The 142,268-nt window shown below is 41.0% G+C and overlaps 10 protein-coding genes across 15 annotated transcripts in view; 3 read left to right on the forward strand and 7 right to left on the reverse strand.

The window, feature by feature from the left end:
* The window catches only part of bnip1a (BCL2 interacting protein 1a), a 4,203-nt gene extending 3,900 nt beyond the window's left edge, over positions 1-303 (reverse strand). Inside the window, exon 1 of the mRNA XM_028009668.1 lies at positions 152-303. Within this exon, the coding sequence (XP_027865469.1) occupies positions 152-232 (81 nt within the window). The 5' untranslated portion in view covers positions 233-303. The remainder of the gene's footprint in view (positions 1-151) is intronic.
* A 284-nt stretch (positions 304-587) lies between these two features.
* atp6v0e1 (ATPase H+ transporting V0 subunit e1) lies at positions 588-2,953 on the reverse strand. Its single transcript, XM_028009669.1, has 4 exons — positions 2,722-2,953; positions 2,221-2,268; positions 963-1,086; positions 588-859 (listed from the first exon to the last, which is right to left on the reverse strand). Exons 1-3 carry the CDS (start codon positions 2,823-2,825, stop codon positions 993-995), a joined length of 246 nt encoding a protein of 81 aa, XP_027865470.1. The 5' UTR covers positions 2,826-2,953; the 3' UTR covers positions 588-859; positions 963-992.
* A 4,123-nt stretch (positions 2,954-7,076) lies between these two features.
* LOC114139655 (myosin-2 heavy chain-like) lies at positions 7,077-8,590 on the reverse strand. Its single transcript, XM_028009695.1, has one exon. It carries the CDS (start codon positions 8,343-8,345, stop codon positions 7,077-7,079), a length of 1,269 nt encoding a protein of 422 aa, XP_027865496.1. The 5' UTR covers positions 8,346-8,590.
* A 12,329-nt stretch (positions 8,591-20,919) lies between these two features.
* On the reverse strand, positions 20,920-24,328 carry rpl26 (ribosomal protein L26). Its single transcript, XM_028008658.1, has 4 exons — positions 24,230-24,328; positions 23,461-23,632; positions 23,231-23,371; positions 20,920-21,085 (listed from the first exon to the last, which is right to left on the reverse strand). Exons 2-4 carry the CDS (start codon positions 23,626-23,628, stop codon positions 20,957-20,959), a joined length of 438 nt encoding a protein of 145 aa, XP_027864459.1. The 5' UTR covers positions 23,629-23,632; positions 24,230-24,328; the 3' UTR covers positions 20,920-20,956.
* Positions 24,329-24,680: 352 nt separating this feature from the next.
* Positions 24,681-80,385, forward strand: LOC114139040 (serine/threonine-protein phosphatase 2A 55 kDa regulatory subunit B beta isoform). Of its 3 annotated transcripts, XR_003594371.1 has the most exons (11): positions 24,681-25,129; positions 64,834-64,931; positions 66,475-66,640; positions 67,464-67,576; positions 70,159-70,336; positions 71,436-71,600; positions 74,841-75,010; positions 75,535-75,626; positions 75,725-75,848; positions 77,765-78,640; positions 80,145-80,385. XR_003594371.1 is itself a non-coding variant. In XM_028008656.1 (10 exons), exons 1-10 carry the CDS (start codon positions 25,051-25,053, stop codon positions 77,918-77,920), a joined length of 1,341 nt encoding a protein of 446 aa, XP_027864457.1. In that variant the 5' UTR covers positions 24,681-25,050; the 3' UTR covers positions 77,921-79,628. The 3 variants fall into 3 exon arrangements, 2 of the variants coding, with proteins under 2 accessions (XP_027864457.1, XP_027864458.1); XM_028008656.1 differs by lacking the exon at positions 80,145-80,385 and having other exon boundaries at positions 77,765-79,628; XM_028008657.1 differs by lacking the exons at positions 24,681-25,129; positions 80,145-80,385 and adding an exon at positions 55,192-56,059 and having other exon boundaries at positions 77,765-79,628.
* On the forward strand, positions 78,592-82,609 carry gpr151 (G protein-coupled receptor 151). The gene is made up of 3 exons (XM_028008655.1): positions 78,592-78,640; positions 80,145-80,205; positions 80,782-82,609. The coding sequence occupies exon 3, from the start codon at positions 80,803-80,805 to the stop codon at positions 82,174-82,176; it is 1,374 nt and encodes a 457-aa protein (XP_027864456.1). The 5' UTR covers positions 78,592-78,640; positions 80,145-80,205; positions 80,782-80,802; the 3' UTR covers positions 82,177-82,609.
* A 3,626-nt stretch (positions 82,610-86,235) lies between these two features.
* Positions 86,236-109,724, reverse strand: adam19b (ADAM metallopeptidase domain 19b). 3 transcript variants are annotated; one of them, XM_028008823.1, is made up of 23 exons: positions 108,191-109,724; positions 107,896-108,005; positions 107,688-107,758; positions 98,958-99,036; positions 98,662-98,738; positions 96,181-96,382; positions 95,519-95,584; positions 95,094-95,165; positions 94,829-94,995; positions 93,868-93,952; positions 93,587-93,726; positions 93,291-93,468; positions 93,119-93,208; positions 92,747-92,942; positions 90,747-90,855; positions 90,445-90,667; positions 90,160-90,237; positions 88,763-88,871; positions 88,517-88,640; positions 88,310-88,400; positions 87,858-88,208; positions 87,666-87,766; positions 86,236-87,323 (listed from the first exon to the last, which is right to left on the reverse strand). In XM_028008823.1, the coding sequence occupies exons 1-23, from the start codon at positions 108,294-108,296 to the stop codon at positions 87,317-87,319; spliced, it is 2,832 nt and encodes a 943-aa protein (XP_027864624.1). In that variant the 5' UTR covers positions 108,297-109,724; the 3' UTR covers positions 86,236-87,316. The 3 variants fall into 3 exon arrangements, with proteins under 3 accessions (XP_027864624.1, XP_027864623.1, XP_027864625.1); XM_028008822.1 differs by having other exon boundaries at positions 107,896-108,008; XM_028008824.1 differs by lacking the exon at positions 86,236-87,323 and having other exon boundaries at positions 87,662-87,766; positions 107,896-108,008.
* A 1,069-nt stretch (positions 109,725-110,793) lies between these two features.
* Positions 110,794-115,621, reverse strand: thg1l (tRNA-histidine guanylyltransferase 1-like). 2 transcript variants are annotated; one of them, XM_028008827.1, is made up of 7 exons: positions 115,460-115,621; positions 114,951-115,142; positions 114,687-114,863; positions 114,423-114,592; positions 114,249-114,337; positions 112,635-112,742; positions 110,794-111,119 (listed from the first exon to the last, which is right to left on the reverse strand). In XM_028008827.1, exons 2-7 carry the CDS (start codon positions 115,133-115,135, stop codon positions 110,961-110,963), a joined length of 888 nt encoding a protein of 295 aa, XP_027864628.1. In that variant the 5' UTR covers positions 115,136-115,142; positions 115,460-115,621; the 3' UTR covers positions 110,794-110,960. The 2 variants fall into 2 exon arrangements, with proteins under 2 accessions (XP_027864628.1, XP_027864629.1); XM_028008828.1 differs by having other exon boundaries at positions 115,368-115,472.
* A 438-nt stretch (positions 115,622-116,059) lies between these two features.
* Positions 116,060-119,206, forward strand: lsm11 (LSM11, U7 small nuclear RNA associated). Its single transcript, XM_028008825.1, has 4 exons — positions 116,060-116,630; positions 117,568-117,707; positions 117,801-117,884; positions 118,760-119,206. Exons 1-4 carry the CDS (start codon positions 116,207-116,209, stop codon positions 119,012-119,014), a joined length of 903 nt encoding a protein of 300 aa, XP_027864626.1. The 5' UTR covers positions 116,060-116,206; the 3' UTR covers positions 119,015-119,206.
* A 2,467-nt stretch (positions 119,207-121,673) lies between these two features.
* On the reverse strand, positions 121,674-135,441 carry clint1a (clathrin interactor 1a). Its single transcript, XM_028009057.1, has 12 exons — positions 135,267-135,441; positions 130,739-130,843; positions 129,696-129,792; positions 129,443-129,551; positions 129,077-129,241; positions 128,760-128,946; positions 127,579-127,795; positions 127,378-127,468; positions 126,095-126,160; positions 125,379-125,686; positions 123,950-124,142; positions 121,674-123,834 (listed from the first exon to the last, which is right to left on the reverse strand). Exons 1-12 carry the CDS (start codon positions 135,305-135,307, stop codon positions 123,539-123,541), a joined length of 1,875 nt encoding a protein of 624 aa, XP_027864858.1. The 5' UTR covers positions 135,308-135,441; the 3' UTR covers positions 121,674-123,538.
* Between the last annotated feature and the right edge of the window lie 6,827 nt (positions 135,442-142,268).

Genomic DNA, 142,268 nt, shown 5'->3' on the forward strand with positions numbered 1-142,268 from the left:
TCGAAATATGCAGCCACAAACTGCTGTTAGAAGAGACGCGAGGCGTTACGTTTCTGGTTTAGTATGTAGGCTAGCTGTTGTCCATGACAACCGAGAAGACCACCGTCCCCTAACATATCGCTGGAGGGTCTTACCAGAGGAAAATTCGCACCTGGATGAGAGCCTTGATTTCCAAGTCATATTTGAGTATTTCTTGCTCACACACCCGGACGTGGACATCCGAAGTCGCCATGTTGCCAACGTAGCCGGCTACAAATACGGCAAGCGGGAAGCTGCCCGTTTCACACAGCTAGTGTGTACATAAAACAGAATTGTTTTCTATACATCTAAAAGTACCTCGATCATGTTTCAAACGGTTTTTTTTAGCCATTATAATTATTTTTGCTTACGCTTATTAGAATGCCGTTGCATATAAATTCAAATCATAGAAAAAAAAACATAAATGTCATTCTCAGAGATTTCAACTGTCAAGCTAAACTTCTTCATGGAAGTAAAAAAAACAACAAAGTAGGAACTTAGGAATTCGTCAATTGGGACTTAAAATTTGTTGCATTCTTTAGCAGCAAGAAAACAGAAACAAGTCAAGCTTGTGTCAACCTCAAAACAATTTAATTAAACGTCACTCACACTCATATTACACACAATGTACACAACATATAAACACAACAGCAAGTGAAGGCTGTTTTTAATTTATGGTTCAGAAAAATCAAGTAATATCTCTTAATTTTTTGAAGATCATTTTAAGCAAGGCACCCACGCCGACATCACTCCCAAAACTAAAGGCACAGAGTTCTCGGTTTTCGGTGAGCTGAGGAATGGTCTCCGGAAAAGGATAGCATCAGTGTCCAGGCCGTCAATGCTGTAGAAAAACAATAGGAAACAGTTTCAGAAAGAAAAGAAGAAAAAAAAAACTGTTGAGCAAACATGATTTCCAAAAGGTGAGCTGATGGGGAGACATTTACCTGCAAAGTAAGGAGTTCTTGAAAGGCAAGTTAATCCCAGGCCAAATTTAGGTACCAGATGATGTCAGTGGATAGGGATGGCCCAAAGAGTGGGTTCAGTTGAGCCAGAATGGCTATCAACCAGCTGATGGAGAGCACATACAAAAAGATAACTTTTCAGCTTCCATCTGTATTGAAAGACATATTCTCAAACAGCCAATATATCATAAAAGGTCATTCAAGATTTACTCTACACAGAGCTGTTCTAGGATGAGAAGATAGGAAAACAGCTTTGCTTCTACTGCCCTCTTCTGGTCATTTGTGTGCAACATGCGAGATGAATAATTAATCTTTTAAATATCCCATACATAGTTTGTTGCACTCATGATAAATAAGTAAATGGAATATAAACCAGATAGGCTACAGAAGTTAGGTGCCCTGTGTAAATCTATTCACATTTTGTCCTGATGCAACATGCTTCAATGTTTATCGGGATTTTATGACAGACAAGGCAAAGTAGTGCATTGTTGTTAAATGAAACAAACAAAAACAAAATGCACTTAGATTTCACAAATGAAAATCTGAAGAGTGGGTCAAATATTTGTATTCTCTTGTTAACTCTCATAGTTGTAAATAAAATTTAGTTCAACCAACCGTCTGAAGTTACCTTAAATAGTCAATAGATTCTTAGCGAGCATGATTTATTCCCAGTTTAACTTGTGAAGACCAAGGAAGGCACTCCTTGAACATTTAAGTGTCCTTTCAATCAGTCATCTGAAAAATGTTTTCATTTAATCTGAGAAGCGGCCAACAGAGCCATAATAACTGCAACAGGTGCAGATATCCACTGCAGAAAGACTCGAGACTTGGGCAAAAGTTCCCTGAACACACAGTCAGAGCTACAATTTGTAAAACCTTTTTAAGTCATGCGTCATTTCCCTTCTTAATTACACAATGCTTTACATTGTCCCATCACATCAAAGCCTAATAAAACATATTCTAGTGCGTGGCTGCTTTTGTGCGACAAAATGTGAGAAATCTCTAAATGTTTTTATGAGGTGCGATAACTTTATTGATATTTTCAACTGCTTTAACTGTATTGTCAGATCTTTGATCTCGAGGAGCTTTACTGTCTAAGTAAAAGCTGAAGAATAATGCATGGTTGTAAGAATAGCAACACATCCAGACAAATGCATCCTCCTTCTGTTTCACAGTGTTAGGTTTAGATGTAATGAATAACATATAGGAGGAAGCAGAAATCCTGGATGGAAATACTCACAAGAGGTAACAGCAGACTGCAGTCAGCACCAACATTGTGACAATAACTCTGCAAGAAAAAAAAGAGAAAACGTTTTTTTTTTTTAAAATCTCTTGAGCCGAGGAGGAAAAAAAAGGACGCAGCAATGCACTTTTAAGAACAGCTTCCATCTTTTTTAAATATATTAAATGTGGAGTATTTATGTCTAAAAGGGGTTATACCGAAAGTGTGCTTAAGTATGACACAATAACTTCATCATAAACAGTTAGTGAAATAAAGCTGGCTACATAAACAGACTGTGAAATTAGCTTCACGTAGCTAGCCTGAAGTTTTACAAGAACTTCGCAAACTTATGTAGCGCTTAAAAGTCAGGCCAAGAAATGAGTTTAAAATAAACCTACTTTACAAAAAAAAAAACATTCTTACGGAAAAATGTCAAGAACAAACTTTCAGAAAAAGGTAGCTTTCTTTATGTTGGCTCGATTTAACCAGATGAAAGCTAACATGAGCTAACAAACTCACCCTCTGTTCGGTCCCTTGGGGATAAACCAGGGCACAACTCCTCCAACGATTCCCCAAAACAAAGTCATCACAGACATTACGATGGCAAACCGCTGATCCGCCATTATTTAAAAGCCAGGAGTGTCTGAAAGTTGAAAACGTTCAACTTAATTCAACTTCGCCTATTGCGTCCAAACGATATGTCCTGTGACGGGGGAACAGGCAGCACGTATCACATGACTCTGAGACAGAGGGAGGAAGTGAAGAGGCTGGAGGAGGAGCCGTCTATGTGCTGGAAAATATACCCATTTAATATTGTGCATATTTATTTTTTTAGCAGGGACTAGTCCTTTAAAAAACTAGAAGTGTCTGCTGCTTATTTTTGACGGGATAGGGGAAAAAACAACTTTTTAAGTAAGAATTAAACTCGAGGAATTTGTGATTAATCTTAAAATTGTGTGTTGCAGTGCACAAAATGTAGGACGGAAGTAAAACATAATGTAATTGCAGGTTATTGTGGTTTTCCTAGCGTAATTTGCATTGACCAACGGTAAATGAATAATCTGAAACATTACATTCATTTCTGTTTTGGACAATATTCAGTTTTTGGGAATTCTAATAAGCATTCCGATGGTCAAGATACATCGATCAGCAGAGTCTTATGCAGACAATGACATGCTGATGATCCTGCATAAGGACCACGACACAGAGCTCAGCCCTGTGGAGAATTTACCCTCGCATGCTTCATGCAGATGCTACGAATTGTAAGCCACGCCTCTTTGGTTTCCTGATCCCAGTTGTGGGATCTGAAAGCGCCCATGGCCCTTAATCGTGTCGGATCAACTCGGTGTGATGTGAATAGCCAGGATGTTCATTCATTACTTGACTACAATCTGAAAGGGACTTTTTCAGTAAAGGTCTCCTGGAAATAGGAGAATGACTGCTAAAATGCTAAAAATAAAAGAAATGGAGTCACTTAAAGTGAGAAATTGGGTAAAGTTATGGTTTGTTCACGCCGAAAGCGTTTTGTTTACATTCACAGTTTATGTGGAGGCATCTAGGGCCGTTTGGAGCGTTTAAATCAGGGGTCTCCAACTCCAGTCCTCGAGGGCCGCAGACCTACAGTTTTTAGATGTGCCACAGGTACAAAACACTGGAATGAAATGGCTTAATTACCTCCTTCTTGTGTAGATCAGTTCTCCAGAGCCTTGTTAATGACCTAATTATTATATTCAGGTGTGGTGCAGCACAGGCACATTTAAAAGTTGCAGGACTGCGTCCCTCGAGGACTGGAGTTTGAGACCTCTGGTTTAAAGCGTCAAGAGAGTCCAACGGAAAACAACCGCTAGAGCTGACGTCCCCACGACGAGCCTCCACATAGGCGTTGAACGTAAACCAGACGCGTGAAACGCTACATGTAGAGCAAAATGTCAAGCGTCTGCATTCAAAGTGCACGCGCATCGAACTTGAAGCGTCGGACGCGTTTGGTGTGAAAGCACCATTAGACTAAAGCCTTGGTTGAGGGTCATTACTGACCACGAAAAGAATCTCCTGGAAGTCATCGCAAAGATATTAATATTTTTTGGCTTAGCTGTGGTCACATTCAAATCCAATAACATACAATTCACTTCAGCTCATTTGTAGTAATATACAGTTCAGTTGATCATTTTAATATTAAAACGTTGTCAGTGTAAGGAAGCCAAGCCAATGACATCTCTTCATTACAGTAATCCCTCCATCTGAGTATGTTTTAACTTTGGAAATCAAACTTCAAGTATGTGCAACAAGCTAACTATGCTTTCCAAAATGAGTTCCTAATGTTTTAACATAGGAGAAATCAACAGTGATAAAATAAACTCGAGGAGATAACGTCCCATAAAACAGCTGGGTTAAAGTAAACCCCTTCAGGTTGTTGTTCCACCCACTGCTGGATATTATATCAACCAGAGTAGCTCAGTGTCATTTAACACAACGGGGTTGGGTTACAAGTTTGACACCGCATGCTGTGTTAGGTTTTGAGCTAACATGTCATTTTAACGCAAGCTAAGGGTGGATTCAACAGAAATCCAACAGATCCAACAAGCATTTCTAAATAAGTCATGTATGGGTTAAAAAGAATGATTCATCTTCTGTATAAGCTTTCACTACAGGGTGAAAAACATCTAGAGGCCATTTAAAGTGGAGAATTCACTAGTTCCTGTAGTTTTACTAGTTATTGTGATCAAGTGGAGAAAATGCAAAGTTCATGTCAGCTGATACAACTGTTTTCTGACTTTATTAAATTCAGGTAAAGTTAGGAATGTAGCAATAAAGGGGGGAGAACCATCCATAAAAAGATAATCATTATTTTATAATTGTATATACTGTATCTATATTTATAACACATATTTCCACATGTGGAAATGTGTGCATCACATGTGATTCACATGTGATACACATGTGATTTTACCACAAAACGTTCCAAAATCACACATATACATGTGATTCACATGTGGTTCACATCGTTCATACATCATTCACATGAACAAAGTTGTGTGAACCACATGTGTGGTCACATGTGATTTTCATGTGATTTTTTTGTAAGGGCGGACACATAATCCCACCGTCTACATCCCCGGCCCGTCTTTCTTCGCCTCAGGCCCTGGCTGGGCCCGCCAAAGTCTCGCTGCACCGATCTACGTCACCCTCCCAGCTCATCGTTCATCATCTCTCCATTTCACCACCGCCGTTCATCGCATCGCCTTTCCACCGTTTCATCGCTCTGGTTCAGCCACGTCAACAGCTTCTCTCACTTCCGCATAGCCGCTGTGAACCCGCTCATCAGCACCTCCCATCGAATTTTTCCTGCTACGCCCGCCTCGGGCTTTCGGGGTAAGATGTAGCATTCATGATGTGCAAGGCTAGGAAACACAGGAACTTTTATTAGTCTATCCTCTTCCCGAACTTGCAGGCACTATTCATATGCGTTTCAAATGCTTCAGGGCTTTTAACTGAATGAATGCATGAATAAATTAATAAATAGTAGCCTCCCTCCCAGCAGTGAGCCAAGGTGGATCACCAACCTCTTTTCTACAGCATCTCGCACTCATTTACTGTAACCAAGCCCCCAATATATTCCTTCTTGAACTTTATTATGCCCTGCACTGGACTTCCTGCCCCTTGCACCTGTTAAACACCATCTCATTGCATCACCGCATCACCCCAGCTGGCCTTAATCTACCAGCATCCTGCCATTCCACGCCTAGCGCCATCCCCAGCTGGCCTTTATCTGCCAGCTTCACATCACTTTCCCCCTTTTCACAGCAATGTCGCCTTTTACAGACTCAAGTCCCAGCCCGTAAGCCCGAGTTAGCGTAGCTTCTCCCACCTGCTCCTACTTTTCTCGTCGGGAATTCCCCGGCCTCAGCGCTCCCTTTTTGGGGGATGACTTTCCTAACCTACATCGGGAATGCTCATCCGAGCTCATTGCAATTCACAGCCCGATGTCCTCAGCCGAGGCCCGAGCGCCAAAGAACTTTAATTCATGTAGAGTACAGACCAAAAGTTTGGACACAACTGTGTGTCCAAACTTTTGGTCTGTACTGTATGTCAATAAACCCTTTTAATCGCTGTCTTTCTCCGTCTGAGTCTCTCCACCCCTCTTGAAAAGTCAATAAAATGCTCCCCCCTTTCAAAAATCCATCCACAAAACCTGATTTGTCCCCACATGTCCTGCAGGACCCTCTGCCCCCCAAATAATGAGAGTTGACCACCTCTCTTGAAAAGTCAATAAAATGCTCCTCCTGTCAAAAATCCACCCATATGGCCCAATGTGTCCCTATATGTACTGCAGGAATCCCCCAAACACAGAGGGTTGACCACTCCTCTTGAAAAGTCAATAAAATCCTCCTCCTGTCAAAAATCCATCCACAAAACCTGATTTGTCCCCACATGTCGTGCAGGACCCTCTGCCCCCCAAATAATGAGGGTTGACCACCTCTCTTGAAAAGTCAATAAAATGCTCCTCCTGTCAAAAATCCACCCATATGGCCCAATGTGTCCCTATATGTACTGCAGGACCCCCCCCACCCCAAACACAGAGGGTTGACCACCCCTCTTGAAAAATGAATAAAATGCTCCTCCTGTCAAAAATCCACCCACAAAACCTGATTTGTCCCCACATGTCGTGCAGGACCCCCCCCCCCCCCCCCCAAATAATGAGAGTTGACCACCCCTCTTAAAAAATGAATAAAATGCTCCCACTGTCAAAAATCCACCCATATGGCAAAATTTGTCTCCACATGTTCTCCACGACCTTCCCCCACATACTGAGGTCCTGCCTACGTCTTTCTCAGATGCTATCATTCCATCAGTCAAACATTAACAACCACATCCTTTTACTTTTTCGCTTTTCCATATGGAGTGATTAGAAGAGGTGGAAGAAAAACAATATTTTGGGGTTTCTTCATAGACTTTGGGTTTGTGTCCTGAGATTTCAGTTTGATATTTCTTGACTTAATTGGCGGAAGATCATCTTTCTTTGAAAATGAGATCTCTTTAAGATTATTTGTCAATTCTTTGATGTTGGCATCTTGCAGTTTTATTGTTGCTACATACGTTTTTATCTCTGCTTCTTGGGCTTTTATCTGTTTTCTGAGAGCTCTAATGTCGGTCTGACTCACCTGGATTTTATGCAATGTATCGTCCGGCAGATAGTCTAACTTAGACTTGAGATTTTTCACCACATCCTGCAGATTGTTCTCCTGAACCTTGAGATTCTCAATTTCTATGTCTTTCTCTTCCAGTGTTTTGGACATTCTGCGGTTCTCAGCGCGATACATTTTGAGTTTTTCCGTTTTCCTGTCGGTGTCTGGGAGAAGTATAATATCTCCTTTCTCTTCATCTAACCCTAACCTTTGCACCTTTGAATAAGTTGCTCTAACCATTTTAAATTTCTGAGCATTCTCCTGGTGTCGCAGAACTTCCTTATTTAGCTCTATAATCTTACATTCCTGTTCACGAATTAAATCAGCCTGTATTCCAATTTTTTTCTCATTAGAGTAAAGTCCTTCTGTGGCTCTTTTGGTTTTTGTCAGAGCTTCTTCTCTCTCCATATTCAGTTTCATATAATCCTCCTGTGTACGCAGGAGGTCTTTTTCAAATTTGATCTTACTTTCCTTGGAGCTCTGAATCGTTTCAGCCAGCTTTATCTTGACCTGCTCCACTTGATTCTTAAGTAACTCATTCTCTTGCTGGGACTTTTCTAGCAGTGTCTGGGTTTCAACAGCCTCTCTCTCAAGACTCGCTGTAGAAATTTCCAGTGTGTGGTTTTTTTTCTCCAGGATTGCTTTGTCTGTATGAGCCTGTTCAGATTTCTCCTGGAGGATTTGGTACTGCAAATCTAGTTTTGACAACTTCATCTCAAAATCATACAAAGACTTGTGTAGTGACGTGACTTCCTTTCGTAGGCTCAAATTTTCTTCATCTTTGTGCTTTATTCGCTTCATTGTTGTTTCTTCAATCTGGCGATTTCTTTTCACTTCCACTTCTGTCTCTTGTGCAGCTTTGCGTTGTCTCTTAATCTCCTCTTTATGAGCTTCGATTACCTTTTGTTTTGCATCCAATGCGGTCTTAAGATTGCCAATTGTGTTCTGTTTAGCTCTCATGACATCTGACTGTTTTTTAAGCTCAACTTTAAGGGTCTCTGATTCATTTTTAAATGTGCTTGCTTTTAGGATAGACGCGTCTAACTGTAATTTCAATTTTTGGTTGTCATCCGTAAGCTCCTTCACCTGTTTTTCTGCGTCCAGCGCTCGTTCTTTGAACCCCTTCAGTGTTTGCACTAGCTCAGCCAGTTCGCGCCTCCGTCCGATTTCAGTAAAGAGTGAATATGACTTATCTGCAAGAGTTTGTTCCGTGTTTTTTAACTGACCTTCTAGTTCTTGAATTCTAGTTTCACTTTCCTCAAGTTTAGTCAAAATCCCCTCATATTTGTTAGTAAGTTTAAACTGTTTAACCTCTAGCTGTTTTATTTCTTTCTTCTGCAAACTTGTGATCTGTAGTTGCTTCCGTAAATCTTTTTCAGTTTGTTGTAGTCTCTCCTTGCACAGATAAGTTTCTGTTCGGTTGTCCTCTTGCCGTTTTGTTGTGTCTCTAGCTTTTTCACCCGCACTTTTCATAAGTTTCTTATGGGATCGGGGACTATTATCAGTTAATTGATCCGAGCTGGCCTTGGTCTGCGAATCTTGTGTTGAACGCTTCATTTTCTTCTTGGTTTTGGATAGCAATCGTTTTGCTTCTCTAAATCACAGAAAGTAATCTCACCTTGGAACTCTTGGAACTCAATGACTTTGACATAGTCAGGGTCATTGACTATATCAAAGTCATTGTCTATGTCATTACTATGTCATGAGTGATGTCATGATCTTTGTCCCCATGACATCCCTGCTCCTGCAGCAGTACAGTGAACCCTCATTTTTCAAGGGGGTTACATTCTAAAAAGAACCCAGATAGGCAAAATCCGCAAAGTAATGACCTTTTTTTTTTTTATAATTATTATACAATAAAATACTCCATAATACATTGAAACCAAAGAACAAAACCTTTTTACAGGCCCAAACATTTGTTTAACAAATAATAGTACTCTATAAACTTTTTTTTTTTTTTTACAAATAACTACTGTACAGCAAAATAATTTTAATCATCAATACGAACTGAAGGCGGATTTCCGTGCCCGAATTGCGGAGATCAGCACCGCCCCACCGCAACCCGAGTCATTGGATCAGAACGGGAGAAAATAAAAAATGATTCTGAAAATAAAAATACAAAGTACAGTAGGACAAATAGCAGTGTTGTATAGTAACGAAGTAAAAATACTTCACTACTTTACTTAAGTATATTTTGGAGTACTTCATACTTTCCTGGAATATGAAAATTTTTGATGACTTTCACTTTTACTTCACTATATTTCCGAACTTAATTGCGTACTTTTACTCCGATACATTTTCAATGTGTGGTTTAGTTACTCGTTACAAAAAAGCGAGAGAGAGAAACAAAGTGTTTTGACCCCACCTACTGATTAGCAAGTAGCAAGTAGGCTACCGAACAAAGTCCGTAGCCTACATGCCTGGGCTTGTTCATCACCACCAATAGGATACACCTGTTTCGCTTCTCCCATTAAACACAAAGCAAGTCTCGCAATCAGCAGCAGCCACATGGAGGAGGAGACGGAGACCACAACGACTGCAACTACGTCAGACACGGCTCCAGTTGAACCACCAGCTGGTGATGAGAGCCCATGGCCTTATTTAAACACAATATACTCTTTCGTGGGTGTTAAAGATTCGTCGTACCGCATGCAGTTTATGTTATTCCTGCCCGAAGATGTGGAAATTCTATCTTACAAAAACTCCCCGTCCAACTTGAAGAAACACATCGAGGTAACTTCTTATGAAATGGTTATAATCCTCCTGTTTCAGTAACTATAGCTTGGTCACTAGACACTACTGTATTGTGAAACGTTGACCATAAATGAACTTTGTTTGGCATTGTTTCAGTTCCACACGTGGTGTATTTAGCTTAGGCTTAATGTTGACTGTAGCAGGCTACCTAGACTCCTCTGTTCAAGGGGGGACAGAAGTCATGGCGATAGTAATTTAGACTCAATTTAACGAATATAGGAAAGGCATGCAAGTTCAAAACCAGGTTTACAGATGCCAATAAGCTGCATTTCCCTCCCAATTTTTTTTTCTTTTGCATAATGACCAGTTGTGTGCACCACCTACTGACTGTAGCATTGACTGATTCACTGATTTGTGAAGTAGAGTAATCGTAACAGCTCTTTTTCTTCATGTTGGCTGCATTTTCTGTACTATTTATTTGTCTCATTTTCAGCACTGACCTTACTTGAAGGGAAAACTTGAGGCTTACAAAAACTTTGTATTTTCTGTCCTGGAGGGTATACTAAGAAGCTGGTTCAGTTGTAAAGCAGGTTAAGTTAACCTTGTGCTATAGGTAAAGCACCTAATGTTCTTAACTAAATGATGCCTGCAGGTATATCTATTAGCAGGTTTAATTTTGCCTGCACTTGGTTGTGTACATTATTTTAAGTGTATTTGACAAGTTTACCAAAATATAAAAAATGTCATTCAAACTGCATTTGCCTTGTTTTACTTTTTACTTGTACTTTTCATTACATTACTTGAGTACATCCATTTTTACAGTAATTTCCATACTTAAGTACAAGAAGTTTCAGATACTTTAAGACTTTAACTCAAGTAACATTTCAGTCAGTGACTTCGACTTTTACCAAAGTCATATGTTGGAGAGGTACTTGTACTTTTACTTGACTCTGAGATTTCAGTACTTTATACAACACTGACAAATAGTGACTCAAGTGTATTTCACTGCTCTTCTGACTGAGCTGCTGCATCCTGACTCCGCCCTGTAGCGTAAACAATGACGGTCCTTCCGGCACCTCCTGGGAGGCTCAGTCTCTGATCACAGCAGCTTATCACTGATGGGAGCTTTTTTTTCTTTTTTAGCTTTTTTTAATATATATATATAAAAACAACCTTTATTGCAGATGTGGCGGCACTAGATTGAAATCAGGAATATTGTGTAATTTAAATTTCTGGACCCAAATAAGTTGCTCCACAGCGCCACCCTGGGAATTTCACCCAGGGAATATTACCTTCTTCTTAAGGCACACAGGTTCGGTCATGCATCGATGTAGACACCTGAGACATTTTCAAATGTGCAAAAAGCTGTTTATTAAATTCTTTTAAAATACTCTTGTTTTTAAAAGCAGTTCATCCTAACAAAAAAAAAACGGAAGAAAACAGAAGAAACTACAGTAGCTGAGGTTACCGGCAGAAGGGGCCACTATAGGGACGGCATCCACCAAACAAAAACCCTTTAAAGCACCAGACGCAGTGAGACAACCCAAACTCAGGAATCACGGCACACAGAAGAGGAAGACACCGTCACCGGACCTCAGCAACTGCCAGCGGAAAAAGACAAGTAATAAATGCAACAACCATAAACTTAATACAACAAAAGAAAAACAGAATCAGCCCAAATAAATAAACAGTTATATAAAGAACCAAAAAGGGCTGGAAACAAAATAAAGAAAACATAGAAAATGCAAGTTAAAATATCATCAGCACCAGGTGTGGCCCTCTGGCCACGCCGCAGCAGGAGGCGAACTGGGCGCGCCTATGCCGCACTCCAAACACCATCTTAATCAGGGCGTGTAGCCGCCACCACAGTCCGACTTTGATTAGTAACGTGCAGAAATCCGGGAGACAACAGAGCAGCAATGGTCCAAATATGGGGAGACCTATAAAAGTTAATTAGTCACCGTTTCAAATAGAACTGCAACAAACTGGAGCTTACAATGAGAGTCAATTCCTTACCTGCCAATCCACACAAACGCGCGCACACACACTCGCTGATCGAGGAAGAGGAGGAGGCGATAGGCCCGGTGTTAAAGGTCATAGCATGGAGAGGACTTTGTTAAAAGGCCCCCAAATAACTAGTTTCCCACGTCTCCTTTGTCTCCATCATGCAAAGCTAAAACTCCTCACACAAGACATGAATTTATTATATCTTGCTTTAATATTTATATATTTACCTCATTATTTGCTAAAAATATGTTTTGTGGGGGTTTTTTGATTGCTTGTTTAGACTAGTATTTTACAGCCACTTACTTAGATATATTGTATTTTAAGTGGCGCACAGACGTATTTAAACAAAATTATTTTTGACCTGCAGGTTTTAGAAGCAGACTATTAGAATTGTGAAATTGATTGATTTGTGTAACACAGAAACATTCATTCATCCATCTTCTGCTTATCCGGCGTCGGGTCGTGGGGGTAGCAGCCTAAGAAGGGAGGCATGATGTTCGTTATGGACAATCCATGACGAGCACAGAAGTCCATGAACAGAACACCACTCAAGTTCAGATGGGGGGTTCGTTCCTCCCAACCAGCCCCTCCAGGTCTCACTGTCATTACCCACCTGAGGGTTGAAGTCCCCCAGCAGAACAAGGGAGTCCCCAGAAGGGGCACTCTCCAGTACCCCCTTCAAGGACTCCAAAAAGGGTGGGTAATCTGAACTGTTGTTCGGCGCGTATAGCACAAACAGTCAGAACCCATTTCCCCACTTATAGCCGAAGGGAGGCTGCCCTCTCGTTCAACAGGGTAAACCCCAACGTACAGGCACCAAGATGTGGGGCAACAAGCATGCCTGCCCACTCCTGCCCGGCGCCTCTCACTGTGGGCAACTCCAGAGTGGAAATACATCCAGCCCCTCTCAAGGAGACTGGTACCAGAGCCATATGTCAAGGTGAGACCGACTATTTCTAGTCGCAGTCCCTCAGCCTCACATACTAGCTCCGGCTCCTTCCCCATCAGAGAGGTGACATTCCATGTCCCAAGAGCTAGCTTCTGCAACTGAGGATCAGATTGCCAGTGTACCCGCCCTCGGCCACCACCCACCCCACACTGCACTCGACCCCTTTGGCCCCTCCCGCAGGTGGTGAGCCCATTGGGAAGGGGGACCCACGTCACGGTTTCCAAAGGTCTTATTCATCATAAGGGGTCTTCGGGCTACGCTTTGTCTGGTTCCTCCCCTAGGATCTATCTGCCTTGGGTGACCCTGCCAGGGGCACGAGGCCCCCAAACTTGAGATAGGGTGAGGAAACAATCGAGATCCCGTTAGCTGAAGGATGCTGGGCTTCATCTCGGAGCAGCCACAACGTCAAAGGGGAAAATTCACTCAGGAAATCTTTAAGGGGGTTATTTATTAAAAACAACAACAACAAAAAAACAGCAGAGGCATGACTGGAGCAGGGGAAGTAAACCAGAAATAATCTCTAAAACAAGGACTGTGCAAAAGGTTTAAGAAATCTAAAAACACCATTTCTGATTTGATTAAAATTCTGTTTACAGAATACCTTAAAAAAAATAACTTTTGATGTTTGCAGGGCAAATACAGTGTTTCTTCCATTTTCCACTGAGACATGACTGAGACACTAAAACCACTCCACCACAATAGCTGGCAGCCCACGGAAAGAACACAATTGTGTTTATTTCATTTCAAGACCAAAATTGCAATAGGTAGAGCCAAAAGTGTCTAGAAAGGCACGGAGAAGTGTCGAAATACCAAATAGTTTATTTTTTTGTTGTTTTTTTTTTTTGTCAAAAGTATTTTACAAATAAGATTCCCCAGTAATCCATCAAAAAGAATCTGTGGCATTGATGACACGAAGACTCCCTCTGGTTGAGCTGTCAGTCAAGGGGAAGAAAATCGACTGAAGCAAAAAACAGCATGTGACAGACTGGAAGCCTTTAGCAATAAATAGCCTCTATTTGTAACTTTTCCAGCTTTGCTGCTACTTTCTTACTCTGTGGTTTTTATATCCTTCTTCAAAATCCTTTTTTGTATTTCCAATTTTTTTGTTGTTCTTTCACAGATATACAGTAAAATATAGTATTTTTTTTCAGCACGAGATGCCTTAACTCAGGAGTCTCAAACTCCAGGCCACGAGGGCTGCAGTCCTGCAGTTTTTAGATGTGCCACAGGTACAAAACACTGGAATGAAATGGCTTAATTACCTCCTCCTTGTGTAGATCAGTTCTCCAGAGCCTTAATGACCTAATTATTCTGTTCAGGTGTGGTGCAGCAGAGGCACATGGAAAGACTGTGCTATAAAAGATGCCGAGGATGCAGGCACTCTTGAGGATTGCATAGGATATTGTTTTTTCTTTTCTTTTATTTTTTCTTCATCTGCCATATTTTCACATTTATGACGTGTCTCAGTTTTCATATTTACATTTCATTCTAGCAACTCTCAACCCCAATGCTCATACCCCCTAGCCGACAGGACTTTTTTGAGACTCCCATTGACGCACTACGATGTCTTCTTGTTTGTTCTACGTTACAGTTTCTGTTTTTTTTTCCTCTGGTTGAGCTTCCTTCCGTCCTGATTTGAATAACGACAGGCATAAGCAAGAAAATTCAAGCATTTCCTTCGCCTGGAACCTTTTTACATGACAGATATGTGAAGTGTTGAGCTGTGACGAAAATGGAGGCACAAAGACCAGAGGATTACAGCAGCGTTGGGAAAAGAGAACGAAGAGAAATCTCCAACCATTGCATGCATTTTTCACTTTGTGCCTTCCACAGATAGCTATTGTCCTGATTGCCTGAAGCCTTTAATGTTCATATCCAACATGACTTGCTGCTGGGGCTAATTCTCTTTCACACCGTCACTGGTTGAATGACATAACAACCCCCACTTTCAGCGTTATCCCATTCCAGTTTCTGCTCAGGGTCTGCAGTATAAAATTATACAGACCTAATAAAAGACAAAAAAAAAAAAAAGGCCCAATTTAAAATATTTCATGCATTCCTGATGGTGTTATTCCATTATTATGGAATAATGACCCGCTAATATAATAAATCTTTAAAGAAATTTCTGAGACGTTTTGAGAAACGCTTCGGATTTTTCATGAACACAGCAGGTGTCCGGCTAATGCAGCTCTCTCTACAGAAGACAGAGGAGGTAATTTGTGTTAGTCACCGATGGCCAGAAGTGGGAATGACCTGCCAGAACTGCAAGAAAGAAAATCGTACAAATCGGCCTTAAAGTTTGAGTTCACATAGAATCAGTTTCACTCACAATATTTATTTGGCTTCCTGGCTGTTTTTTTTTTCTCCTGTGCTTCCCTCTGCATCAGGAGTGTCAAACTCCTGATGCAGAGGGAAGCAGTCCTGCAACTTTTAGATGTGCCTCAGCTGCACCACACCTGAACAGAATAATTAGGTCATTAAGGCTCTGGAAAACTGATCTACACAAGGAGGAGGTCATTAAGTCATTTCATTCCAGTGTTTTCTACCTGTGGCACATCTAAAAACTGCAGGACTGGGGCCCTTGAGGCCTGGAGTTTGAGACCCCTGCTCTACATTATGTTTTGTGCATATTGTGACAATCCCCTCCTATCCAGTAGGTGTCTCTAGTACATTATTTGTTTTCTTTGTTCTTTTCAGGAAACAGGTAGATGGTCTGTTAATTGAACGCACCGGGTGGCTGATAAATACTGACGTCCTGTCAGTACTGGGCCTGCTTGGTTGGCCTCCGGATCAGACCGGGACAAGCAGCATTGGTCCACGCCTCTCTCGGAATGGCTGAGCAGTTCTCCCAGCGCATATTTTGGATAAAATAAATCATTGTGTCTATGGATCCGCTGGTCTGTCTCCCATTTTTGTCATCGCCTATGAGTGGGGCGTGACAATATGTATATAAATCCTTCATGTTAGTTAGCTAAACCTATTATTGTTCAACTTTTTGTCAAGAGGACGTTTTAAAATGTTCGTGTTTATTTCAAAAGTACAGAGGAAACCGATTTTCACTACAGAATGACGTGAGACTGACATTACTATAAGAACAATTTGTTTCAGTTTGCAGTATTCGTCAGGACAATCAAAAGACAGTTGTAGTTTGTGACAGAGAAACATCATCATCACACTCACATTACCAAAAAGTTTCATTTTAGTTCACTAAGTGAAACACATTGTGTGGATTATTTACACACATACTGATGTTTTCAAGCCTTTGTTTCTTTTAAACATGACAATTGAATGCCGATAAAAAACACAACGTGACCAGTCAAACATCGCCTTCATCAAATCACATTCGAATTGATTGAACACTTTGTTTACATTTAATAAATTAGGATGAGGCTAATTTTTCAGATTAAAAGTCTCTTTTGAAAATAACAATCGGGAAGATGGGAGTTATGATTCAAGAAACCATTGCTCACGTTAAAATTCCTGTTTATTTTACTCCCTATCAGTCCCTCACGATAGCAAACCTCGGAGTCTCCAGCTTCCAGCCCTGTGTGGGCGCTCCTGGTGATGGATAGTTACCAGAGTTGCTAAGCCTCTGCATCCCTCTGCTTGTTCCTGTTACTGGCACCAGACCTAGGGGAATCTGAGCCAGTATCAAGCGGTGCAAAGGCACATGAATCCTTTGCAACCAATTTCTGTGGATCACAGAGGAAGCGAGTTGAAACAATGTTACTCTGGCAGAGCTCGTTTATTCTGAGCCGCACATTTTCAATTAAACAAACACAACCACAGTACAATTCAAATGCAGTCAACAACATCCGGAGTTTCCACAAAGAAATAAAATAAAGTAAAATAAAATAAAATAAAATCCTCAAATAAAATAACATAATAGCAAAAGAAATTAAGAAAATCTAATCCTAAATTAACATAACCCAACTGAACAAAACATTCCATCTACAACACACAGTAAACACCAACGTTTGTCAGTTACAACTGTTTTTTTAACGTTTGTCAGTTACAACTGTTACAGCGGCCACAAAAGAGATCAAGCCCACCACAAACAAATACACTGTTATAAGAAACAAAAATATTATAATGCTACCCAAACAATACTGACCGATCAAGTGATATAAATAAATTTAAAAATCCCCAAGGCTCCAACAACAAAAAGCAAGCTACACGCCGACACAAATCAACGGCAATACAAAACTTTGCAATTATAAATGTAAGTTATACAATAGACTCCGAAATTAATCTTTATATATGTACAGATCATTTTACATGGCTTATGAGAGTGGCCTTCTATCTTACCTCACAGAGGAAGCGAGTTGAAACAATGTTACTCTGGCAGAGCTCGTTTATTCTGAGCCGCGCATGCCCAGAGCCAGGAAACTCGTTCTCCTCGCTAGACCCACAGCGGCGCGAGAGCGCCCCCACTGGCAAGAAGACACACGCACACAACAAACACGTCTACACACACAGAAAAAAAACAAAGACAAAAGACAAGACCAACTCCGATAGAAAAATAGGGGGTGTATTTTCTATTTATTTATTGATTTTTTTTAACCTTTTTTTCTCAACCCACTACATTCCCGTCTTCCTACTTTTCAGCTATTTGACCTCCATGTTGTTCAGGACGGCAGCTTTCATGTCATGATCTGTCGCTCGTAGTACGGAGCTGCACCTGCCTGTCTACGCGCCACACAGACGGACATTTACAGATCACAGAGTGTTGGGGAACAAAAAAAATACCTCCAGCAAGACATCATCAGTCCCACTCTGTGTGCTGATTTAAATACAAAATGCTCTGACCGAGTCTAATGCATGCCCGCGTGTAGCTCCGTTAAAACAGAGCAAAATTTGTCACTTACAGACACACAATGTATCTCCACTAAGTCATATTATCTGTCTCAAACTCAATTAAAGGTCATATTGCATAATTTTTGCTACCTTTCCTTGGGAATTGCATTAGCACTGTAGTCTGACATCAATAAATCACACAGTGGCCAATCAAAATGAAAGAACTAATCATTTTAATTCATAAAATGAAGATTTAAATGGTAATTTATTCAGTGACGAGGACAAAGTATATCTGGGAGCAATAGCTTGAGACCCGACAGACTGGAACCCTGCCCATGAATTAAAAAGTTATCCATTTAAAACTTAGTACCTACAGAGAACACAAAAAAATTAAACAGGTAAAAAAAACTTTTAAAATTTTTACCTGATAAACTTTATTCTCACACAATAATAAATTTGAACCAAAATAAAAATGTTTTAGGTGATTATTGTCTAAATCCACAATACTAAAACTCAAAATATTCTCTGACATTGTAAACTCAGGAATTTATGAGGGGGAAAAAAGAGTCTCGCTCTTTTTATCGTTTCAAAATCACATTTGGTATTGCATCCTGTGAATACGTTAAACTGGATCCAGAAATTGAGAGAGTGAGACAAAATCCTGGAGTTTCAACACCAGAAAATATCCATGTTTTTTTTATATGAATGTGTCAAAATATTCTTTAAATTTCAGAGTTTTTGGCAGAAATTTACTTCTGTTTGACAGCTTCTTTTTTTTTTTTCTTTCATATGCCATGGCCCGAATACTACTTAGAAATGTGTGTTTGGGCAAAAAACATTTTTACAGTGTTGCAGTTGTAGACGGTGCAGTTGCCGCCCACATGTCAAATTCCCAAGGCTGTTTTTATGACAGAAATGTATATATTTCTAAACAGAGGTGTGACCAAGTCACTGTGTTGCAAGTCTCAAGTAAGTCTCAAGTCTTTGTCCTCAAGTCAGAGTCAAGTCTCAAGTAAAGACAGGCAAAAGTCGAGTCAAGTCTCAAGTCAGGAACCTTTAATTTCAAGTCATTTCGAGTCGTTTTTATTTTATTTTATTTTTATAATTTGCAATTATACATAAAATTCCAATAATAGACCATTTGTTCGTTTTAAAATATGTATTTATCTCAAATGATAGAACATGTGTAGCTGAACACAAAGTATAAAAACATTTTTAAATTGGACCACTTTATTGCCCAGTTCTGTTAAACTTGATATTCAATAAAAAAAGACGAAAATGCTGACATTTCCACAGCACAATACAAAGAACCATAACAGCAGTTTTTTCCTCTTTTCTCTCACCTGTCAAAACAATATATTGTCAATATAATTTCCCAACGTAGATGTCTTCAAATACACCAACCATCCTTAGATGATACTAGACCCGGCTCATCATCATGATGGGACAGAGAGACTCTGTTCCCTGTGTTCAGGTCCAGAATCTGCTTTCTGTTCCGGAGCCCCGCTCACTATCCACCGGCTTCCTGAGCTAACACGGTGCACATTATTTGTGGAGGCATTTGAAGGACCGGATTTATGGTAAATAATCACCAATTTAACCCGGAGTACACATGCTAACACGAAGTTAGCTAAAGTCAGCTATCTTACAGCAAAAGAAAAGCGCCACCTACCGATCTTTGTGAAGCTTCAAATGCCGGACAAAGTTGGACGTCGTGGCATCTCCATCCGATATTCTCTTCTTGCATGTTTTACAAGTTGCAGTTCGTTTTTTAGCCGAAAGTTCATAACCTACGTAGCCAAAAGAAATTACTCGCGGAAGCATATTCGAGCGGTTATTTCGTATTTCGTTCCCTGAGCTCTGCAGCTTTGCCGCGTTTTTTTAAACGTTCAAATCCTGTTAATTTGATTGGTTGTGCTGCAGCTACGTACACATACATACATAAGGAGAGAGGAAAACCATAGTGACGGTCTGCGCATATTGATACGGAGTGAGTGAAATTAATTAATGACGCCACTTTATAAATAATGTGTTTTAAATTTTAAGACTGAGTAAAAAATATCAAGTCTTTTCAAGTAAACAGCTTCAAGTCGAGTCAAGTCCCAAGTCAATGGCATGAAAGTCAAAGTCAAGTCCGAGTCTTTGAGCATTTTTTCAAGTCAAGTCTCAAGTCGTGATTTTAACGACTCGAGTCTGACTCGAGTCCAAGTCATGTGACTCGAGTCCCCACCTCTGGCATTTTCTGACACCTACTTGTCACTTTGTGAAATTACACATTTACACAAAAACTGGATTTTCCTACATTTTAAACGGATAGCGGTGCATGACCTTCAGTATTTTACGTTACTTGACTTTATGCTTCAGTATTTCACTAGCATTTAAGTCTTGGTTGTTTATTTGCCATTTCGTACCTTAATCTTTACAGCTGTGCATCAATGTTATCAGATTTGGGCAATAGACTTAAAAATATTGCTATTTTGATTTATTATTTGCAATGTTCCTATATTTAAAATACCTTTTGGACATAAATTGATTAAAGCATAGTCTAACAAAAACATTTTTACACTAAAATGAAAATGTATTAATTATGAAAAAAGTACCACACTGGATTGGTTCAGTTTCTTACAACTGTGCTGGTTAGCAGTACACATGCTTTAAATTGTGAATTTATCACTGGAAAAATTGAAAAATAGTTCAGACAGCAAAGGAAGCAACTTTAATTTCATTCAGCCTTAAGGATGTGAAAACAAAGTTATGTCTCAAAATGACTTTTGGCTCGCTCCGTAATTACCCACCTCCTAACCTGAAAGACTTAATTTTACAAAACTAATAGACTAATTTTTAGAGGACATTGGAGCAGCCCTAAAATATTTTAACTCAGAAAATATGCAAATGTGACATGATAGGTCAAAATTCAAGTTGAAATGTTCTTTCTCACAGACTTTTGTCAGCCAGAATTTAAAATGAATGTTTCACAACATATTTTAAACAGTCACAAATCTGGACGGTTACATTTTGTGATGTCTTAATTTTGGAATATTTATATGCATGTATATATGTACACATAAAACTCCAAACAAAATGAGATCCAATTATACAGTTTATTAATAGCAAAAGATCATTTTCACTCCTGCATCTTCTCGATGGTCTCCTCCTTGTATTTGCCCTTGTCCTTCCCAACAGCGCGAGACTTGGCCTTGCGCTCAAGGATCTTCTTGCGATCCTTATCGAGCTTTAGCCTAGTGATGACCACCTGGGAAAATAAAAAACATGGCTTGGTAAGAATCATGTCTCACTGCAATTATTAAGAGCCCTCAGAACAACAAAATATCCCTTGGCTGTGTATCGTCAGCAAATATGTAATTTTGAAAGTAGTATCAAAAACAATGCAAAACTTCATTTAATAACCAGAAAGAGACAGAAATGTACAGAAAGATTTAGAAATATACATAAAGAGTAAAGTGCTCAGAAACAAAGTAACTGCAGACATTTTTAAAGTAATGTTTCAGTGACATCAACCTACCTCTTAGTTTTTAGTATTCACCATAGTTCTACACCATTTTAATTTGTTTAAGCACAAAAAAGTCTCGCTGTAGACAGGCACAGGCACCCTTCAGTAGCACAAGGGTGTACAGAAAATGGATGGATGGACAAATATGTGTTTAGTCATTAACTATGTACTTTTAACTGGACGCAACTAAATGGAAAATAAATAGATATTCTTTGAAAACAGAACTTTAGATGCAGGATTACATGGAGCACTACAAAACGGTTAAGGTGCAACCTGTGATTTGTTATGCTTTCAAATACATTTTTCAGCTTTATAAATAAACATATAAAATAACAATTATAATCTATACCTATAGTGTGAGCACTTCTCCACAACACCAGGAAAGGGTCAAAGATGTGTAAACAAGTTTGTGACCCACTGATGGCAAGGTATCCCTGTTGTTCAAGGACACTTGTAGTGCAAGTTAGTCTTGAGATTTTGAAATTGTGGTTCAGCATGCAGTCCAATAACTGTGTTTAATTTGGATGCACTCATATTTACAAAGAATTTGAAAAACAGATTAATTAAAACAATAATTTTAAAAGGACAGTTAAGATGATCTGGAAATTTGGCATTTCCACTCCTGATTTAAACATTTAAAGAAAACTTGCTAATGTTTGACAGAGGAAGGTTTCATGCAAAATATTTATGAGTAGTCAGTAGCACATTTCACTCATCTTTGTGTCTTAATGACAAAGGAAACAGCTCTGATCTCCACTGTTAATCCACGTATAATAAATACTGCTCTGGGTCAGTTCAGTGTCAATACAAACATGCACAAAGCTGTGCACCTACACACAGCAGGACAAGCTGTCATGCTAACACAGCTGGATTTTGCTAGGTGTAATGAGAATCAGTCACTGACTTATGGTTTTAAGACTGTGTAATAACAATAACAATCCAAATAAATAAATAAATATAAATAACAAATAATATTTATTAAGTGGATTGTATCATACAAAAAGATAAAAGTTATATATGCACTAGATAAATTAAATAATAAAAATATTAAAGGTTTTAAACGGAAGCATTAAAAATTACACTCTATAATTCACTCAAATGTCAAGTTCACCTGATTTTTTCCTTTATTTTTTTCCCCACACAGACATGTAATACTAAGAGTCAAACACTAAAAGCCTCAGATTTACATGATACACTTAAAAGCGTATGGTTGTTGTCAACATGTGCAACACACGGAACCTAAATTCCTGACTTAATCCATGGCAGCAACTTCCACATAACAGTTTTATAACACAGAAGCTTTTAACCATCCCTACAGTATCCCAGGCTAATTGAATTTGAATGCCTGAAGAAAAACTAATGTCAACAATGTAAACGGAGCAAACGCTTTTTACAGTCCAATTAACGAGCATTAACAGCAGAGTTTCTACACATTTTGTCATTTCGACTTTCCCCTGCAAGTTTGTTGTACACTTGAAAACTAAAATACTAAAGGCGAAAATGTTCAACTGAAATTATCATGTGGCACAGATGTGACTGAACAAGTTTTCCAAACCTGGAAAGTGATCGAAACAAATCCCACTCTTTAAAATTGTGTAGGAACCCTGTAATAGTTACAATAAACTCTACATCAGTTTGACAGATTCATCCAAGCAGGTTTTCACCATCAGACAATTTTGTTATTTGAGTCCAACACAACAAAGTTCACTCTTTCCACTTGCAAACATTTCTGACACGCTGAAATAATTAAACCAATGAAATACTAGACAATAGTTCTCAGTGTGACAAGCCCACACATTCAAACAACCTGTAGAGACACCATCACATGACCCTACACAGCTCACTTTTAACACTTCAAGCCGAGGACCTTCGGGTAATGTGCCTCACCTTGCTGGGATGGATGCCGACATGGACTGTGGTTCCGTTGGCCTTCTCTCTCTGCACACGCTCGATGTAGATGACATACTTCTTCCTGTAGACCTGCACCACCTTGCCGATCTGCTGCCCTTTATAGTGTCCACGGACAACCTGGGAGCAAAAGCACCACTGGCTCAGCAACACTGTGATCAAACCTCATCATCTCGACCAGAACTCTTCATCTATCGGAACCACATTACCTGCACTTCGTCGTCTTTGCGGATAGGCATGGACCTCACGTTGTATTTCTGGCGGAGCTCCTTGGACAGCGGGGAAGACATGATCTTCCTCCTGATGTGTGAGGGGGCATTGAAGTGCCTCTTGCGGTTCTTGCGACGGGAGGATGTTACAAATTGGTTAAGCTTCATGATGCTGTGGAGTGAAACAAACAGGCTATATTGTGAAACTGTAAAGCTCACATTTCCATAAGAAAACGGCACTTATAGCTCCTAGCCTCCCAAACATCTTCAGTATAAAGCCTGCAAATAATTATGGCGGCCAACATGAAGTTTATTACACATAGACGTAGAGCAACTGTTTGCATACAAGTCCTGTTAGCATAGTCCTCGCAGCGTAAAGCTACATGCTAAGGCAGCTAACGGCGCTCCGAAGGTTTAACTACAAGCCAAAAAGGAAACTCGGTTATTTCATAAAGACGGAAACTTCTTAGAATTAGTTGACGCAACTCATGGAACTATAAAACTCACATAATTACAGTCGCTTTCACCCGAAATGAAGTCGTTCAACTACAGCGGATAGAGGCATGCGGATAGAGCCGTTGCTAGCAGGGAACCCACATACAGTTTGTCCATATATCATAATCTACCACTAAAATTGCATCAATAATATCGGTGATTTATTAGTATTCATGTTTACATTGTGTTACTGTGTGTTCATTGCGACACAGCGACATTACATGGAGGATGGATGTTGATAACTTTGGTGAATTTCGCTGACAGGAATCCTTACCCTGCCTTTGCTCCTCTATGGCCGGCGGAAAAGAGACCTGCAATGTACTTCCGCCTACATTAGTTCAAAGTAAAGTCTCGCGAGATGTGCAGGCTCGTATAAAAAATAACGCACATAAACAAAATTAAAGACCACCTACTTCTAGTATTGACATCTGCGCTGCTTCCGTGAATATTTATAGTTATTACATTTGGGCTTGAAAGGTCATTTCAAAACTTTTCAAGTTGCTTAATTTTTACTTACATTTTTGTATTATTGCGAATTAAAGTAACTTTTAGACTCTCCACGAGATAAAGCATATTCTCTGATATGCTTTTATTCATGCCACGTTACAAGTTTGTTTAATATAAATACAATCGTCACAAGGTGGCGCCAAACCTAATTAATCTATAATCTGCTCAGCGGACAAGTTTTGTTTATGATTCATCCAGTTCATGCCGCTGTTCGTCACAGTGTGTCATATCTCACTGTTCGATCTCTGTAATCAGCTGCAGTTGGCTCTCCCCACTCTGAGCAGCTGACAAACAAACAGCAGAGGCTGCTTTCACCCACAGACCACACTGGTGCTGACTTCCTCAGCTGTCAGGACAGAAGCGAACCCCTAGTGTCCTGCTTAAACAACTCGGCGTTGCTCCCCACCGGTCGGAGCGCAGCTCTACCGGAGAGATGCTGTCATAGCCCCCCTGCACCGCCGCGGACATAACAGCCTCTTTCCCCTCACGCACCTCCCCGGTTCGTCTCTGGCTGGGCCGTCGCGGCAGCAGTGCGGATGTGGAGCCCGCAACGCAGCGCTCTTCACCCGACGGCAAGCACCGGAGAAGATGAAATGTTTTTCCCGTTACCTCCCGTACCTCTTCCGCCCTCCGAGCACCATCCTGTCCTCCACTTGCCACACCGAAGGTAGGGTGGGACCCCTGAAAGGGGGGCTTCCACGGTTCCGTGAGTTGCTTAATAATAACATAATTGGGTGTCCCCGAGACATGCGTGTGGAGAAGTTGTACTGGCAATGCCTTTTGCAGATGTGTCATAGTGCATTAAGTTGTGTTGTGTTTCTTTTATATAACGCCAATGGGGGGGATGTAAACATTTCTGATGCAAATGACAAAAATTTCATGGAGGGTTTTTTTCTTGATTGTGAACCTACGTGGCTACATTTCGCTGTTAACACATATTCATAGTATGTCAAGAATACAGAAACTCAGTTTGTGGAGTTGCATGACAACTACCCCCTTGGCCTCTTAACCCCTTTATCCCTCAGCCCTAGAGGCATTGGTCTGTGTGAGATTCTTAAGGTGTTATAAGCTTGGCATTTAGGCAAAAATATTAAAACAAAAATGTATAACATAAAATAATTACGTTAGTTAAAAACAGAATAATTCAGAAATATTATGATGTTACAATTAGAAATGTGCAACCTGTAGCAGTGGTACCTAAACTTTTCAGTTTGTGACTCACAAATGAACAGTGGAAAGTGGAGACTTGCGGCTGCCACAGTTTGTTGAGTAACTATAGTATCTTGTTTAAACAAGAGTATGACAGTACGAACAGCGTCAAACAGCTAGTATATTGTTTTTATCTGTAATACTAATCTTGTAAGTACAATTTTCTTGGAGTCCAAATGTTCATAGCAAGGGTCAGAAACTCCAGTCCCTGGGTGCCTCTGTTCTGCAACTTTTGGATGCATCAGTGCTTCAACATGCCTGAATCAAATAAATGGTTAATGAACAGGATTTTGGAAAACTTGCTGACACACCAAAAAGGTAATTCAACCTTTTTATTCAGGTAAAAATGGTGAAAAGCTTTCCTTTTGCCAGCTGACCTGCAGGGAAAGGGAAGATCAGTGAAGAATTACTTTTTGACCCATACACCCAGAAACAGTCCTGATCATTTCAGTACAGTTTCTGACATCTCATTCATAGGATTTATTTATCACCAGAGGTCTTTATGGACAGTCATCAGATAGGAAATGTACAGAGAGAGAAGGCAGGAAGACACACAGCAAAGGTCTCTGGGTCAGGAATGAACACAGAGTGGCTGCGTTGAGGACAGTAGCCTTTTCATAGAGCGTGCTCGCTCTACCTCTACACCACGCAGTGCCCCTCATTTTATTTTTCTAAACCTTGTTTTAAGCAGTACCTGCTTTGTTTTGAGATAGCTCCTTCCCTTATTCATGCAGTTCAGAATGTGTATTGCCCTGAAACATGCCGGGGTGTTTTCCCGGAGTTACACAGACTTGTAATGTTGAAAGTCCCCACCCTGAGAGCAGAAGCTTAAATGACTTTACATTCTTGCTGGTCAATTCACCCTGCTGATTGTGCTGCCAGATGTGGCCCATGAGGGGTCTGAGTCTTTGTATAACCAGCTATTTACTAGGTCATAACATGGAGACTAAAGCATTGCATTATTTAGCTTTGGATGGTTGCCCTTCTTCCTTCCTGTGTATGCTCTGCCCTTCTGCTTCAGCCCATTGGCACAGGAAGTAAGATACTGAATACCAGTACGTTGTGGTCATACTCGAAGCCCCCCGGTATCTTGACCTATTTATGAACTGTGCGTTATATTTTCCTACAAAGAATCAAGTGCTTAGTGTATGGTTCTCAAACCGTGGTAGAAGCACCACTGGAGGTGCATGGGTTGCTCTTAGTGGTACTCAGAATACATTTTGGTATTGCAAAGTAAATACAAGCAGGTTAACTATTTGTATGATTTGATGCAACATACAAAGAAATCCAAGTTATGTTTATATCACTATTTTATTTTCTCTTCTCCAAAATGATTTCCCTTTTCTATAGTTACTATTATCAAATAGATAGTGCTTAAATTCTACATATATGTAAAATTGATTACATAACATTGGGTACCAATGTTTTTTTTGTTTTGTTTTTTTTAAAACTAAAATGTTTATGCCGGGTTCTTAAAGAATCAGTCTCTCTTGAGACACCTTTACAGGAACCTTGATTAATGTCTCTCCAGAAGTTTTGAAAATTCAGACTGAAAGAGAAAGAAAAAGCAGCAAAAGTTTAAAGGAAAAACTCTGAAAGATTTTTAAAAACCCTGAAGAATCATCGCTAGGGATAAGTTCAAATGACTACAAGGGTGTCTGCCGCCTTAGAAGGATGATATAAAGAAAGCAGAGCACAGTATACAATTTCAGAATAAAAAAACAATTTCAACTAATCACATCATGAAAATCAGTAAGGTACAAAGACTCAGCTTCAACGTATGTGGTGCAGTTTGACTGTTTTTAAATAGAACCCAACAAAAATAGAGTCAGACAGGTGTTTTTTTGGACAGGGTTTTTTTGCCTGTTGAGACAATAATAATAATAATAATTAGACCAAAAGGTTTGCGTTTCCTGTATATCACCCTTGTCTGCAGAACAGCAAAGCTTGATTGGTTTTAACACATGTGGAGCCCAAGTTATCAGCTGCAACTCATTGTGCTCCGCAAACCATTTCTGAACAATCTTTGCTGAAAAGAAGCATGCCGATCAGGACATACAGTTTCCATGAATGGATGTTCAAGGTCAGTATGGTCAATGTAGCATTCATATAATGTCTATATGAATGTTATGCTACCATGTACCAACAACTAATTTCATTGGTTGCTACCATTCTACCATCTATATTATAGATCGTAGGATGATAATATTGCAAGAATATTGCCCGAAGCATTACTTTTCTAAACATGGTGCTGTGTGTCTTTCAGGTAAGTGAGGCACATACACTTGCTAATCCAGGTGATGTAAAAGAAAATATGATTTATGAGACCAGGCCACCATGTTTCATATTTCCGTAGCCAAATTCTGGTGCTTACGTACCCATTGTTGGAGAGTTTTGGGTGGTGGACAGGAGTCACAGTTATTCTGTCTATTTTTTTTATGAAAGTCAGTATGAACTTCTTCAGCTATTTGATCTATAGTTGCTTTTTCTGGTAAATGGGGCCACATTGGACTGCCTTCACCCATTTCCCCTGCTTCAAACATCAACTTTAAAGACAAGATGTTCACCAACCACCTGTTTAATAAACAGCTGCTATCACGACGAGATTGGCCATTATGTAATGCCTGAATTTGCAAAAGAAAGCAGCATAAGGATAGTTCTTCTTTTTTCAAAGTGGAATTTTATCTTTTAGAATGGTGTGGAGTAATATCAGAAACGTTATCATGTCAAAGCTAGATGTTACGAAGTGAAGCTGACAAGAAACCCTTCTTTCTTGCCTCAGCCTCTGCTGTCCCCTTAACTCACTGTCTGACTCTCAATCCCTCTGTGTGTCATCAGGGATGGGTATAATAGGAGAAAGGGATAGATCACGGACCATGGATCTTAGAGCTCAGCCACAGTAACATGATCCGGCGCTGCTCTCTTTGTGCACAGCCGTTACGAAACAGTCGGAGTCAGAAAGCAAAAAGCGGGAGAGGTTTGCTGGGTCCTGTGTGCTGGAGGCTGGCAGGGTGTGATGCTGACACAGCAGATGACCCTGGAAATGTGATGAGTAAAGGAGGCACACACCGTCTCCTCTGTGCACTATTTGTTTTTTTTCCGCGCTAAGTCATGCAATTACTTGCGTGACCCGAGGTTACTTCAAACTGACTTTTAAAAGTCTTCTGAGGCCGGTCAGTACATTATGATAATCCTTTTTTTTTCTTGTCTGCTGTTTCCAGCTGAGCAGAGTTTACCCCAGGGAAGATGAGTGTGCATTCACCATGTTGGTGGAAAATGCATTGCATAAGCGGTGTACTAGACGCTAGACATGTGTGTGTGTATTTTCCTTTTGTTTTTCTGGGTCATTATGAGGAATATTGTGCCAGGATCACTTTGATTCACCTGGGTCCAGTCTCTGAGGGGCGCAGTATCAACTTTGTGTCAGCCTTTCCTTTGACCCAGTAAGTGTAAATAAGGTTCTAAAAAGGTTTCATCTATGTTTTGTCCTTGGTGTACTCTATTTTTTTCCTTTCTCCTGTTCCACATCAATTCTGTCAGTTCTGCTGTGATGGATTAAGTCTTAAACTTTTCTGACAGCGGTTTGTGTTTGAGTCATGAAAAAACGTGGTTCCCTTAGTGACACCTCGCCATTTTTCAGGTTGCTCCCACTCCTGCGTCAGCTTCCTCGTCTTCCTACTTCCGTTTGTTGCTCTTGGTGACAGAAACCCTGCGGCCCATTATTTGTTTTAGAGAAATTTGTTCAGATTTTATCATTGCAGCTAATGACAGGGACTCGAACAAGTGTCTTGGTGCGTTGTTTCTTTAATGCACTGGGTGATTAATTTATAAAAGGAGCAGTTTGTGGCGCCGGCGCCTGGAGGCGGGGAACTTCTGTCATGGCTCTGACAAAGAGGGGCCGTGGGTGCGCGACTTACGCAGGGTTTGCATGCTGGTGTGCATGTGTTCTGTTATCATAAGTGTCGCTGTGTTGTTGTTTGCCTGACAGACAGACAACTCAGAGCTCTGAAGGCATGAACACACCGCCGGGGACAAACACTCGTGACGTACTTGACACATTTGTGCACATGTCTGCTCTGTCTCATCTTTAACAAGCAGAACATGCTTGTTAAAGCAAAACTCCAGCAAAATTTAACCAGATAAAATTGATGATAGCATCTGGGTAACATAATGTGGTTTTTTGAACTAGCCTTGCAGTCTTATCTAATGATAAAAACCCCAATCTGCTTCACATAATAGTCTTGTGAAGCAGATTGGGGTTTTTTCAGCTAGCCAATCCCTGCGTGGATTGACTAGCTGAGCAGCAGTGCAGACGTGGATTGCTGCTACTAGGATTTCATTTTGTAATAGAATTGTGTCTGGGAAAGTTGTATTGCCATACATATGCATTTCCTCTTATGTAGGTGACCATCAAGGATAGACAGATCATCAAGAAAAGTTCTGAAAGCTCCAGTAGAATCCTGCTTTAAAAAAAATTGGGATGTTGTTCAACAGTAGTACAGAGATTGATGATATAAGGACACACAAACACTTTGGTTTCCGTCATTTTCCCTCAGAACTGCTTTGACTCTTTCTACTATAGGTTTTGAATAACCTCCCCGGAGATTTTGATCTGTATTGACCTGAAAGCATCACACAACAGCTGTAGATTTGTTGGCTGTACATCCATGTTGCCAATCTTCTGTTTCACTACATCCAAAGGAAACCATGTTGGATTGAAATCAGGCAATAGTGGAGGCACAGTAAACCCAGGTTCATGTTTAGGAAACCATTTTTTACAGCCTTTGAGTTTTTGTGTGGATTGTGGACATAAAATGATGGACATTTAATAACAATATTAAAGCCTTGCACATTGTGTATTGGTTTTAAAAATGGAAGTTGATGGATTGCATAAAGCACAGTCCTGTCAGACATATCCAAAAGACATGTCAATCCATAGTTAAATACACAGTTATAGATATTATTTTGTGTTTCAAAGTAAGATGATGAAAAGAAAAGGAGGATCAGGAGACAGCAACCACTGCAGCAGCGCAATGTTTAAGCACCGCTAGATAGTTTTCATGGGTCGTCTTTGGTTGTGGGAGCTTTTAATCGGCAGTCAGTGAATGTGTTGCACTGAACAACAGGCCATGGATTAAAGCTGAGAGTTTTTTTATTATGACTTTCAATATTTTTTATAGCAACAAGATTTTGTTTTTGCCACAAAGGCCAGTAATCATCCAGTGTCAACCTGAAGCTGAAAGGGAACCAATAAAACTATCCCCGACATCATTAAACAACCAACCTGAACCACATATGATTCTGAGTAATCAAAGAAAAAAAATGTTTATTGTCATAACCATTTTACTGTTATTATGACAACTTTTGAGCCAATTTTCTGAAGTTGGGTTTCTGGCCGTCTCCCTAATGATTAGGTCCGTGGGTTCTCTATCAGATTCAAGTCAGGACTCTGGTTGAGTCTCTCCAAAAATGTTCATCTCACTTTCAGCCTGAAGAAACAGCTTGGCACAATTAGCAGATCAGTTTCAATCGATATCTGCTGGAAGTATACATAATTTTGTGCTCAACTGTATAACTTGACGTTCAATTCTTAGATCCATGTCGATACGAGGTACTTCATTTTGTTGAAACATTTCTTTACTTCTATCTCTATCTGCAGAACAAAAAGTGAGGTTGTGAGAAGTGTACAGATTACAGTTACATTTTTGCACCAAAGCCATCGCCGCTGTTTATGGATGTGGATGATAAAACAATTTGATTTAGGAAGCAGAGATTAAATTTTACTCCTCACAATATTACATTTTGAAAGAATAATGTGAGAACCCTTGCTGTGTCTCTTCAGGCTGATTATTCTCGGGGCGAAGTGTTTCACCGGGTGGATAAATGTACAGATTGTGTGCAGTTATAAGCAGTGGGAATCATTCCAATAGAAACAGCTGGCACTGATCTCTAATAAAGGAGGAATGCAAACACAATGTCATGTTTAGCAAATACAAACTGAGGTCCAGGATTTGTAATGTTTACGGTCAAACATAAGTCGTGTTCTCACCTCCATTTAGCAATGACTCTGGTCAAGGTGAGTCAAATGAAGGGGAACAAATCCACCTGGAAGAACATGCTTTCAATGTAAAGTACGATTCAGAAAAGTGTTGGTGGGGGAGGGGAAATGTAATAAAGTAATCTGCGGTGGGATAAAACAAAAATAAAAATAAAATTCCCCACCGAGGCTGATCTCAACATGATGTTCTCTCTCACAGTAAGAAGAAAACACCGCAGCATATCAATGTTTTTTTCTCACACAGCTCTCGCTCCCAATCTCACTTTACCACAAACACGTCCTGCTAGGTTTCCACATGAAAACAAGGAGAGAGTAAGAGTGAAAGAGAGAGAGAGAGAGAGAAATAAATCGACATCGCTTACGGGTTATAGTGTTATTCCAGGCAAAGCAGCGGTGTCAGTCTCTTTCTCATTTTTTACCTTTATTGTTGTTTCACAACATGTAGGACCTGAACATATCTTTTAGCATCCTGGCCCGTAAAGTTTAATGTCAATCCGTGTGGTTTTAAACCTGGTCTGTTAAGTAAGGTCGACTTTGTCTCTGTTGGGAGCAGCAAAGCCAGACACAGAGACTTCTTATCAGGCTGAACTGCTTGGGCCTTTTGCTCTGGCCGACAAAGCTGCACAGAGACACAGCTACTACTGGGATTGGAGTAAATATAGAACAACAGGATGGGCGTCCTCTTTTTCTCAGTCCTCCCTCTGCACCCATCTGTTTCTGCTGTTTTAGAAGAGGTCTCGTTCGCATGACCTTTTGTAAAAACCAACTTTATAAATCATTATTTTGCGGGAGAATGTCAACATTTTTCTTCCATTTTTTGAAAAGTAAGCAAATAAATAATAAATCATCAATATACCCTCAGGATCTGTAAGGTTGTTTTCTTCAATGAAGACATGAAGACAAAATTATCCAAATTACCCAGGCTGTGTTTGGAAGTGTTGAGAACATGGGCAGGTGCCACTCAACAGCGGGGCCCTGCTTGTATGCATTGCAGCCTTTTAAACTTATGAAGATAGATACAAACATTGCAGCTCAGATGAAACATTAATGAGACTGTGCAGAAGCAGGGAAGAGAATATTCAGCTGATTAGAAGGACAAATCATACAGCCGATAATAAAACACGGCGTCACGCACACTTTAAACAGTGAGAGAAAAACACAATAATTCACATTTCGGAACATTTAGTTCCCAAGTGACACCAGAACCGGTGATCTGGACCTCTCTTTTTTTTTTCTAATTTATTCAGTCTCTCCTGCCAAGGCTTTTGTGCACAGCAAATGATAATTTATCCATTTAAATTCAGAATCTTTCCTGTCCAGGACAAGGTTATTACTGCTAGCTAAAACAGTGAGAAAACTGAGAAAGCACTTTTGTTAACTGAAATAAAGAGAAATGGCAATTAATGGGGAAAAAAATTGTAGCTAACTGGAATTATGATGTGTTTTTATAAAACTAATTGAGGCATACTGAAATTATGCATATAATATCTTTCCTTTTCGTGTTCATGGATTTATATTAATGTTCCAAACTAATGTGAAATTGAATATGTCTTTTGAAAATTGCATCTTCCGTTGAGTATTCATTATGCAATCGCAATACAATACTTTGACCTTTTTGAATTCTGCACCTAAAAATGAACAAAAGTACGAACAAGCTAAAATTACTAAAACTATCCCAAAACTAAACAATATTTAACTAATAATAACCAATAAGAACTGGCAAACCCACTCTAAAAACAAATTAAAACTAACTGAATTAGACGAACAAAAAGTCACAACAAAATACCACTAAATTATGATGAAAAATCCAAAACTATTATAACCATACAGTAATTCAGGGTAATGAAGGATAGGATGCTCCCTGCCCAATCCTCCAATGCGTACAGAACCATTTTAAGCTGGTTTATAATTAGCAACTTAACTGACTGGGATGAATCTGAGAAAACTCAGATTTACGCCAGAGGCCGGCAAGTTAAAAGGTGACAATGCTCACCACAGTGTGTCGCCTCCAGAATAACAATTAAAACCGAACAAGATATTCCAGGAAAACAAGGCAGGAGATGAATCAGCTGTCATTTCCTCTCTGGACAGAAAACAAACTGTTTTACAGTCTGAAACACAGCTGAACAGGGTGTTTATCTTTAAAAAGGAACAATGGCCGAGATCCTATTAGATCTCACTTTAGGTGTCCCTTTGTATAGTTTCCCAGCATAGTTTTTAACACAGTCCTAAAAATAGTCGTTCCTTACTGCTGAGACATCAAGATATTGCCTGGCTAAAATAACCCGAGCAATAGCATTCGATATGAAGCAGGGATCACAACCGAAACACAGTTTAGAGAAGCTGTGGCTGTTGATGGAGGCTTTTATTGTTTTCACGATGTAATGTGGTGTGTCTGTCTGTGAGAAACAGAGAGAACGGGAGAGGGAAGGAGCTTCTTTTCTCCTTACGCCACACTGTGCTGAAAGCTTTTACTGTTATGTCTGAATACTGTTCTACACAGGAGACATGGCAATAGATTAATAATGTAGCCTAATACAGTCTGAGGCCACAAACTGCACCCGTACCAGTCTGCTCCTAATGTCTAACGCTGCTTTACATGCTATAAAACACTGACTCACATGAGATCACAAACTAAAGCTACGACTATTAAAATTCTTTTTTAAATTAAGGTAACTACTTTTTTTTTTTTTTTTTACTATTTGTTCCATAATTTGTGGAAATGTCCTATAAACCTATCCAAACATGGTTTGTGTCGGCCATGTTGGTGAGCCCCCGTTTTCACTTGACTATTTATTTATTTTTTTTTTTTACACGTTTCTGATGGTATGAAACAAAGACGATGGAAAATGCTTAACTATTAGCATAATCAAAGTCAAATAGAAATGCATTAGAACAAATGTGCTGCGGAGAAAACGGCAGAAAAATTTTTTTTTGAATGCATTCTCCAGTAAACACTCACTGACAGGCATCTTCTTTTTATGAAAATGGCTGACTTTTTATTTGTTTGTTTTGCCAATTCTCGTTTATCTGTGAGAATCCTATGCTCTTCCATCTGTCCACATGTCTAGCTTTGCTGAAACTGAGATTCTGCTGTATTATAGTGGTTCATGTTTCCAGGCTTTCCACTCAGAAGACAGGCGAATCGGAGACGTCAATAAACATTTGTTACAATTGTTTCAATCCAGCTGAGACGTGTAACACCAACTCCCACCTGCAGGTGGCAGCATTTCTCCTACTCCACTGCTGCTTCCGCCTGACTTCATGTCCAGATATAATCCACGAATGATTTGGTGAATAACAAAAATGAAGATATTTAAGGTCCTGAAAGGATGAATAAAGTTTGTGTATAGTCTGTCTGCCTGTTATTTTTCTCATCTTTTTATTTCTATATGTACATTTTGATAATAAGGAAAAAATATTGCAAAATTTCACGAAAATATTTCTCATGTAGCCTCAGTAAATCATTGATAATCATGAGGTTATTGTGCGTTTTCCCCGTGACAGAAACTGCAGTGCTAGCTTCGTTACTGAGACGGTTTTTATTTTCCGGGTTCCTGTGCTTCTCCTCCGGAGCGGCTCGGCGGTTCTACCTGCAGCGTGTGCGGGTTGATGCCCAGAGTGGATGGGATGTGGCTGCACGCCGCCGGCTCATGGTTCGTCAGCGCCGCCGTCTCCATGTCGACCAGCGGCAGTTCACCGTCCTCATCCTCTCCTCCCAGCATGCTCTCTGTCGGGACGCCCTGCGTGATGTCGGCCATGTCGCCGTCCAGCTCCGCCACGCCGTTCACCAAATCCACGGCAGTGGACTGGAGACAAAGAGAGAGCATGAGGACAGACAGAGAAATTCTGGACAGACCAGGTGAGGTCAGAGGTCAAGCGTCCATGAGAGGAACCGGATCAAACCTGCAACATTTCCTCACATCGACCCAATTGGAGGATCGGATCCACTTCAGACTTAAAATTAAAAACCGAAGAGAGAAACTAAAAGGAGCTTTAATACTTTATTAAACAGGAAATAGAAATTACGTTTATGTTAAAAAGCTTTTAAAGCTTTTAATTTCACTTTAAAAGCTTCACCTTCATCTGAGAACCAACAGTAAAATAACTCACACATCCGGCCTCTAACCAGAATCAGAACCAGGAGCATCAGAAAAAGTGCAAAGCTTCTGGTTCTGATGAGAACCAGAACCGGATCGTTCAGCTGAGACCCGGAGCAACAGAACCACCAACATTTAAACACCAAAATGATGAAACATCCATCAGTCAGACAGAAAATCCTGATTTACAATCAATCAATCAATTCAGTAATAAATCAACAAATTTATGGTTAATAAAAACATTTATTCTAACATGATTGGACTGCAGTGAACATTAAACTCGTCCCAGCAGGCAGGTCAGGATTTTGTTTCTGTTTACCCAGCAGGTAAATCACCTGACTGGAATAAACCTGAAAACATCCAGATTTTTATTAATATGTCAGATAAAAAATGCAGAAAAAATCTAAATTATTACATCTTAATTATTCTGAAGCCACCTGGTGGAGAAAAGCTCAGATCAAAACAAACAATACTAGTAATAATAATAATAATAATCAATGATAATAAATGTGAATTTGATTCTTCCGGTTTAAATAATTTTATCACCAGATTAAATGAGAAAATCTGATCAATGTGTGAGTGAGGAAGAGGAGTATGGAGGGGAGCAGGCTGCTCTACCTGAGCAGCCTGCGGCGCCACCTGCTGCTAGGATGGAGGAAGCAGCTGCTGCAGCCTGGAAGCAGGAAGTGACATCATCGTCTTCAGCTTCTTGGGGTCGGTTTTGGGCGGGACGTCGTTGTCTTCGTCTGAGTCCTGTAGGCCATATTTGGAGAAATGGCTGACCTGGAGGAGAAAGGGGGCGGAGTCAGATTCCCTGATGACCTGCGGGTTCTACCGGACTGGACGGGACCAGACCCACCTCGAACACCCAGGAGCCGGTCTCGGGTCGGTACTCCAGGAAGCGCGCGCCCTGCTTCCTGGAGGCCCTCGTAGTTCATGTCGGCGAGTCGCTCTGGGCTGCGGATCTGAGCGCAGGTCGTCTTAGCGTTGGGCCAGACGCCGCCCAGGGTCACCTGAGCCCGCCTGCAGACAGGAAGCAGGGTCAGGACAGGAAACACCACCAGATCAGACCGGACTGGACCGACCGGTTTTGGCCAAAACTACTTTAAGCAAAAGAGAGGGGAGAAGACTTGGGGCAAAGGTCAACTAGACAAGCCAAATAAACCAACAGTCATTTTTTTGGACTCTGGGAGGAAGCCGGAGAGAACCCACTAATGCACTTAGAGAACATGCAAACCCCATGAAGACAGAAGAACCCAGGCAGGAATTCAGTCCCAGGCAAACATTTTATTCAAAGAAAAGAAATGTTTTAATCACACCTTAGCAGAATTTAGAGACCAATTAACTAAACAGTCTTGATTTCAGACTGTGGCAGGAAGCCGGAGTACCCGGAGAGAAACCTGCAAACAGGAAACCTGTCAAATCTTTTTACATTTCAATCCCTTCAATCTATGACCTCATCAGTGAGCTCACTGGACTTCCGGGGCAAGGTCTTGCTTCTGATCGTTGCTATGGAAACGATCAGAACAGTTCTGCATGAGTCAAGCTGAAATAATGACTAAATACTTAAATATTAAGTAATATTTTTTTATTTAACATGAAGAGATTAACAATAGATTTCTACATGATTTAATTTTTGCGTTTGTGGTTTTCCGTACCTGCTGTGGTATAAGTGGTTGTGTATTCCAACCCTGACCGGTTTTGATGGAGTAGGTGGGCGTGGCAGCGTGGTGGCGTGGCGAAGTGACCTGTAACGCCATTGCCATATGTTTGGCTCTAGATTCCACATGTTTCGACCGAGCTGCACCAAACTTGGCATGAGTGATCCTGGTTGGATGCCTGATGATCCTATATCGTCATAGTCTGACGTCATCTAAGCCCCGCCCCCTCAGAACAGGAAGAGCCTTTTTTTTTCTTGGAAAACGCTATCTCTGGCTCCCAGACAGGAATCCATAAGAATCATTGGTGGGCGTGGCCTAATTTATCTACAGCGCCCCCTAGAAGTTTTTGAAAAATCAGCCCCTAGCCGTGCTTCAACCCAGACTTATGAAACTTGGTACACATGTGTATCTCGTCAGGACCTACAAAAAAGTCTCTTGGAGCCATGGTCCAAACTCAACAGGAAGACGGTCATTTTGGATCAAAACTGCCATGTCCTCTTTTTTATAGACGTCGCATCTGATTGAACTCGTCCTACAGCTTTTGAGATACGGACTTCAGAATCACTCAGCATAACCTTGAGGCACTGAAGGTCAAACAGTTATCACAGGATTTTTCATGTGGACGTGGCTTAATGTCAAAGTCTGACTATTTGCCATAAAACATCAAGGTGCAATAACTTGCACATACAAAGTCAGAGCTGCATCAGACTTTCTATGTCTCATTATAGACCAGCCCTCATCACATTCACATGGTTACCTGATGACATAACCTCCGCACCATCTACTTCCAACAGGGAGTCACCTGTTTTTTCTGATTTTACACTTTGATTCATATATAAGTGACATAAATGACATGATGATGAAGTCTCTCAGAAAATACTGAAATTATTAGTTGATCCCTACTTCTTCACTGTGTGTATGATCAAATGGGATCATCTATATAGGGTTGCTAAGCAATAGATTATTTTCTAGGCTATGCCTCCTATTATGTTTCATGTATGATCAAGAACTTTGTTTTCTCTGCATTTCAGAGTCACACGTAGGCTTGTCACCTTTCCAGTACATTGCTCTGAGATCTTTTTTCTAGTTAAAACATTGAATTAAGTAGTCAAGTATATAAAAAAAAAAATCACTTTTTAAATATAAATTGTTTTTATAAGGCATTAAATATGACTTAAACACACCAACATCATCTATAATTTTGCCTAAATATATGAATCCAAAGGTCCAGCCAGAGGCCCAGTCTGATTTAATGTGTGAATATTACAAGGTATGACAGTGAATAACATAGATCACTAAGATGTGGCTCATATTGATTATGGGTAATTATTAACAAATTAGTCTCAGCCTCCTTTAATATCCTGAAGCAGCAGATACATTACTAAAAAGACTTTAAACAAGTTGGTTTACAGCTGAACAGAACTTGATACTTGCTTTCATGTTGACTTTTTTTCAACCATCCATTTCTGCTGTTTGTTTTGCCCAACTGCGGCTTTTTTTTCCAAGCTTTTTCTCATTGGACTTTCATAAGATTATAAAATCTGTCCATGACATCGACACCACACTGTGGGATTATGCAAAAGTGACTGACAGTCTGGCAGATCAAAAGTTATCTCAGCAGCATTGAATGACAGCAAAAGTCAAGATGATTTAATTCAGTGGACACAATCTCCATTGGAAAGATAAGCTGAAACCACAGAAAATGAGACCATTCTATACTTACCTATCAAAAACAACTTCAGACTGCAACCCCTGTCAAAACAAATAGAGTCGCTACATTGGAGGGCTGTCCAATCAAAAATAAATCTGTAAAAATGTTGAAATTAATAGCACTGTTTTTTCCAGATCAAAAGGCAGAGAATCATTTTTATATTTGGAAATATTTCATGGCATCAGAACTACTACAGAACGTCCTCTGGTTTTAGGTGATTTGAGACTTGAAAAATAAAACCGAGAAGAAATAAAAATATTTTTTAAAAACCCTAAAAACATTAATTCATCAGCTGTGTAACATAGATTCTATAAATTTCTTCTTAATTTTCGCTGTTAAGATAGAGATTATAATCTAGTTTATTTGTACTTTAGAGCTTGGGAACGTTTCCTTTTATTTGGTTTTTTATTCACTTTGGTCAAGTTGACTTTTATGACATGTGATTAAATTATGATTCCTGATCCAATCAAAATAACTGAATATAACTTCCTGCTAGTAAACATTGTTTAGTTAAGTCCCATTGCCACATTTCCCCATAACATATTGTGAAATGATTTTACCAAAAATGCTTTAAAAATGTCAGTGGTTGATGCAGGAAACATCCCCCTGTGGATACAAACTGATACGTGATCTGTAGCAAATATCCAGCATCAGATGAGTTTTTCTCTGTTGAACAGCTGACAGAGCACTTTCCAAGAGTAGTGATTTATTTATATTTTGACAGGAGTTGTACTTTATTGAACTTTGCATGTCAAGTATATGCAAGTTACTAAAGATATTCTTTATTTCAAACGGATACGGTGTATGAAAACTATATTTGATGGAATCTGTAGCTCTAAACTTTGCATTTCTGTGCAGTCAAAAACCGTTTACCTCTAAAATCAGCAAGAGCAAAAGTATTCACACTCTGTAACCTCTTCAATTTTGGCTTTTTTTTTTTTTTTTACAACATATTTTATTGGGATTTTATGTGACTGACCAAAAGCACCTCATATTTAATTTTGAAGTAGATAAGAAATGTTTTTTGAGTGCTTTTTCAAACAAAAACTCAAATGTATTTCCAGTACAACAAATGACTGAACATCTACCAAAAGGTGACGCCCATATTTTCTGCCAGGGCTTTTGATACACAGATGACAAAAATCCTTCTTGGCATTTTAAAGAGGACAAGAATCGTGGATAATGTGTTGCTTGAATGGAATCTGGAACTGTAAACCTTTAATAAATTGCACTATTGTCTGACACAGCAGTTACCTGTAAAAATGTAGCAGCGAGAGGAGGTTTGCACGCATTCAGTTAATCTCAGTTTTGTTCACTTACTGTAACCCCGACTCTCTGACTTGCTCACATTGATTTGCTCAAATGGCTCTGTGACCCACCTAAAGCATAAAGTGTGTTTGTAGGCCTGCTGTGAGACAAAGTGGGGTACTGAGCTCAAATTAGGTTTCCCACCAGCAGCCAATTTTACGCTTGGAAATAGCTAACAGTAAATATTTTTAGGGGCCGAAACCCAACATGCTCCAATCAACGGGTCCTTTGAAGGAGAGCTGTTTTTTTTTTTTTTTTTCCTCGTTCAGGCTGAAGTGACCCAAGTTCTGCCTTGCCTCTCGACTTCCACTCGCCGGAGATAAAACTATGATGTGGCTGTTACATACGGCGAGGGGCCATCTTTTAACGGAGCCCATCTGGGGCGTTTGAAAGAAAGTGCTGCTCGTTCTAGGAACAAAGTGGAGCCGAGCGTGTGATGGATGGGGTGGCGGTGCTTACGAGGGGAGCAGGGAAGATGAGAGTGCAGATTTTTGTTTGGAGGAAGGAGCTCTTTTCCGGCAGTCTCAGGCTTTGGCTCTGACACACTGCTATGCCTGTTTTTTCTTTTTTTTTATACTGCACTGGCAATTAACCAACCTCTACTTACCAACCCACCACCCCAACACGTTTTTCTTTTCCTCTCTGTCTAACGTTTTGGCTCATTCCTCCCCTTCTTCATCCTCATCTTGACTCTCATTCATCGCCTCCTTCCTTTAGCTCTGTTTCAAATCCCCTCACCTTTGCCCCCGCCCTTTTTTTTTTATACATCCCCAGTAAAGCATTTTCTTCTGTCTGCCGGTAGTACGGACGGGTGTGGGGTAGGCCTCCAGGTTTCCATAGTGATACTTTGTGTGCTGATGTCATTAGTATTGACGGTGTGTAACTAGGCCAAGCTGTCCATGCACAGGGACTGATTCTGTTTACCTCAAACTTGAGCAAGTCACTTTCTGATTAGTGCAATGCTGCATACAGCGGCTCTCAATAGAAGCTTAACACTTCTTCTTTTACATAACTTCCTTTTTCTTCTGCTAGCTCACCGAGTTTGATAATACAACATTGTCATGTATATTTTAAGAAAAATATTCCTACCTCTTGAAACTTTTCATATTTTGTTGTACTACCGCCACAGAATTCACCGTGCTTTACTGGGATTTTATGTGAACGATCAAAGTACTAGGAAATTGTGAAAAGGCATCATTTTCAATTTTGTTCTTGAACAACAAATTGTGAAACTCTGTGTGGTGGAAAACTAACAACCCATGCCCACAGTGAAACATGGTAGTGGCAGCATCATGGCTTTCTTCAATTCAGGAAGAAAACCAGTGAGAAGCTGCAAAAGTCTTGAAAATTAAACAAAAGATTTGTTTAATTATTGCTGTGACATTTTGGTGAATGTCTCAGCAAAACAGTGACATTCAGCTAGAGCTGGAATGTGAGATTTACATCAAATCAAACGGTAGTGAATGTCCAGGCTTTTTGAAAATTTATGGCAAGACTTAAAAATATGCTGTTTGTATCCAAATTGACTGCGCTTGACCTGTATCCTAAATAATAATTGACAACAAATCCTCTCTCTAGCTGTGCAAAGCTCAGAAAAAACGAAGTTCCAGCTTAAATGGACAAAAAATGGCTCCACACAGTCTCGTTTTAGAGGTCCAGAAAACCATTGAGGTGATGCCACATCATCTCAAAGTTTTATTTGTTAAAGCATATGTTTTAAACCCATCCATCCCTTTCATTTTACTTCATAACTACTCTCTACTCTGTGCTGATCTGGTCTATAAAAATCTCCATTAATCACACTGCAGTTTGTGGTTGCAGTGTGACAATGTTGAATGTGACATGTGTGGATCCTTTTGTAAGGCGCTAAATGTAAATGACTTTAACCAGTACTCCCACTGATGCTCTTTTGACTCGTCGTTGACATAGTGCTGAATGATTTGGTTACATGACTTTGTTTGCACCAGGAAAAGATGTGACCGTAGAGCTCCTTTCCTGGGCTGACCGTCACTTCCTGTCCTCCTGGCTTTTTCAATGGTTTTCCTGCCTGAAAGAAAAGGATGTTCCCTCACAACCCCCCCTTTGCTCAACTCGCCTCAGAAATGCATGCCGGGTTGTTTATGGAAACACGTTTCCTGATAAGTTTGCGCTGACTTCTCAAATCGCAAAGCTGCTCCCTGTACGTCTTCTCCTCTGGCAGCTGGTTTTGCTCAAAGCTAACAGGTTCCAACGCCTGCGCCGCCAGAGTAATTAGGTCTGATCAGGTTCTGAAACTATCAACGGACAAAATATGGATCCCTTATTGATGCTGTCACATGCCACACTGGGAGATGGTATCTTCTACCCAGGAATGTAGACCCATTTTGTCCACATCTAAATTTTTCTTTGTAGTTTCCTGTTAGAATTTTTTCTTGTATTACATGATTGTAATACAAGATTGCAGATTGCCTCATGTACTGTAAACTTAGACACTTGATTGAAATGTAACTTCTCACAAGGAATCGGAAAGTCTGGAAGGATCTGGAGTTAGATTTGCATCATTTTTAATGTCTACATAAGCTCGCATTAAAGACAAATGAGTATGATTTATTTTTTATTTTTTAATTCCGCTATCCAAAAACCTAATCCTTAAATCTAAATTGCCTTAGGTAAGTAATACTCTAGCATCACGTTCCTGTGTGAACGTCTAATATTTAACTATATGCCATAAGTGATTCCATCTCCAACCGAGCAAATCTGCCATAACACAGTATTGAAACATTAAGACTTACAACTTAGAGACACCGTGTGTAACACACTTATGCATCACTGCAATAAAAAAAAAAAAGCCTGACCCAAGTGCTGTTTGCTGCAAAAACCTGATAATAATATAATTTCTTGCTCAGAGCTGCAGATGTTTTGGTCTGCTGACAAATATTCACTCGTCTCATCGTGATGAATACTCTGAGCGGCTCCACTGGATGGTAGCCTGACCTACTTTGTGATTAATTCATCTAATATTTAACTATATTTTGCAGTCATAGGCCAAAAGAGTCAGATATGGACCTTTATGAATGTTTTACTTTTGAAATAAAACATTTAATTTTCTTAGGTATTGTATTAGTACCAATCACTGGAAGTTTTGTGCGTCTGTTACTTTCTTTGTATGGATTACAACAAATGAAATTATTTTGGCATGTTAAAGATTGAGGCCTGGTCAAGCCCTTTAAGCATGTTGAAAAAGTCAGGATTTTGATATTTTTAGATCTCTTATGCCTTATGAGCTGACTCACCTGACTTCAAGTCCACCATTCAAAACCAAGGAGGAGTTTGAGTAAATAAGGAGGCTGGAAACGATTAAAACGGGGTCAAAGTCATTCAATTCAAGATGGCCGACTTCCTGTTTGTTGTAGAACACAGGGTAGTTTTGTGTAGGTCTTAGGAAGTTTTACCTGTGTACCAAGTCGCACACCACTACAAGAAAGTAAGCTAAATGATAAATTATGAAATTTACATGACTGACTTGTGTGAAATTTAATTTAGAATCAAACAAATATCTAGAATATAATCAGACGTGTCTGAAAATTTTAGTCAGAGCCTCAAAGCACTCAGAATTTGAAAAGTGATGATTTCTGTAATTTTTAAAGGCTTAAATTTTTCCCCACCTTCAGATATTTCACAGATTTTTTTTTACAGTGACTGTGTAGAATAAGTGACAGAAAACAGAATTGTTCCCAGCTTGGAGAAGATGAAACAGTCACAGCTTTCTGCACATATGGACACATGGACAAATTTGAATTCTTATTGAATTAACCCTTAGCAATGTGAGCACTCTCCTTTATACAAGAACAGATGCTCCATTTAAGTGGATTACCTGATGGACCTGGTGATCTTAACTACATTGAATGTTTCAGAATTTAGCTTTAATTTACGCATTAATATCATACAATGACATCCACTCATCACTTGTATTCTTGTCTTTTTAATTTCGCATTTAAACCAGTCTTTCCCCAACACAGAATAAAGAAACAGCATGCCATCTGTGATTATGAAACCAAAAATTTATTGCGAAATTTGTCAGGATACAAATATACATATATATATTTGATCACCGTCTTTTCAGAAGTTTTAGAATTTATTAAAGCCAGATCATTTCAGCCATTTTCCACACCAGAAAGCAGATTGATTTATACACTCTTTGACTACCATGAATTTGTTTGGCAATAAAAACAAGACATGAGGCATTTGACTAAGGGAGCCTTTGTTCCAGAGCAGCATAAGTATCTAAATATGCTGTTGGAATTGAGATGATCAGATTTCTTTTCTAACTGGTTAACGGCAGAGGTTCCAAATTAATTCAGACTCTTTTTAGATTGTCCTCTTTCATACAACAATAAGATTTTTAAAAGAGCACATGAAACCTTTTTGTACTCTTTTGATGAATAAAATTATGTAATTGGCACATTGTGTGTTTCATTGACTGTTCTGATCGTTCTTTATCAATACTAGACAAACACATCTAGTTGGTGACTAGAAAAATAACCAGTGCACTGTAGGATTCTGAAGCTTTTTGGAGGAAATTCTGTATTTTTTGTTATATTATTTTATTCACCACGAAAGCTCAACAGTGTAATGTTTCTTTCTAGCCAGCTGGTGGTGCTCTAACATTGCCTCCTCACTGCTAAAGCTTTTTTGCTTGTTAACTTTTTGTAGGATTGTCTGATCTCTGTGTACAGATGGGAAGAAAGAAGGAAGGAGAGAAAGAGAGAAATAGAAAGGGGAAAAAAGTTAGCTTATACCTAATTCTCAGGTTCGGTGACACAGAACCTGTTATTTGACAGAAAGCCAGAATGATAAACTCACAGATGGACACACCGGTTGGCATTTTGCGAGAAAATCTCCCCTCTTACTGCATCACAAATGTCCCAATCCCCGAGGCTGCGGTACTGCCCGGGCCTCCTCCTACCAGATCAATATATTGGAGCAATAAAAATTAAGCCCTTTCTAAATGAGAAATCGGCCCGTGGCGATTATCGACATGCTTCTATTAAAGTGGCAAGAATTTATCATCTCTGTTGGAGGGGCTGTTCCCGTTTTAAAGCGCGTCCTTTTCATGCGTCTGTTTGTTTGCCTTCAGTTGCTAGAAGAGTGTGGACGGACAGCTTGCCACCCCATGGGCACCACAACTACAGCCTATCTGTGATCCATGCTGGCAGCTGCTCTGCCAAATGGGATTTTCCTGGAGATTACAGCCTATGTGTGACACTGGTGCATGTGTTTTTTGCCTTTGTTGTTGATAGTCTGCACTATTGGAATAATTCTGTGCTCTATGTGTGTCTGTGTGTGTGTGTGTGTGTGTTTGTGTGTTTTTGGGGAGGAGGGGGTAACTCCTGAGCTGAGGTGCATTGAGAACATGCTCCTTTGTCACATGGGGCTGGTTGGAACATGACTCAATGGCTGCAGGGAAACCTTCCTGGCAAGCTATAGTGAACAAAAAAAGGGGGAGGGAGTGCGATCGGATGGCGGGTCAGGGCGTTTCTACACTGCTGCTGTTCTGATCAGTGATATTAGCTCTTGTTGATTAGACACTGTGGATTTTAAATGGCTGCCCACATGTGCCTGGCATAAAAGACGGTGGTTTAACTGGTAATGTCTTTAGTTTGTGGTGAGGAAGACATGCAGTGTCGTGGAGAATGTTGCTGCTTTTTGAATGAAATTCTCTGAAGTAAAAAAAATAAATTTTTCATAGTATCAGATTTTTTTTTTTGTCCCTGAATTTGAAATGCAACCAAATATTGAAGTTTATTGGGATTTTATGTGATTTCCTGCGACTATTGAAGAACCAACACGGCGCTCCAATGTTTTAAAACAAGGATGGTGTGTTCAGGGCAATGTAAAAGTTAGTTTATCTTCCACACATAATCATATTGCTTGTGGGCCAAAAGATTTTGTTTTGTTCTCGTCTGGCCAGGACACCTGCATTCAGGAAAGTCCAGATTTGAGGAGTGGATCTCTGATCCACTCCTCAAATCTGGTGGAGTGTCCTGTTGACAAATGATCCCACCTCACATGTGGATCTCATGACGCTGTTTGCTCACTAATGTTTGTAGTTGTGGCATATTCTCTATTGGAGTAAAGTGGGTTTCAAACAAAAGATCTGAAAATCGTGTGTCCTTTCACTTCACAATTATGTGCCGCTTCCGGTTGGTCTATTCCATATAAAACCCACCAGGAAGTACAATGTGGAAAAGTTCACAGGGTGGGAATACTTTTCTAATGTGTAGATATGTTGTGTGTTTTTTTTTTCCTCTATTTTATGCCTTGTTCTCTTCATGTACGTCTATTTCATAGAGCCGGTGATTTGTGGAGAACTGTCCGCGGTGCTGAACATAAGCTGTGCACGGATTCCTGGTTATGCGTAGGGAGGACGGCGTCGCAGTCACTCACTAACCTGCTTAACCTACTTTCGACGGGCCGGTCTTTCATCTGGCCGCGTAGAGGAAAGTGCTGGAGGATAAGTGTAGCATACTTAACACCATAAACAGCGTCAGTGCGAGCCTTCCAGGCAGCGCGAAGGGTCTTTCCTGCTTCTGCTGCCTCGCCTTCCTCGTCGCTTCCTCTAACTCATGTCCGTAATGAAGTCCAGCTTTCCTCTGAACATGTTTGTCCCATTAACCCAACTGGTAGAAAATGTGTCGGGATGCGCTTGAACATTTTTTTTTTTTTATTGAGATGAATATGAGTAAAAAATAATGGAGTTGTAAGATCTTAATTGTCCAATTACGTGGGCAGCTGTTTGTGCTGTGTTGCAATGGCAGTTCAATTGCTGTTTCCTAGCAACCAGGGCAGGCACAATGCAACGATTTTCTGTTAAGTGGCATCGTTTCCTCTCAGCAAGAGTACACTGTGTGTTCACTAAACAAATCGTAGCCGGCATTGTGTGTGCGTGTGGGGGTGCGTGTGTGTGCGTGTGTGTTTTTGCGTGTGTGTGTCTCCATGCTTCTTCACCTCTCAGGTAGCTCTGCTTTGTTGCTCGCATCATTGTGATGCAACATGCATGTTTCCTGATTGGCTTCCATATGTTTTAACATGTGCATCTGTTCATCCTGCAGCAGGACAAATGAAAGAGACAAACAATTGAAATTGTTGAGTTGATTAATTTTCACCCAAAAAGCTCTGTCCTGTGCTAATCATTGTACACAAATTCTTTTCAATTAATCTATTATCAAGGGAGGCAGGGAGAGTTGGGGTGGTGTGGGGTGGTGTGTGTGTGTGTGTGTGTGTGTGTGTGTGTGCGTGCGTGTGTGCGTGTGTGTGTAGGGTGGTGTGTGTGGTGGGGGGGTAAAGGAGAATCCAATCTGCTGGTCCAAAGTCTCAGAGCAGTGTAGCATTAGTCTCGTCCTGATGTAATTGGAATGACACCGAGAGTAAAGCCTGCTGATTTAAAGAGAGCCTCCAGGCTTGATTTAATACCCTCTTCCAAAACTATGAATTCATCTTTTTTATCTTTCTCATCCCGGGCCCGCCGCTCTCACTCTCCGAATCCCCCCCCCATCCCCCCTTCCCCAACAAAACGTCTAGCGCTCCATTCACACACCTACTGCCATGCATCTCCATCTGTACTCTATTAATGGAACAGAAGCGGCGTTTTATGGTATTAAAGAGCCAGAAGGTTATAAAGTTTAAGTGGAGTGTTCTATTCCATTCTGCTCAGTCCTTGTGGCATTTACACACTCGAGCTGCTGCGTGTTTTACTTCAGCAGAGGTTATGACTTAAGGATGAATAAATATCTCCAGGGGGGGGAAAGCGTGAAAAAAAGGGCAGGCTGTAGAAGGTGCACGCAGGGAATGGGCGATGCTTCTCAGAGTTTCGCAGCCCCCTTAGTCCCATAACAGATGGACTGCCGGGGCAATCCTATTACCCCCATGTGTTTAGCTGCTCCTAATGCCAGGGTGGGATGCCTGGCTAATGAAAGGCAATGAAGGTTTTGGAGGGAGTATCTTAAGCTACTTAATTATTATCACTGTGATTTGTTTGAAAACACAGAGACACCCTGAAACTAGTGACGGGGAGGAAAATATAGCACCCACAACGTCAGACGATACAGGTCATCTGTATCAGATTGACTCAGAACCTAAATAGGCTTTACAGTAGAGATTCCTAACAGCAGATTTACCTTTCTACAGCCGGGAGTTTTAAATGCGTATTTCCTTTCCTTGCAATCTTAAAATATTACAGTTTTACCACGTTTTACGTCAAAAAATCTCTTTCAAAATATGGAACGTTACCTTTACATTTCTTTGTGTGCAGCTTTTGTGGAATCTGTTTGACTGTAGATATTCCCAGAACAGATTTCACAATCATTACATTTTCTAGATTGTGATTGTGCTTATTATTGCTGCAATCTGAGGTCATTGCTAAAATCTTGAAAAGGAAAATTGCGTTGGTTGGTAAATAACCTGGTGAAAACCAGCCTCTTGTTCTACCCTATTTTCTTCGTACAGAGGGTCTAGACTCTACACCCTTGGCTCAAAACTTCAACAGTGACTCCAGGAACCGATTGCTTCCTGGAGTCACTGTTGAAGTTTTGAGTTTTAACAAATTGCTAACATTTTCCCATGACATATTCAATGTGCCAGTTCGACGCTTTGAATGTCACCAGAAATCACCTGTGTAGTAAACAACCATAAACTGCGAAGAGAGAAGGGACAAGCCGAACAAGAAGGCTGTTAATATTAATTAATATTTGGAATCGAACGTCTTGGTTCACTTCCTGTAGTTTGCCTGTAGTTTGGTAATGCCAGACTACAATTCTAGGACAATGCAGAAAATCAACATCATCGTTCAAAACTCCTCCTTCTGTTTGCTGATTGGTCCGCTAGAAATTCTAGTGGAGAAATCCCCTTTCCATGGGATTAGAACCGAGCAAAACTGCGCATAAAGACGATGGGCAGGCTAGTTGGCAATGGTTAGTATGGGACATTGGGACAGGAAGTGGCCAGGTTTAACCTCACAACTTGTATATTGATATGTAGTTTGCAAGCTTTCAAAACATGCAAGTCTCGTGCATTTGTCCTACTAACAAGACAGACTAGAACAAATGATTAAATTTACCTCCCACAGGCTTCATGGTTGAACAGACGGTCAAGCTTATTGGGAAACATGCACTGGGCACAACACCACGATTGCTCAAGATTTAAAGTACTCAAATTAAACACAAGCTTTATAATTAAACCTCTCCAAATGATCAAGTTTAGTGTGTATTTGCTTAAATAAACTGGAAACAAGGCTGTGGTTGCAGAGATTTGTGATAAATCTTGAGGAATCCTCACTAGTATTGTTCCAAACAGTACATGTTGGCTTGGAGGCACGTATGGACGATAGAAAAATTTCTGCTTCTCACACTTTGCAGAATGTTTTCCTCTTGGAGGACATTTGTGTGGTGTAGAAGAGGTGTATGTACAGTATGTTTCCAGGAGCGGTGCATGCAGAGTTCCACTGGGCATTTCAGGGCAGACATGTACTATAGATGGATTATTTTGAGCTTGAAGGAGGAAGGAGGTGCCAGTTGACTGTTGAAGGGAAAGACAAAATATCCAGGTAAGTATTTTGTGGCAGGTGTTCTTGTTTATCTCAATGAGCTTTCTCAGGGCAGATCGTGAAGAGTCTCTCACAGGCTGACCTGGGAGGCAACACAGAGACAGAACAAGGTAAAGCATGGAAGACAAACACCAGAGAATTTCTCCGAGCCACAAGATCAACACTGAGGTGCTGAAAGGAAGCTCCTTAAATACACTTCCTATGAACCTGGTGGGAAAATAAATGTACAAGATGCAGTCTGCGCCGCATCACACAAATACCTCAGCAGCTCCAGAATCATGATACACCTCATAGCAATTTCACACTACAATAAATCATATATTGTTTTCTTATCCCTTTACACTATGTCCAGCTTCCATTTATTTTGGCTCTTAATCCAGTTGCGGTTCAAGGGCCGGTTGACTTATGAAATATAACAGATTATGACCAAATTCTTCAAACCAAAACAGCTCTAAGCGATTCCCTGTCTGCAAATATTATTTATTGGACTCATAAAAACACATTTCCTTACAGCAGACTGTGATTAGTTGTAGAAGATTACTTTAAATTGTTGGTTGTCAGCATGGCTAAAACATCGTTCCTCTCAAGGGCAGATGTTGACATGTGGCTGGTAAGAAATGCCCCATGGCAGACAGGTCCAAACGCGCAAAACAACCCACACTAATGTCACTCTGTGTTTTAAATAATCTTTGTGTGGAATTATTCAGCTCTGGTTTGTTCAGGCTAAAGATTTGATTACTAGAGGTAATCAAATGAAGTCCAGACTCAACAAACAAAAAATAAATTGCAGTAGCCCTTTTGTTAAGTTCCTTGTTTAGGAAGTCACAACACAGATCAGACCAAAGTGTTGATAGCTGCTAGCTACCTAGATTAATTCTTCTAATGCAAAAAAACAATTAATAGATTGTCTATAACTTTATCACTATTGTGTTTTTCTACTGAGCACCAAAATGCTTTGGTAAACATGTGCTAGCTATCACTAGTTTAGTTAATTTGGTCACAATAGTACAGAGCAACTCATGTACTTCCTCCTTTCTTATCGGTACTTCAAAATAAAAGTCTGAAAAAGTGTTTTTTTGGGCTTCATAGCTGAGGAATACGTTAGAAAGACTTTGTCAAGATATATTTTGGTGAGTTATTATCTCCTTGTACCTCTAAATAATTATCAAGTCTAAAAAGCAAATGTACATGAATGAATGTTTTTTTGTTTTCATTTGTAGTTTCATTATTTACACTTATTGAATTTAAACCACCACTAATGTTAACATTAAATTGATGTTAGATGATTTACCACACTGTCGTGTTTGTTGGACTTAAAGGATGAAAAAGTCAATATTTTTACCTATTTAAGCCTTAACGTCATTATCTGCTCAATACATTATTGACTGTAGCCATGACATATGAGGTAATTGCAGCGGAGGCACGGATGTATTTTGTTGCACAGCTGCTGGAATATGCATACTCCATGTGAACGTACATGCGTTGCTTGGTATGCAGGCAGCATCTTTACCGCTTGTACCCCCCGCCCCTGACTCACACCTGCATTCCCCACAGGACAAACAATTACCACACATCAGAAAAACCAATTGGGCATGACTAAAATATCATTGCCGTGTGACTCTGTCCCTATGTTTGGTGTCGCTCGAGCCTAATTTAACCCACTTTGTCCAAATGGTCGAGGAGAATCGAGGACACGCTCTCCAATTCTGGTGGCCCCCCGAGCATTGCCTGCAAAGTCTGATGCACAGCAAGAAGAGCCGCGGATGCGCCTGCGCTGGTTTCGTAGCCAGCAGAGTGGCTGATGGGGTGTAATGAGCGAGAAAAGTGGGGTAAAAAAGTAGAACGGCTTGCTGGAGGTTCTGAGGTGATGGGTTTTTAAAAAAATGAATCTGAAAATGAGACCTTGTGATTGAACCACTTACAGAGTAAATGCAGTGCTCAGAATTTTTCTTACATACCACTTGAACTCTTTATTATTTTGTCACGTCCTCCATAGTGATTCTTTTTCTATGTTAGACTGCAATCAAACAAATCAGTGATGCAAAATTGTGTAAATATAAATCAGACCAGCATGTCATGCATTTGTTCAGTCTCTAAAAAGCACATTGGGAAGTTTAATTTCCCTGTGATTTGACATATTAAATTGGCTATTCACGGTCATGCTTTGATATTAAACCATTCAATTGTGCCTGTATCTGTATATTTAGCAGTGTTGTCTTATGTGGGGATGATGTGTTTGAATTAGAGGTGGGCGGATCGATCCAAAATACCAATACCAAGTTGGTGTCAGTATTGGATCAATACTGGCATGGTAAGATCAATACTTCAGTTTCAGATTTTTTGGGAAATTTTTAGTTCAGTTTTGTATTGTAGTTTCTCAACTCCACCTCTAAAATCATTTCTCCTTTGGTTTGCTTTCAACTGCTAATGTTTTTCACTTTTATTTAAATCCTGTTAATATGTTTCTAAAGTATTCTTTTAGATAAACATAAACTTTGTCTGAATGCTATCCCACATTTGAACAAAATAACACAAAGGAAAAACCACAAACACAACTGAAGGCCTGAAGTTTAATGATGTATAAAATTTTAATAAAATGTATCGGTATCAGTATTGGCATCTGTGATATGTTCCTGTATCTTATTGGTATTGGCTCGATGCCAAAATACGCAGGATCACACAGCTCTAGTTTGAAGTGACGTGCAAAGTTGATTTTCTGACACGTATAATGTTTTGCCAACTGCAAAGCAAGACTTTTTGAAGTATTAGCGTTTGAAACACAATTGTACTACAATAGTAGTAGTTTTGTCTGCAGATTCTCCAAGTTTTGCTGTAATTCTCTGCAGCTGAGTCAGTTTGTAAACAGTTGGGAACTCATGCAATCTGGTATTTTGAAAATTTGGGTGTGCATGTATACAAAGAAATACACGGGTGAAATGGTGATAGTGATGAAGTAGTAGCACTCCCACCAGTGTTTTTTCTCCACTTACTCCTTTATAATTCATGCAGCGCTCTGTGCTCCCTCTTGCTTCTCCTCCTGTCGTGCATCCCTTCATCTTCACCTCCTCTTCCCTCCCTCCCCCCACTTTTCTTACAAAAAAACCCCCTGAAACCTCTCATCCGTGTGGCTTTATTCTGACGAGCGCATTGTTTCACTTTCAATTTCCATTCGCTCTGCTCGGCTGTAACTTAGTCTTCGTGTATTTCTTTTGTCCTCGTAAATCCTGTTTAAATATTGATAGAGATGGGGAGTCGGAGCTGGCCACTCGGTTAGAGCTAAGAGGGTCAAGGATGGCAGCGTTTCTCCGCAGATTTCATTAGAGAAGCACAGGAGTGTAAATACAGAAACACGGGAATCGGAGGCCTCCCACCCTCATCGCTCTCCCCGCCCCATGGATAATGCCCCGTAATGTATTCAGGGATGGAGACGGAGGTTGGAGGGTGATGGGGTGTAAAATAGCATATGTAGGAAAGTCCCCCCTTTCTTTTCTTTCACCTATGAACAGCCCACCACCTTCACAGCCAGATTCCCATTAGTAGAGGAACTGAGGACCGCATGTGCAAATGGTTCCTGCGGATTAGACAGTTAATGCATTTAGGAGAGAGGACGCCGCAATCTCTTGATTGCTGCTGCTGCACCATGCAGGGAAGATACCCAGTCCCTTTGTGGAAACAGAGATTTAGAGTAAAGTGAGTAGATAAGGGCAAGGATGCGCGACACACTGATGACACACACACACACACACACACATGCGCGCTCATCAGAAGATTAAGGGTTGACCAAGTAGGCTTGATGTGTGCCCCGTTATTAAAGTCAGTATGGAAATGAGATCTTTTCAAAGAAAGAGGAGCAGACGGTCGACCTCGCTAATCTTATTAATAAGCGTCTGGCTTGTTTTCAGATTCTTACTTTTGGTTCTTTTCCTTCACGTCCTAAGAACACAAAATAAAAAAATGCCGTGTGCTGTGGAAAGCTAAACCTGGGCGCTTTCTTTCATCAGGGGCAGGAATGTTGGCCAAGATTGGTTTGCAGGGCCACACTGAATAAAAGCCTGTTACAGGCTTCAAAAGAGATTTAGGCAGAAGTTTATTATCCAACAGGCCCTCAAACATATCCTAAAGGGGTAGTATTATGTAAAATCAACTGTTTGAGCTTTTTATCATGTTTGAATGTTATTCCTTCAACAAAAACATACCCTGAGTGTTGTTTTGACTCATTCATGCATGTTTGAGAAATCCTTAAATCTCCCATGGCAACCATTCTGGTTGCTTGAACACTTGGTCTCACTATATTTCTACAAAGCTCCTCCTCTAAACTTCCACCTCACAGAGCATCTCTCCCCCGATATTCCCCCACTCGACTCCTTCAGACTAGCGTCAGCAGCAATTAGCAGACACTTGGTGAAACTGCGGTGCTGCTGAGCTCATTGTCATAGGAACGACTTCTCAGTGCAAAACTGGAAAAAAAGAAAAACGTGCAGAAACTGTTGTGGTGATGTGCTGAAGGCGACGTGTCAGAAAGAGCCAGAGCTTGAGACAAAATGTTAAATTGTATCATCACATTTCTTTTAACTTATGTTTGATATAGCTACACACTATATATTTTTTTATAACTGAAGGTTACAAAATTACCTGATTGTGTTATAAAATTGCACCATGTGCCTGGAAAATGCATAACACCGCCCCTTTAACATTCAAAATGACATAGTCAAAGTCCAGACCCAAACACTGCAGTGCTCTAAACTGACGTCAACAGATGTTATCTATCCAACCTGACCCAGGTGGATTTGTGCCGAAGAGAAAAATCCGTTTTTATGTTTGCAAAACTTGCATCCCTCCCTGATTGTTTCACTGCTCAATCAGGAACAGTGAAACATTCCTCTACAGTAACAGCAGCAGCAGCGGGATGTGGGGGCCAGGGAAATGCTGATGTCCCCCCCTCCATCAGTTCAGAACTGAAGCAGCAGCGGGATGTGGGGGTTATCATCGGGCAGCCAGTGGAAGTGTTTTTAAAGTCTTTCTCGGACGGTGGCGGCTGCTGGTGGGTTTTTATTTTTTTATTTAAAGAGCCAGGCAGGCAGCAGGGAGGGGCCCCTGCTCTACTGAAGCGCAGCAGTAGCAGCAGCAGCTCCAGTCCATCTCTACGCTAAAACCCCACAGTGAGTCAGCTGAGCTGCGCGCAGGTCCGCTCCGATGAATGAATGACAGCGAGAAGAAGGAGAGGCAGCCGGGAGGTGTGGAGAGGGAGGCAGAGGGTGTTTGTTGGTTGGTGGGGGTGGGAACCCTGCGTGATCTGGGATGCAACTCTGGACAGTCTGGCATGGAAAAGCCGAGGTACCGGAGCGAGCTTGTTGACGCATAATCCCACCCGCCCCGCTGGCACAGGGAGGAGGGAAATCTAGCCTAAACTCAAATCCTTCAGAAGAGATTTACGGAGCTGCCGCTGCGGGTTCAAGCTTGCAGAAGACGCAACATTGCTCTCATTTTTTTCTCTCTCTCTACCACCTCCGCATGTTATCTGGTGACTATCTACTATTTTAGCACATTTTTTTCTTTTTTGGATACTTGAACCAGAAGACCAAATGCGCAGTAATACGAATTAGGCTGTAACCCCCCCCCCCCCCAAAATAAAAAAATAAAAAACCTTCAACTGGCACCGACACGATCTCTCTTCTCTGGATTGATACGGCGCGGACAGGACCAGCCTCACATATCCCATACGTCCCCTCTCGTCATCCCAGGTAGTATTTGATCTCGATCCGTGCGTGTCGATTGTATACCGGGGATCCGGAGAAACGATGACAGGCCCCCCGCTGGTCCCTCGGCCCGCCTGCTGACGGTACCGGGCAGGATGGGAGCAGGTCTGCCGCTATTAGGATCTCGAACCAGCCGATTCATCAATGGAGGAGGAGAGTGACACCCGGAAAATTAACAACAGCTTCCTTCGCGACCACAACTATGCAACCGAAGGTATTTTCTTTTTTATATATATATATAATGGACCGATTTCATGCTGGGGGAGGGAAAAGTCTAAAAATAAAAATCCATTGTAGCGACATGAAAATCCACGCATAAGGAACTTATTTAGACACTTTACTCCACGGCGGTTTAAACCGAGGTGGAGAAATGAATGTAAAATTCTAGTTGTATAAAGATCCATCTCGCCTGTGTTGCAACTGGACATGAGGAGGTGGCTTCCAGTCACACCTGCTATTTTAGAATGACCAGAGGAATTAGGACATCTTGGGCAACAGGGGATTAAGTCATCCTGTACTGCTGCTCCTCTAATCTGGATGTGATGCTGTTTAAATAATACGGGGGAAAAAGTGGACTTTCCTCATTCACTTGTTGAGATTGGTTACATGGAAAGAGTCCTAATTATGTGAAGGTAACACATTGAAACACGGACCAATGCCTTGCTCTCTCATGTAGAAATATACACATATGGTATTAGTGTACATGGATTCATGTACATCAATACATTTGCAGAAAGCTCCTTTCCACAAATGTCAGTGCTGCTCGATGTTTTCACAAATTCTTTCATTTTCAAAATAGTTATAAAACATGAGGATTTGGGGTGACATGATTTTAGCTGGCAATATGCCATCATACCATCTTTAAGTGATCCTGAAATACCTCAAAAATTAACGTGTCAGAACACGTACTGTGAATATATATGTGGTCTGTTTCGGATCATTATTTGCTATCAGGCCCATTTTAAAGCCAATTTCCCATGAGGTCCAGAAAAGCAACATACTGGAAACCTGTTTTGATGCAAAATGTTACCAGCCCTAAAGAAGCCATGCATCAGGATCTTTATGCAAATGACCTACAGGCCTAAATCTTACAGGAAAGATGAATTTCTAAGGATGTGTTTTGCTGCAGGGTGGGTCAGAGCCACCGCAGCTTCTTCTTCTTCACTTGCCTCGGCCCCTGAGCTCAGGTTACAGGTGCCACTGCAGGCCAGAAGGTGGACAAAGTCAGAGCGTAAAAAAGGCAAAACATCTCCCCTTCTCAGATGTTTCCCCCCACCTCCCTCCGCTTCTTCCAAATGTATGGGGGGAGCCCCATCATTTGCTCAGATTTGGCACTTATTAGATGATTCCCTGTTACTGCTAAACACAGTTGCTGCTTCACAGCGAGAGAAGGCGAAGTGGGGGTGGGAGTGATGGATATCTTTGTTTTATGTCTGAGCTGGGAAGAAAAACGGGAGGGGAATCTTCTTCTTCGCTCCGTCTCGCTCTTTTTCAGCGTGTGTCGTGCATGCATTAGATAAAGGGAACAGAGACGAGGGTTGCACAGATTGTAAAATGAGTCTTCTTGAAGAAAAGGTCTGCCTAGTCTGAAGCCCATCTGTGCCTTTTGCACATCTACTTTTGTCATTTTTGTCTTTTACGGCTGCTATTTATGACTGATTGTCAGACGTCATGCATCATGGACAAGTGTGTCTGCACCTGCGTCTGTGTGTATGCGTCTTTTAAGTGCCATGAAGTCAGTCTGAGAGCCAAAGATCACCACACAGGCCAGTGTCGGGTCCACTGGCTGAGCTCGTAAATTCACCAAAGTGCACATGTTCCGTTCAGGTCCGTTCTCTTCAGACCACACACACTCACACAAACACACTGGGTGGTGAGAGCCTCTCGGGTTTACCCTCAGGCTATCTTAGTCCATGACAGCAGGACACTTTAATGATGTCACGTTTTAATGATATCACTCATGCCGACCCTTGTCTAGCACCAATCCCACGCCTCAGCGGATCCATTGGTGGTTACTAATACGGGTCGGCCACCCTGAGCTAGGTACAGAATCAAGTCAAGAAGGATAGCTAATGATTTTTTAGGAAGGGCTTCTGGTCAATACTTTCCTTTCTGTAGGTCACTCTCTGAATGTCTGCAGCTTGGATAAACAGAATAACTTTTCTTGCAAGGTGAAGAAAAAAACAGCTATGACTTGAACGTGGCCTGGTAAAAACCAGCTCCTTGCTCTATGTTTTGCTTCATTCAAAGGGTCTGGACTCACTGTTACTGAGAAGGGATTGCTTGCTGGACATGTGGCCTCAGCTAGAGTTTTAATTTTGACACAATCGCTAATGTTTGTTCATGACGTGTAACGCCCATTTCGACTCTATGAAGCTTACCGGAAGTTGCCTGTGGTGTAAACAACCATCCCCCCACTGTGAAGCCAAACGAGATGCTTGTTAATGTTGATTCAATATTTCAACGTGGACTCAACGGCTTCCTTCACTTTCTCCCCAGCTATCGCCAAAGTACAGGCAAATTACAGGTCATCGTTCACAACTTCTCCTTCTGTTCACTCATTTCTCTGGTTGAAACTCCACCGGAGAACTCGAGCTCAGTGGGAGAAAGCCCAGACAGAGGAAGATGATGTCCAGGCTAGCTTGGATCTAGAGTTTTTTAATTGAATGACGCATCTAGAAATCAGCCGATGACCAGAATCAGATGATCTTCATCGTGTCCACCCCCTGCAAACTGAAAATCAATATCTCTCTTCCTTAACCGCGCCATACCGAAGTGCCTCCAGATCGCACTCCTCAGAACACTCTTCACCGTGAAAGTTTTTAATGAATGAGAAGACTCAAAGTTAGCTACTTCCAATACTAGTAAAGTGATTGGTGAACAAAACAGAGGAAGTACAACGGGTACAGAAAGGTCTTTTTTTCTAAAGAGGCATGTTGGCATTTTTAGCAGCTGTTGGTCAGTTTGCTCCTTTGCCATTTCATGCTTTTGCAAATCTGCCTGTTTTATACCTGCGTGCCACAGGATGATAATTAATCCCCTCTTCTGGAGCAAATAGTGAAATTGGCAACAGACAGCTTGGACCCGATTTCAGTCGCTGCCAGGATTTTTTTTATCCTCTTGAGTTTTCAACCTCTATTTGTCATAGAATCAAAATCAACTTTATTTGCCAAGACTGTGTGCACAGACACAGACAAGAGATGCTGGATTTGGAAATACTGGCAGCATTTTAGAAAACTGAAAGTTAAGACAGGAATCTGTGTTGTCTATAGCTCATTGGAATTGAAAATGGTAGTTTAAACATTTTTATTACAGAGAAAAGTTCAAAATTGAATAAACTCAGAATTTCCAAGCTGGCAGAGCAGGTCAAAGCAGCACAAAAACCAGAGACTGGAAATTGGTCAACACAGCTCAGTATTTTCTAAATCCTTACACATTGGTAGTTTAAAAAAATCTGCCTTCGTTTTGGAATTGCTGTGGCTAGACATTAGCTTCACCCTTTATTGAAAACTAATCTGTGTTTATGCAAACTGAAGACTTTCAGAGAGATACTCACTCTAGCTAATATACCCCCTCTTCATATAATGGATAAAGTTGTCAAATAGCAACACGGTGTGTTCAAAAATGTAAATAGCTACCCCGCTGTGAGGCAAGACCTTACGTAATGTCTGCTCTGATATTGATTTCTGATCCTTTACAATTTAGTCACCGGAACAATGACCTAAAGATCTGTCGGTGGGGACACGTGATCCCTTCCCTTCCACCCCCTCTTTCCTCCACCTTCCATCTCTTTCTCTCAGATTTTGCTGTTTTGCATCCCTTTGACGCGATGCTTGTACAAGCCCGCGCGTGACCTCTTCAGCCCCGAGAATACTGATGCAGTATTCTCACAACCTTTATTGCCGCCTCCGATGAGAGCCGAGCGGGTCCCGGTTGCCCGTGCCAACGCAAACGGCCCGGGGCCACACTTTAGGACCGCGCGGCATGAAAAGACTTAGCCCACCATACCCTTAGGTCCCATCCATTATTCACTAAGAAACACTCAAGCCGCAGAGCCCTGCCTTCTCGGCTTCGCAGTGTGAGGAGGACACCGCTCATACGTGTGTGCGTGAGGGTTAACGTTGCGAGGTGATGGGGGCTCAATGGCAAGCTGTGAAGTTAGGGGCAGAGTGGGATGGGGAGGGGCGAGTCGGACTCTTTCTTCAGCAGCTGCTTTCATGCCCTGATTAGCTTCTTATTAAGTCAGGGGCGCTATGAAATTTTAATGAGAATTTATTAAAGAGTGCCCGTCGTGTTGCAACTGTAGCATGATGACAAAAATGCCCCATTTTCTCCTCTGTGATACGGCTTCCTGCACAGCTAGCGGTTGATGCCGTGTGCTCGAGTCGTTTCCCCGCACAGTTGGCCTGGAGGCTCGGCGTTGTTTGACCTTTCAGGAGTTTGTGACGGGATGCATTTGTAAGTTTTGATAGCTAATTCCTGCATCTCTCCCCATTGTGTTTTGGTGAAAAGGTCACCAAACAAAATACTACTAATAATAAATAAAATAATAATAATAAAAACAGTGTTTCAATCTGTGCTGCAGACGTCTGAATCATGGATTCACAACAGCAAGATGAAAGAGATTGCAACAAGGCAACCAGGGGGGAAAAAAGAGAGAGTAGCTGCTCTTGTTTTGGTGGTTGATCCCATTTCCACACACCCTCGGATCTCTACCATCCCCCTCGCCCCCACCCTCAATCTCGTCTCTGTTTTCAATTTCTGACAGAATACCAAATAAAAAAGCATTTCAAATGATGCCTCACGGTATTCAGCAGTCAAGCTGAACCAATTTCACTCTTGGCACCACTTTCTCTGCTCAGTCTTGTCCGTTGTTTTGTCACACGTCAGATGTGTGCCACGGCGACGTGTTAATGAAGTGTGAGAAGAGGAGCTGAAACACGTCTTGGCCATTTCGACTATTTTTTTTTTTTTTTACTCCCTAGAGTGTTATAGGATTGGGAAATAAAAGTAAAAATCACTTGGTTTTGCTCAAAGATACAAGCACAAAAGCTTCCTCGCACATAAACATGCAGGGGGGAAAAAGGCACGGCGTTCACACACCAAGCATCGGTCTCAAAGGGCTGATCCTGGAGAAACCAGGTTAATTAGCTTGTTCTCCCCAGATCTCTACAAAGAGAGTCATGCTCTTCAGATGAAGGGAGCTGCATTGTGCTCTGCCGCTTTGTGCGCGTCTAATAAAGCCCTAATCATATGTCTGGGCACCAGGTCGGTAAGGCATCGGGCTTTATTCAAAATTCTGATTGATCTCCATTGTCGCTGGTGTAAAAACGCAGCCATTATCAGCTGCCGTAGTCCTGCAGAATAAAGGTCTTTATGTCCTAACATGAACAGAAATCACGAGGTTCGCATGTTGCTGGAAGAAAAGAGCGAGTGTGGTTCATTTCATGGATGATCAGTGGTGGAACAATGCCAGCAGGTGGAAAGAGAGTGCGAGAACAGACCAGAATTATCCACCCGGTCTTATCCTTTGACGCAGGCAGCTCAACACAAGTGATATAATCCTCTCCTCTCCATGTTTCCTAATGCTAACAAAGCTTTAGCACGTCACCACGTTGCTCACGTCTCTACCCTTCTATCTTGAATTACAGCACGCAGCTTACGCAGCTAGATTTCCATGTATTTGTGGGGGGCGGGGGGGGATTGGGTTGTATGTCTTATACAACCTTCCAATGTCGACATATTGAATCTCTGTTTGTTTTTTTGCTTTTTTTTTGTAATTGCTTTTCCACCAAGTCAGGATTACCCGTTCTGAGGTTAACAGGGTCACTCCAGTTTTAGTCCTCAGGGTTATCAAGCTATCTAAAGGGAACGGCCCTGTGGTTAATTTCACCGGATCCTTCCTGTTACGCCTGATCCGCTGTGCCCAGGCGTCTATAAAATACATTCAATATGTTTCTGGATCCTCCTGCATTGTTTTTATTCCAGAATCAATGCATATCTATGTTTCCACCCCGCTGGTCGGATCGCTGGCCATCAGTATTACACGCTGAAGGGAGGCGGATTGGATTGGCGAGCAGAAACAAAAAGAAATCTGCTCCATGATGGATTTTTTTCTTTCTTTCTTTCTTTTTTTTAATTCGGTTGTACGTACACGCATTACAGCAGAAGGCCGACAAGCCTTGTCTGCATTATTACTGTTGACGGATGTGCGCTATCCCAAGCATCCCCTCTGCAACATCAAGAAGCGCTGACCTGTCTTTGTTAGACCTGGCTAGCCACAGGATTTATGGGCTTCATCTGGTTATGGTCTGCTGATACAGCCGTGCGTGTGTGTGTGTGTGGGTGTGTGTGTGGATGTGTAAGAGAGATAGAGACAGTGTGTAAGTACACATTTGATCAACTGAACCTCCTGGACGCTGATTTCTCCTGTCCATCTCGATCCCGCCGGCCCTGCTGAAGGGGAAGTCTTTCTCTACGATCCCGACTGCAATCCTTGTGTTTCCCAAGAAGAAAATTCAATTTCTGCCAATTTAAACCAAATTCCATCAGTGTCTCAGGCTGGATAGATTAATTTCCCTCATGTGGAGTCATTTGCATGCAGACAAACTCATCTATCTATAACGCTGCCGTGAGTTTCTGCCTCGCTGCCAGGGAAATGATTGAAGGACGTACCCGTGTGTAAACCGGTTAAATGGCATCCATCAGTTACTGTTTCCTCTCAGTGGGTTAATGTGATGATGATGAGCAAGAGGAGAGACAGTTAAGCGAGATCAAGGAAAACAAAAAATATAGCAGTATGTACAGTAGAACTATACTGAAATATGCATTAATTTAAAAAAATGCCTCTTTTTTTCTTGGGAGGAAAAGTGATTTGAGAGGTTATGGTTTCAAAAAGAGAAACCCTCCCCCCCATAAGTTCCTACAGCTTAAAATCCCTTTAGTAAAATACCAGAGAATGTCTCCTGATGGCCAGAGTTTTCATATGCTGCTTAAAGGATGGATTGACTCAGCATTGCCCCACATATTGCTGCACACTGCAGGCCAGCAAACTGGAAGCAGCTTTCCACGTGTATCCTGCACATTAATGTGGCCATTTGGAAATATTTCCAGCCACTAAAAACACAAACAGCCACGGTGTGTAAACTTCAACCACATCACTTTTGTCTATTGAAATGCCAAGAGTGTGCATGGGTGTATTTGAGATTATTGAAATTATTACACTCATGGTGTAATAATCTGGAGTAAAAACATCATGACTTCAATTTATATACAGAAAACTTTCAAAGGAAAATCTGAAAAAAAATTAATTCATTGCTAATTCTTGTTACGTAAACAAAGCACCTGCAAAAAAATCTACTTTTGTTTGTCTAACATGCTGGTTGAAAGCGCGTATGCTTCAATCGTTTCTGTGGTCTCTTTCAGTATTTTGCTACGACAAGCTCTATGTCTGTAAAGCTGCTGACTACAGGTGCCACCTGAGCAGATAGCCTTGCTTACTAACTCATATCAGATTTTATTATGTGTGACTCTATCAAGATCAATATGGCAATATTTTTTGGGGAATATTTTAACTAAAAATGGCTACTATAGCAAGAAAAATCATTGTAGTTTTAAAACTGTGATAATCAATATTGTGAATTAGTTTGGTGGCATTGAGAATTGTTGTCTAAAACAGTCAAGATTACATGATGTGACAATACATTTTTTTTCCCTTTGATTTTAACCCAGTTTGTAATTAGGTCAGAATTTGTCTGCTGTGTAAAAGGCTCAGTAGCATCTCTAATCAAATATGCTCAGCAGCAGCCTCCTCCTCATGGCATTATCAACACAGGATCATGAGGATCCCTCTGGCCTCGTCTGCGAATGTCTCTCTCTACCAATTAACGGAAACGAGGAGGGCTCGTACGCTCACGCATCGGCGCAAAAGCCCAGACACTTCCCGTCCTTTTCGGCATGCATGCAGAGATGAGCCTGACTACAGGGACTCTATTGTCTGAAGCCGTGTGCTGCAGTGAGTCGCCCTCACTCCCCCAGACATGCAGGCAGCTTTTTCACTCCATTGCAGCACTCTCCTCTTTCTCTGTGTGTCTGCTGAATTACAGCTAGCATCAGCAACTAAGTCTGAGAGCTATTGGCACAGACACACTCGCGTACACTCCGCCGCTAGTGATGGAAAGGGTTGCCATGGAAACATCCCCCCTCTCTTTCTCTCTCTCTCTGCACTCGGCGCTCCACCAGCAGCAGGTCCACAGAGGGCGCGGGGAGGGGGTGCGAAACAACAAACGCTCTCATTTTCCGTCTAATATTATTGTTACTGCTAAACCGAAGGGCTACCTTGACAGTAGTGTGTGTGTGTGTGTGGGGGGGGGGGGGGGGGGGGGCTCAGTGTGTGTATTTCAGAGAGAGACAGACACAATGCTCTGCCTTTTTAGCCTGGGGCTGGGTAATAATTACAGTCACCATTAGCCTCTGCCTAAATCCAGGCAGCTGTATGTCAGCGAGGAGGAGAGGAGACGTTACCTCAAGGGTAAGGTGTCTGTTATTTACTTTTTGGGGGAAACCGCAGGTATGCAAAAGCACACAGGGATCTGAAACAGGCTTGGATCAGCTACTGGACAGTGTGGAGTCCCAGTAAGTTGTAGCGACAAGGAAAGAGCAAAAAGCAGGACTACAGTTGAAAAAAAAATGACACAGATTGTTGCAGTTTAGCCAGACAAGAGCCTGAATTGTCAAGCGGTGACTCACGCACTAGTTTCTCCTAACCTATTTTCCACCAAACTGGGTTTCTGTGCTAAATAGTCCTTTGTGGGTTGGTCACAAGAATCCCCTTCTCCCAATTTTCTCCTGAAATGTATTCTAGAAATCCCTCTTCTAGATCTCCCCTGTAGGCCTTTTTTCTCTCTCTCTCTCTCTTTCTGCATGTGTGGTTGCTCCTGTCCACACTGACATTTCCTCCCTCGCTCTGCTTTGCTTCCTGTGTTCCAGCTGACATTATCTCAACGGTGGAGTTTAACTCAACGGGGGAGCTGTTGGCCACCGGGGATAAAGGAGGAAGAGTGGTTGTCTTCCAGAGGGAGCAGGAGGTAGGAAATGCCAACAATTCAATGCTAATTGTGCTGCCCTTTTCTGCTGAAAGCGTTTGACAGACTCATAACAACGTAGCTGGATTGTTTGTTTTTGGTTTGGTGTTCAAATATGAAAAGAAACGCTTTGCTGTTTGTCAGGGGATGCAGCCATCTCTGAACTTATTAACACTTATTGAAAAGAGTATAAAAAAAGCAATAAAAAGATTTAGTAGCATAGCAGGAGTAGCTTAATCTAATACCACAATTAGTTACGTTAAGCTTTAATTGTCTATTTGACCACTCCGTTTCCCATGACAAAGCATTTTCAGTTTGTGGAGTGTGTAGTAACCATGAACACACCAAATCCAAACTTTCACACACAGGAACTGCTTAACTTTAAGTATTTTCAAGTTCCTTAAAAAAACCCAACCTAGAACGACTCTTTCGATTTAGCTGAAACAACCTTTTATCCCACATAAATGGACTCTTGATCACGAACAGTTATGCACAATGAATATTTTTCATTGTTTGTTCGCATCATCCTCTTCGCATATATGAATAATGTTTTGCTCATTCTAGAAACTCCGAAAACTACAGTTTGCATTTTTGTATTCAATGCAATAATACAATTTTTAGAATGGTTAATTAACCAAAAATTACTTATCTCCGAAATCGTACCGACCGCTTTACACTAAAACTTGGTTCATAAAACCTTGTAAACACAAAACATGCACTATGCACTGAAATAGAGAGGCGTGAAAGGATGTAGTAGCTATTATCATTGAGCCATCCCAGCAAAGAAATAAGAATCCATTTTTCATGCTGAGTGACTGAGGCCACGCATTTTTCCAAGTCTGCATCTGATTGGCTCATCGGGCCCCCATGACGACTCTTTTCCCTTCAAAGCTGCTGAGTTTCCAGACTCACAAAGGGAAAAACAGAGCCAGTGACAAGTTTTATCTAACCAAATCAAAACATTTTTCACTGATTGCCCTCTAGGAAGCAGTCGTAATAAATATTTTCAGTGCAAACACTTTGTGATGTCTCGCTAGTATTTTGTTTTTCCTCCAACGAACAGACTTCTTTAGATGTCGCTCAGTTCCAAATCCGAAGTGAGGGTTCCCCTTAACACCTAGCACTGTAGGGCTAGATTCTGCATAAGTTGAGTTATAAAATGGGAGATAGGGAATCAGACACTTCCAAAAGTTTAATTAGTTCTGTGAGTGAATGAATGCCTGATTTGGGGCCACACAGTAAGACTTTCGGGTCCTGCAGCAGTGATGGTTCTGGGGTGGGAAGTTGAGAAAGGTGGTTCAGAAACTCTGAATTAATGATTGGACTTATTATTTATGGAGAGTTCAAATTATCCGTAATGTCATCAGCTCCATTTCAAGTCAACATGCATTATTTTTGTCTGTGATGGTTGGACAGTAAAGGCTTTTCCAGGCTTGCCCTGTTTTCCATGAGTGATTACACGACTACATCCACTCCGATTCTGAAATATCGGGTCAAATGTTTTGCTTCATTGTGTCAATCGATCCTTCTTCACCTTCCTCCACAGAGTAAGACGCAACCCCATCGCCGAGGCGAGTACAATGTTTACAGCACATTCCAGAGTCACGAGCCCGAGTTCGACTACCTGAAGAGTCTGGAGATCGAGGAGAAGATCAACAAGATCAAATGGCTGCCTCAGCAGAACGCAGCATACTTCCTGCTCTCCACCAACGGTCAGTTCAAGTCTCTCTGCGTGGTCTACGAGGGCGTTCTGTAGTCGTTCGTCAAATTATGTTTATGTAAAAGCTAACTCTGCGGGATTCGTTTAAAGTTGGTGTAAACTGAGATGTTGGTATCAAACGGAAAATGCCTGTTTTGGTTATCTGCAAGGCTGCTGCGCTTGGCTGAGTAGGTGCCACCAGCAGAAGAGTTTAAAATTAAGGACTTCATGCATGGCTGCTGCTGCAGAAACACACATCCACACACACACACGCCTGCCAATGAAAGCACACACGCTCACTAGCTCATACAGACATGAAACACAGAGACGTCTTGCAGATTGTGGGGTTCATGCATGGCTGCTACAGGAGTTCTAGCGGTGGCTGGAGCAGATGGTGGAGGGTCCTGTGGCGATGGCCTCCATGTTCTGACACCAACGTACACAGTGGAAATTAAAAGAGGGGGAAAAAAAGAGCCTGACTGGTGCTGCCATCCACTTCAGTAGACCGAGAAGATGAGACGTAACTGGTGTTTACGTGAAGTAAGATTGAAAAGCACCCAGATGGCTTTCTCAGAGGGGGTGTATCATGGCGTGGCAGTGAAATGAAGTCAACTCCTAGATGGATATCGGTGATAGAATGTACACACACACTCACAAGAGCCGCCATTCATCATCTTCGCTGGCTGCTGCCCAGCTACGTGCCAGATTGGCTGCCCTACCCGCTCTCCTCCTCCCTGCAAACAAGTTGGAGGGGAGATTTGCTGTTGTTGCTCAGTCTGAACGTATCCTGTGTCTTTATTTGTTTATTTATTTCTTTGTGCTGTTTCCACCCCCAGACAAGACCGTGAAGCTGTGGAAGATAAGCGAACGGGACAAGCGACCGGAAGGATACAACCTGAAGGATGAGGACGGACGGTTCCGGGACCCGTCCACCATCACCACGCTGCGGGTGAGAGGTCGCAGGAAGCTGCCGGGCCCCAGCCGCGTCAGAAGTCTGTCGCTTTTTGTGCAGCGGCGTTGTCCGGCCAACGTAAAATTTCACACACATGATATCAACTCAGAGAAAAAGAAGAAACTTTAACAAAGACTGAAGGAGTTTGTCCAAAATCCCTCTTGTGTAATTATCATACAGAACATATTTCCATGCTATAGAAGATTTGATCAACTTCTGTACTAAAGGCAAACAATCACATCCTCAGTGTAATCTTTACTGGAACAAAAGAAAGTACAAGCTAAACGCTTGAAAGCAGCAATCCCCCATGTTCTACTTCTAAGGGAAATTTTAATGATGACACAAGAAATTATGAGCTATAATTTTACTGCTACTTAAAAAAAAAAACCCTGGTAACCCTTTAATTGAAGAGGTGTGCATAATGATGCATTGTCATTACTGTTGGCATTCGGTAAATAATAACACTTTTAATACAAAGTTGTACTAAGTCTTGCATCAGACGTCCATTAAAAGTGAAATGTTATGTTTATGTCAGCATCATGTCGGTTTTATGCACACGCCGTCAAATAAAGTGTTACCAAAACCCCCTTTTTGTCATCCGTCACAGTTTTAAAATATGTAATGTAAAGGAAAATGTAACTGAATTCAAAACAGCTCATTAAGATAATTAGGATAACGTTTGTAACGGTGATAATGAATGCACTGAGGTTGCGAAAGCTTTGAGCGCCACTGAACAGCTCCTCCTCAGGCTGAATTAGAGAGGAGACAGCGAATCAGACATTGACAGTGTCTGACTTCACAAGTGTGCTTTTGTCAAACAAAAAACTCTTAAACTTTGTAGAAAGTACAAGAGTGAACGTTGGTTTAGCTTTTAGTTAGAAACAGTGACTTCTCATAAGTGCAGCGCTTGTAGACCTTTGAGTTCATGTACATTGAGTGATGTCCCCAAGGTTTTCTTTACCTCACTAAATATATCTCCAGTTAAATAATCCATGAGGCATGCTTCATTATTCCTGGACATTACCAGAACATTTCAGTTCAGCTTCACCACAACTTGGTTAGGATTAGGAATGCATCATATTTTGCATTTAAATGCAGCGACAGGACACTGTTTTTTTTCCTGACTTACTACGCAGTGAGTCACACTGTACCAAAACATCTGATATCATTCAGACACTTGCATATTGTACTGTTCCGGTGGGATAGTGTTACTGACGCTATGAGTCAGGTGGGAATACCGTTGGTTTTGCGTCATGTTTTAATCTGTATAATATCAGATTATCACTTTCACTTCTAACAAGTGAAAAGGCCTGTTGGATTTGAGTCGTTTTAAGCTACGGTTGGCAGTGGAACGTGAGAACGACCTATCGCCCTCTCGATTATTTTTATCGCTCCTCCGACCAGTTTCACTTTTCACACAAGCTGACTGTGTGTACGCTGTACTATGGCCTGTCTGCCATTGCAGATTAGTGCTGAGTCTAGCATGTCTGTCCCTCCTTTGTCTGGCTGGCCGGGGGGATCGTCATAGCTGCCTGGAGGACGGGCCGCTTGACTGTGGCAATCCTGTTTGGACACTGAAATCCGGGCTGGAGCGGGAAGCTGAGGGAGAGGGAGGGCGTTTCCCTACATGGAGGCGTTTTGATAAAATGTCATTTAAATAAAACACGTGTTTGAGAGTATTTTTTAATTTAAATCAGGATATTTTGTTTGGAGGAAATCTGCCGAGACGACGAGGCAGGTTGAGGACCGTTGACGGCCCGTGTTCCGGGTTAATGAGGCGCACGTCTCTCTGGGCAGCCAGTGAAAGACATGGAAGGGAAGTGACACCCGTGGAGATACAGCGGCCTGCTGAGCTGCTGTGTCTTTTAATCAGTGCCAGCAGCGGACAAAAAAAAAACAACAATCGGGGAAGAAGCAGCCGATTTGTTCTCCTGGCTCCCTCCCGTCTTCGCTGTCGTTGTCTGGGTTTTATCTGGCCAACGGGGGGCTGCGTGCAGGCCGGTTGCTGGGCATCTTTGAAGCCCTTGCAGCTCTGTACACACTGTGTATGTGTGTGGGGGGAGGGTGTAGGCGTGTGTGTGTGTGTGTTGCTGTACTTGCATGTTTGGTCCTAATTCTGTAGACTTTGGTTATCATTCCTCAGCAGGACCTTGCGATGCCCTCAGGCTCTCTCTCTCTTTTGCCACCTTCATTGCTTTTCCTCCAGTTTCTCTGACACAAACACATGAAACAGAGAGCAAGACCGACTTCTTCAGCAGTTCGGAGGTGTTGAGAAACTGAGGCGTGATCACTGAGTTACCGTGCAGCGTCACAATCTGCCTGAGCCAGCACTCCAAACGGCTCACTTCTCACCTCTGTCTCTTTACCATTTGTGGGATAAATGTAAGATCGTCGTCTCCAGCGCACAGGCTAATCCATTCACAAAGATACATATCTGAGGATGTCTCTTGGAGACAATGTTGAAATCAAACAGAATAATTCATGAATTTAACCGCACACATCAAAGATGATTCTTTTTCTTGCAGTTTTTTCTGCCTTTCTTGATGTTTTTTTTGTTTGTTTTTTTCCTCCACCCCCAGGTTCCCGTGCTGCAGCCAATGGATTTGATGGTGGAGGCGACAGCCAGGCGTGTCTTCAGCAACGCCCACACGTACCATATCAACTCCATCTCCGTCAACTCCGACCTGCAGACCTTCATCTCCACCGATGACCTCCGGGTGAACCTGTGGAACCTGGAGATCACCGACCGCAGCTTCAGTATCCTTTGAAAATCCGCTCTGGCCTTCTCTAAGCTTCATCGCAAATAAACACCGTTAGGACTTTACGCAAATATGAAAACATGAGTTCTGTTTTTACTACATGAGGTTCTATAATTGTAAGTATTTTTAGAATGCTGATGAGCTCAGGTTTTCTGGACTACATGCGACTAATTAAATAGCTGTACCACAAGATTTTGACCAGTTTGGAAAGGAGACTTAAGCACTCTGCTATGTAATTTGCACATAGGAGGGAAGGTTTCGGCCACTGTGGAGCTTCACATTGTGTTACTGAAGTAGCGATGGGTCTGCCTAGGATTGAATGAAGCAACGTGATTTTGCATACATTGGTTTTATGCTGTGTTTTGAACTGATATGGCTCTAAAGGCTCTCAGACAGAGGCAGACCCACATTCAGCAAGATTAAAATCTGACTGTTCAGTGTCATTTTATTTATTTATTTATTTGCAATACAAAGCAGGACATAAAAGTCATTATTTTCTGGGACTTGTGTGAATAGCTATAGGTTGAGTTTGTGTCATTGAGCATGTCAATAATGTGACCTGTCTCTTTAAAATCTAAAAGACGTCTCTAGTTTTTACTTCTGACACAGTCATGAAAAGTCATTAGTTTGGACTTGGGCTGTTGTATGCACGATTCCACTAATCAGATCTGGAACTTGTCTTCTGGTAATTTTTGCACCCAGATCTAAACCAGTTCTTCATAGACGAAGTGATGCACGAAGATTAAAAAGTTTTATTTCATCAGAAAAAAAAGACAAGTGAAAGGCACACTTTTTACATATTCCTTTTGTAAAAAAAAAAAAAAAAAAGACAGAAAAATGTATGCTTCCCTTCTAGCACCTGTGTCCGTCCTGCAATCTACACGTTTTAAAGATTTTTTTTTTTTTTTGCATCAAGCCTGCATTAGCCATGCACTGCAGCATTTTAGAAATAAGCATAAAACAGCTTATTTGAAATTTGACAGAGAATATGGCAAACTGCTTTCAGTCCTGTACTTTATAAAAATACTACAAATTGTGTTCCGGATAAGATCTGTGCTCGTTTTCCAGACGTCTTTCCTTAAGCCTGCGTCTCTCAGACATCGTAGACATCAAGCCAGCCAACATGGAGGAGCTGACAGAGGTCATCACCTCGGCCGAGTTTCATCCCCAGCAGTGTCACACCTTCGCCTACAGCAGCAGCAAGGGCTCCATACGCCTCTGTGACATGAGGCAGGCGGCGCTCTGCGACAAGCACTGCAAATGTGAGTATATGAGAAGGAAAAAATCATTAGGTGTCGCAGAATAGGACAAGGTGTGGCTAATGCATCTAAGATCTCTTATAGATTTTCTTTGACAGGATGCACACAGCCTGCATACCATCAGACAGACCAATCCTAAAACCTTTTTTTTTCTTTCTGTATTTCATTTTTTACATTCTTATTGTTGCTTTGAAAGGTTCTCAAACAAGCTCCTGTGAACGTTTGTGATTACCACCTGCTGGTAATTTTCAAACAATATATACAGCTCTGGAAAATAAAAATTAAGAGGCCGCTTAAAATGATCAGTTTCTCTAATTTTACTTTTTATAAGTAAACGTTTGAGTAAAATGAACATTGTTCTTTTATTCTACAAAATACGGACAGCATGTCTCCGAAATTCCAAGCAAAAATTTTGCATTTATTTACAGAAAAGGAGAAATGGTCAAAACAACAAAAGAGATGCAGCGCTTTCAGACCTCAGATAATGTAAAGGAAACAAGTTTACATTCATTTAGAAACAACAATACTAATGTTTTAACCCAGGAAGATTTGGTGGATTAACCATGAGGTTTAATTTATTCCAGAGCTGGATATATCTTGTCCTATTTAGTGTATTCCTTACTTTAAAATAACCTTGAATTCTTCTTAAAAAAAAAAAAAGTACACTCAAGAGTGTGTATAAATTGTATGAATGGTTACGTTATTACCTGACAGAACTGGAAAATTAATTTTGACTAAGAATAAAATGGCTCACATCAAGCTGAAATAAAAAAATAATAATAATAATAATCCTGATACGGCACAGAATGATGCATTCATTTCCCCCTGAACCGGTCTGTTTTAATGTAGAAGTGACACACAGATGATCAATATGGCACAATTGATAAACCATCAATAAATCTTCAAGCGTGACTCGAACAATGGGCGTCCTTCTCTAAGCCTTAACATCACATGCAAACACTTGGCTCAGATGAATAATGAATACATTGACATTTACGCTGGGAAATCAATGTCATAAGAGCAATTGCATTAGTCCCTCATGGACACACCTTGTTGCTCGATAATGTCACTCGTTTCCTCTGACATATTGATGAATCCACTGGACTGTGTGTTAACGCGGCCTGTTGAATATCACATGAGCATCGGAGGCTCCGCTATGAGAAAAGAAAAAGGTTCTGGAGGGTTTTTGGAGACTTGATGGGAGACAAAATAGAGAAGGAGAAGAAGAAGAAGAAGAAGAAGAAGAAGGGCCTTGTTGTAAGGTTGGAAATATTAATGTTCACGAAAGACAGCCAAAACCCTTTCCATTTTTGTTTAAAGACACAGCTGAATAGGTCAAACACATATACGCATTATGTGAAAATTAAAAGGCAAACATTACAAATTTTAAAAGAAGTTCAATTTTAAATATGAATCCAAGTTAAAATCCTCCGATTCATGCTTCAATAACTAATTACTGATCAGGCAAAAAGTCCTGAATTCAAAGACTTTCTGCACATCTTTCAGGTTTTCAGGTGGATTGTTCCAGAGCTGAGGAGCATAGAAGCTAAATACCACAACGCTATCTCTGTACTTCGCTCCGCTTATCTCTCCCACCATCAGCTTTAGTCTTTCTGCGTGATGCATGAAAAACATGAGCTTTGTTTACAGGTCAGAAACTTTCAGTTTGGTTATCTGACCAGGTGTTTTCTGCGTTCCCTAAATGGCTTGTGGCAAACTACCAGCAGGACATCTTATGGGTTTTTTTTAATATTTATTTATTTGTACAATACTCTACTAATGGTTATGCTGCTGATTGGTTCTCCCACCTGAGCTGGATATTTCTGCTGCTCCTCCAAAGTCACCGTGAGTTGTATGTATTTCTCTGGTTCCCTTCACCGACCTGAAAGTTTGCATGCAGGTGGGCTGTACTCGCATTTCTGTTGCGGTATCAGGATAATAGAGACATAATAATAAAGCATTTTTTTTTTTATTTGTGAAACATGATTGAAAAATAAATAATAATTGATAGTAATAATACATTTGTTTGTATAGCCCATTACGATAGCCATAAGGTTAACCAAAGTGCTCTACAGTGAAATAAGAAAAAAAAAGAAAAAAATCAGTTAAACAAAAGGAACAAAACTGGATAAAACACAAGAAACAGCAGAATAAAGTCAAATATAATAAAAAAATGTCACACTATAAGCCATGTTTGAACGTATAATCTTGATTTGAAGACTAAAATTCTATTATGTTTTATTCTTTATCTTCCACATCACAAATAATACTGTAATGCTGTTTTTCTATTAAATAAACTCACAATAATAATAATACTATAAGGCTGGAGGTTGAAAAGTGACAAAATGTTTCAAATAAATGAATAAAATCAATGGGTATGAAGGTACGATTTCATAAAGCGAGCAGACAGGCTTGACTGCGCCCCAGAATTATTCTGCATCTCCCTCCAAACCCGTAAATCCGTGAGACTTCTGGTATCAATCAGCGTTGCAGCCGGGATGGATGGATGGGTGAGGGATGGTTAGAGGATTTAGAAGGGGATTGTCAAATGCCCCAAGGACAGAGCAAGAGGGACCAAACAAACCCTCTGCCCTCCCCTGTTGACTCCCAGGAGACCCCATTATACACCCCTGGAGCGGGAGGGCAGGGTCTAACACACACACACACCCACACACCCACAGATGCATATATACATACACGCTTCCACTTATTCCCAAACACCCCTTCCACCGGCACATATACGCACACAGAAATCCAACGGGGCTCATATGTGGCCGGTACTTTGACATTGATTTGTTTTTCTTATCCCTTCCTCATCCCCCTTCATTTTTTCATCTCTGACGCTGCGGCGCTAGTTAGACTCCCCACTGACACATCACAGGCTGATCCTCCAGGCCTCAGCTGAAGAGCGGGCTTGACGGCGGAGGGGGCTTTTTTTTTTTTTTAGTGAAATGAAGATGAGGTGGGGTGGGGAGGGAGGAAGGAAGAGTGGGGAGATGCATTGACTTGACAGCTAACGATGGAATGCCTGGCTCTCATCCCCGGTGTGCTGGCCCTCACATGGATCAGCAGCTGCCAGAGTCAATATGAATCATAACCAATATTTGCCCACCGCGCTGACCTGCCATTATCTCCCCGAGTAATTCTGCAAAGAGATGCAGCTGCAACCCTTCTGCGATCCAAAGCCCTGCGTTTCTCTGCAGTAACAACATTTTTTGTTTTTTTCTTCTCCGTCCTACGTAGACTTCGAAGAGCCGGAGGATCCGTCGACGCGGTCCTTTTTCTCAGAAATCATCTCATCCATCTCCGACGTAAAGTTCAGCCACAACGGGCGCTACCTGATGACAAGGGACTACCTCACTGTCAAGGTGTGGGACCTCCAGATGGAGAACAAACCACTCGAAACCTACCAGGTAATGTATCCGTTGTCTCCATCGTCGGTCTAAAAGAAAAAGAAAAAAAAAACTAATCTCAGCTGGGGAAGTTAGAAAGTTCCATCTTGGCCCAGATCAAATCAAATCGTATTGATCTCAAGCTAATCAGTCAACGTAATACTGTTTCACTGTCAGTCTGCCGAGCTGTAACCTTGTCATCTTCAGCGATTACCCCAGAAGGGCTTATTGAACCAAGTATCCATTAGAGGGTAGCGCTAGTGCCGATGCGAGCCGAAGGGTAAAACCTCCCACTGTGTGGTCATTGGGGTCAGATCCACCCTCTCTGATGTAGGAAAGTAATCCTGCAGCAGGTCATGATTGATAAGGCCATCAGGGGATTCTAACTCTGGCTTCACCTGCTGCCTAACGTCTTAGCAGGGGTCACCAGGCCTGGAGGATTACTAAAAGTAGAGCATAAGGCACTGGAGCTTAGGGTTGTTTTTTTGTTTTTGTTTTTGTTTTTTTTACTGAAAATCAATGCAGTTACCAACTTTGTTTTTTAGGTTCACGACTACCTGCGGGGCAAACTTTGTTCTCTGTACGAGAACGACTGCATCTTCGACAAGTTTGAGTGTGTCTGGAATGGATCGGACAGGTGAGACGTCTCAATCAATCGTCAGAGAGACGGGTCTGTACAAATCCATGGATGCATCTTTGTAATGCCCGCCTCGCTTTTCCCCCCTTCCCCTTCAGCGTCATAATGACGGGCTCCTACAACAACTTCTTCCGAATGTTCGACCGGAACACCAAGCGGGACGTCACGCTGGAGGCCTCGAGAGAGAACAGCAAACCCCGAGCGATCCTGAAGCCTCGCAAGGTGCGAAATAAACATATTTGTTTTCTCAACGTATAGCCTACTATAGCAGAGTATGTATTAAAAATCAGAACCGAAATGTCTGCTTTAAAGCTTTTCTTGCAGCCTTATTGTTATGTTGTAGTAGGGCTGGACAATAAGTCAATAATAATATGTATCGCAATAAGCCCGTGATCAATATCAGTAAATACTACGCCTGAGGTAGTATCTACAATCTGTATAATATTCACTGAATATTCAGAATTGAGATGCAGGCAGACGAAAGACTTCAGTCGCTCAACCTCTTGCTAAGCTAGGTTTGTGGCATCAACTAACTTACTCACTCTTTGGTAGCCTAGCAACAACTTGTTGAGTAACTCACGCAGCAGCAGTTCCAGGTTTCCCCTCATAACTGCTTAAAAATAGGAGAAAAAAAAAAAGCAACGGCGTGGAGTGAAAATTGTGAATAAAGCAGGAAAGATCATGTCACCAGTTCGGCAGTATTTCATATATTTAAAAACTAATGAATCATTATTGATATCGGCTGATATGAAGTGCATATATCACAACGCGTTTTTCGGCCACGTTGTCCAGGCCTACGTCATACATATTCTTTCAGCTTTCAGCTATTCTTACTGGTTAGATTTGGAACGATCAGGGCTAATCTTGAGGGAAGGAGGCGAGGAAGGAGGGCCAAGCCTATTAAAGTGACTGTAAGTTTAGAGTTAGAGCAGGAATAAATCTGTTTCACTGCAGACAGCAGATCTTAAGTGTATTGAAATATGCTAAGTTTATAGACCATGACAATTAATTTTTCCCAGTATGTTGGCCTTTAATGTGACATGCAGAATATCCTATGCAATTCTAAATAAAAACAGAACAAGTCAGTTAGGGGGAAAATCATTTTAAATACAACCTGTAGGTACTTGGTCGTACACCATTCAGGGATCTGGTGCCACAAAACAACACTGAAAAACACAGGGCAAATGACTATGCATATTTATATCCAGTTGCAGCAATTAGTAATATTTGATACACGCCTAACATAGTAAATGGGATTATCGAAAAAGCTTCAACTGTGCAGAGGGATTACAAAGGCAAAGGAAACAAAAAACTGATTAAAGACAAGATGGAAACTGTTCAGTAAGTCTACAGAGTCTGACAGCAGCACTGAAGGAGCTGCAGGAAGTTCTGCCATCTACTGGCAGTGGGCTACATGTGACAACTGGCACTTTGATAACACCAGTTCATATACTGACCGAAAGATTTTTAGATGTGTGCCAGGAAGCTGGAGATGAAAATTGAATTCATGCAGTCATTTAATTTAATGGTGCGACTTTTTCCCTAATAACAAGGGTCAGGTAGAGGTCGTGAAAAGTGGTTAAGAGAAGAGTTTTTAAAAAATTTTTTTTAAGTAATCACTTTTCTTGGTTGGAAGAAACTAAAAACACTTTCCAGACCAAATAAACTGAAAAAAAAACCTTAAAAAGTTAGGAAACTGTCTGCCTTTTATTAAGACAAAAGAATTATTTTTGCATTTTAAGTTAGAAAAATAATACTGAATAATGAGTACTTTAAATGTTGGTATTCTGGACCATGTTGCAAAAGGTTTGGATACCACTGTTACGGAGTAATTTCAGCTTTTTCATTGCTTATATTTTTCCTCTAAAAAAATGTTTTTCAGTTGAATTGTAAAAGATGAATGCCAAAAAAATTTATAAAATGTAAAAAAAAAAAAAAAAAAATCCGCTATTGACATTATCCACGTTGTCCACCCCGGCTTCAACGATAAATAGTGAATTTATCTAGCATTCGATTGATCTGGAATAGCTAAAAACAAAACAAAACAAAATTAAATAAAAGAAGTGTAGTCCAAAAATTGCCTCAAATGTAAAGATGCCTTGTGTGTAAAAACGTCTGACTGTCCCTCTGCCCTCCAGGTGTGTGTAGGTGGGAAACGTCGCAAGGATGAGATCAGCGTAGACAGCCTGGACTTCAGCAAGAAGATCCTCCACACGACGTGGCATCCGCATGAGAACATCATCGCCGTGGCGGCCACCAACAACCTCTACATCTTCCAGGACAAAGTGAACTAAGAAAAAGAAAAAAAGACAGTCTGCCCCAAATTATGAAACCTCCCAGGACCCAAACATAATGTGAGGGGCTGCTGTCTTAAATCCTCCCCCTGCGCCCCCCAAAAAGCCCCCGACTCTACTTTAAGAGAGTCCTGTGTCCAGACACTGATGTGAGAAAGTGGACAGTGAAACGGACAGAATTCGAGGAAAAGGCTTCATTTCAAGAAAATGACTCCTAATTTAATTTATTCAGCCATGCAGACAACAGAAGGATCGAATCCCGTGCGTTTTATGCAACACGAAGGACCGCTGCATGAATAATTTTATGTAGCAGCCCCCTGGACCCCGAAGAAACAGGCGGACAGGGGAGCGGTGAATTTTCAAACAGAGCACAGAGACAGAAAGCCAACTCACGTGATGGTGGCTCTTCTTCTTGTAGCGTCGGCGCCCGATCCCTCTCTTCCCCCAACCCCGGCGTTTCCGCCCGCTCCAGCTGCAGCGCATGCGATGGACCCTGCGGCCTCCTACTGAGGTCGAGCACGGGACAACGCAGAAAGAAGAAGAAGAGACTGTTAATAATGCTTGACCCCCCCAGAAACTGCACGCAGCACGGTCAGTCTCACCGGTTTTCCCGTCTCCTTACTGAGACCTCTGTAGTCTGCGACGCGAATGAAGCCCTTCCAGGCGGCGCGAGTCGATGGTTTTTGTTTAAAGCCGCTCGTTTCGTCCTTCTCTCGGTTGGTGAGTCTGTGTAGAAGCTGTGGTGCCTTCTTTTGGTATGTGGGGCTTCGATGTAATTGGGTGTGGGAGGGAGGGCAAGGGACTGTGTGAATGTTTTAAATTAAATGTTAACTTAGGGTGTTTTTTTGTTTTTGCTTGTTTTGTTTCTGTTTCTCCCTCTCTTTCTTAACCAATGAAAATGAGCGTAAGAACAAAAAGGCTTCGTTAAGATCGCAAATGGACAAAGTTTTGCAAGTAACAACAAGGAGGAGAAGACGCTGTGTTTTGTACAGAGGAACCGCTGTGTGTTGGATGTTCGCGATTGCTCAGAGAAACGACAAAAGCCACAACTTTTTCCTTTTTCGAGATTGTTACTTTTAAAAAAATAAAACTGAACTCTTTGCTATATGTTGCCCTGTTTGGATGGCGCTGAAAATGATTTGTAGGCAAAATGATCACAAAAATGTTCAGCTTTATGATTTCATAGGACCTTAAAGTAGACCATGTGGGCGTCACAGTGCCACACTAGCTTCGTTTGCATGTGCTGGATGTGAATCTGTTGAAACTGGCAGATCATTTGAGGCACTGCGCCATGAATGTTTTTAGTTGTTTTTGTTTTTTCTCCCCCAAAAGATGTCAGCTAAAGTCAGTTTTGTATGAGATCGTTCCGATACTTGTGCATGTTTGTCCTCTGGGTGAAGATGGGGCAACGAGGAGCAGCAGCAGCAGGTCGTCTCGCAGAAATCGGCTTGGAACCTTCTCCGGTTTCGGTGCAAAACGGTCAGAAGCGTATGTGGACTCTGTAAAATCAGGGAATATTTATGTGTGAGTCTGTTTAACGGTGATATCTTCTAAACCGCCCCTCCTTTGTGACACTTCTTATTGAAACAAACCAACTTTTATAGCTCAGAATGTATCAAAATGCATTGAATTACCATGCAGTCTTTATGCTTACTGGACTTACTTTGAATAAAAAAAAAAGAAAAAGAATAAAGATTTGCAAGCTGAATGCCTGTTAGTGTGGTCTCTAATCTATAAACATCTGTTCAATCAAAGATCACAGCTGTACCTGCTATGGGTTGACTAAGATCAGCCTCCGACGTAAGGTCTCCCTCTAGTGGAGACAGAGTGGCAAAGGGATTTTGGCTACTCTTAGTGCAATCATTTCTGTAAAATGCTAGCACAGACTTGTGTGACTTTTATGAGAAGGGAGAAAAATTTTACATGGTTTTAAACATTAAATTAAACATCTGATTTAATTTAACCCGCCCGCTTTCCCAGAAACAATACCTTAGAGAACCAACTGATGAATTTGTAGCTGCAAGACTACAGTCTAATTTTTGCAAAATTTCACAAAATAGCCTGTTTTAGAACATCATTATCCTTTTTTAATTTAAATCGTTCCACTATAACTCTGGCTCCATGATTGCAGTAAATCATGAAGATGAGCTAAAGCTTGGGGTATTGCTCTATGACCTGACTGTTTTGGACTTCCTTACATGTGTTTGCTTTGCTGTTTGTTCAGACCTCTGAAGTTTTCACAGAACTCCTGGATTTGGAATTACATCCGACACCAGCAGAATAAGGTAACCGACTGGATACAAATGCATGATTTTTTGTATGTATTTCAGCTTCCATTTGATAACTATTCACTCCTGTGTGTTGATGTACCACAACTATAACCTGAAAACATTTCAGGTTATAGTTGTAATGTGACAAAGTGTGAAGAAGTCCAAAGGTAATAAATATATTTGATGTATGTCTAATGCTGGCTTATGTGTTATTTAGTGGTTTAGTGCTCTTTAACATAATGGTCATTACCACTTTGTTTGGCCTTTTTTTCCCTCCCTAATTGGCCCCATGTGGGTGTAGTCTGCATGCTTTTAGCCAGCTGGGGACGGCAGCTGTCAATCAAGCAGCATCTTTATAACTCGCCGCAGGGGCTGCATCTCTGGGTCTAAGGATAAAACCGGGCGCACGCAAGAGCTCCACTCTTAACTCCTGACTGCCAGCTATTAACTTGTCTGATGTGATCTTTTCATCAGGCTTTGATCTCAATCCATTTCCGTCTTTAGATTGCTAAAAAAAAAATTTCCTCTCAGGAAATTTTTCACATCTTCTGGCTATCTCTGAATTCTCAGATTTTTTTATTTTCTTATCAGATCATCAACTCTTTGAGATCTATGGATAAGCTCGTTGGAAACAACACGACTATGGAGAACAGCTCCTTGAACAAGTGGACGCTCAATGAACCAGGCTTGTTCCACCATCGGGACCCCAGCGAACTCCGGGTCTTGGTGCCAGCCATCCTGGGAGTCATCTGTGTTTTAGGTGTGGCTTGTAATCTCACCGCAATGGTCATCCTGTTCTCGAACGCTCACAGGGGCAAACTGTCCCTCATCAACTCGCTCATCTTCAACCTGATGTTCGCCGACGGGCTGGTGCTGATGTTCACCGTCCCTTTCAGGGCTGTCTCTTACTCCAGGGCGAGCTGGAGCCTGGGGTGGGTGGTGTGCAAGACGGCCGACTGGTTCCTCCAGTCCTGCATGGTGGCGAAGAGCCTCACCGTGGCTTTCATGGCGAAGGCTTGCAGCCGATACGTGTCAAACCCCACCAGGCAGGTGAGCATCCACCTGGGCTCCATCCTGGTGGTGCTCTTCTTCATCTGGTTGTCTGCCTGCTCTGTCACCATTCCACTGTGGCTGTTTGCGAAGCTGCAGAGAGAGGTCCGTGGGCTCGTGTGTGTGCTGATGTTCCCTCCTGAAGCTAAGGAGTTCATGTCTGTGTACGTCAAAGCATACCCCTTAGGGGTCTACTGTGCACCGCTCAGCTTTGCCTTGATGTACTCCTGGAAGGCTTACGGACACTGCCAACGTCGCTCCAGTAAGTCTCAGAACCTGCGCACGCAGATCCGATCCAGGAGGCTCACCCTGATGCTTTTCAGCCTGACCCTGGCTATGGCTATCCTGTGGCTTCCTCAGTGGGTGGTATGGCTTTGGGAGAGGCATCTTGCAGAGAAGGAAACTGAAGGAGTTCAGCCACTGACTTCCTCTCCTCCCCTTTTCCTCGCCCTCTCTGCTCAGCTGCTCACCTTCTCTCTGTCTTTGGTGAACCCTCTGATTGTCCTCTTCCTCTCAGAGGAATTCAGAGAGAGTTACCGGGGGCTGTGGAGGCGCCTCACCCTGCGCAAGCAGCCTCCACCTAAGCCAAAGCCCGGACCCCACAACCCTACCTCTCTCCAGTCCCCTTGCCCCAGACCGGAGACTTCAGGACAGCTGATTGGAGAGAGAGGGATTAATTTCAGCTCCAGCCAGGAAACCAGCGGCAAGACTCAACCTCCGCCGGACCGCGGCAATCCTGGTGGGGAAAAAGAGGTGGACAGGGTGAGCCTTAGAGACGGGGTTGTCTTGCCTGATGTGGAGCAGTTCTGGCAGGACAGGGAGACTGGCTCGCACATGGATGAAAACGATCCGGTGCCGTGGGAGAACCAGACCCAAGAAGAGAAAAATAATAACCAGCCAATATCCAACACACCTCTACCAACTGCTGTGAAGTAAATGACTGATGTTCTGTCTTCTGTGTGTGCAATATTGTTCAAAGGTAAGACGTGTAATCAGAGCGAGTGAGACCCACAAATAGAGCAGCGTCATCTGCATATGTGATAACCTGTTGCAGTTTGTGAGGTAATTATTAGTACCTGTAAATTAAAACTTTATGATAGGATAAAATCATTTATACAAACTTTCTTTCTACATGGAGTAAGTACCAAAAAAAGAAGTGTGTTTGCGAATAATTTCGACTTCGACTCAAGGCTCACGTGTAAAATTCTTTCTTTAATGAACTAAATATTTAAATGTGCATTTGTTGTTTTTATGATGATTAGAAAGTGGTTTGCATGCAACCGTCGATGTGACAGTAATTGGTCTCAGATTTATTTGCAACTTGTCTCTAAATGGAAACTGTTTTCAATAAATACGCTGTGAAAATGTGGTCTGACTGCAGGCTTTTGTTTTGATTTTATGCTGGTCATTCAAGAATGTCCACACACAGGTACAGTAGAGTCTTTGTGGGATTGATTCCTGCTGACATTTAATCAGTGAGTATTTTTCGTAGCGAAATCCTTTATAATTACCAGGGGTTCTAATTAAAGCTCTCGTCTGAGCTCAGCTGAGGTGTCAGTGGTCTCTCTTGTAATTGTAGCATGTGGTAGAAAGCAACCTATCTGTGGTTTACCTATAGGCATAATTAAAGATATCGGGGGGGGTTGTCGACAACAGTACGTATATTCATACTTTGAATCATTTAGCTCTAAAAACCGTTGTCAGTTACCTAACAACTCCTGTTTTCTCACTCCCTTCCTATCTGACATTTCCCCCCTCATTGATTATTTATGCTGACCTTTTATTGCCAGAGGCAACTCACTCAATCAGAGCAACGCTTAACTGTATAACCCATCATCAGTCCCTGGGGTTCCCGCCTGCCCATAAACACTGAAGGTGGGAGAAAATAGTACAGACGCCAAACATTTAGACCTAGTCCGAAAAAATAAATAAGTTTTTCCCCCATCAGCTGTAGATGAGAAATTAAAGTGTTATTGCTGTATGTTTAAAGACAAAACACAATATGGTGGTTGTCTCCAAGCTATCTTGTTGACACCTCTGGCCCTGGCATTTACCCTGCTAAATGAGCCAGTAAATCTGTAGTTGTGGGATTTTATCCAATTTCAGCAGAGAGCCTCGGAGCTAGGAGGCACTGAGCCCCAAAAAGTACAAATTAAACCCGTTTTTTTAGGCTTTGACCCGAGCAACAAAAGCTGAAGCTCCAACACCATCATCGATAATTGGTGTGAGGTTTGTCCAAATGAAGCACTGTGTATTGTGGTCGAGCATATGGACCACGATACATATTGTGGTGTGAAGAAATGGCCTCATTTCTTACTATTTATGCAGATGAAACTTTGCACTTGAGCTCTGTTTGAATTTTGTTTTCAGAAAGAAGACATTTTCGTGAGGAAGCCCTCGCAAACATGCATATTCATTGATTCACGGTCATCGTGAAGATGCTAAACCAGGACGTATTCTACAATTTCTTGTTCTAGATCTGTAAGGGCATCCATTCTTGGAAAGATATTTATGGTTAACAATCAATCTCAATGACAAGTTGAGATTTTCAAAGTTGAGGTATTTCTCTCACGTCATTGGTGATGTTTTACCATCTTGAAATTTATGACCTGGAGCGGCAAAATGCCTAAACACCTGCTTCCTTTATTTGCTTCGGGCTTGTTTCTGTCGATTAATTACAACGGTGTGGAGTTTATTGTATGTTTTTGTTTTTTTCTACACTTGACTTCAGTTTTAAATAATATTAGAACTTGCTAGATAAAAACCAGTTTTATTCGTTCCGGTACATATAATCTTAGAACTTAAAAAAGGACGTGCTTTATTTCAGCTATCAATGTATTTTTAAATAATACGTTTTTGATAATAAGTCTTCAAACAACTGAGTTAAATTAAGTCTAGGATTAAAAAAAAGAAAAAAAGGAAATTAATGCACCAGTCCAGAAATGTCAGCTGAACATTATTCACAATTATAAACTTACATAAATGGCTGCTTTATGTTTATTAACTTTTTACATAAGCAAAACAGTTATTGAATGAACAATAACAGACGTGCAGTAAAAACTACAGCTGTTGATGATATTTGAAGTACTGAATTTAAGCCACAGTGTCAAGCCTCCTGGTGAGTGTAGCTCATCTATTTTCCCGCTATAATATCAGGCCCTTTTTTTTGAAAACCTTTGAAAACCACACAGACTTTAATGCATCACCTCAAACTCAGAAACCTTTCTGACCCTCATTTCCTCCCTCATTTTGAGGAATCAACAACTCTACTTCTACAAAGCAGCAGAAGTAGAAATGCGCTTTTCTTTCTAATCCTTTAGTCACTCAGACACAGTTTGAATTGTTTTCTTCATTCAGTGTAATGCAGAGTTCCACCAGTCAATAAGCCCCAAGTACCACCAGGGCAATAAGGGTACTACTGTACTACTCTGCATACCTGCAGATATGGGAGCAGCAGCATTATGGAGTTCAGTCACTGAAAAACAAAATTTTACCAAGTAATTTTGATCCAGTTTCTAGTGCAAATATCTTAGTATTCTTGAAATAAAAAAAACTAACTTACAAGTAACTTATCAACAATGGGAGCTTGTTTTAAGTAAATAATTCCTTAATATAGATGAAAACTTACTTGTTTTCGATCATCATGTCTAATAAATGAAACTCTACTGGAAGTGACAGGCTAATTATGCTCACCAGGAGAAGCTGGCTGCAATTAAGCCACACGATGAAACCTTTTTTTTTCACTTGTCAGATAATTTCACTTTTAACAAGACATTTTTCGCCTGTTATAAGTGAAATAATCCATCAGTGGAACTAGTAGATTTTCACCAACATTAAGAACCAAAACGAGGTCCCACATCTTGCTTATAAGTCAGTTTTGTCCTATTTCAAGTCTACTGAGATATTTTCACTAGAAACCAGACCAAAAATACTTTTTTGTTTTGTGTTTTTACAACGACAGGTGAGCCTTCCTGTAACTTTTTCTCATTTTGAAAAGCAGTGTTTAGGTTCAATAAATGAGCTGTGGATCTCTGCAGCTCCTCCAAAGTTACTGTGAATCTCCGTGGCTGCAGGGCAGGTTTTCTTCCATTTATTTCTGTTTGTCCACCACAAAAATCGCAACACATTGAAGATTTTTTTGTTGTTGTAACCTAGCAGAGCGGGTAGACATTCGAGGAGCATACACATGCTTAGGATGAACTGTACACGTTTATATCCGAGGTGGAGCCCACAATGACCATTAAGGACTGAAAGCCAAAGCAGAAAGCTGGTGCTAAAACACTTGCAGGATCATCAACGTTGCAAGCGGGGAAAACAAGCCCAGATTAATTGGGTCATTGCACGAGGCAGGGGAGCTTTCAGCAGGTGAGATTCTCCCTTTGCCGCGTCTCCAACCTGCTGAGAGAGGACGCGGGGGTCTCACCCCTGTGTTTTATCCCTCAGCCAATCATCATCATCTCTAATAAATGAAACTCTACTGGAAGTGACAGGCTAATTATGCTCACCAGGAGAAGCTGGCTGCAATTAAGCCACACGATGAAACCTTTTTTTTTCGCTTGTCAAACCTTCACCCTTACAGTCACAGTTGCCGTCGCCTCACCAGGCTCTTCGGTAAGCGTAGCGTTAAAAAAAAAAAAAAAAAAAAAAAGGAGTGTTTGTGAGCGGGTGGAGTCTTGTCGCGCTGGAGGTTGGTTAGTTCAGGGGGTCTGGCCTCTGGTATTTAACAGTCTTTTGATTAGAATAAATCAGAGCGCTTTCATCTCAGTAAAGGCTGCAGAGATCTAAAGGGCAGGAGCATTTCAACGTTTCCACCTAAATAGCAGGGAGGGAAATCATTTAAGCCTGGCAGCGTGTGGACCCCTGCAGGCTAACTGAGAGTACTGACACAGAATAGTTTAAGGGTTATGACTGGAGGATTTCCATTTAAGAGCGACAAGTTTGTGCTTACAAACTACAAAAATGCGTTCTTAAGTGTTTCATAGACTGACACAAGAAGACATTTGCACATTTGCTTTTTATTTGACGTCCAGTTTCAGATGCATTTGGCAGCATCAATTTGCATAGGTCAGGTGACAAGGTAAGTCATGCCATTTGACAGAGTTATTTCAATGGAATAAGAATATTACCACAATTTTGAGAAAATAGTTGGACGAACGACATTGCATTTCAAAACGTGACTGCAGTTTCCCCAAATCTGTTAGTTTCTCTTGAACTTTTTACACAATCACATGTGATCATTACAATCATTGTTGTGGTTTTGGTCGACTATATGAATGGCTCAGTTTAACTACTACTATAAGTGAACAGAAAAAAGAAAAATCAGATTGTCTGAGTCGAAATGAGAAATTATAAGTTATTTGGGATGAAACAGGCACCCTAAAGTGACACTTTATTATTCAACTTCGAAAAGGTTCCATAGATGATATAATTATTTTGATTATTGTGGAATGCCCTACGACTCTTTGATGTACATCCTGCAACATGACAACAAAAAAATGAAAATAAAAAAAAAAGACCTATAAACCTAAACATCTTTTACATTTCTTAACATTGATCATTTATCCTACTTATAGCATGCTTGTGAGATTTTTGCAGTTATCCTGAAACTACCCAAAAGCAATTTATTACCCAACATCATTCACATGTAAGAAGGTCACATGTTTTCTAAATATAAGACATTCTGGGTTGATGATCTTAGGAGTACCATGTTTGGTACGTAGGCTGAACTGTAAACATTATTTTCCTCTTCTTGAATAAATACTTGAAACACTTTCCACTCACAACAAGCACACTCAAGTAAAAATAATAATGATTAAAAAAAAAAGAAAAAAAAGAATAAAATTCACAGCTCTGGTGGTTTCACGTGAAGCAGACACGTTCATTTGCAAACTGCTAGTGAGGCTTTAGATCTTCGACTCGAAACATCTATTCTGCAGCACCTCAGTGCACGTTAAGTGTAAATACACAATCAAGTACTTCACATAGTCCACAGTACTGCAGATTGGAATAAAAACAGTACAAGGCAGTCCAGTTCTGGATGCAAGGGGTGGTCCCAGTTCCTTCCTGAGCTTCCAGTTTAAACTCTAGAAAGACGAGGTGCAAAAATAAGAAGCTGATATGAACAAACACATAAACCACTGTGCTTTCCATAAGTATTCAAACACATTAAGCTTTTTTATGTTTCTTTGGAACATCAAATGTTTTATTATTGGGATTTTGCCTCAGATTAAAAGATGCAGTGCACAATTGTGACACATCTGAGCATTTAACCCACTTTACTGTTATGCGCTACTTTATGTTGGGCCAGTCACAAAAAACAAAAACAAATTGAAGTTAGCTGAAGTTTAGATGTCTTAACAGTTTAATCGTATAAGAGCTCAAGATTTATGACTACTTGTTGCAAGACTGTTTTCAAAAAACTTTACCTGTGTGGCATTTTCTGACCAGCAGATGGAGCCAAAGCGTCATTTCGTCGCAGCACCTTATTTGCAGACTGGAGTCTTTTCACATGAACAATATGGTGATCCTAAATTAAGAAAAAGAAAAAATAAATAAATAAAAAATAAAATAAAATTAAGTTCTGATGTTTACGCAAATGTGTGCTCAAACGAACTTACCGCACTCTGCCTATTGATTGGACAGGGTGGCGGAGGTCTCTTCGGAGGGTCCGGTCGCACCTGTATTTTAGGGTTTTGAGAAAGTAAAGATGGAGGCCCTGGAAATATTGGGGACGTCTGGCTGGGTCTCTGTCCAGCATCCTGAGCTGCCTTAAAGAGAGGCTGGGTGTGTCCCTGAGGAGATGTTTGCTTCTGAGGAGGATGAGCTGCAGGTGGGAAGGGGGCCGGCGGCTTCTTTCTGATGTCTTTGTGCTCGGCAGCGTAGACAGGGATGGGCGGGGGCTTCACCGCCGGCCGAACTATCGCCTGTTTGGGTCTACCTGGGCACGACGGGCTCGGATGAGGTGTAGACTGTCCGCGTAAAAGAAAACAAAGTTCAAGGACTTCTACCAAGACGCAACGCATCACACACTCATATCGCTGTCATTATGCACATGGATGCTCTTAATTACCAAATCCTGCTTCGCTAGGAAAGTTGGGTTGGCATGACCGATGACGTGAGAATCAGTCTCCATGGGTTTATCTTCAGCTGCTTCTGAACATCTACAAGATTAATCAACCACAGTGGCTACAAATACAACATGAAACTCGGAAGAGAACAACACATATCAACACCTGTTGCTGTAAATTTTGGTATTTATCGTTTTGACGTTACATACTTCGGCACTGGCAATGGAGGAAAGGCCTTCAGTGGGCCGAGTCTACATTTGTAGCAGAACCAAAGTCCGAAAGTAGCCAATACCATAAGGAGAACCAGAATAAGCACCGATGGCAGTAGAACGCCTATTATTGGAGTACAACAATAAAAAGCAAACAAAAACATTCAGTACAGGACGAAGATTTAATTTACTGGGAATAAAGTTATACAATATGGCAACATGTGAAACCTCAGCTGGGTTCTGTACCTGGATTCCTAGGAGGTCCGCTGTCCAAACTCCCCCCAGGCCCACTCTGGTTGCACCAAGGAGGAGCCCAGCCCGGGTCGCAGTGGCAGTTATGGTTGTTGTTGCACAGCTGGAAAGAGAAAAAACGTGAAACATGAACATGGGAGGCCACTGTCCTGAAAACGTCAGCCTTTATTCCAACCACAGAAAAAGGTGCAAACATTTTAGAATGACGAAATTCCATCGATTAGATTTGAAGTTGACTTAAGTCATGCTCAACAGCCAGAACGCCTTATCTTAAAAGCATGAAACAAGTGAGTCACCATTGGCCTTACCGTTGTTTGTTCAGAGCACATTGGTAGTTCTAGCAGAATTATCACATAAAAAGAGTCTTCAGAAAAACGCCTCTAAAACTGGCAGGCATATAGAAACGATGAGGTTTTCTCTAAAAATGCAGAACAAAGACAGCCAGCTGTTTTAAACAAAATAAACATATGTTGAATGGGTGCACAGCTGCTTGTGGCCGACATAAAAAAAGGAGTGGGTATTTCTACTTTCCCAAAACATCCTACTGTGGAGGGAAAGTCAGGGAGGCTTGTCAAAGTAAACCAGACGGATTTCTCCTCATCCACCAAACAGCTGGGATCTTAGTAGTGCTTAGCTGCTTTCTTTCATGGTTTTTTTTTTTTCAAACATTGTTTAACTTAGAATACGGGAAATATGAAAGTTACATGTCTGAAAATGACTGAGAAGTTGGAAAAATGATATATTCCCTTTGAAGCATTTTAGAGATTTAAACCTAATCAAATTTGACAATAAAAATACAAATTTAGAAAACATTTTTAGGGTGTGTATTTTGCCTTCTCTCTAAATTCTCCTCTTAGAGATTATAATAGTAAAATTTTCAGTAATCGTTAAACTACTACATTATGGTAACAGTACGTAACGCAGGTAACATTTGGGAGAAAAGAAACAAGCTCCCACACAGTCCATCCAAGTGTCACCTTCGGCACTCTTACTTGACTGTGCTCATAATTAAAGCAGTAGAATATTAGGAAAACAAAAAACTGACCCAAATTTTCATAATTTCACTTTATCCTTTCAATGGCACCTTAAAAATTAGACGCTACCAAGTACGGCAGCCAATCAGTGCTATGGGACTCTACTATTGTGCACGTCAAAAATGCAGTGATAATTGGGATTCCATATATTTTTCAGCACGGCTATTCATTTTCTGCATCTTTCTAAGTAGGATTTTAGCATTAGCAGTAGGATTCCTACAGTATCGCGTTGTATTTTTAAAGGGAAATAATTTAAATAGTTCTGCTGGCCCCGCTGCCAAGGACGGCTACTTTCCATAATTATAGGCCAGCAGCCAAATAAATCCATCATTTCTGCTGCGACACACTGGGACCTACTCCGTGTCCGTGGCACTTGGCATTGCACTCATCCGCTCTCAGGAACGATGCATTGCGACACTCTCCGTTAAAGCAGATCTGTTAGGGGTAAAAAAATAAAAATAAAAAAAAGAGTTCTGTGAGGAAGAACATTAGAGAAGTGGCAAAATAAAATGCAATAATCATGCAGTTAAAAAAAAAAGAAGATGATAAAAAAAATAAATAATAGAAAACACTTCAAAGCCAGAGGATTTCACACTTCGCTAGTTCTGGAAATCCCATTTAGCATATTTTCACGCGTCTCACAGAGTTATCAGCACACTTGGTTCCCGTCATGACCAGGCCCGGGTCCAGAGTGTCGCCCTGCGGCTCCTCGTCCCCTTGGCCGAGCTTGTACACGTGCGTCCCCAGGCACTTGTACGCTGTCCTCTTGCTGTCCACTTTGACCGTCGTTTCTATGCGGACTGCGTTGTTCTCGATGGGCTTGGCGGCGGAAGCAGAACACTGGATCTTGCCGCATTTTGCATCCCTGGAGTGCAGTGATAAAGACGCGCATTGGACGAAGGAGGGCCAAAGGAACACTTCCTGAATTTTTCCTGAATCTTCACCTGTCTCTGCAGCGCCTGTATTTTCCTTCTTGGTCTTTGCCGCAGTTGCCGTACATGTCCCCCGCTTTGTTTACTTCTTTAAAACACACATCAGGGGATGGGCGCGCATCTGTGGTTTGGAAGAGAAAAAAAAAATCACAATAGCAATACAAAACACACACAAACACACACTTATCCCTCTGTGATCAGCGACCACCTGATGAAGACCAGATGGGCTCCCTTCTGCCTCTGATACGACTCCTTTGATGCATCAAAGACTCTCTAGGAAGACTCTGTTACAACATCAGAGGCTGATTAGGGGAAATTATTGAAGCAGCTCACTTCACCTAAACAGCCTAAATATTTGGAGGTTTTATAGGATAATACAAAAGAATGAAATAATTGACTAATTGTGTAATTAAGTCCAGCAGAGAGACGGACATCTAATGTAAAGTTAAGAGCAGATGCTTTAAAAAGGTTTTAAAATAGAGCAATTTAGATATTAAAATGATTGTTTCCTGACCACAATCCACAATAACCTGACTGCATCTAAAGAAAAATACAGATTGGGTGCTTTTGTCTAAAGATATTTCACTTGGCTTGTATTTGAAATGAATGTGAATGGGTAAGATTATCAGAATCTTTATAGGAAATTGGCCTAAACTACTGCTTCATCACTTTCATCCACACATTATTCAAGACTCAGAAAAACTACTTTACTATATGAAAAGTGGCTTTTTAGTAGCTGTAGTAAATACAAAAATATAAGAACTTAAAAATATCATAAAATTTAAGCGCGCAGCATTGAGCAGAAGTTTTCCAGCACGGTTTCCATCCATGGAGAGAGACGATTTCTGAGAAGAAACGTTTAAAAAAAAGTTTTCAAGGGGCTTACTCTTTAGGTTGATCTTAGGAACTTTAAATTAGTAATGAATTGTTGTTTCCCTGACGCATAGATGAGATGTGACACAGACGACTTTAACTTATTCCTCTTCAAAATGGGGAAGATATATGATGTCTTTTGATATTTGTAACTTAGGAAATGATTAGACTGGATAAGGAATCAAGTCAAGTTTATCTTGCCAGCACACTGTCAGCAGGATGGTAGGGAATATAAAGAAACATATCCAATACTCACTGCTATCTAACCACTTTGGGCCACCAGCTTTCCAAAAGAACTACTGGATTCTGTCTACTTGACTTGCCCACTGGTTGTTCAGGAGTGTTGCAAAAAGGAAAAAACACATTTTCTGTAATGATGTCTGCTCATCTCTTCTTTAACCTTCCAACATGAGCCAAACACTCCAGGTGGGTCTGGTCATAAAGAAGGGACGTGCTTGTGGAAAACTCCTGCCCGCTGTTAAGAAACACGGAGAGCCGGTGACGCTGTGGGCCTTTTTCTCTACCAAAATCCGCTGAGAACCTTATTAGTGACTGGCATCATGGACTCATAGAAAAAGTAGGACGTCTTAGTGGTCTCTGTCATAAAACTGAATACGGATTGAACAGGCTAGCTAGCCTCTCCAATGCTAACACTAGCCTATCCAATAGTAAAGCCAACCTACAGTATCTGTGATTGTAGCCTGCAGAGGAAATGGCCAATCTAGTTTATGACCAGCATAGGCATGCTAGTTGTTAGCCTGCCCAAAGCTAACACAACTAAGTATTCTCCTCTTCATTTGCCAGCGCTGGTTGCTTAGTTACCATGCCTACCCATCATTAATCAGACCAGTTGCTGGCTTCAGAATGGATATAGGCTCCTGCAACAAGGAAATAGCCACAGCTGGGTGCGCAATAGTCTTAATTGTGGCGATAAAACCACGCTATAAATGATGATCTTGGAGCTGAAGAGGTCATAAGAAATTATTCTGTATGATCTATAGGAATGAGCATAGATCCCTTTTTCTGTATGTTACAAAGTTTCATATAGGCTTTAGGAGGCTGTTCATAATACCATTACTATGGTATGTAAATAAACTTTCTCAAACTAGACACATATGACATGTGTCTAGTTTACTCACCTCGCCCCCAGAGAAACTGACACTGTTGCTCCAGGGTTAGACACATGCCCGTGTAGCAGTAGGCCCCCCCGTGTGCGCAAGATGTACCGTCCGCCAAGTAGAAATTAGCTGGACACGACTCCGACTTTCCGTCGCAGTACTCTGGCAGATCGCACAGCCCAGAGGTGCCTCGGCAAAGCTCTCCCGGGCTCTTTATCTTCACAGTGAGACACAGAGGAAAGATAAGATGATTCAAAGAAAGCCAAACTTTCTTAAAAACAGTAGTGGTCAATCAAAAGAAAACAGAGGGTGTTAACATTCATAAAAAAAAATGTGAAAATTACTTTTCTTTCATTCCTTGCCATAAACAGCCACCTAACCTAACCTGCATACCTTACAGTTATGGCAGCAGACTCCATGGGCACACTCGGCTCCGGCTTTAAGGGTGCAGTTGTTGGCGTTACAGCATGGACTGGTGCATTCCTGTTCACAAAGTTTAGCAGCGTAAAATATCAAAAATGCTGAAAGGAAAAGAAAAAGTGTCTGCACACAGAGCCCGTCTGACCTCTTCCTCCCCACAGTCACATTCCTCTCCGCTCTCCAGGTAACCGTTTCCGCAGCGCCGCCCTCCGTACAACGAGTTGATGTTCGGCAGGTTAAAGAGACATTTTCCTCCTCCAGAGTTCAAGTAACTCTTGAGTTCCTTCAGGTTGCAGGGATTGAACACACGGGGAAACGGAGACCTGCAGGACGGAAGAGACACAAACCATATGCTAGCTACAAAATGAATCGCCTTTCCTATTTTCTTTCTAAATGATAAAGCCTGATTTCACATTATGTTTCATGTTTGTTGCGTTATACCCGGTGGCAGCAGCCATTATGCAGCCACCGTCTTCTGCCTTGGCCTGGCAGCAGCCATCTCTGTCGTGATTCATGCCAAAGTTGTGGCCCATCTCGTGTGCAATGGTGGCGGCGACCCCGACAAACTGTGGCGAGTGATCCTTAGCATTCAAACATGACGTAAGGTTAAAAATTAAACGACAAGGACATGCGGTTGCAACTGCAAGTGGAACGCGAGAGTCGTATGTTGAAAATTAGGATTATTGTAGCGTTTTTTGTTTTGTTTTGTTTTTCTCTCTTACCGTGTTCACGCCACCTGACTGGTATTCAGAGCACATGGTTTTAAGTGGTGCCAAGCCAATAGTGCTGCCCTGGAATGACACCCCCCTACACACAAAAAACACCATCAGTAACTGGTTTTGCACAAGATATTTACCAACTGGACTGAGAGACAACTTACAAGGAGTTGGCATATATATATATTTTTTTATCACAAAAACAAACAAATGAACAAGATCTGAAAATGAAGGTCTATCAGAGTAAAAAGGTTTACCCAGGCCAGGTAGGGGAGTCGTGACCCACATGGTGCACCAATCATTAACCAGAGACCAGCTTACTTCATCAAGTGGAAATAAGAAGATTTAATCATGGTCAAACCATCAAAGCTGGTATAATGGTTTGCTGTAGTTATCCAACTCTGGACTGCCTGTTCTAAGCAGCAATGTAGAGCCGGTCTTTATTATTATTTTGTTTTTACATCTTGTGAGCTACTAAGGATTTTTATGTCAAAATGATAGACTCTTCCATCTCAGTTTTCTGGGGGATCCCAAAGAAGGAAGTCAGGACAAGAAAAATGCTTGACGAGACATGAGATACTTTTCCAAGTGATGCAAGTGACCAACCATAGCCTTGAAGCAGTGGTGAAAGAAAAAGTCAGCTTAGCAACAAACAAGACAAGATCGTGTCTGCGCATATTTCCGTAACATCACCGATACATTTAATCCCTTTATGAATCACTTTTTTAATGGAGCTCTTTAGGATATTACTTAATATGATTTCTTGTGCCATTTTTACTTTGCCATCAACTTTTGGCTACTTCCGGATCATTTTTAATTTGAATTAGTTGAAATAAAATACACACTAAAATGTTCCAACAGGTAGCGTACTCTATGGACAAAACTGTACAAAAGTGCAGTTAAAGGAAGCGCAGAGATGAAGCTTTTTGGGGAAACAATTAAGTTCCATATGGCGAGAGACACTGACGTGACGAGCTGAGCGTTGTCGTTGGGGAGATTTTTCAGCTCCTTCCGTCTCCAGGACAGGAACGCCGCCAAGGTGCTGTGCGGGTTATCGGATACGCCGATCTTGTCCTGGTCGGTCCACACCTCCAGTCCGATTAAAGCCACACGGATATTCAAAGCCTTGTAGTACTGCGGGGAGACGATGGGGAGGGGGAGAGAACAAACAGGTGCACTGAGTCTAAATCTGACATCTTGCGTGTTTAACAACGTTTCAAACGAGATGCTACCTTGTCAACCAAGTTGGCTGCTCCCAGCAGCTTCTGTTTTGTCTTGTCCAAACTCCTATCGTGCCTCTCGAACTGCAACACAACATGAACCAAAATAAACACATAAGTGACGCACGCATGTGCTGCATTTCTGATTAAACCCATCTTAGTTATTAAAAGGGAATTTCTCAGAGATGTGTCTAAAAAAGAAAAAAAAAAGTCCGTGCAATGTATTAAATAATTCATGTTTATCAACTAAACATTTAAGAGTAACCATGTAAGATGGAAATTTATAAAAATCTAAGTTTGATCATGTATTGATATATTAATAAACATGTGTGAATTGCACATATATCTCTCCAATTCCTAGGTTTAAAGATGCAAAACCATAATTAGCAACTGATAAATGTGGCCATATGTGGGCATCTTCCAACCTATTTACTTACCTCAGCTCTGTCTGCAACCAGCAGAAGCTCCACATATTTCATGTTCTGCATCAACTCCCTTTTCTCCTGCATACAAAGACGGTTTAATGAGTTAACAGTGTCATGCATTACCCTCCAGCAGCATGCACACCCCTTGAACATTGTATTTGCGTTTTGTCACATCGGAACCACAAACTTCCACTTGCTTTATATGAATTTGACATGACAGCGCAACACAAAGTAGTACACTAGTGCGGCGAAATAAAAGAAAGAGGACACGTTGTTTTTAATTCTGCGAGTTATTCAATCCCTCCTTACTCTGAAAACACCAAGTAAAACGTCTTCAAAAGTCACCTCAGCAGCACTTTCTGGCCTCACCCTGCACATGGACTTAAACATTCAGTTAAAGCTACAGTGAAGCTTGAGCTAAAAGGATAATGAGGAAAAGGTTTTATCTCTAGAGTTGGCAGCAAAAGCTCAGAAGAACTTACATCAGTGTCCCTCTTTGCTTTGTCTGCATTCCTATGAGTCAGCTACTTTTTGTTGGCATATCTCATAATATTCTCAGTAAAATACGTTAAAGTTTGTTGTTGTGACATAACAAAATCTGGACAAGTTTAAGGGTTAGGAATATTTATGAAAGCCACTTTAAAATTTGGATTCTCATCCAGATGGCAACCCACCCTCCCAATCCGTGGCGACACCGTTCCTCGGATGAAGTCATTAAGCGCGCCCCGATGCTCCTCGTCGCCATAGTGATGTGTGCAGCTCCCCTCGGGCAGACGGAGACTCTCCGCTCTGAACACAGCATGCTGCTGGGCGTCGGTGGAATCAGGAAGAGGCTCTACTAGGTAGCTCACGCTTTCGTTCAGAGAAATCAGTCCCCTGAGGAAACGACACAAAGTCATCCATCATCACGGAAATCATTTCGCATCATTGATTTCAATGATTACCAGTAAGGAAACAGTGCCAATAATAAACCCATTTCTTTCTACTGTCTTACATTTTCACAAGTAATATGTTTTCAGCTGAAACAGGAAAAAAAAAAAATCCAGTAAATTTCATTTTGGTTTCTTTCACTTTGACAACTTTACGTGTTGGCAGGACAGAACAGTGCATGCCTCCTGCTGTTGACAAATAAAGATCAGCTGGGACAGACGCAGCCAAAGCAGAATCCTCTCTTGGCTTCTTCGCAAAAGCATGCGTACACAACAGCAGGGTCGCACAGCTGCAGAGAACATCTGCTGAAGTCAGGCGCCCACACATCGGCGTCCTGCTTTTGATTTGTTTGCATTCCTGAAAAGAATCGACATGAAGATGTACTCCTTCTCTCTCCCTCCAGATGTACAGCCTCGCATAAACACTTGATTTGTGGCAGGGTCCCTCATAAGGGCCTCCAAGCGGGAAACATCAGCAGCTCTGAAGCCGTAGGACGAGGAAAAAAACACAATAAAAAAAGCGGGTCTCCACGCTAAGCTGTACTCGATGAACCGATTTTAGAGCCAACGACCTACTGACTCAATGGACTGCATGAGAGATTAGACACACTGTGAACTGTTAAGCATTTGGCCCCAGCATTATCACAGTATAAGTGTTTGTGCAGTCAATTTTTTTTTTCAATTCACAGACAAGCAGAAATGTCCCCTCTTGCATACCAAATATGTTTATATTGATTTATAAATTTGAGTACTCTCAGTTTTTTTTTTCTCAACGTTAGACATTTGTCATTATCTATGTCCTACATGTTTTTCATTCAGAATCACCATACTTGTCAAGACTCTTTTTTCTCCCCCAGTGGTTTTTATAGTTTGTGGAAATTTAAATACAGAGAAAGAAATAATTTTAAACTACTTTATTAGTAGTTATATTTTTAAGTTCCCCAAGACACAAATTACTGACATACTTAAATAGGCTCCCAATTTTCAGAGAGTGGCGTAGCGCCACTTCACAGCTTTTGTTTGGCATCTGGATTAGACCAGCTCTATTTCTAAACCTGCAACTCTTGAACTTGACAAATAAGGACTGGGGTATCTGTTCAGTGATCAGTGTTTTAACCAGACTCCATTTAAAGAGTACAGGTTAATTTCAACCTGAGTTTACTGATTTCAAAAAGCAGAAACATGTCCATTTTACATTTTTGAATGATTAGTCAGTTTGATCATTGGAAAAAAAACAAAAAAAAACAGGTGGATTTTCACAGCACTGTGGGAATCCACAACGCTGATTGGTAAAATCCTAAAACCAAGGTGGGACATCTCAAATCAATGATAAAAAAACCCCAAAAACTAAAATTTAAATATAAAACAATATACAACTTAATGACTAGAAAAATTTACTGTAAGCCACACTCTTAATAGATGCTTGAAAAATATCACTCTGAATAAAATAAATCTGTATAAAAACCAAGATTCACTTCTTATGTTTTTTTTGCAATTCTATTTTAATTGACTGACATGGATATCTGTAAAAAAAAAAAAAAAAGGGGGATTGCCTGTAAAAGTTTTCATCATCAGGATATGATGGTGGCACATCTATAGTTAGAATACTCAGAAACATTATCACAGCTTAACTTAATCTATTACAAGTAATAGATTAATAGATAATAGTACTAGATTCCACTCACAACGTCCTGTTGTTAGTTAAAGGAAACCTGTTCTTTCCACCAGCCTCAAATCTGACGACATGCTCGACTCTCTAAGGGCTGAGGAGCTTTTTGTTTTTGAACATTCGATTCTGTGAACTCTTATTATAATACTTGTAAAAAAATTTAGGTGAACATTCAAAAGTATACCTGCTAAATTCAGACTAACCAGAGTCTGCTTGTGCTTTCAATTGCCTTCATTTAAAGTGCATTATGCAGGTACTTTGTAACCAGGAAGCAAAAGACATAAAAAAATAAATGATGAGAAAATAATCTCTGTTTTATGACTGAGTGATATTACTGAAAACAACAGCAACCTGCTACAACAAAATAAATGAAAAAGCACCCATCTGCTAGATTTAATGGATATGTCTGCGCCTTCTTCAAAGCTGTAATGCCCCGTCTTTGAGAATGAATCTATAAATTAACTGCAGTCTGCTTTGTGAATTCAATGCACAAGCAAAGCACACAGCAGGAGCAAGACATCTGTAAAAGTTCTGTGAATAAAGTTAGTTTTCTTTACCTGATCCCTGAACAAGTGCTGACAGCAACACTGGAACCTTCAATGCCCAGAACCTCACCATGGTAGAAACAATTTTCCTGAAAAACAAAGTCTCGTTTCAACCCTCAGCTTTTTGTTTTCCGTTTTCAATGTAATGTTCTTGTATTTTCAGAAAAAACACTCTCGCATTTAACACCGATGCTGATTTTCACTTGATTTGCTCAAGTTCACATTGACTCTTCCTTTTTTTCTCAGAAATGCGCTGTAACGTTATTCCTGTGTGATTTAGGAGCATAAAACTGTTTCTTTAGACTCACGGGGCTGGCAGGAGAAGCGGACCGGCGAGCTCCATCAGGGCTGAACCAGATTTCCTGATACCCAGGGGCCAGCAGCTGTCTGGAGGCAGTCAACACAAAGACGACGTAAACATTCGAGACACAGAGCAGCAAAACATATAGAGACCTTAAGGGTGAACGTGAACCGGGGGCGATAATTAATAAGCAACAGCTGAAGGAACGAAGATAACAAAAGAGAACATTGTATCTCAAGCGGTTCTGGGAGATAACCTCACTGAACCAAAGTGCTTTAAAGATTTTCTTAAATAAATCCGAGATAGTACAGCACAAAAAAGATGTCATAAGTGTTCAAATAAATCTATATATGTTTTCCTGAATTCCTTCACCTGCTCCCGTGATTGTACAACTCAATGGTAAAAATGCTTTTTGTGGACAGAGTGAGCTCCCCGTGCTCCAGATTTATTTTTTCTACAATAAAAACATTTCTCATTTACTAAACAAGTCTGACTCCACTGCAGAGGCTGATAAATCAGTGGAGGTTGCATGCATGTCTGGACATTGAAAAAACATTGCTTTGGGTAAAGCCTTACTTTTGTCTTATCCTCCATCTTCGTGTGTGTGTGTGCGCGGGCGTGTACGTGCATGTGTGTGTTTCAGCAAGGGCCTTTGGACTCAGACCAGCGTTGATGCTTCTTTTCCTTCCAACTGTGTCTCAATCCATCCTTCCTGTTTTCATTCATAAACTGTGTCTGCCCTACAGATGGTTTTCTTTTGCTCTGCCTCTCCAAGAGTATTTTTCTTTCCTAAGATTGAACTTAGAATCCTTTAATCAGTAGTGCAGCAAATTGAGATTAGAGTGAAAGATGCATTTACCAAATCAAGCAACAGCTGTGACTCAGACCAATTTGTCTGAAATGCATTAGATATTGCACAGTTTAATTTTTTTATATTCATTATCTGTTTCATGCTGCAGCACAAAAGCTGGAAGACAATATTGATGTTGTTTTAAACACTGGGTGAAGTTAGCTTAATTAATAAAACAACTGAATTTGGAAATGAATTGTCCTTTCACTAACACGAACCAAACGTTAGCTAGCATTCTGAGCTTTAGCGTTGCTAAAAGCTAAGCCGCTATCTCTCTCTGAAGTTGTAATTCAATTGAAATACGGGGGCTTTTATTAAATTCAAGCTGTATGCTAAGCTCATAGCTGCACTGATAACCTGTTTGTATCTACTTATTGGAAAATCAATGTTAGAGAATGTGTTGCTACAGTGTATGAATTCACAAAAGGCTAATAAATTCAGCCGAATTAGCATTAGCATGGCATTGCTAGGAAAGCTCAGGCTGCTTGTCATAATTGGTCATTTGAACCAATCTATTGTACAAGTGCTCTATGTTTACTGCACCATTTGAGGAACGTTTAATTCCATTTGAAATTCAGACACTACGTACATCAATAACTCACTTCGGAACGAGCGAATAACTGCTAAAACATTTCCTGATTAAGTTCCATCTCCAAGCAAACCTCAATGTCCAATATGGCTTCTACATAAGTTGTAGTGATGATGATGCATCGGTAAACATTTGTATTTCATAGGGTAAACTATGTATTCAGTTCAGTACAATGTCTTTTAGGGGCCGTGGCTGCTAATAGAGGAGTAACTGTGCTAAGGAATTATCAACAAGTCTGATAATCAATACAATGAGCTCAGAACATTAGCACAGTATTAGTCAACTCAGGCCGCAGTGTCTGATGGTTTAGCACGGAAATTTCTAGTGAAATCCAAACACCACTTAAAAATGGCTGACCACTTTAATAGCTAATTCAGACATCTTTAATCTGTGTCCACCAGTTTCCAGTCATGTATATTTGCCAAGTTAGCACACTGCTTGCTTTACATACAATGCATGTCATACAAATTGCATCTCATAAGGATGCAAGTGAGCGGATCACACAAAATATCTGTTTCTCTAAAGCGTGATTAGGACAAATGAAGGGAAGTCTTTTCCATCCCCCGATAGACGCCCTGAGGGAGGCAAGCCACTTGAAACAATGACAGCCTGTTGATGCAATCTGCAACAAAGCAAGCCACAGACAGAAACAACTACTTCATCATCCACTAAGAAAGAGGAGGCTCTATAATCACATACATGTCCGACACAGAGGACTTAAAACTGATCAGTCAGTGGGTATGTGTCATCGCAAACTGGGCAACCCCCTCAGCGTTTGGATTTGACCTCCTGACCTCATCTGGCCTTCCTTTAGCTTTGCAACCTCTTGAACTTGATCAAGGAGTCCTGATCTTGGGTTATCATTAAGGCTCTGCGGTTTTCAGAGACCGAATGAACAACAAACTCAACTTCAGCCTGCTGCTACTTCACAGCTCTGCTACATGACGCGCAATTATGTCGTCTGAAAAAGAAACAAATGACTCCGTCTCCATTCTTGCTCCTGTTCACACGCCAATCAGCAGCTCTGTGCCTGAGCAAAACCACTCTGACATACCAATCCTTGGGGATAACCGTTTGTGTACACTAGCAGACTGATGGCTATATAACCTGCCCCAGCGTGACATGTAGTCAAAACACACCATCTATGAAATTATACAACTAGCCTCTACCGCTAGCAAAACATTTGTTACACCCTGGTGCAGCTCCTGTCGGTTCTCAACGGTGTTTGGCAGAATTTATTAAAAATGTGTATGTGTTGTCCAACCAAAGCAGCACATATCATATTCCATTATCTTTATGGTCATTTACATACCAGAATGCAAACGTTGGCATGCTCATTCTTATCATCAATAGGAGATGTACCATAGATTAATTCATTTAACCTGTGTATAAAATAAAGTAGTATAAAATAAAGTGCCACACTAAACCACAGAGGGTGTGATCAGCAGTTTCATTTCGTCTCAGCATTTCCTGACACATGGGAGGTGTCGACTGGTGATCAAAAACTGGAATAAACAGCGGTGTCACACCTGCATGACAGAAACTATTTTCCTTTTCAACAACCATGTACGCTCCAAAAGCACAATGTCAATTTGACTAATTTTACATAGCAATATTCATAAACGTATCAAACATTAAAGATTGCAAACACTGCCAGGTGAGTTTAAAAATATAATTCTGATTTGTAAAGATAAGCTCATTTAACCAAAACAGAAAACCAAAAAAGGCATAATGTAGCCACAGTAATGGCAACATTATGCTGTGAGGATTCTTGTCTTGCAGAAAAAGTGAAGTGCCTATTGTCGATTGGAGCTTCCAGCAGAGATTCTAAACATACAGAAAGAGCTACAAAACAAGGATTTTGATCAAAGTATATTCATGTGGTTACAAATTTAACACAAGAAATCCTCCTTGGATCTTATATACCTCATTAATACAAATAAGCAGAAATCCTGGCTTGTAGATTAGATTTATGTGTAATACAACAAAAAATAAAAACAGTTAATTGTCCTTTCACTTAGTATCTATGCACTTATATACTGATTTAGCACATAAAATCCCACTAAAACAAACAGAAGTTTGCAACATGATAAAATGTAAAAAATAAATTTGCGAGGGATGAAACACTTTAGCGAGGACCAGCACAGCTAAGCATGGCCAGGCGCCGCGAACCTCATTCCACTGCCAAGTTTGAGCCAATCAGCCTGAAACGCATCCCATTGACTTTAGAAAAACTTAAAGCCTTTAGCTTATTTGCATTCCAGTAAATACCATGAGGGCTTTCAAAGTGAGACTGTAAAAGTTCTATGTGTCGGCCAGCGACGTCTGGATGCCTTCCAGCTCTTGGACAGATGCTGTGATTTAGCACAGCAATGTTGCTGGAATCGAGGCTGTCCAGCAAATGAAGCTGAAACAAAGAGCTGGTTCAACGTTGGCAGGAGAGAGACGGAGTGGGGGAGTAATGCTAATGTACTTTGGAGATAGTGATGGGTGGGGACAGGGTTGGGGAGCACAGGGGGGGTAATGCAACAGGGTCAGAGGGTTGCATTCTCTCATAGTATCAGATGACATCACTGCACGGAGGTAGGGGGTCAGGAGAAAGATGGCTGACGCAGCGCAAAAGAAAAAATACATTTCTGGACAGGGCGGATGGTGTTTTGGGTCAACGCAGCAAAAAAAATAAAAATAAAGATGATATTACGCGTCAGCTTTCACCACTCCATCGGCTCTACCGTCTTTGCGTTCTCTCGTGGTGCTGAGTCTGTAAAGGTTAGCTTGCGGATGTCATCTGTCTGCGTGTGGCCGCCGACTCCCTAAGCCTCGCTGCCGGGCTCGTTTATTTACACTGGAGCCCCGGGGAGCGTCAAGCGAGGTGAGAAAACTCCAGTTTCCGAGCTGCTCGGTGGAGGACATGACAAGATAAGGGCGAACTAAAGGAGAAGGAAAAGAGCAAAGAGGAGAGACAATGGCCGCGTTTCCTAAGGGAGTGCTACATTCAGGTTCATGCACTTAATGATGTGCAGGAAGGGCACTAAGCTGAAGAATAGAGAAAGTCAGGCAGAGGAGGAAGAGGTAGAATCCACACGGGTCCTGTCTGAACCAGAGAGATATAACTCACGCCCAAACCGACCCCAACTGTCGCAACTTTTCCTCTCAGCTCGTCCTTGCTCAACCCTTCTCCTCCGGTCCATGACACGCCCTTTCACACTACTTCCTCTCCATCTCGCGGTGTAGTTGCATTACCTTTCGTGCACTCTGAGTCAGCCTGCTCTCACTGATCCACGCCTTGCTCTTAACCGAATCAGCCCGACGCAAGTGCGCTGTGGCCTTTCATTTAGATAAAAGCTCAGGCAGACACACACACACTCACACACGCCCCCACACACACAGACAGAGAAGAATGACTGGGAAGGACAGAAATGGATTGGGTTTGGACTCTGGCCATAAAGAAAACCAATGCCGACAAACACTAATGTCTTCTGTTTTCTTTCACATTTTGTTGCTGCGATTGGCTAAAGAAAGGATGAGGTAAAGCGGGGAGAAAAGAAGGACAGCTGGAGAAAGATAGCCCTGGAGCGTCACAAGAGACAAATAAAAAGGATGACATCGAGATCATTTCACAGCTGCTTTAGGTTTCCCATTTATCTGCTGACCTTGTAACACAGTTTTGGGTGCAGAGAGGATACAGAGATGCAGCCAGGATACTACCAGGTATTTACTGGCAGCGTTTCATCTGGCTGCTCCTGAAAAATCATTAATCTTCCCCCCGACACAAACTGTAGTCTTCCCCGGCCAAGCTTTTAGTCTCACAGCCATTTGCGTCTCAGCATTGGAAACGAATCAAAAGTACTTTGGGAGTCTTTATTGGGAAACAAAGGGGCGAAACAATGATTTGGGATGGGAGGGGAACATAATACTAGTGCTAAAATTAAAGGATGAAAAACAAAAAACAGGCTCTTTCCAGAAAGTGTCAGAATTGTTCTGTAGGAACTTGAACAAAAAGTATTGTTGCACTCAATGCATTTAGGCATATAGATGTGGTGAGGATGATTTGCCGGAGTTCTAGCAAAGCACAAGAACGGGGACAGAAGAGGAGTCAAGTGAGTTTTGTTGTTGATGGGAGATGGGATGATCTGAGTATTTCAGAAATACCGTGTTGATGTCAAAGGTGAAAGAAGAATGCGAAAATTAGTTTGAAATGACACAAAGGAAACAATCTTTGGTTTCAAAGTAAGTACATATTGTCAATTAAGGCTTTAAAAAACCCTGGAATTATTGGAGCACAATATTTTAGTAAACAGCGGTATCAGTGTTGGTTTTCTTCACCTCAAGAACCTTTTGTCCAACAGCAAAGATTAGTCAGATATGAATGATAAATATTTATTTAAAGACCAAATATCATGATATATTAGAGCGAGGATATCCAACATGGGTGAGCCATGACGAAGCAAACTGATGACAGTGCCCAAAAAAAAAACAAGGTCTATTTGCTGGAAGCAAGTTTTGTCAAAGGACTGAGGAATTATTCAAAACAACTGTGGACAATAACACTCAACTATCAATGCTGCTGGAGTATTTCAGCTTTCTTTCTACATCACCACACGTGTAGCATTATTAACTTAAAAGGAATTTCAAAGTCCCGCTATGGTGAAACTCAGCAGCCTGGAATCAGCAAAAAGCGCTTTTAAATCCCTGGGAAAGGTGCCTGTTTAATGGGTCTTCAAGTGACACTTCTCAGACAACATTTTTCCCGACTTCCTCCTCTTCTCTGAATAAATACTTAGAAAAAAGACATTTTGTAAAGTCAAATCTGAGCTACAGATTTTGCTGTTACCGAGATGGAGAAAATAAGCTCCAAACCCAAACATAATTAAAAAGGAAAAGTTGTAAAAATGATGACTTGTGGTGCTTAACAGCATGGGCTGGCAAGCTACGCTGTGAGAGTGCACTAAATCTAAATCTGCATGCCAGGCAGATGGGCTGCAAGACACCATAAAACTCTCGAGGATCCAATTAAATGTTAGAAGTTATGATGAGTGTAAATTTTGTTAAGTATGTTCACGTAATGAAGCAAATGCAGTCTCTAAGTGAAGTGCAGCATTCGAGCTATTACAAATGCACCAAAATACAACAGGACAAAACCTAACTGGATATCTTTCCTTTTCCAAGTGAAACTACAGCAGAAGTGAAATGTTCAGACCTTTTTCTGACCCAGAACAAAGGAAAATTGCACAAAATTGATTTCAAAATGCTGTTTTCTCTTTGCGAGTAAAAGGTTGGATTTCCTCTTTCTTGGAACAGCTTGTAATCCTTTCTTAACACCTTCTCCATCCTGTTCTGAGAAACAGACTGTACAAGTTTTATCTAATCTATGTCAAAACCTCACAGGCGTCACTTCATCAGTCATCGCTCCCGCTCTATTTTCTGAGCACACATGGTCGGACAGGTTGTGATTGATGAAAATCCCTTCTCCCAGTGGGAGGTGGGGGGGCCCTAACAGTGTGACCACCTGCTGGGCCAACGTAGCGGAGGGGAAAATCCCTCGGGGTGGGTGGGTAGGGGAGGAACGTTCATCCAGACTCACTGGAGACGAGGCTCTGTGAGAATCCAAATGAGGAATACCCTCGAGGGCAAAAGCAGACTCCGTGGCTGACGTTCATAAAGCCTCTGCTGTCCACTTGTCTGCTGGCTCAAATCCAAGTGATAAAACCTCAGTTAGTTTATCGTAAAACGCAGACCTACCCTGCAAACTTTCGATTAAAAAGGGGTAAGACACTCGCCTCTCGTTCTGCCATCGTCTCATTGTTAGCGGACAGGAACCGCTACATCAGATTGCAGGATGTTCGCTGGAGAGGCACAATCTCACTTCCTGTTAGCTCAAGGCGGACAGATCGGGTGTCTGTCGTCCACCACGACCCCCACCTCTCGTCATCACCCACCGGGGGCACTGACCTTGTGAACGCGTCCATGTCACAGCGAACATCTGGTCAAACAAACAAGGGCAAGCAGGTCGGCTCGCTGATGACTGAGATGCCGTAATCCTATGGTTCTCAAGCACCACTGGTGGTACTTGGGTTGTCATTAGTGTTACTTAGAGAAAATTTCACTCTCGACTTTTTTACAAAACAAATGTGGAGCAAATTAGCTGTAGGGGTAATAAATCACAGATGCAACAGAAGGCTGATCTGTTGACAGGCTACAACCGAGATGAAGACGCAGTGGAAAAAATGCCCCCGAACCATTCCTTTTACCTTGGATCAAATAACATCGTCAAACCCGACTTATTCGTCCCTAGTAAAGAAAAGCTTCCCCACCGCATGATGTTGCCACCACGTTCCACCCTGTGGATTCACAGTGACGCACAGTGTAGGTTCTCCACCGCACATTAGCACATCGAATGTAGTCCATAACGTTTGATTTAAATAATCTGACCAGCCGACTATGTGGCTTGTGGCAAACTGTAAAAGGACTTTTTGTGGCTTTCATTCACCGGTGAGTTTCTTCGTGCCGCTCATTGGGGAGTGCGCTATAGATTCTCCCTCCTGGGCTGTGCGTTTCTGCAGTTCCTCCAAGAAGCCAAGTGTGCCGACTCTTTCCATTTTAAGATGACTGAATGGATGAATTATAGTGCTCTGTAAGATGTTCATCCTTCTCCACAACTTTCTCCCTGACCTGTCTGCTGTGTTTCTTGGTGTTTATGATGCTGTTTGTTCACTAAGGTTCTCTAGCCGAACACATTTCACTGGACACATTTTTATTGAGATTAAATTATTCGTGTTTGGACTGTATTAAACTAATTTGATGGAAGTAATTTGTTGCAGACTGGATTTTATTTATGGGCATTCGAGTAAACGGGGCTGCCACACTTTTAAGACTATTATTTGTCAGGGCTTCCTCAAGTGCATTGTAAGCCTGGCGGGCCACCAGGCTTTACTTGTGCCCCCACCAGGCTAAGCCTTGCTTATTTTTTAAAATATTTGCATTTTTTAAGACTTTATAGTTGTTGTTCAGGTGTTAATCTTCCAATCCTTCAATAACACATAATTATTTAAGTGATATTTTCAAATTTCCTGTCAACTTGAAACATTTTTTAACTCAAAAACACAACTGGCTGCTGCCCTAGTGCAGCCCAACCACTCAGCAGGTTTTCTGGGGTAAACCTCGTTTGTAAAATAAATTTGCAGATCATCTAACACTTTGGCCTGCCACCAAAAAATATAAATAAAATATACTAAAGTTTATGTCTCTAATGCAAATAAAACAAAAATGATGCTGTGGCTTCCTGAAGGTACACTCACTCGTTTTTTTCCAGGTGTATCCTGAGCTGCTGGCCCTCGGCTGAGATCAGAACCTGGACCTCTGCCGGATGCTGGAAAACATAAAACAGATGAGATTCAGCCATAGCAACACACTCTGGCTTCACATGAGAACAAATCTCAGCTGTTTTGTCAGTTGGGTAAATATCCAACATTTCTCTCTCTCTCTCTCACACACACACACACACACCTCTTTGTTGGCAGATCTGATGTGTCTACGAGGATGCAGCCACACAGGAGAGGTAACCTCATAACTCTGCATATGTTCGAGGACGCCTTTCAATCTGCTCTGATTGTTTTCTGCTGCAGGAGGAATAACAAAGAATTGGGGATAAAAAGGACAAAGCTGCATTCTCGTCTATTTAATTAAAAATAATCTCCAGCAAATGCATATTTTGACACCGCATCCTCAAGAGGAAAATTGCAGTGGTAAAAGAATCCCCAGCGTGCACAAACAAAAGCCCCCCAAAACAAAACCGCCTCACCTTTATAAACAGCGTCTTCAGAGCCAGCACCAGAGACTCGGTGCATTAAAACTGTGAGGCAGAGACACAGAGAGACCCGCACGGAACCGACAGGAGGGGGACGCATTCTCCTGATAAAACAACCGAGCCCACCGAGACGGAGCCGACCAGAGAGCAGGCTGGTGTTTCACATCAGATGGAGAAAGCGTCGCCAGTTAGACATCGTGATAAGCCGCCGCCGCTGCGCGCAGTGTGAATGGGATGCTTGGAGAGCAGCAGAGCAGAGAGAGAACATCTCTGTCATTTCCAACCCCTCCCCTCTCACCACGCACGGACATTGATCTGTCGAAAGGCAAACCCAGGATGTGATGAAAGGATGTTCCAGCGAGCAATACTGTGGCAGAGACCAGCACGTAAAGGTACAGCGGGAAAATGTCCACTGTAGGCGTGAAGCGGGCTGAAAATAAAACTAATTACCACAGTTGTCGATTTTTTTTTTTACATTTATTTATTATTATTGAAACGTTGTGGTTAATTACTGGTATTTCAAATGCCGCATCTGGATTCTCATTTCGTTGAAAGGCTAAGTCGGCCAGAGGCATAAGCGAACTATGGCTGCGTTCACACAGCAGGTCCTGATGTTCACTTCTGATTTTTAGTTTTTCGGGAATCCTTTTTGTTTGTTTGTTTTTGCGTGGTGAGTCATATAACTAATTAGAGTTTAGATTTATAACCCCAAAATACAACTGAAAATTGTTTCAGTGATGTGGAACTGGGCTTCTGTTATGTGAAATAAGCCTAAAATCTGTACAGCACGAAGAAAACTAAACGAAAATGTATGATGTAAAGTTGCTTAAATCTACTTATTACAATCTAAATAGAGGAGTATCGCTGTTGTCTAACAAGTGCAACATGCTACAAAACTGAATGTGTAAATTAATAAGATAAAGAAAAGCATTTAAATTTTAAACTGAGGTGAACACAATATTGTGGAAATTCTGAATCGCTACATTATTATTTTTTTAGAGAGATCTCATCATATGAATTGAAAGAGTTAAAAGAATCTTAAGTAGTTGTAACACAATAAAAAAAAATCAATTACACACAATTACATTGATAACACTTGACTCCCCATACAGGCTATACATTACATCTGCCAAATTGTTTCTATTCTGAGACTACTGTAACACGCTAAATTATTTTATTGTTCTTTAACAAAGTATATAATTCCAAGTTGTACATATCTGATTACATCAATAGGGAAATGGAAAAACTGGCTCTAGAGAACAAAGTTTTTAAAAACAAGATGGAATCAATTTTATTACACTAACCATAGGTTTTTGACAAGTCTGAGCCTTAAAACGTATTTAACTTATTAACATTTTTGATCCCTCACACCTGGTGTAAAGGTAAATGCTGCCAGCACATCTGTCGCCATCCAAGCTTAGAACAAAAAAAGAAAATAAAAAAGTAAAAAGCTGAACTTAAATAGAACCAATCCTCTTTTTTTTCCACGACAGTAGCGCAAGGGGATTATGGTTAAGCACGGCATATCCATCCATCCATTTTCTGTTCACCCTTGTCCCTAATGGGGTCGGGAGGGTTGCTGGTGCCCATCACCAGCTACGTTCCGGGCGAGAGGCGGGGTACACCCTGGACAGGTCGCCAGTCTGTCGCAGCACGGCATATCCATGCCACCTTTAAATAACAGGCTCACTTGTCTCAACATGCTCTAGTTTCTAGGGTTTCCTCTGGTCTATGTGACCATTTGTCCAGTTATTGTCTGCACACACTGAGAGCCGCCAGTCACAGCAAATGGGACACACAGCCGGCTCCCGATTTTTTTTTTATCTCATTAAAGCAAATGATCCTTTTTGACCAAATTAACTTCTGGTGATCAACAAGAAAGTTCACTTCCTGTTGCGTGAGCTACAGTAACAGAATACAGTAGGCTTCAAGCTCCCCAGGCTTCCAGCAGCCGCTCATGCTGGGTCGGCCGCTGGAAGTGTGATATGCCACGCAGCGCATGTCAGAGGGATAGGGTGAATGCAGGGTGTGGGAGGTATTCTTAGCCCTGATGACAGCGCACACCACTGAATCCACTCATGGGTGCCTTGGCTCCAATAAACGGCTATTTTTTTCCTGTTGTAGTCTGGATCATTTCTACTCCCCCCTCCCTTTTCTCCCTCTCTAGGATTTTTACTAGGATTGTTTTTTTTTACAAAACTCGTCACTTTCTGCAAGATTAACTCCGATTTATAGTTTGCACTGCAAAAGAGCCGTTCCGTCAGAGCGTCATGGTGATGTTCGACATGCAAAACGATCAGGCGTTGGTAGTATTTTGAATGCCATTCATGATATCGCCTGAGGGTATATTTTTAGAGAAGTAACTCTAGGGGGGCCCTGCGACAGACTGGCGACCTGTCCAGGGTGTACCCCGCCTCTCGCCCGGAACGTAGCTGGAGATGGGCACCAGCAACCCTCCCGACCCCATTAGGGACAAGGGTGAACAGAAAATGGATGGATGGATGGAACTCTAGGGGGGAAGGAAGGCAAGACATGCATGCCCCTGAATGTCCTCAGTACCAGCTGGTGGTGATGGAAAGAAATTAACGTGACCATGATTGGACTTTTTTGACAGATCGTTATGTACGTGATTTAATAGATTAAAAGTAGAAACACAAATCAGCTGTTGGGAGAATAACTGTACTGTGATTCTTTAGTCTCTGTCTGTGAGAGCCAGCTTTAAATATGCAGCTCAGAGTCGTTTTTCCAAGGAGAGTTGCTGTTGTCAGGTGTCGTCCTGGAGAACGTCTGGGTGTTCCTCCCAGAACTGGTCCCCGATCATGTCACAGTGGTAGGCCTCCACCTTCCTCCTGCTCCGTGTGACAGGAACCTGCTTCTCCTCCTCATTTGGTCGCTTTATGCGCTTGCTAACTGTCTCGTCCCGCTACATGACAGAGAAATGAGACAGAGGTCAGAGACAATCGGGCCTTTACTGGGAGGCTTTCTTATGCTGATTCCAAGCTGAGATGAGTCCTGTCTTCCTTCTGCAACAGGTTTGAGTTCATGTGTCTCCGTTATGACAAAATGTACCTGTTAAATCAGTTTTGCGCTCTAAAAATGTCAACATTCCAGACTTCTCAGTCTTTATTTAGTCAACTTTAAAGTAAAAGTACAACGGTTCAAGGTTAGAGAAGGAAAGATGAGGAACAAACAGTTGGACACACAAGCAGATCTTTTACACTGTGGGCTGGAGATGGAATAATTTTAATGTTTATTGCATTTTTATGCTTTTCCTGGCTGCATATGACCTCTAAGATAACAAAAATTGGAAGGAAAGATGAACTGTCTTAAATGGAGGAAGTAGCTTTGACTCCAAGTGATGAAGAATATTCCAATCAAGCGATTATTCCATATAAACATATTTCCATAACTTCTGAATTTCACTCGACTTAGACAAAAAAGTGTATCAGAAGCCCTCCTGTTTGTCTTTAGACATTTGAGGGTTAGTCTAGTAACTCACCATAAAAGCTCATTAAGTGGCTGAAGTCGGAAGTGGTTAGCCTGAAAAAAAAAAATCTGAATATTTTTTAGGACTGATGTCAGTTTATATTTTGATGTCAGTTTCCTGACAACCACATAAACACAAATAAACATTACCCCAAAATTGATTCTGCAGCTGCACATGAAAGAATAAAATGAATAATCTGAGAATGAATCAGGAAAGATATCTCTACATAACTTTGTTTCGTCACAAATTCAACTCTTCGTTAAAAAAAGAGAAAACTATAGATAGTATAGGGATAAACCTTTGATGCTTACACAATTCGGTATGCATACTATTTGCATCGAGTCTTAATTTTATCTCATCAACCTAAATGTAAACACAAGACTAACCTACTTCCTCTCTAACCATTTCATAAACGTCAGAGCTCTAAACAGTGACAAGGTGGAGTTAATCTGGTCAAAGAGTCATATTGCTAAGCTAGTGTTAGCAGTTTAACATAGAAAAAATAATAATAAACATGGATTATCCAAAATAAATATATTTTTTAAAAGATTTCTTAAATCAGTACATAACACATCATTTTTGTTTTTCTAGCAGAATGAACATTAAACGTTAGCTACATTGCTTAAAAATCTGAATAAGTGAGAGTCCAGCAAAGCCATTACATAAAAATAAATAAAAACACTGTGTCACTTCTGAATCAAAGAAACAACTGAGACATAGAGGGAATGAAAATAAATGCTCAGCTTGTAGCTTTTGGTAGAAAGAGACAGAGAAAGGAAATTTGAAGGTTTCTGACACGACTTAACTAGGAAAATAGAGAAACTATTAAGATCCGAGTCATAAAGCAGCTTGTGGTTCATATCAAACTGAGCTGGTTGGGCACACGTTTGGGATATCCTCAACAGAGACTTGTGGAAACCGTGCAGACTTAATCACTGCGGAGTATCTTACCTTTTCCCAAATGAGGGTGGTGCCTTTCCGGTGGAGGGCCGATTCGTTGTTATAGTTGATGTCGAATTCTGAGAACAAAATCTCGTTTTTATCTGAAGCTAATGTTCCCTGTTAAAAAACAAACAAACAGATATATTAAATTGAGTTCAGCTACTCATACACAGGAAGCAAGAATGGGTGTTCACATTACTGTCTAGCACCACCTGCTGGTGGCATTGTGTCAGGATGTTTAAATTATTCTAGGAGAGCAACCACTAACACTGAAGTTGCATTTATTACTATAACCAAACCGCTAAGATATTTCAAGATATTAAAAGTGATTTAATATACAGACACTGGGCGTAAGGACAGGTTTTTTTTTTAATAAACAATGAAGTTTCTAGATGTTGTTCTCTGGATGACTCCTAATCTGCACTGGAAAATGAAATAAGTTATAAAGAACAGCTGCATCAGTCCCAGACAGCTGCAGCCATTAAAGTCTATTTGTGTCAATTAATAAGCTGTGAAGAGTCTGCTGACATCTAAAACATACTGCGCTTTCCACTACTTAGCCAAATGTTACAAAAATGTCAAACAGTCAGGCAGTAAAGTTGTGGCTTAAAATAGAAACATTCTCTGTAAATGCAAACCAAATAATAAAAAAAAAAGTTTGGACATATAGCCCTTGGAGGATGCATTCCAAAACTACAGACAATTTTGTCAGAGCTTAAAAGAATTACAAAATAATTTAAACAAGATTATGCCAATCCAGCTGATTATAAAACAAAATATGAACAAAAAAAGGAGAGCTCAAAGCACATAGAACTATTAGGTTGGCCTAGTTAAAGCTCAGACCTGAATTCAATTTAAGTGGGAAGACTTGAAAGTGGAGCATGAAATATTTTACACAGAACTGGCCAAAAAAAATTCAATCTTTATATAATTAAAGATGCTAAATTCATACTTTAAAAGACTTGCAGGTATAATTGCAGCGTTCTTTAAAAGGATGACTATAAATACTATTCAGATGTTAAACTGTGAAAGCTTTGAAAATAGCGCATCGTTTTATTTCCACTTTACATTTACGCACTGCTTTGTGTTGCTCTGCGACACAACAGTTTGATAAATTGCACTGATGTTTGTAGCTGTAAAATGACAAAATACAAATAAATAAAGTTAAGGGGAATTACAAATTTCACAGGGTGGTTGAGAGATGGTGATGGAGAAACATGGAGATGGTTTGGATCTTTTTGAATTTGAAAAGAGAAAACAAATAAATAAAAGATTTTTTTATATATATAAAAAAAATATTATGTAAAAACCTCAATAATTCTTTTATTTGGACTGACTTTTAGATTAATGATGGGATGATAAACCCAAAGTATTTTAATATATTGTGATCCATTTTGAAGATAAATGCCTTCCTCCTTATTGGCTTGGAGACATTACAAAAGAAGCACAACTTGGGATATCTGGCAACTAGATACAACATGACAATTGGATTACTAAACTTATAACTGGTTATAAACTATATTATGTATGCTTAATGTACTCAATATTGTTATTTCTGTCTGAAAATTCATACCATTTCCTCTATACAGAAAAAGTAACCCATCTTCTTTGTTTTGCCCTTACCTTTAGTCGATCTTCGGCCTGTGTTGTAGTGAGTCCTCCTTTTTGAATCAATGTCCAAAATACGGTGTTATACAAGTTATTTATATGACCTAGAATAAAAGAAACATTTATTTGTAGCTGTAAAGTGACAAATATTTGGTGGATAAATCTATCCTGTAGACGGGATGCACTTACAGTCTGCTTGCCTCCAGCTGAGGTAGTCCCTGAGGTTACGGCCGGTGGGATACAAAACCACCCGCCCGTCAAAGCCAGGTGGGTACAAGAGGGGCTGTTCTCCGAAGAACTCCTTCCAGTAGAACACATACGAAGAGGAAAACTGGGAGGCCACATGAGTCAAGAGTTTACTGCCAAACAAGCACGGTGGGAAGAAAGTGAAGCGGAACAGAACCGTCGTGATGTGGAGATTTTTATAGGCATGTCAATGAAAGTGAGCGGTACCTGGCTCGTCTTTTGAACCAGGTGGTGGTTCTTTTAAAAACGAAGCTGAACTCATCACTTTGACCATAGGCGATGGTAATATCCTCCAGCCCCTCCATGACAGAGCGGGCGCTCTTGCTCATCAGCCCCAGAGCCCTGTCATCGTTGGGCTTGGAGAACTGGTGCTGCTCTGCAAACCTGAAACAGATTGTAATGCGACAGAAAAGTGGAAAAACACGTCAATCATTTCAGACTTCAGCGTGAGAGATGACGAAGAAAACTAACTTGTGGAAGTTGCGGCCATCCAGTCGTACGACAATGTAGCAGTTCCTGAGGCAGGTGTCGTCCGTTTCAAAACTGCGGACGTACTCAAACTTGCTTTTTGCCATTGCGCTGGAGCTGGAAAACGGACGCAGAGATGCTGCGGCGAAACAGGAGCTTCCCGCTGCACCAAGTCTTCCTATCAGCATCCAGAGACTGCCGGAAGGGAAAACAGACCACAGACGACATGTTGCCATTAATTAAGGGTTCCGACATGACAACAACTCTATTTGTTATAAATAGATTGATTTGGTTAAATTTACTGTAACATAACTGCGACACAGACTGATATTAGTTATGAATGGCATTAGAGCAGGTAGCAACTTAGCTTATCGTTTATGCGACAATTAAACAAACAGATAAGCTAATAACACAACTGACCTGATAATTTCAGTTTCCTGACACCCAACCAAATTGATTTTACACCTATTTAATAACAGATATACTAAAATACTTATCCCGTGATAACTCACGTTGCTTTGTGTACAGTCCGTCGATCAAATATGCCGTAGCTGCAGTACCACCTCCAGAACGTCCCTCACAAAGGTTCCGAGTTGAACAATATTTGTTTTTTAATCAAACCCAATACGTTACTTGCTGTTCTTCGGAGATATATAGCGACATATTTTCTTATAACATGCAATGTAGCCTATATCTGGCAGCGACCTGAACGGATTGATATAATGCGAATGGCAATGAAGTTACACAAATGTACGCAAGTGGGTGCGCACCATTTGTCAGCCGCCACAGAAAGCGCTGCGCGGAGAAGAGGGACTTTTCACACAATTTATTCCACTCACTTCACGCTGAAATAATCAGCTATTTTGTTAGAAAATTACGAGAGTTACAATATTTTTTTATATCATTTGAAGGATGAAAAATATTTTATTATAAAAATGTTACCCAGGCAAAAAGAACTCCTCCCACACCGCTTTATCTTCATTTCTACCCATGTCACGGAACGCAGCCACTGCTAATCACGTGTATTAAAGAGCTATGGGATTTGTAGTCCAATTAGAAAGCTTTCTCTTTCTTTTGGACTCGACTCTTGGGAGATAAAACTGGGCTAAATAAATAACATAATATTTAGGGGAAAATACGGCATTATGGCGTCTTTAGGGAAGAAATGAAATATTGAAGTGTACAGAAAAGGATAAACTCGGGACAGCCACAACTTTCCCAGGATCCCTCGCTTTCATGGCGTTCCGCTTGTTTCAAACATGGAGGAGAGCGAAAGAAAAAGTGCGAGGCCGGACAGTAAACACTCTGCATCCTCAGGGCCGGAGGCGGACACAGGAGATGATGAGGCAAATGAACTAAATGTCTGCTCTGAGAAGTTTGACCCGTTGCTGGCCCTGTACTCCGTGGTAGCGCCGCCGCTTCCCTTCCCCAACATCAAGTGCTTCAACAATGTGGCGGAGTACGAGAGCTTCTTGAAGGGCGGCCGGGGCCGAGCAAAGCCAGAGAATGTGGAGAAAAGGCGGCGGAAAGCGATGAAAGGGGTGGCCGACCCGGAGCGCATCGAGAGGCTGAAAAAGCTGATGGTCAACAACCCGGTGTCCGAGGGAGGGGACAGCAGCGGAGCGGCACCGCGGACGAGAAGGAGGCAGAAACCGCTGAAAAATGTCCTGACGAGGATGCCTTGTAGGTTCAGCTGTCACACTGCTGCTACATAATATCAAAACCAGGATGCGTTCAAGTGCCTTGCAAACAAGGCACGACGCGTCCTCTTTAGCTTTTTAACCGCTCATCACAACCGCTGTGTTTGGTTGGCTGATTTTTGTTTCCCGGTTTTAAACTCGTAGTTAGAATTTCATTCGCAATTTAGTTTCATCAAAAATTCTGAAAAGTGTGGAGTGCACTTTTCTTCAGGTCAATGGTTGCATAAATAAGCTCTTAGCAATTACAAGTCTAAAGATATTTATTTCTCCACCAGCTACACAAATGTAGATACTGTCTGGCCCCTCTCCTCTGTAAAATATCTCAAACTTAGTCGGTTTTGTGAAGTCTATGATTAAAATGTATGTGACGGATTTGTCACCACCCCTACTATATTCGCTGACATTCTGGATATTAACAGTTAGGGATGCACCGATATGAAAACGTAGGCAGATCCTGATATCAATATCACTGATATGGCCAATAACTGATGTTTACCAACATTACATTTATTTTCCTACTTTTAAGATGGCGTAGGAGGACCATCTTGCTGACATTGCTTTTCTGCTTCAGTTAAACACCCCCATAATCTTGTGCTGCATTACTATCGCTGTCACATGACCAAATACGTACCAAATAACCAACCACATCTCCCCCATAAACACAAACAGCAACAAGCCGAAAATCAATATCGGGTGTTAATATCGCCCCAGTTTTGTTATTGTACTGGAACCAACATGTTAAAAAATGACTAACATCAACCAACGTCAATGCCTATATATTGTGCGTCACTATTGGCAGTAAATAAAAGTTGAAACGTGAACATCTTGGTTTACCAGAGCAGAAATGTTTCTGCTCTTTACCTGAATTCTTTGCATGATTTATGAGTCGGCTGCATAACCTGCTGCTCACGTGTCTTCAGTGTGTCAGGGCAGTCCTCTGGGGGAGCTGCACCGCTGCGTAGAGGAGAGGATCAGAGTCCAAGTTCACATCAGGACCTTTAAAGGCCTGAGGGGCGTGTGCTCTGGCTTCGTCGTCGTCTTCGACAAGTTCTGGAACATGGTGAGCAGACGCCCCAAAAGTCTTTTCGCTGTACGTTTCATGTCTTCGCACTATATGTTCGTTCAACGCCGGGTTGCTGTGTGTGTTTTTCAGGCCATGGTGGATGTAGATGAGACCTACAGAGAGCCTCTACTTGGAGAGGCGTTGTACCACGAGAAGGCGCTCACCATTTCACGGGTATCCACTTGATCTTTTTTCTCCTAACTGAAATAACGCTGGCTAAGGTTCGGTCAAAGTGACGCACATTTTGAGGGAGTTGAGCTGCTGGACTTTTTATTTTGAAAGAAATAAAAAGTCTCAATTTTCTATCAATGCAGCCCCGGGGTTTCCATAGCTCAGATGTTACTGAAGAACCACCATCTTGTTTTACAGCTTCTTCTTTTTTTTTTTTTTTACTGAAGAAAAAAAATCAGGGATTTTATTTATAAGCCATATTGCCCAGCCCTACGTCTTACACATCTGTAATTTTTCAAGGCAGGGGTGTCCAAAGGGCGCCCCGTGGGCCATTAGTGGCCCTTGAGACACGATTTTGTGCGGCCCTAGAACACAGTTAAAAAAATTGATACAACTTTGTGCCAACAGGGCAGGAGCTTGATGCAGGTTTATGACAAATCAAAATTAATCTTTAAAAGGAAAATGTTGGATAATAACACAACGTATCTGCACATCTCCTTTGAGCAGCGTCTAAAGAATATAATCTGAGAAGGTAGGCTTTGCTTCTGTTTAGTCAAAGAAAACAAAAAAGAAAATCAAATATTGATAAACAAGCCCTGACCTTTCAGATCCGGTGAATATTTGCATGCAGTCATACCGTGTAGGTGTTCCCCGTACGGCGACGAATCATTTGAACCCTGCAAATTATCATAATTACACCCACCAGTGACTGTAAACAGGGTCTTTATTTAGAAAGTGTAAATATGTTCAACAACAAAATGACCTGTTAAAGAATGTACTTAGCCTGCGAGTTTGATTTCATAAAACCTTTCGAGAAGTTTCTTGTTAATATTTTGCTTTTATTGTCGAGCATTAATGCCACCCAACTCTTCGTCCAGCTTTTTGAGCAGCTAAGTCTCCAGGAAACCCTGGGGGGCGGCGAGCCAAGGGAAGACCACGACGACGACGGGGCGGCGGGACCCAAGCCGTCAGAGGACGTCGGAAGCAAACGAGATAAAGGCGTCGTCTCGGTGAAGACCCGGGACTCAGCGGCCCATCAGAAGAAGAAGTACGGGAAGGTGCATACTCGCCACATCAACCAGCTTTTCATCCGCGGTGAAAATGTGATCCTGGTAAACCCACAGCCTCTCTGATTTCTTTTTGATTTCCGTGACTTAACGTGATCGGAGAACAGCTGCGAGTATTGGGTTGTACCGAGCACGTGCGACGTTGCGGGACACTGCAATAGGATTCAGACCAATCGAGCACAAGCTGTTATATCATGTTGATATGATGAGCCAGAGAAATGACCATTTTATTGAGGAATAAAAAGCTTCTGAATTCTGGCTGAAGTTTTTTGCGTGTGGTCTGTGTTATGGTCTTTACCCAGCAGGTGGCAGCATAAACACACCAGAGCCGTCGGTGAAGCTATTGTCATCTGGTAGGAGCTTGTCCCTTTATGTTGCTTTTCCCGTTAGTTTGAACAGGAATGACAGCGCAGTCTCAGCGGACTTCATAAATGCATTATGAATAATTGAGTTTGCGAAGCTCGAGATTGCAGATGGCACTCAAAAGCTGTCATTTGTCTTGACGTCTCAGATTGCTTTTTACTCTTTAATGGGCACATTACCCATAAAAGCACAATTTACTGCATCTCGTGGAAGTTGTAAAGATGTTGCAGTTTCCCCCGTCCGCCCCCCCACCCGCTTTCCTTTTAAATGACAGAGGTTTATTTCGGATGATAAGTGGCACTGAGCGGATGTTTGTCGCGACCGCGTCTGCAGTTCTGCAACTTTTCCTATTTGGGTTTCTCTTTATTTTGTCTGCGGAGATTAATTGACCCTTATTCCGTTTTATTTTCAGTCACAAGTGGGGCACATTCTATCATTAGTTTAGATTTCTGTTCATCTACTGCAGGGGTGCCCAAAGTCAGTCCTCGAGGTGCCGGCTTTCTGCACATTTTAGTTCTCTCCCTGGTGGTACCAACAACCTTCTCAGCATGTCGATGTTCTTCTTAGGTCTTCTGATGAGCCATCATTGGATCCCGGTGCGTTAAACCAGGGAGAGAACTAAAACATGCAGGATGCCGGCCCTCGAGGAGCGACTTTGGGCACCCCGGATCTACTGTATATATACCGTTACACTTCATGTAATGTATCAGAATATTATTAGTGTAGCCCATTTAACGAGCCTCTCCAGAGAGGGAAAATGGGGTCAATTGTTTAATGCAAGCCGTGTTTGTCACACAAGTGTGCTCAAACAAATCTTGACACAATATAAGAAGGGCACAGCGCTGATTGTAAAATGACCCAAAATTAGATCGTACTATCTGTGTCCTCTACGTTACACCAGAGAAATCAGGTCGTCCTTCTCGCTACAAGAAACTGGAGTATTTAAACATTTTTTTAGATTGAAGTTTTAAGTGGTGTTTCTTCTCTAACTGCATCAATCTTCCACGTACAGTAATTACACTCAAACTTTTTCCACTTTATGTTATCGTAGACATATTTGTGCAATTCTGTATAATGGAGCTCAACTGTCCAATGAAAGAAGACTGAGGGACACGGCAGGGAGAAAGTTGTGGAGAAGTTCAAAAGAGCTCCAGGGTATAAAACGGTATCTGTTATCTGAAAAGGGAAACTGCAAAGCTGACAGGATTTGTCAGAGAAGCAGCCAATATGCTCATAATTCAAGTGTGAAAATCTGTTGACAGAACAACTAATAGTCAGCATTCCATAAAGCTGCCCTTTGTGGACGAGTAGCGAGAAAGCAACTATTAAACTGCAGGTTAAACTAAAATTCAACTTTTTGGCCAAAATTGTCAAACTTTAGCAATCACAACAATATTGTGATTGCTGCGCATTACTCAGAGCACACCCTCCTCCAAGACAGAACAATGTGTTGGATTTTGCGCTTTGTTTCGGTGGCTTGCATTAGCAATATATACAGAAAACATTTATCTCCATTTTCTGCATTCAAACACAAAAAGACATGTTCACCAATACCACCGTCTGCTGAGGTTCTAATAGTTTATATCCGCAGCTTTAACTACATTGTCTTTACAGTCAATATGACACTGAGCTAATGGCTGCTCCAACTTTCGCCATTTTAATTCTGACTTGAAGGATTACAAAAGTATCCAATACATTACATTACGGTGTCCGCACATCCGTAAAAAGTCTTAAATTCATGTATCTAAAGTTAAGGTTTTGAAATGTCTTAAATTCAATTCTGAAAAGTAAGTTGCCTTAAATCACAGAACTACTTAATTTCGTATATTTTGTTTTTTTTCTCACTGGAATTTTCTGTCAGGCAAAAGTTTAAGTCGCATGCAGACGTCTTCATAACGTTCTGTGACTAGAGATGGTTGAGGCCATCAGTAACACAACGCTAACATACCGTTGTTAGTTACCTAGCTTTTTTGGGGGGGTCTAATGGCCAAGTGCCTTTTGGTTGGACGAAGTTTGTACATTTCTATGGATTTTCTTAAGTCTTACATTTGAGTAAGTGAAACCTACAGAAACCACATTATCGCACAAAAAACTTGATTTTACAAACTCCTCCTTATATTGATCTGAGTTTTATACCACACAAGTTCTGCCTTTCCAGCTGTCCCAAATGAAATCCTTTGTAACTTTAGGTTACCTGCAAAGTAATGCGTTTGGCAGTCATGTACAGCCCTCCCATCTCTTTATTAGCTCAAACAATAAAGTTTAACTCAATTTAGAAGCCAAATGCGTTGGCTTCACTTTTTGCTGCTTGAAGCACTTTTGAATGAGGCTAATGACACAGCACACCAAATAACACACATCATTAACAAATTTAAATCAACTGTTTAATGTTGTCCATAAGGAATCTTGACATTCAAATCAAATCAGAATGGGAGTAAATGCAAGATCTCATTTTCTCAGAGGGTTTCTCGTACATTTGCATATACTAGTGTTTCAGTAACAATCCCATTTTAAAAAGAGGACAAAAAAATTGATTTAAAGTAGAAAACAAAATGCATAAAACAATTTCTGATATACATTAGAAAAAACAGCAAACAGATTTTGGTCATTTTAATGCTTCAGACATCAACGCCAGGCTACTATGTGTTACTGCGCTCAGCTGCTTGAGCCCTTAAGGAGAGTCGGAAAGCGCAGGTTGAATCCTCCTGAGAGGATACTGCCTTCTTCTGTTGTTGGTGAATTATTTATCTCAGACACAAACAAAAGGAAAGGTCCAGCCGGCGCAGTTCAATTTTGATTATCAATCACTCATTAACAAGGGTCAAGAGGCAGCTGATCGGCAGGCACTTGGAATCACTTAGGACCAACCATGCTCACATGTTAACACAAACTAACTGCGGTGTGCAGCTGAATTCGCTTAAAAAGTTCCTTGTCCTCCTTTAATCTGTACCTGACGAGTTGCAAAGCACACCGACTTGGACCGGCGATTCTTGTGACGTTAAAAACTCATCCGAGGCCGTCGTAACAATGTGCAAGAACAGCGATGACGGAAGGCACTATATACCACCAAAACAAACGAATGGTCAACATTTCACAGAGATGCATCTTAACAGCTTGCGTTAACACCTGAGGTGCTGAGAGAATACGTTTGTGTGTTTGGAACTGAAGCTATCACTGGCCTTAATAGTTCGGACACAATTAAAAGAAAAAACAGAAACAAAGGTGCATGGGACAAAACACAGTAAAACTATTTTATCTTCTATGTGTGACAGAGTTTCATTGTATCTGCTTAGGGGAAGGGGAAAAAAAAAAAAAACTGTTGTAATAAAAATCCCATATCCCTCCATCACCCCCCGCCCCCTACATGAGGCAGTTTTCATTGATTATCTCGCTTGGACGCAAACTGATTATAATATTCTTCATAAGTAAAATATATATAGATATCTTCTAATAAGAAAGGCCACAAATTACACTTTACCAAAAGGAGCCGTTCCTTGAATTAATCAACAACTTTTCACTGCAAACAATTAATAATAATTACCCCCCAACTGTAACACTTAAAGCCACATTTGGAGTGTGGACACATATGTACAAAGAGAATGCATTCATGTGCTTTGCCGTAGATCTCGATTCATATCAGATTTAGTCTGTAAGATGCAACTCGTCACATTTTCGCTGCCTCTCGGTGAACTTCATAACTTATTGCAAGGGCTCCAGATTTCTATTTACATGTCATAGGAAGACAGAGACCGAAGAAGAAAAAAAAAAAACAACAAAGAGACATTCTTTGACATGTTAAGGTTAAAATGGCTGATCATGTTATCCAAATGAATCATTAGTTATTTAATAAATGGAGCTATTAATATATGTTTATTTTTGCTACTCTGATTTTGTGTGATTGAGGTTATAAAGCAAATCCCCCTGACATTTTCTCAGTTGCACTGTCTTCTTACTGAATAATAAATCGAACAAGGCACACCATCTTGACGTCTAACCATCATGCCAGACCACACACATCATTGGTTCAATCATCGCGCATTCATTTAGATCCACATCACTACAGAATTGTAAAAAGAAAAAAAAAAACAAAACAGGGAGATGGCAGGGTGTTAATATGATAGTTGACATTTTTTTCAAGTACTCTTTGTTTGGAGCTCATGATGATCCTTCACTCACGGACGGCAAGAGACTGCCTCCATTACCGCTAATCTCTGCTCTCTGGTTCCATCACTTTCCGAAGTTGCCAAAGTCAGCAAAGGCGTCGTGTTTGGGCTGTTGGACCATTGCAGGGTGCATTCCCATCCCCATTCCCATTCCTCCGGGCATTCCCATGGTCATACCTCCCTGTGGCATCCCCATGTTCATCCCCATCCCCATCATGCCCTGGTTAGGAACCATCCCCATCCCCATCCCCATCCCAGCTCCAGGCTGCATCATGGCATTAGCAGGAGGTCTGACCGGTGTAGGTCCAAGATTCATACTGGAAAATCCCTGGGTGAGCATGTTGGGAGCCGGCTGATTGCCTGGGAATCCCAAAAGACAGAAGTAAGTACAAGTGCTACATTTTGAGACACTTTTGAATGACAAGGAGACTTGAGAAGAAACAAAGTGATTACGCTTGCTGCTGGTTCAGCTCACCTTGCTGGAGGGTGTTGAGGCTGGGCTGGCTAGGCTTGGGAGGCTGCATGCCAGGCCCCAGAAAGTCCAGGTTGATGTTAACCGAGTGATCGGACCAAGTGGAAGGAAGGGATGCTTTGGCTCCAGGGCCTTGTGAGGCCATTCCTGGCTGCATGGGCTGTGGCTGCAGAGGACCGCCCATGTTAGGGATGGGCTGGTAAAAAACATGTATGTAAGAATACACAAAATGCTGAAACAAGCCAATAATCCACAGTCAAAAGGCTTAAAAGATCCAACACTGAAAAATCTAAGATGGAAATTTGCAGTTTCATACTTTAAAAGTCTAAAACCTTCAGTGTGACCCACTTAACCCCCACGCAATCTGCCCATGCATTTTCTGAACTCTGGAAAACACACCACCTAAAGTAACAGGAGAAAATGGGTGGCGTGGGTGTCAGAGCAGCAAAACAGTTTTAAGTAGGTCACCCTTGTAACTGGAAAATATGGTCGACATGTAAGAGCTTTTGTTAAATTTGCAATGTTTTTCAAACTCCTGTCTCATTCTGATAAGAGATAGCGAGAGAAGTGGGTGGTTAGTTGGAGAAATGAACATCTGGTGATGTTAATGCCCTACCAGCATGCAGGTCAACACAAGATAATTCTCCAATAATTAGGCTAGCTTAAAGATGCCTTCAGCAAAGAATTATAAATTACAGAATCAATAAGTAAACATCATTAGTGCAGGACTGATTCTGTCTTATCAGTTTCTTTCAATGGGTTCATTTTCTTTTAGGGTGTTTGCTAATCTTCCAATTCAGAATCAGCACATAACCAACGTGTTAATATTTTACTTGTCTTTTAAGAAGTTGGGGGAATGTTATTGAAATGTTTTGAAAAGTACTAATCTGAATGCCAAGAACATACTGAATAAAAATAATTCAAAGTATTTCAGAAAACCAGATATAATTGCATGTATTTTGAACTATTATAATAGTCAGTAATGGCTCTTGGCTTAGGATAATTTAAGGTGGCTGCAGGTATGCCAATATCACTGAATTACTGAAATTACAATAATGCTATGCATAGCATTAAGTAAACATATAGCATAAACATCTGTTAAATTTTGTAGTATTTTTGAGGTGCTCAGTATTATAACTTTTTGCCTTTTGGCCTATATTGGCTATTTAATTATCTGGGCTATTTGCTCAGGTCTGCAGACAGCTGCCTGACAGACATGTCACTAGAAGTTTGCTAGCTTTCGTTTTACATCAGTGATGGGTGGTGCTTCTTTACTTTTCAACCCGTGATCGTCTATTGTTTTCATGACCAGACAAACACAAAAGTTAGATATTTTTGTAGGCAAGAGAAAAGTAGAATATCGCCAGTATGCGGCAAAATCCTGCTCTATTTCATGAGTTTTCCACGTTAGGCTGAGTTCAGGCAAACCTACCTGTGACACTGGCTGAGGCATGATGTTGGTGCTCAGTGTCTGTGTGCTGCTCATGCTAAAGTTGAGGCTCTGGGAGGAAGTGAGGGTCTGAGTCGGTCCCATCAAGTCAAACAGGTCTGCCGAGGCGGGAGCCGGGACCGCCGCCGCCACAACCGGGATCGGGGCTGTAGGGGAAGCTGTTGCCATGGCTCCAAAAAGGTCACTTCCACTGTTTTCAGGACTCTGAGCAGATGCTGGAATCTGGCCTCCAGGAAAAGCATTCCACTCACCAAACTCTCCATTGGGGCTGGAGACTGCTGCTGCAGACACTAGAGAAAAACAATCTGTTTGATTTTTCCTGTCTAGATAATTTATTATTGGAGCTGTTTCCACAAGAAGGGGTAAAAGTCAAATTTGAGCCAAGTTTTCTCTTTATCCAGAACATTTTCAGTGACCACTGGTGCTGCGTTTTAAATTTTCATTAAACTGGCCCAGCTTGTTGTCTTTCATAGAGTTCCTCCCCCCACCTCTACCAACTTCTTCTCCTGTCCCCGTCTCCTTGTCATCCATAACAGGAGTTGATGTGTGTCTGTTCTTATTATGCAGAGCAGGTAGCAGGCTCCATATGGCCAGGGCTGCCTCCCAACATATTCCTGAATATTCTAGCAGCATGGCTGCAACAGGACAGCATACTCCAAGGAAAGAAAGAAAGAAAAAAAAAAACTCTTAAAACATACCAGATCCTGAGACCTGTCCAGTTGAGGCAGCAGGTGAGTTGAAGTCAGCAAATCCGCCGAAGAGATCTACGGCGAAAAATAAAAAGTAAAAGTTTTAAACAGGTAAATTCCAGGTGTCAATCTTGTTTAGTTAGCATTCCTTCAGTGTTGAGGTGTCAGAGGGGGTGGTAGGAGGACAGGTGGAGGAGCCCAAACATCTGTTCAGTGCTCCCAACCTCTTCATTCGCCAGGGACTCCTCCAGAAAACATCTGGTGTACTTAGTTCCTATAGATGATCTCCCTCCCCCAAACCTGAAGCCTAGCAGCAGCAGCTGGGAGGGGAGGGTGTCCTGTGTTTCTGGAGCTACCGCGAGACGTCTTAATCAGGTTAGTCCAGGGTTTACTGGAGGTTACTACTGGAAGTGCAAGCATGACTGGTTTCTCTGCTTGGAATCCATTCAATTTTGTTGACTTAACACAGAGAAAGGAGCTCATGAATAACAAAATGTTTCACAAAATAGTTCACAATCACCCGTGACATTCCACAATATGCATGATGTCAGGGTATCAGAAGGTTTCAGCAAATTGAATTAAATTTAAGACTGAAAAAACTATGGACATAAAGGATGGTTGGAGGATCCAGCTATGTTACCATCAAGCATAGTATCCATCCATCCATTTTCTTACACCCTTATCCCCCTTATCCCACTGGGGTTGGGAGAGGTGCTGGTGCCCATCTCCAGCTGTCAATGGGTGAGAGGCAGGGTACACCCTGGACAGATCTCCAGTCCATCGCAGTCAAGCATAGTAAAAATTGTGACGTTTCTAGGGTCTGTTTGTGGCTCTTGGCAGTAGCTCTGTGCTTCTCACACTGCATATGAATCAATACAACCTTAACCCACACATTCATTCGTACACACAGACAGACAAGTGGGCTAGCAACATGTGCATTTTTTAAGCAAATTGTAAAAGAAATTTAACTTTTGTCACATCCCGTGTGTTGGGTTTCACTCAGAGTGAGTTGTGTTGAGTCCATAACCCATGATAAATGCAAAAAATCTAGCTAGCAAGGGCATGTTAGCGGCTAGTTTCTGTTAGCCTCAACTGCTTTCACAGAACACAATGTACATGTTTGCATCTGACTGAAACTTTCGTCTGACAGAAATGTCCCATAAGGGGAAAAAAAACCCACATATAAATATTTATAAGATTAATTGCCCTGAAAATTTAAGGCATTTTAAGACCTTTATTTTAGATGCATGAAGTTAAGGCTTCTTAGAGGCATCTTGGATGTGGTGGTGTACCTGTGGCAGCAGGCTGGCTGGGTGTGGTGTCCACCATCAGGAGGTCAGCCAGGCCTGTACTGGCAGGTTGGGTTGCTGCAGCTGGCTGGGTCTGGATGAAAAAAAAGTTGCATTAGCAGGACGAAAACGTGACCACAGATCCACACCAACAACATTTTTTAAATAACTGTAATTTCTTCAGGTCAGCTGTGCAGTTGCTACCTGTTTAGCAGTGGTATCTGGGCTCTTGTCTCCCATGTAGTGGGCTGCGGCCCCCAGGTCCACTTTTCTGGACGGTACTCCTCTCTTCCGTGTTGCTGTTGTCTCGGTTGCCTGGACGATTTGTACGCTCTTGGTTGTAACAGTCTCCTCTTCGTCTTTAAACTCTCTTTTTGACTGGCCGTTGTACGAAGAACGATCCCGGTCCTCATCGTTGTCACTGCAGGAAGAGAAAAAAAGCACAAAAAAAAAGCAAGGCTGCTCTTAGAATTCGGATAACTTTTTGAACTAGATTAAACTGCAGGCAACTGATTAATTTCTGCACACAAATACTGGTATTCTAAGTTATTGACGTGAGAAAGAGATAACGCCTTCTTTAGCATGTCTGGTAACTCCGGTTGATCTGATTTTATTCCTGATGTAACTAATTCACGGATAGGGCTGTTGAGATCTCGTCCTGTAGTTTCTGTACTGCTGCTCCGAGGTCTTGAGTTTGAAAACAATTTTCTAAAGGGAGACCAATCAGGGCAGCAGGAGATGCTTCAGAACCAAAGTTTGAAGAACATTTCCTTTCTTCCCCTGAAAATGCATTATCCTTACTTTAGATTCACATACTGCCCTCCATCTTTTATTGATCGAGTTTTGGGCCAACTTCACTTTACCTGAATACAGTAATGTAATCACTGAGCAACAGTGCAGTGTTTTTTTCTTAGAAATTCAGGTAGAACAGTTCTGACATTGACTTCTCTTCAGGTCTGGTTTAGCACAAAGAATATCTTGGGTATTTCTGTGTGGGGGCTTCTTGTCTTGCGAATCTCTTCAAACTTTTAGTAATTCCTAATCCAATCAAGCCTGGGGACATGATTATATCACATCCCTGATTATCAATAAACTTTGCATCACTGGTGAGAAGTTTTACATTTGTCTTAAAAATCAGAAAAAACAAATATTTATACTCTTGTTAGAGAACAGAAATATGTAAAAAAAAAAAAAAAAAAGCTGGATTAATAGACCAGGATATGAACAGGTATGAAGATCATACAATATTTCCATAATCAGTCAATGTGTAAGTAATCTCAGACACAATGTAAAATGTGTAAGATAAATTTTTAAACAGCAATCTCAAAGAAATTTTCTTCCTTTTTTTTTTTTTTTGATAATAAGAACTTCAAGCTTTCTTGTACCTGAATCTATCTGGGGAGTCGTCTCTGTCCTTCTTCCTAAACCTGCTTATCGTATCGTCAATGGTGCTGCCGATTTTGTCACTTATTTCCCCCAACTTTTCACTGAAGGGGAAAGGTCCTTTATTCTTCTCCCAGTCATCGTCCCACTTTCCACGGCTTTCACCACCGGAGTCGTACCTGTCCCCCGCTGATGAGAAAAAACATCACAGCACGTAAACTAAAAGAAAAATACTTGTGATTTTCAGATACTTTTTTATTTTTTCAAAAATCTAAAAAAAATAAAATAAATCATTCAGACACAGAACTGTATTACTTACAGTAACCTCGAAATCCCATACTGTCAGAGGAAACACCGACGAACTTGTCTTTGTTCTTTTTTGCCTTTTTCCGTTCTTCCCTCAGTCTGTCGTCGTCCTGAACAAATTCTATGAGCTCCTTCACCTTCTGACGAACATTTACTCCTTGATCCTTCCCATTCTCGTCTATTGACAGATTGAAGACAAGAAAAAGGAAAAGAAATTATGACATTTATTGTTAAACATGTTTTGATACACGGACAACAAAATCCAAATAAACTGCTTTAATAGATTTCCAACTCCAAAATCCTCTTTTCCCATTTGATAAACAACACAAATCAAAATAGTGATAATAAAAACAAAAGTATAAATGAAAGTATATCTTACCCACAAAGTGATAACTTTCCAGCGATCTCAGGTCATACAGATGTTCTCTGGAACTGGTTACAACCCTTTCTGACCCATTCCTGATTAGATGTGCCAACAATAGCAAGGACTATAAAAAAAAAATCAATTACTGATTAATCAAAATCTCACAAAACCAACTGTTTTGTCAAAATAACTCTTTAAATGAAACCAGCACTCAGGAGTCTGTCACTTGGTATGAACTAGAGCTCTGTGTTTGTGTGAGGCTCCAAACCTTATAGACTCTCCTCCAGTTCTTCTTGTTGTCCCTCAACATGCGGCCCCACAGCATGTTCATTACCTCTGGGAACTGCTCATACATGAAGGTGGCTCTGTTTACACAACCACACAAAGGATAAGAGGAAGTCAACAGTCTTTAACAAATGTGTACATTGTAATGAAAGACAAAGTTGTTTCAGGTAATGCAAATTTATTTGCATTTCCTTTTATTAAGTACAAATGAAAAGACGTATCGCTTTGAATTGGGCTTCAACTAACTGACTGTTTGCTTTTTGGTCCTATTCTTACAGAATTTAAACTATAAATTAGCATTAGCTAAATGTAATGTACTCCAAACGTTACGATTTTGTCTACCTGGAACATTAGCAAGTCAAAGAAAGTAATATTAGATTTTCTGTGTTGCAAAATCCTCTCTCTAAGCAATTAAAATGCACCACTGCACAAATCAAAATTTCCAGACAATATTAATAAACAATTCAGTCAACGTTAACCCTAAGTATACAAATCAGACTAAATCAATGCAGAATCATTTAGTTTCCAGGTGAATCGACTACTTTATGTTTCCCTGTTATTAAGATGTATATATTTTTGAAATGATCAATGTCATTAAAAAGAAACAAACACAGGAAATGCATTTCTCATTTTGGTCTAGAAAAAACTGAACAATACAATATATTCTTTTCAAATCCCAATAAGGGAGAGTAAGTTATTGATGTTATTTAAACCATAGTAACTGTACTAAAAGACCAACTGCATCCATTCATAGGAAACGATGGATTATTCTTAGCTTCATTTACAAGGTGCATGTTGCACAGAGAGAGTAAATCGTTTGTGAACACAATTCCAGGGTAATTTCATAAACAACCAAACCAGAGCTGTTTCTTCCTGGGAAGAATGTGTAATGCTGGAGACAAAGACTTTAGTCACAAATTTAATGAGGGGCACACTCAAAATGAAAGCATTAAGAAAAAGAAACAATAAGTCCCTTTAAGAGGCTCCTAAGGGTGTGGAAATCATGACGTCTTCTGCTCTTCTTACCTTGAAATTTCAGTCATTAGCTGCCCTGATGGTCCCCAGGGATCATCATTGGTGGCTTCTCTGACTTTAGACTCCACCTCTGAGTAGTTCATCACCACATTGGTTCTATATTCAATCAATTAAACAACAAAACAAACAAAAAAAAACATGAATCTTGGCATCTTATCTTGGAATATGGCCACAGCTGAAACCACAACACAGACAATAAAAAGACAAAAGGTCTTTCAGTGATGGCCACACCCATGCTTTGATCCCTATTTAAAACAAAAACAGCAACAAGGAGCACTTATACAAATCAGAAATGAGGGGGAAGACAAGCTAATGGAAAGTCAAACTCCACGTACTATAGAAAGTAAACAGGACATGTTAATGAGTAAAACAAGGCTGGACTGACCAAGAATAAGCTTTATTCTAACACTCAATAAGTACCTGTGGAAAGAACACAAGTGCAAAAAGAAAACATAAAGACTACAGCTATTTTTGCAGTGCAGTGCAGCAAAACAAAAACGATAGAAGTGCTTAAATTTTATTTGGGATTATAGCAAAAACAATTGTCTTTCAATGAAATGCGTACTAAGCAAGTCAAATATATTAATAATATCATTTCTGAAGCGGCAAACATTCACAAAGCATGCAGGAACGTCAAACAAACTGACTTTCTGGGACAGAATGCTTTAAAAGCCTGAAAAATCTGGGCATATATATGGTGCATTAACACCTGATAAACTCAATATAGGACAGCACCTGGAAAAGAGATGTTGCAGATTTGTTTTACCAAAAAAAAGACAAGCATGTCATCTTAATTTGAGCATCGTTTGCAACTCATGGAGCTCTATATCCACTTTCAGCGCACTGCTGTCTGTAAGCTAGAAACTATCATTTATTATAATAATAATAATAATAATAATAATAATAAAGACGTCCAATAACAAGGCCTGTCAAAGCTTCATTATGGGTACGGCCAACAAACAATCTGAAACTTGTGCCTAATCAAGAAGGTCTAAAGACTTTGTCTAGAATTAACAGAGCTTTGTGCTGCATAGTTTTAAATTTAGACTTTGTTAGGATCGGATCACGTTAATTTTATTTAGTAAACTATTTTAAAAACCACGCTAGTTTGCGCGAAGTACTAAAATCAGTCTTAGTGGTTAATGTTAAGTAAATGTTGAAATATCTCACAATTTAGTGACCAAACTTTAATACAGAAAAGCTTACAGACAAGCTGTAATCTTCCAAATCACCTCAAAGGAGCACAGAATAATGAAGCATCTATTGCTACACACTGCCAGTCTTCTGCTTGTAGAAGGTCACTACATTTTCTTAAATAAAAATAAAAGAAGTGACTGTCGTTAAACACTGACAACTAGGGTGTGGCAACGTAAAGATCGCCAATTACTCTTACTGAGATCAGGCTCTCTTAAAACCACAGCTGGTACATAAAAGGCCGACTGCAAGATAGCAATTTGAATTGAGAGGAACCACCAAACCAGCTAATATCAGCTTATTTTTATAGAAAAAAAGAACAACACATATATGCAATAAGAAACAAACCTGTTTATTTTGGAATAAAGTCAATATAGCCATGTGCTCTAGCTAAAACTGCAATATATTTTTCTACCATTAGCAAAAGATCCGTGGGTTAGATTATGTTGCACATACAATAACATGGTGATGCCGCTGCATTATTATCCAAGTTACAAACTGCATACAGCTTGAATTACTTAGAAATATGAAAATGTATAAAATTTGGTTCCTGGCTGAAATTCAGAAACACACAAGAGTATGATGCAACATTCTTCTGTCTTCGCTGAGGTGGCTGCTCTCCTTGCTATCTGTGAGATCAAACAGAAGTTCTGATGCTTCCAGGGTGACACATCAGAACGCAGATTTCCGCTGCCGCAGCGCAGAGCAAAACGCTTTCCTGGCTGTTAGCAGAGGACTTTAGTGAGGTTTTAATCTGTCAACAAAAACAAGGTGCTGCCTGGGTTTGAGTACATGACTCAAGTTTGGTGATACGACTTTAATCGTTTTGTTAAACGAGAGAAAAATCAGCATGAAGGAAAATACCTTAGTCAGTTTCAACCCCTGTTTCTCTTCCCCCGACATCCACTAACAAACGAGATGTTTTACACGAGGTCACACTCCAGAAAGGCGAGTGCATCCACAAGAATAAAAGTCTTCAGTAGACTCAATAGCATTCTATTGTCTGGGTTTGCAAAATTAAACCTTTGAAGGGAGGAAATGTTGTGCAATACCCTAATACAGCTCAGAGCACAGGACAGCACACCACCTTTGTTCAGCCAGCAGCTCTAAACAAATTACGGCCCAAAACAGAACGAGATGTTGCCCAACTGTAGTGCTGGCAGGCGGAACAGTAAAAGAACCAAATTGCTGGCCTTTCATGGCACTTTTGTTAACTCCTCAAAAAACAAACACGAAGGTATTTTCTCTAAATGCCTTTAATTGCCGTTAGCCCAGGTGACTTAGCAAGTACAAGATTTATTATGTTGCAAAACAAACCAAAAACATTTGACTCAAAGAAATTTCCGTTCTTAAGAAATCAACTAGATGTCCACTAATGAGCTGCAAACACAGCAAGGTCACAAATTGGAAACGCTCTGGCATGAATCAGATATTCCAAAACAAAATTCGGAGACATTTTTAAAGACGAATGAGTGTTAAAAGAAGATCCTTTAATTATATGTGCTAGGACTGGTCTGCAGCAGCCGTTTTTGGTTCAGTGCCTTGATCAGTCATGATGCAACCTTTGCATATGTATGGTAATAAAGTAAACATATCAAGAAAAAATTTTCATTAGCCTTTGTTTTCTGAAAAAGGGGGGAAAAAATTACTTTCAGTCTGAAAGCAAAAGTTTTTAATTTACTTATGACTGGTAGATTTGTATTACTTGCATTAGCTCATGCCTTCAATCATCAATAAAACCCCTTCAAAAGAAAAATAACACAGGTCACCTGATTTCCATGTGTACGCACATGCAGTTCTAGCCTAAACAAGATCCACTGCACATCAAAATTTGGAAGTAATTTAAAGTTTGATATAAGAATTTAATTTCAGAGATTCATTACAAATGTTTACGTTAAAAAGAATGTACGAAAATTGTCTTTTGGGGAAACTGAGGAACAATAAAATACAAGACCAGCTGTTCTCTGTAGATGTTTTAGGCCATTAAACTATTATATTCTGCAGTAACAAATGTGACTTTCTGGCTGAATAAAACTTATACGAGCCAATTTATTCTAGATGCAGAACCAGAGGCAAATAGGACATTCTTGAAATGTCCCTTGTTGGGCATTTTATGACAATATCTAAATGAAATTAGAAAAATATGCTAATTGTTGTCATTGCTGGTCACAGATTTTAATATAAACTTAGGAGCCTAAATTACATAAGAATTTCACCTTTTTAAATACAAGAGTTGTTCTTACAATTAACTATTCAGCGTCACCACATGTTTGTTCAGGATTAGGAATAACTGCAAGGTCAGTGACTCAATACAAATATCTGAACTATAAATTAGGATTAGGCTATAAACTAAACTTTCATGCATTATATAAATAGGGCTGAATTTGAATTTATGTAACTTAATTTGACTCTTTCTTTTTACATGATTGGACTGATTTGATTGCATAGCTCTGTACATAAATTGGGTCAATGTATCTTCAGATGAAATTTGTTGTGACTTTACACTGCACAAAAACCTGAATTGAACTGGTTTTAAACCTTCATACGTGACCATGGTATTAAGTTAAAACAAGAAAAGTGAAATTGTTTGTTCTCATACACAAATTCTCTAAAAGAAAAAGTGATCACACACAATATAGGTAACAAAATATGTACACTACTCGATCAATAATCCGTTTAAATACAGTTTGTGCGACAGGGAACTTTGAATTGTTTATGGCTTTGGCCGATTCAACTCCCTGAACAGGCGTCAACAAGCGAGTTGGTTGTGTAATGATTCAATGATAAACCATTATAATTTACAGTCTAGCTACAGTAGCGATGAGATAACACGGCTACAAATACGATAAACCACAAAGTGACAAAAAAAATAAAAATAAAGCCATTTAAATACATTTCAAACCAAGAGAAACTAAAAAGCAGCAGACAGGACATGGGTTGCGTCTTTAAAAGTTCTTATTGATTTGAATGCCTAAGTGCTGTCAAACTAGCTTAGCTGGCTAGCCCAGTGAGCTACATAATTAGCTTGTTAGCTACGCAAGTTAGCTTGCACTTTCGAAGAAAGCACAAGAACGACCCAAATAACTCGTGGCTCAATACTACAGTCGCCACTGGAAGCAAACAAAGAGCTCAACAAAAATGTCAAATAATCACTTTGACACTAACAGTAGTCGTAAAAGTCACTTAAATCGGTAGTAGCGTTCAGGCTAGCTAACTTGTTAAGAGTGACGTGACGTCAAAGTTTTGGGTACGTGTCTCTTTCAAACAGGTAGACTTCAGGCACAAATGACACCAAATAAACTCAAAATAACCGCGATATACTCACGCTTTGTCAACCAGCTCCCGCACTTTCCACATGTTCAGCATCTTGACTATGTGAAAAGGGGCTTAATGCCTCGGTAAAAACCCTTCACACCGGGCGAGCACCGAAACCAAACCTTGAACTCTGAAAAGTAAACTATTCCTCACCTCCTCTATCAAGACAGGAGGCGCAAATGCACCAGGCAGACAGGAAAGGTTACTGCGAGAAATGAAATGCCCTCGTAACGTCATCGAAACTGTCCAGAGCAGCATTGGAGTTGTAGTTTATAATGGGCGCCAAACAATAACTTAAATATATGTAAATAGATAACATTTAAGTGACTATAGCTGCCGATTTCCTAAGGTTTTACCAGGCAGAACATCCTGACACAAAAAGTTCACGTTGGGAGGAGATGAGAGAAAAGAGTAAAGGCAGAGCAAAGACCTGTAAACATATTACAATACCACATTTATGAGTACATAAACTGCTTGATTTTCTTTAGGGTATGATGTGATAGTTTGTATGCAAGTCTCGACTTTGTCTGAGCTGCTATGCTGTAAATGTAGAGTAATAATTTGATAAATTTCAGTGCATCTGTTTCTTGGCATAATAAATGTTAAAAGCCTATAACTGCAGCGTAACTGTTTTCAAACATTTTACAACCACAAACTTCAGCTTCAATGTGCATATTGACCTAATTTTCTTAGCGTACATTTTAAAAACTGTGTTGCTTATAAAGTAAAGGACCTTCTTTTTTTCGGGTTTCTCTTTGTTACCTTCATATGTTGTTTTTGACTTTTTGATGTTCTTAGTTCTGTGGTGCATGGTGGTTCCATGAGAACCCCATTAATTTTGCTGTGCCTCACAATGTAAAAACTATGAAGTATTATATTTTATCCATGCTAACGGAAAACTTTGATGATATAAATTTGTACTCAGCCCTCATCTTTACTCTGATACCATTAAAAAAGAATTCAATGCAACAGATTGCTTTCAGGACCCGATAGATAAACAATGCTTTATGTTGGAATGGTCTAGTCAAAGTCCAGATTCAAGTTTAGAATCTTTAACAAAGCATGAAATTTGAGGTTCACAGATATCCAGAGACCTCAAAAGCTCACAGAAAAGGAATCCGGAGAAACATAATTGAAAAAAATATGCATAATCTGTTGAATAAGAGAATTAATTTATTTTTAATTGCTTTAAACAAATGATTGAACCTAAATATACAAAACAACTTAACAATTATGGTAAATGTAAAATATTGGGCTGATTTTTTTGTGCAGTATTACATTATGATGCTTGAAAATTGTTTAAAAAATTGATACCCAATTGGAAAAAAAGCTTTTTTATTTTAGTTCATTGATTTTTTAAATATTCCATCTAGATCTGTTGCCATAAGCAACAACTCAATTGCATAATAAATTCAAAGGAGCTCAATAATTTTGATTTGCATGATTTATTGTTTTTCTCTTTTCTTTCGTTTTCCACCAAAAACTGGATGATAAAAGTCTTCATTCTGGTGAATTGGTCTCAACCATCCCTTTTTTTGAAAGACAATTTTGTTTACAGACACTTTATAATTCATTTTATTGCTTCTGTCTTTTCTTTTCTTTTTTTTTGTTTCTGGATATTTAAAATGTCTCCCGATTCCAGAGTTAAACATTATTTATCTCTGAGAATGTGTGCTTGCGTTTTTATGCCATTACCATTATATTACTTAACAGTTATCTCAAAACAACAATATAATAATTTATCAGCATTCCATGACATTATTTGAATGTTTGTAAAGTGAAAATAGTTTTGTTTCATTAGGATGTTAAAATGGTTCATGTATTCATGTATATGTTTATTTCTAAAATAGTGAACATGCCCACCTGTCCTTGTAAACTCTTGCAACTCTTGCCTGTATGTTGATCACAGTTTTCACTCGAGACAGTGATGCACATCACCCCCCCAGGATTTTTAGTTTTTTTGTCCAAATATGTCCCAGCCGCCCCAGGACTGTAATCCCACATCACAGTCAGCAGGTCACCACCCCAAGTGTGCACGCCGTCCCTCCTCATCCGGCATTCAGCCATGCTACAGTGACCCAGTGATGCTGTGTGACAGGCCGGGCAGGGCACTTGCTGTTTGTGTCAATCCAGATCAATCACTCCCTCTTCTGGACGGACAACGTCATCAACGGCCAGAAAGGTCACAGAGTGTGCTCAAGCCAGGCCCGATGTCATGAGCAGGGAGGTCAGCGTAGCATCTACACACCCTTGAATGGCTGAGTGTCAAGTATATACATATATATATATATATATATATATATTCTTTTGGCTGGGTTGTTGATAAGATCAATCCTAGCTTTGTCTGTGTTACTTTTAGAAGTGGAAGAGTTTAATCCCCAGCAGTGGTCGCTTTATTTATTTATCTTTTTTTTTTTTTTGCTCTCTTGTGGCTGGATTTGTGCAAAAAAGTATTAAGACTCTTTGTTTTATTGATTGGTATTCCAGAGGGTAAAATAAGCCCTCAGATGCCCTACATTTGACAGGGTTTCTGTTCTCTAATGATACATGTAAATACGGCCCATTGCTTACACTTCGGCGGAAGAGCGGGAAGGAACAACACAATAGCCAAAATACAAGCCATCTGAGGAAAAAAACAACAAGAAACAGCACTTAACGGCCCAGAATGCACCGTACCCTGGGGAGAAACCTCAATTACTGTTACACGTCCAAAAAGAAGAACTCTGGGAGAAGTGATTGCCTAGATGGAAATGGTTGTGTTTGTGCATGTGTGAGTGTTTTTTTCTTTTCTTTTGTGGGTGTTGGCTGGAAGAGGATGGATGGAGAGGCACTCAGTTAAAAGATCTTTCAGGAACACTTTGCCTCCGTGACGTTGACGCGAGCTGTTGATTGACGTGCACTTCTCGACAGAAACCAGAGCTATCAACGTATCCGCCGCGCATTAGGGATGGCACGGTCCTAAGGGAGGGGCCTAAGTGGTAAATGATGTTGCTCAAGACACTCTCTGTCAACAGCGAGTGTGTGTCTGTGAGTACGTGAGTGCTGAGGACGGCAAAGCATTCAATCAGAGCTTTGATTGAAAAACATTCATGTCCTTAAAGATCAGGATTGTGTACGCTGATTTATGGTGGTGCATGTGGGTGGGTATGTGTCTGTATAGAGGTGAGTTGGATGGGTTTTTTTTAGGTTTTGTTTGAGATCCAGTGAAAGGGGAAGAAGTGAAGTGAAATGCAAAGTTTTGATAAATTTCATATCCAGGAGGAAGAAGGAAAAGGCTTTTGCGGCAGAAACTCCCAGAGATCCAAATTATGTTTTTGAGATTGGAGTAAGGCAGTTCCTTCTTCATTTTTATCTACAGCATCTCACAAAATTATTAATACCTTGTGAACCTTTCCACATATTCCACTTCAAAATGCAAATCTTATTGGAAATTAAGACCAACACAGGGTGGTGTATAATTGTGAATTTCAAAAGCATATTACCAATCATTTATACAAATAATAATCTGGGAGGAGGTGGGATGAAATACATAGCATATTTATTCCCCTTTACATTGATATCTCCAAATGCAAAAGTTGTAAAAAAAAAAAAAAAAAGAGAAGAAAAGAAAAAAAAGAGAAAATATTGTTGAAATGTGTATATAATTATAATACCAGAAATGAATGCAGCTGTCCCGGGAATGCCTTACAGAATATTGTAGAATGAAGAGGATTGTGACCACTAAGGAACACCACAGAGAGATCAGGAATAAAGTTATTGGAAAGTTTAAGGATCAGGTTATAAAATATCTCAAGCTTTGACCAAATCATAGACCACTGTTCAGTTCATCATACATAAATAAATTGTTGATAAGCATAACATAACAAAGTGTTGAGATCCAGACTGCCTGAGATCGAACTGTTTTGTAATGAAGACAACAAAGTCTCTAGATGTACAAAGTTTTGTAGAGTTGTATACCAAAAGACTTGCAGCTGCAGTTGCAACTAAAACTGGTTGAGTGCATTGGCACTTTCCAGATTTTGTATTTATTTATTGTTTGGTAGTACAAATTTGGACTAAACTATTTATCCACTTCAGTCCACTTCTCTACTTTGCATTGCTGTCCTACAGACAAACCCCATAAAAGCATTGAACGTTTTTGTAGTTGGACAAAATGTAAACAAGCTTCAGGGGCAGGATGATTACTCTGGTGAGGAAATGTAACCTCATCCCACTCATTGTCCTGCTGCATCAGTCGATCATCGATTGCTCAGATCAAAATTGTCCGTAATAAGTTTTCGACTGAAGGAGCTGAAAAGGTGAGAGTGAAAGAATCTTGTTCTGGGACCTTAATCAGCACTAGGTGGCACTCTGGCTTCTCTGGGATCAAAGGCGGCTGAGTTTGTTCAGCTTTCCCAGCTTCCACAAACCAGTGTGTGTATGTGTCAGTCGGAACAACCGCTAGAAGTCAAGGGTGTGTGTTTACATGGCTGACGTTCCCATGGCAGATGTGGTCTGAACATCTTTTTGATTCGGGAATGCGCACAGAAAAGCTGCAGCCCCATACAGCTCTGCTGTTTCTTCTTTCTCTGCAAACATGTGCTTTCAATCTCTCCAAACACTATGAGCTCTCTCTCTCTCGCTCTCTTTGCCATTTTTACAAGGTCATTACAAAACAATGCTCTTTGTTTTGCACATTAGCTATGAATTAGCTATCCCACCCATCCTTGTGCCTGTGCATGGAGGAGCTTCTGATGTGTGGAGCCACTCGCTGGGGCCCAGCTTTCCTCCTGTCAGTGTGAGGGCTCCTTGGTCGCTGTTATATTTCAAGCTGTTATTGTTGGCCCTCTCTCAACCCCAGTAAGATCTTTAGTCCTTTTCCCAAGCGATATAACCCCCACACACATCACACAGTATCTGACCCCTGTCTCCATGACACATGACAGGTCCACCGTGGAGAGTGTGTGTGGGCATGTGAACAGAGGGGGGGTCGGGTGCGCGCCTTTTAATGTGGAGGTTTTTCTTTTCATTTAAATGTGCGAGTGTGTACACAGGGCAGAGTCTTTTTTTTTTTTTTGCGAGTGCACAGAGTGTATCTGGCACGGCGCGTTGGGATGGAGCACGCTAAAACAATGAGCGCGCTTGACACAAGTTCAAAGTCGCACAGACAAACCGCTGTGATCTCAAGCCACACACACAGATGTTCTTAATGGGACTAAAGTAGCATTCACATTCCTGCGGATAACCAGTCTGTTTATTTTTCTTTCTAAAGCGGAGTGGATCGACACTTTCCACGGTGAAAAAAAAAAAAAAAAACACCCCAAAAAAAAAAACAAAAAACGGTGGGCGGTTGGCGGGAGGTGGGGACGGAGGATGATAAAACGTTGTGCGAAGGCGTGCACCACAGTTTGAACCTCCAGAGTTAATTTGTCAGTATTGCTAAAGCATGAAACCTGAGGGCTTGATTTAAGAGTGGCGGTAATGCAGTGTGTAATGGAAGTTAATGCCGGAGTGCGATTCTTTAAAAGTCAAAAAGTGGCTGCATGGTGTATCATTCCATGACGCGCTGTGGGGGCCGAGGGGTGAGGGGGCGGCAAGAAGACAGTTTTGGCATAATTGTGACGGCTTATATTTATGAGTCAGGGGGTGTTGCGTCAAATCCTGTCGTTTTTTTTATGCATGGAGCACAGTCCGCGCGCGCACACGCGGAGCGAAGAGCCGCACAGGTACGCTCTGGAGCATCTGCTCCTTTACAGCCAGATTGAATTAGCAATTACAGAGAGTAAAAAACCAGAACAAAACATCTGGAGCTGGTAGCAGCGCGGGTTATAAATCTGTGCATTAGGGGGGTATGAAAATGAGCCAAAGTGAGAGTCTCAAGGACAGTGTCTCTGCTTGGCCCATTAACATGCCAGGGGTGTCAAAAAGGACCCGAGGCAACGGAAGAAATGGGACAGAGCAGAGGGCTTTAGAGGGCATGCAGCACAACAGTGAACAGCGAGGTAAAACGTTTCCGTCAACTCTACTGTGTCTTGCAGAAGTAGTGGACTTTTTCCACATTTTGTACAACCACAGGGTCCAATTATACTTTGATGGGATTTTACGTTGTAGACCAGGACAAAGCAGAGCCTAACTGTGCATGGGAAAGAACATGAGTTGGTGCAATTAATATTTACAAAAAATATGAAGTGATTTGGATTCAATCCCCTTTATTCTGATGTAGACATTTCTATCTGCATGCTTTTATCTTGTTGTGTGTGTGTTTCATGTGAATGTTTTTTTAGTTTTTCTTAAAGGGGATGAGGTACAGGTGGAGCAGACGTCCCCCCCTTTCCTGATGGGGAGGGTGGATGAGACGCCAGAACAGCCAGGAAGCAGCAGCAGCAGTGGTTGCATCCCACGCAGTGAGGTAGGAAGAGACTTGGAATTGGAGACTCCTACTGTCATGGATGATTTAAGACCTGATAACTGATTCCAGTTGGAGAATCAGGGAATTAAAAATTTTCTTATAGTTGTTTTTTTTTTTTTTTAATTCAAGCAGATTTTATTACTATTTTAGCCACTTTTTAAAAAAAGTTTATTTTACTTGTTTCACAATTAATTGCAAGAAATGTTTAACTCCTTTCAAATAATCTTTACTTGGTTGCCATTTGTCTTCTCCCTGTTGATTTCAAAAGAACCCTCAAAACCAGTCCGTTGTCTACCCTGACTCTCCAGTAAAATGTTTCGTCCCATTCTCACTTGGAACTGTAAAGTTCCGACTTCCCAGTCAAAACTAAATCGGAAACCGACTCTGACTCCTTCCAGTTACGACTTGAAAGGCGGGCTTCGCGTTTCAATATGGCCGCTCCTCGCATCAGCAGCAGCAAGACATGGTGGGAGCATTTATTGTTGTACAAGACACACATGTAAGAGTGTAAGTACAATCAAAGTGACAAGTTGCGCCTGCAACTGCAAAAGTGGTGTTTGCTTATGGAGAGTAAAACTTAAAATGATGTCTGTAAGAGGGATTGCAAACAATGTTTACAGGGGT

This window comes from Xiphophorus couchianus, chromosome 23, assembly GCF_001444195.1.
Source record: "Xiphophorus couchianus chromosome 23, X_couchianus-1.0, whole genome shotgun sequence".
Taxonomy (NCBI): domain Eukaryota; kingdom Metazoa; phylum Chordata; class Actinopteri; order Cyprinodontiformes; family Poeciliidae; genus Xiphophorus; species Xiphophorus couchianus.

Bases quoted from the DNA above. Each gene is read 5' to 3' on its own strand.
- atp6v0e1 (XM_028009669.1), bottom strand. From the start codon at position 2,825: ATGGCGGATCAGCGGTTTGCCATCGTAATGTCTGTGATGACTTTGTTT. The intron at 2,269-2,721 runs GTGAGTTTGTTA...TTTTTCTTGCAG, and splicing joins CCCAAGGGACCGAACAGAGG to AGTTATTGTCACAATGTTGG. The intron at 1,087-2,220 runs GTGAGTATTTCC...GCTCTCCATCAG, and splicing joins GCAGTCTGCTGTTACCTCTT to CTGGTTGATAGCCATTCTGG.
- LOC114139655 (XM_028009695.1), bottom strand. From the start codon at position 8,345: ATGAGAGCTAAACAGAACACAATTGGCAATCTTAAGACCGCATTGGAT.
- rpl26 (XM_028008658.1), bottom strand. From the start codon at position 23,628: ATGAAGCTTAACCAATTTGTAACATCCTCCCGTCGCAAGAACCGCAAG. The intron at 23,372-23,460 runs GTAATGTGGTTC...TTTTGCTCCCAG, and splicing joins GCAAAGACGACGAAGTGCAG to GTTGTCCGTGGACACTATAA. The intron at 21,086-23,230 runs GTGAGGCACATT...TTATTTTCCCAG, and splicing joins TCGGCATCCATCCCAGCAAG to GTGGTCATCACTAGGCTAAA.
- LOC114139040 (XM_028008656.1), top strand. From the start codon at position 25,051: ATGAAATGTTTTTCCCGTTACCTCCCGTACCTCTTCCGCCCTCCGAGC. The intron at 64,932-66,474 runs GTAGGAAATGCC...CTTCCTCCACAG, and splicing joins TCTTCCAGAGGGAGCAGGAG to AGTAAGACGCAACCCCATCG. The intron at 66,641-67,463 runs GTCAGTTCAAGT...TTCCACCCCCAG, and splicing joins CTTCCTGCTCTCCACCAACG to ACAAGACCGTGAAGCTGTGG.
- gpr151 (XM_028008655.1), top strand. From the start codon at position 80,803: ATGGATAAGCTCGTTGGAAACAACACGACTATGGAGAACAGCTCCTTG.
- adam19b (XM_028008822.1), bottom strand. From the start codon at position 108,296: ATGCGTCCCCCTCCTGTCGGTTCCGTGCGGGTCTCTCTGTGTCTCTGC. The intron at 96,383-98,661 runs GTAAAGAAAACT...TCGTTTCCTCAG, and splicing joins AGCACTTGTTCAGGGATCAG to GGGACTGATTTCTCTGAACG. The intron at 93,209-93,290 runs GTCAGACGGGCT...CTTTGTGAACAG, and splicing joins GTGACTGTGGGGAGGAAGAG to GAATGCACCAGTCCATGCTG.
- thg1l (XM_028008827.1), bottom strand. From the start codon at position 115,135: ATGCTGATAGGAAGACTTGGTGCAGCGGGAAGCTCCTGTTTCGCCGCA. The intron at 114,338-114,422 runs GTAAGTGCATCC...CTTTTATTCTAG, and splicing joins CAGCTGGAGGCAAGCAGACT to GTCATATAAATAACTTGTAT. The intron at 111,120-112,634 runs GTAAGATACTCC...TCTGTCATGTAG, and splicing joins CCACCCTCATTTGGGAAAAG to CGGGACGAGACAGTTAGCAA.
- lsm11 (XM_028008825.1), top strand. From the start codon at position 116,207: ATGGAGGAGAGCGAAAGAAAAAGTGCGAGGCCGGACAGTAAACACTCT. The intron at 116,631-117,567 runs GTAGGTTCAGCT...ACGTGTCTTCAG, and splicing joins TGTCCTGACGAGGATGCCTT to TGTGTCAGGGCAGTCCTCTG. The intron at 117,885-118,759 runs GTATCCACTTGA...CTCTTCGTCCAG, and splicing joins AGGCGCTCACCATTTCACGG to CTTTTTGAGCAGCTAAGTCT.
- clint1a (XM_028009057.1), bottom strand. From the start codon at position 135,307: ATGCTGAACATGTGGAAAGTGCGGGAGCTGGTTGACAAAGC. The intron at 129,793-130,738 runs GTAAGAAGAGCA...TTGTGTAAACAG, and splicing joins CTAATGACTGAAATTTCAAG to AGCCACCTTCATGTATGAGC. The intron at 125,687-126,094 runs GTATGTTTTAAG...GTTTTTCTCTAG, and splicing joins TGGACAGGTCTCAGGATCTG to TGTCTGCAGCAGCAGTCTCC.